At 40.5% G+C, this 144,179-nt stretch overlaps 5 protein-coding genes and 3 pseudogenes across 5 annotated transcripts in view; 7 read left to right on the top strand and 1 right to left on the bottom strand.

Annotated features, from left to right (window-relative positions):
* DACT2 (dishevelled binding antagonist of beta catenin 2) overlaps positions 1-9,969 on the bottom strand; it is a 12,999-nt gene extending 3,030 nt beyond the window's left edge. The window contains 4 exon segments of the mRNA XM_063151720.1: positions 2,058-2,345; positions 3,772-3,904; positions 9,238-9,704; positions 9,707-9,969. Coding sequence (XP_063007790.1) covers positions 2,058-2,345; positions 3,772-3,904; positions 9,238-9,704; positions 9,707-9,899 — 1,081 coding nt within the window. The 5' untranslated portion in view covers positions 9,900-9,969.
* Positions 9,970-44,700: 34,731 nt separating this feature from the next.
* On the top strand, positions 44,701-51,589 carry LOC134416747 (sulfotransferase 6B1-like). The gene is made up of 7 exons (XM_063153473.1): positions 44,701-44,924; positions 46,329-46,468; positions 47,139-47,228; positions 47,886-48,012; positions 48,802-48,896; positions 49,533-49,689; positions 50,627-51,589. Exons 1-7 carry the CDS (start codon positions 44,723-44,725, stop codon positions 50,755-50,757), a joined length of 942 nt encoding a protein of 313 aa, XP_063009543.1. The 5' UTR covers positions 44,701-44,722; the 3' UTR covers positions 50,758-51,589.
* Positions 51,590-60,357: 8,768 nt separating this feature from the next.
* Positions 60,358-66,529, top strand: LOC134416748 (sulfotransferase 6B1-like). Its single transcript, XM_063153474.1, has 7 exons — positions 60,358-60,559; positions 61,981-62,114; positions 62,927-63,016; positions 63,689-63,815; positions 64,596-64,690; positions 65,203-65,359; positions 66,291-66,529. The coding sequence occupies exons 1-7, from the start codon at positions 60,358-60,360 to the stop codon at positions 66,419-66,421; spliced, it is 936 nt and encodes a 311-aa protein (XP_063009544.1). The 3' UTR covers positions 66,422-66,529.
* Positions 66,530-71,686: 5,157 nt separating this feature from the next.
* Positions 71,687-78,770, top strand: LOC134415835 (sulfotransferase 6B1-like). Its single transcript, XM_063151719.1, has 7 exons — positions 71,687-72,059; positions 73,502-73,641; positions 74,311-74,400; positions 75,086-75,212; positions 75,969-76,063; positions 76,706-76,862; positions 77,814-78,770. The coding sequence occupies exons 1-7, from the start codon at positions 71,858-71,860 to the stop codon at positions 77,942-77,944; spliced, it is 942 nt and encodes a 313-aa protein (XP_063007789.1). The 5' UTR covers positions 71,687-71,857; the 3' UTR covers positions 77,945-78,770.
* Positions 78,771-91,660: 12,890 nt separating this feature from the next.
* LOC134416746 (sulfotransferase 6B1-like) lies at positions 91,661-98,250 on the top strand (annotated as a pseudogene).
* Positions 98,251-107,704: 9,454 nt separating this feature from the next.
* Positions 107,705-113,955, top strand: LOC134416744 (sulfotransferase 6B1-like). The gene is made up of 7 exons (XM_063153472.1): positions 107,705-107,964; positions 109,426-109,562; positions 110,232-110,321; positions 110,988-111,114; positions 111,887-111,981; positions 112,494-112,650; positions 113,594-113,955. The coding sequence occupies exons 1-7, from the start codon at positions 107,763-107,765 to the stop codon at positions 113,722-113,724; spliced, it is 939 nt and encodes a 312-aa protein (XP_063009542.1). The 5' UTR covers positions 107,705-107,762; the 3' UTR covers positions 113,725-113,955.
* Positions 113,956-120,401: 6,446 nt separating this feature from the next.
* On the top strand, positions 120,402-127,525 carry LOC134415834 (sulfotransferase 6B1-like; annotated as a pseudogene).
* An 8,222-nt stretch (positions 127,526-135,747) lies between these two features.
* Positions 135,748-143,975, top strand: LOC134415833 (sulfotransferase 6B1-like; annotated as a pseudogene).
* Positions 143,976-144,179: the final 204 nt, after the last annotated feature.

Below are 144,179 nucleotides of genomic sequence, written 5' to 3'. Positions count from 1 at the left end.
ACTCAGGCACGTGGGAAGTGTAGTCCCTGCAGATGACATTTATAGACACCAACTCCTATCTCTTCTATTTTTGGAGTATTGTCAAGATTGCTGTAACTTACTCTTCTTGACTGCAGCCCCCTCTCCCCAGCAGCATCTCCTGAGCACAGAGAGGAGAGGCTGTGTTCTTGTGTGAAGAAAGGTTGTTCCATCCAGACATGTCATTCAACAGAGCACAATGGTGCTGCGTTACCTCTGGGATCAAGAATTCTGGAACCAGTTAGCTTGGATTTCTCTGTACTACAATGCAGACTTTAGTGCCAACAAATCCTCAGCTAACCAATTTCATGGGTGCTTCATGCTATCACGAACTCAACTATCCCATTTAACCACATCATTCACAAACTATGTGAACAGTCACTTGATGACCATCTATGTCCTGTCACAGCAAGCTTTTAAAAGACCGCAAAATTCAGGGGTGGTCTGCAGTGTCCTACCCATGCACAGACCTGCCACAACAAAGGTTGGGCTGACAACCTAACAACCTAATTTCATAACAAAATATCTTTAGGAAATTGTTGGCAGTGTGTAATGCTGCACTCTTTTGCAAACAAACCAGGAAGGAGTCAAAAGCACCTTGTGCTTGCAATGTCTCAGCAAGCTTTCTGCTTGCCAATGAAAGAAAAGACAATTGGTCTGTACTTGCAATTTCCTGTGAGGAAAAGACAAATTTCTTCCCCTCTCCAAATGACAATTTTCTGAAGTAAAATCTTGCTTCACTTCCTGCAATGTGGTCAACTTTATAAGAATTGTTTCTTCAAAGCTATACCCACTACTACCCCATTACTTTTGTTTTTCACTGTGAAGGCAGTAAGAGGCTTTAGCCATGAAGAAGGGCTGAAGGAGGTCTGCAGTCTCTCTCCCATACCCCTGCTCAGTATCAGCTATCCCTTTTTGTGCTAGTCTATATAAAAAAAACAAAAAACAAAAAAAAACATTAAGCTCCTGGAGTCTCAGCAACATGTCTCAAGGCAGGAAAGTTTCTGAGAGAGAAAAATGTCTCCAATCTGAATATGGAAGCCATGGGTCATTAAGCTCAGCTTCATCCCCAGCCTTTGACAAGCCTTGAGAAGACTTTGCTTTTATGCTGTAATTACTGCCATCCCTTCAGGTGTGTCTACACATCTAAGTATAGAATGGGTGGTCTTTGTTTCTGTTCCAAGCCAGAGGTGAGTTAAGATCAGGTCAAGCAGCTGTAGGAATGATTCCAGAGTGGCAAAGTACTTGAAATGATGTTACCCATAGCTTCCCTGTGTTTTGTGTGTTCCATAATGTGTTCTATAATGGAACTGCTACACATCTAGCTGGATCACTCTAACACCAGGTTGCTTTGAGGCTATGGAAGAAGCTGTGATAAGAAGTGATACAATGTCACTTTACAGAAGGCAAACAAGAGATCTAGAATATTAACAGACTTGTCCATTTTGTTAAAGGTATGATGCAAATTCATGGCTGATCAATTTTTAGGCTCATGACTGCTCCCTAGATAGTCAATTAACTTTTGGCATTTTTTGTCCCTAATTGTACATCATAAATTATGAGAAAGAGTCATTGTGTGACTCAACATTAATTTGTGTAAATAGGGAATTTTGAGTTTACTTGAAATCTTTCATGCATCTCTGCACTTTCACATAAGGTATTTCAAATACTGAAACTCAAAAAAAATATCACAATAGTCTTTACAATTTTATCTCAGAGAGTATTTTTCATTTCTAAATGCACAGATTTGCATGTATTTGTTTGATTTGCATAGAAATGCATGTATTTGTTACTGTTTCACCCATTTTTTTTTATTGAATAATTCTATTATTTGTTACTGTTTAAAAGTATCTGGAGTATGGAGACACGGGGAAGTGGGACAGTAAATGGTTTGGCTCTGTGATTTTGATCCACTCTCACTTTGTGTATTGAAACTGACAACTAAATATTGATTACACATGACTAAACAAGGTCCTAAGAGCAATAACCAGGAATCAGCCCTTCTCTTGAATGAAGTACCCAGTTCTGCTGTATATTACCTGTGGAAACTGGCCTTGGTCTGGACCTGGCAGGAGTCCCAGAAACATCTCTGCTGGCTGCAATCCGACATCCATCACTGCCATAGGCTCCCTGCTGCTGGAAGCTGGTGGTGTGCACAGTGGTTTCATCTGCAGACTTGGGTCGGTAATCGAACACACTGAGCCTTGCTTTAGGGTGCTGAGAGCTGGGTAAGAGACTGGTGTGGGAGGAGGAGATGGACTCACTGTACACAGAGGTGCAAGAATTGGAGAGTGAGCAAGAACCACCATCACTCAGGTCGTAGAATCCTGCAGAGTAAAAATAAATAGGATATTTCATATTTACAGCAACTAAACATGCTCTGTAGAAGAAAAGTGCAGAGAATAAAATAGATCTTCATTTGCTATGTGCCACAAGCCTAATTTATTATCATTTATTAAGGTAACATTAGCAGAGGTATACTCTAATTCAACTAATCTTTACTGGGCTTCTGCATATTTACTTAGGCCCTGAGCCAGCTTGGTACACACACGCCTGCTTAGTTCTGAGGGTGGGATGGGATGAAGTGCTGCACCATCATGCCCAGTTCTTCACTGGGGAATCTCTTTGGGGATTATGATGCAACTGGGCCCTCTGTAAGACAGGGCCCTCTGACACTGTTTTAACTTGTACTAGGTGCATACAAGCACGGATTAGATGAGTGGATTGGACAGAGCAAAACGACCCTGTGATCAGAGCTGCCAAGTCTATAACAACTGGAATGTCTAAGGGCAGAGAATGGAGACTACCTTCTCTCTCCAGCTATTGAGATAATTTCCAGTAATTGTGGAAGCATTAAAAAAGGCTTTGTATAAATTCAAGGTATTAAATTTTATTATTCCTCTCTATAACAGAGAAGGAATATTTTCTTTTGAACTGTGCCTAAGTGAACAACTCCTGAACTTAAACACACAACAGAAACTTGCACATTTTACATGCCTTTTAAGTACCAGGCTACAAATATGTATGTTTAATTAAAAAAAAAAAAAATCTCCTTGTCTCACTGAAGACTTGAGGCTTTGCAAAAATTCTGTTTAAAAGAGCTACTTTCATTGTGTTTGACTAGATAACAGAAACCGGTTTTGACAGACATCCTAGCTATAAAAGTCTGAAGTACAGCTCTCTCTGTGAATCAGACCAGAAACTTGATACCCAGTATCTTTCTGTCCATGAGAGCTTTACTCTGTAGGGGTAGTTTTTCTCAGTGTCTTTTAATAGTGCTGTTTTGCTTCTACATAAATTCATTTGACAGGAGCACTGCAATAGTGATTTTCAAAGCCCTAGTGAGGTTCAGAATCCTCCCTGGATACAAGCAGAGTGTTGATATTGGTCTCCACTTCTTTTAAGTAGTCTAGCCATTTTACCAATGGTCATTCTACACTGCACAAGGTAATTAATACGTAAATCTGTCTCCTTCTCCTTCCATGTGTGGCTACAAAGTTCATTAAAAAAATATTAAATAATCCACAAAGAATACTGCATGAGTGAGTGAGCCCTTTCTAACTAAATCAAGCTTGCAGGGAAATTCCTAGCAGCTCTGTGAGCCCACGCTGTGCCAGATGACTATGATCCACTTCAGCCATGGGGCACCGTTTCTGACCAACTAATACAGAGAGTTAGTTTTGCTTAGCAGTTGACACTCTTCAATTCTCCTAGCACCATACTCCTGGGAATAAACAGCCAAGTGCACATTACCTGAGCTGGGCCGGCTGTCACTATCCAAGTATTCACTGGAGGTCTTACTGACGTCCAATTTCAGCTCACTTATTCGCTGGTCCAGCTGATCCAAGTGGCTTTTCAAGCCGACATCCTGTCTCCTCAAATGAGACTAAATCAAGGCAAGAAGGAAGAAATGAAGAATAATCACAGTTAGAATCTCAGCAGCAATGCATGAATTCAGGCCAACTGTGCCAGCAAGATTCTACTCTCATGAAGTGTTTTCCTTAGGCAGGGACTGCTGCAGTGGCTCTCTGTAATGAGACTGACCTAATGGACAAGGACAAAACATTTTGTTTCTTCATATACATTGTCTTCTGCCCAGCTAAACATGTTCTCAAAACTCACTCTGAAGGTACTTTACCCTTTGGCTTTTTTGTTATACCCATGGCAGGAACTGTACCTCTAAATATGACAGAAGTCTTTTAACTTAACATATCCTTATTGCGCTGCACGTTGCCATATGCTGGATCTGAGCCAGAAGAAGATGTAAATGTTATGGATTGTCTGCAGGGACTCTTAAGATCTGCCAGATGAAAGGAAACCACTGTGGCTGAGGCATCTTATTGCCCTACCAAGTAAAGGCAGCATGCCCACTCCAGTAAAATCCTTGGCTTTGATGACACGTCTTTATAGTTGAAAGGATACAATGCAAGAATTGTGACATCTATTTTACTGCAGGTTTTCCTTGCTTGTCTTGTGGCCAGATATCTCCACCCATTTCCTGGAAGGAGAAGGTGGCATTTGAATATGGTGGGGAAATTACTGTGTTTAAAACAAATGGTGAATAATCCTTCAGAAGCCAGCAACTAGACGTGCTGCCTGCTGCAGCCAGTGACCAGGCTGATCTGAGGTAACAGCTCCTGCAGTTGCTCCCCCAGTGTTGATGCCGTCAGCTTGGCACGGCAGATGGCCAGGCGCGAGGCACCAGCCAAAGAACCACAGTTGGTTTCTGTCACAAACTTCTCATGTGGCACCTGCCAAGTTATCTAAAGCCCTGCCACTATTTAGGCAGCTTCTAATTGTATCACACCTCACCATCCATCCTACAGTACTTTATAGAAAGGTGGTCTCTTGAAGTTGATGGTAAAGTTGCGCTCAGCCCTCAAGGGGATGGATTTCAACTCAGTAATGGTAAGAAAAACATTATTAAAATTCTTCTTTATGTGTCCATTTCATATTTAAAAACACAAGTGGAAGCTCTAGCAGCACTTCCAACCTCAAATATATAAAAATAAAAAAATCTATGTCCTTTGAACTAATTAAAGTATCTTAAAATTAAATGACATACAGAAAATCAAGATCGGTATGCACATGTTTTTACCTCCTTCCTTTTGTAGGAATTATTCAGTTTTTAACATTTGCATAGGTTTCTCCATACCTATAAATACTAAAAGAAAAAAAAGCTAAGATCCTAAGGTAATCAGTAAATTATTAGAAATTGTAAGAAAAAAAAATTCATATGCCCTGAGTTTCACAAGAGAACTCTTGAGGCTGGTGATGCTGCTGAGAAGAAAAAAAAATCTATTTATAGCATGCTTTTAAAGAGGACCGGAGGAACATATAAGACACAAGAAATAAAGCCCTTTTTGTTAGAGTCACACATCTAGAAAGGTTTAAACTCAAGAGGCTCATTACTGCTTCCTAGGGAAATCCACAGTGAGTGATTTTCCCTGATTTCCCTCTTCCTGTTTCACATAAACAAAAAAGAGGGGAAGAAATGGATAATAAAGGAGATTTTCTATTCCATCTGAATGATGGATGTACGACCTCCTCAGTACTTCTTTATTTTGTGGTAAAAAAGCAAAACCATGCCATGCCTTCTTCAATCCCACCTACTCAGGAAATCATAAAGTTCTGTTTCGAGGGCTGGAATTAATTGCTTAATGATTAATGTTTTGCCAGCCAATCCCTCAGTCTGTGGTTTCTGATTAATGACAGAGAGGCCACAAGGCTCTCAGGTATTCAAACATTATTTATTATACCTCCAGGTTCTGTCTGCGCTTTCACAGCATTTTAACCAACACACATGATTTACATCATCGTTTTTAACCCTTTTATGGTGCCTCACACCATTGGGTTTTCATGTTTCCAGCCACTGACCCAGCTTTGATCTTTCAGTTAACTACTTCTGCACTCTAAGAGGAGAGGCATTCCTCAAACCATTTGGATAAGAATGACTTTTCCGGTGTGTTTGTTTCAAGCTGTTATCGCTCCAATACCCACACTGGGCAGCACTCAAAACAGTAACCCCTAAATACACTCTTCCTCTATTCACCACATGAATTTTACATGTGACAAAACCTTGCAGGTAAAGTCGTCTGTTTGCTTGGGGCAACGCAGCTGTGAAGACTTCTGGACACTGCACAGTGTGGGACCAAACTTTCCCAGTCAACATGTACTACCAACAGGCTACAGTTTTGGGGAGGCAAATCTGGAGTATCACCGTACCACCCACTTAAGTCCCTGGTTTAAAAGATGTTTTCTTCTATGTAAAATTACCTAAAGGGAAAAAAAATCTGTGTAAAATGCAGGGTACCAACTGTTTGGTTTTATCTATTCAGTATAATGTGTCCCTTCTCACATTTTTATAACATCATAAACCACCTGAAAGCTTGCAAAACAAAATAATCAGATTCAAATAAAATAAGGTTTATAAATATGTCCTCTGAGGAAAGAGCTGAGAACATACTGGATATTGCAAGCTTCGATATCCACCTACACTGACAGCAATCATGGATTTCTTTCTTTGCATTAGCCTGAATTTGCATCGCTTTCCTCTTTGTCACCATGATGTTTGGCTAAGAGAAGTTTAGCACCTTCAGGATCTCTAATAGTGGGTGGCATCACTTAACTCGGCTCCTCTTCTGCTACAGAATTGACCCTGCCTGTGCTGTAGTAATTTGCAGTTGTCAGAAACGACGTTGGTCACCAAAAAGAGCCACTGGTTAGGGCAAAAAGGGCATGACTGTTAGGGGTAGCAGAGTGCCTAGAGCAGAGTGCTAGAAGGCCAGCTGATCACTGTCTCTGGTAAATGTTGTTGGGGAAGAGACTGAGATTCTGGAATGGCATCCACACGTGGTGTCTATGGCATTTGATGGCTCTGCTCTACTATTCCCAGTAGTCAGATCAAGTCCTTAAGGTTTCTGCCTCCGCTCTCCTGTTTCTTACCCTACCATTATAGAAGAAGCCTGGCTTGACTTTTTATCTGCCTTGTTTCCATTGCTGAGATGCCTTGAGCCACTTTCAGCTGACACAGCTTTCTCATTCTATGTTGTGAGGACCAAACTTTTTATGAATTAAACTGTGACCACACTAAAGCTCAGGGCTACAGTCCTCCTTGAAATCTGGAGCAAGGTGCACTGCAAGGAAATGTTACATTTACACTGTTAATGAGTTTCTCAATCTGAAAGCTTATAGAGCAGCAATCACATATTGTACCCTCCATGGGCCAACAACAACAGTTTTTGTTGCTGCTGAAGATGCATCACTCCTTGAGTAATGCTGTGCTTTGCATTTTCTGCTGTTTTCAATTTTAACTTCATTTCCTGCAATCATGAACAGAACTTTCATGGGTTTTGAGTAAAATACATCGCTCATGAGTCACTGGGAAAGTTTTCAGCCTGCGGTCACTGAGATCCTAGATCTATGAACTGCTTCTAAAATGACTGTGAAAAGCCCGTTTTCAACTGGGTTTACTTTGCTATTAAGGAAATCTGAGGTACGTACCTCTACTCAGATACACATCTGCAATTTGCAGGGGGAAAAACCCAATAAAGCTACCAGGAGGCCTGAACAGTACAGTTTGAAAAGCCTCCAGCAGCCAAGGGTCAATCAGAAGAGCTCTGTATTACTACTTTAAGCACAACTGTATTTTTGCTGAAGAACCTGTACCTGGATTTATGTGCTTCTGAGTCATCCTGAATCTTTATGAACATTTCCCTCCCAGGCATCCCAAGAGACATGTTTCCTATAATTGCACTGGCACCTACTGGTGAAATTCGTCCCTCTCTGGAGGTGTGCAGAGTTATTCTTGAGTCCACTCAACTGCATTTCTAAAGGGCAGCAATTAATGGGCAGCCTCTTTTTCCTTCCATTTTAATAGCTAGTTTCTCCAATGTTCTTGGAAAGCCAGCCTTGTAAGGTGCAAGTAAAATCCTGACAAATTCATCTTCTATTCTGATATTTTATTTGAAAAATATTACGCAAATGAGTAATAACAGCATGACAGCAGACACGAAAAGAAGTACAGTCCCTATGACCAGAGCTCATTGTGTGATTCTGTTACCCCACTGGCCTCAAACAGGCAATAAATGCCTTAAATTCTTTTGCTCAATTAAAAAAAAAAAAAAAAAAGCAGAAGCATTACTTAAGACTATCAATGACGGGTAATCAAGTGGCTGGCTGTCCACTTGTCTTGTATTTTCGTAATTTAATCAAGATATGCCCGTCGCTGTGTTTCCACACAGTGGTGGCTAGGTTTCCCTGAAGGTTAAAGCCCATTTTATCCTGAGGTGCTGCCTGAGAAAGCTGCCTACGGAGAGTGAACAGCCCTTCTGTTTTCACACCTGATGGATAACTGATGGCCAAGACTTGCACCAGTACAGCGAGGGAAAGGATTCTGAATTAAGTCTGAGTTTACTGAAGTGTGTAATTGCCTATACTAGAGATTAAAGCCCTTTACCCTTTGATTATTGTCTCAGCTATGAAACTCGGTTCAGCTACAAATCAGAATTGTTTTTTAGTTTCAAAAAAACCTCTGTGTAAGTGGCCGGTGCAGCACTTCAAATACAAGGTCTGGCATTCAGTTATTCCTCCCTTTTGATCATGCAATCCGTGGACAGAACAAAGTACTGCCGTCCCACGAAGCGTTTCCCGGCGGATGGGCTCCCGCTGGCGCTCAGCGGTGCGCGCTCCCGGGGGGAGGCGCAGAGGTGTGCGCGCCCCCACCCACCCACAGCCCCGAGCGCTCGTGCAGGTGTATCCCAGCCCGCGTGTCTCTGATCTCCTATGCAAACGGCTGCTGCCACTGAGAGCTGAGCGCTCTGTTACTGAAGTTAATCATCGCCTACTCCTCGGCTCAGGTGAATGAGCGGTGCCGGGTTAACAACTTCTCCCCAGCGCTCCCGCTGGCACGGCGCCCGCCGCCGGCACTGCCCGCTCCGGGCCGCCCGGGCTCGCCCCGCCTGAGCCGCGGCAGCGCCCGCCCGCTACAGCGGCTGTGGCGGGGCTCGCCCGACCCCGCCCGCCCCTGCCCGCGGAGGAACCTCGGCCGGCGGGGGGGAGCAGCGCAGGGGCCGCGGCTGCAGCGCCCCGCCCGCCCTCGGCACCGAAGGGGAGCCGGGTGTCTGACAGCCCAGGGGCGCTTCCGTCCGCCGCGCTCGGCACCGCGGCCGGGCTCACGGAGCCGGGCAGCGCGGCGTCCCGCGCACTGCGGTCCCTTACCAGCTGCTCCTTCAGGGCGGAGAGGGTGACCTCCAGACGGTGCTCCTTGCTGTGGGCGGACAGGGGCTGCTGTTCTCCGCCCGCCGCCGGCCACTGCGGCATGGCCAGGGCGGCCCGCACCAGCTCCCGCTGCTTCTCCCGAAGCACCTGGAGCTCCTGGAGGCCGGCGAGGGCCGCTTGCAGCCTCTCGCCCACCCGGCTGCGATCCCAGCCGCCCGGCCGCGGGGCGCCCAGCAGCATCGTCAGCGCTGGGCCGCGACACCGGCCATGGCAGGGGGGCGGCGGGGACGATGCGGGGCTGCTCCCGCCCCGGGCCGTGCCTGCGCTGAGGGCCCCTCGCCCCCCTCCGCAGCTGGCACCGGAGAGAGTGAAGCGGAGCCGTAGCGACTCCTGCGGTTTTGGAGGAGAGGTGGGGACGGGGGAGGGAGAGAGGGAGGGCGGGAGCGAAGGGAAGCGGCTGCGGCTCAGGCAGCGCCGGGGCCACCTCCCGGGTGGATACGCGGGGCGAGGAGCCAGTACCCAGCGCTCCCTCCGCCCCGCGCGGGGGCGGCTCCAGCCTGCCCCATCCCTGTCCCTGCCTCTGCCCGGGGGCTGCCCGCGCCTCGTCCTCCGCCCCAGCAGCCAAAAGGGATGGGGTGCCCGCCCTCTCCTGGCAGAGGCATGGGCCGGCGAACCGGCGCAGAGAGCCGGGGTGAGAGCGCCCGTTCGGCCGGGAGCGGTCCCCGGAGATGCTGCGGAGACCGGAGCCGAGCCGGTCGTCCTAATGCTGCCGCTGTAAATTAAAGTGATGCGAGGATATGTTGCGAAGAGAGCTCGCGGGAATAACAAGGCTTCCCTCGCGAGAACGTGGCGCTTGTGACTCTATCCCTTCTCCTCCTGGCTGGTGGTGCCTCCTGCCAGGCACACTGGCACTCATCTTGCTCTCCAGAAACCGACCCAATTGGGATCTCACTGCGCAAGTTCGCTGTCTTGCAATGAATTGTTGATTCTCACTTTGCATGCAGGGCAGAATTCTGTCTTGTGAGGTCAATGTGTAGTTCATTCCCCCCTAAAGTCATTTGAAGGGCTCAGGACGTGGAGCCCTTCATGAATGGGACATGAAAACAGAGTTGGCCATGGAAATTCAAGACTGTAGTGCTGTTGCTACCAAGAAATGCCAGCATTTAAAGCTCCCCAGACGGACAGCTGCAGCTCCTCCAGAGGTATCTGCTTAGCAGGCAGCAAAGACAGAATGCATAATCTGTAGTGATGCAGTGGGGGACAAGAAGCCCTGATAGCAAGAGTCTGATGAACACAGTAGAGACTATGCTACAGGAGACAGAACTTTTCTGCTGCCTACACAGAAATAGGAAGCATCTACAAATCCCAAGATCACTGTGTGCCAGACTCTTGATTGACGTAATGTCAGGGAAGGTGTATTGTTCTCCATGAAGCAGAGATCACATGCAAAGCCCATCTGTCCATGGTTATCCTCCTTTCAAATTGTGGCATATCTTTAAGAGCTAGCATCTCTAATTTGAATCCTGCTTGTCTTTGTGCTGAGACAGGAGTTGGGTGAGCGGGAACCAGTTGCTCTGTCATCTGTTCGTCACATAGTCTCTTCTCGACACCATGTGTGGGTGGCTGTGTCCACCACTGAGACTGCAGCCAGCTTATCTTTTCCTGTACCAGTCTCCAAATTTAGGAGAGTTAGAAGTACTAGAGCAATGCCAAATCCACCTCCTCCTGGGGGCAGAGGGGCGAATTATTCACGTGTTTGTTTACAGTCCTGTGCAACACATTTGATAGTCTCAGTAAGACCCAAGCCTTGCTTTCGTTGTGTCACTTTGAACAATTTTCCTGTAACTTGAAGTTTTGAGAACAGTATTTACCCTGCAAAGCTGAGCTTGTCAGAAGGGGTCCCAAGAGGCCCTACTCTGACAAATTGTGTAGGAATATTCACAAATGTCTCCAGCTGCAGATGGAACAAGAATGGCTGGTGGTCACACAGTGCTTGGTTAAAGTGTGTATGTGGTATGACTTGTATGACATCATCTTAGTAACGTTGTTTGTTTGTTTGTTTGTTTGTTTTCTCTGTACTGAATACTTTTGCTTTTTTCCCTTACCCATTCTTCTCATGGGGCTCACCTGTGCAGAGCAATGCCTCAGTGCCATCGTGACTGAACTATTCATCTACAAGGTGGAATGAAAAACTGAGTTCAACACTGAGATGCTCTTGAAGGTGCTGACAAATGCCAGCATCAAGTTCTGCCACATCTCAGATGGAGGGGGCCAAAGAACCAAACAACCATCACTGTGCAGCACGTGGCAAGAATTTTACAAAATGCCATTGCAGGTATGAGGAGTGAAGCATTTTTGTAAATCACTTGGCTTGGCACTTGTTAAAACAGACATACAGTGCAGTTCCTTATTTTATTCAAACCATGTTCTAACATGACCAAAAACGAGTCACCAGCACAACTACCATTTAGTATATACTTGCTAGGAGAATTAGATATTATAAGGTCATACATTTTTCTTTTTTTCCCTTCTTTCCCTTCCAAGGAACTGTTATCCCTTGCTCTTTGTTCTTCCTCTTCTTTCATCTTTTTATCTTTTCATACATGAAATCCCAAATGGGCTATATCACAGCAGTATCTTTATTTTAATCAGCTTCCTTATTATTTCCTCTGTTATACTGATTACTTTCTTCCATAGAACCCTTATGATTTCACTTAATCTTTTCAGAATACTCAACAAATACCTTGTGTTATCTGGTTTCTGGGGGAAAACATAAAAGGTGTGAATCGCCCCCAGATTTAAAACCATGTGATTATGTGGGGGAAGGGTAGTGGCAAAAGGGAAAGTTTCATAGCAGGGACTTAGAAAATTTATGCTATTCTTAATTACTTACAGAGAAGAAATTTCAATATTGATACTCTAAAGTTTCCCTAGACTTTAAAAATTACTTGAAAAAAGTTACCAGTCTATATGTAACACCTTGTTTTGCTGCCCAACTTTAGCACACTGATTCCAAATGCTTATATATTGCTTGCACTTTTCAGGAACCAAAAGGTTTGACTTTTCATTTACATTATTTTAATTCCATTAATTTCAGAAACATTGCTCTTGATTGATGTAAGACTTGGAATAAAATTTCTGTTTTCCACCTACAGATCCTGAGTTAAAGAAATTTAATGAAAAAAAGCTGTAGTGAAGGAATTATATGGTTACAAAATCAGACACCAAAACAGTAGGAAATAAAGCAATTTTTCTACGTAAGCTAATTTAAGTTCTGATTCGTATGATATTATTACAGAGTGTTGTTCCATGGTTCTATTCCTCAGTAAGTGTATAGAATGAAAGATGCTGCTCAATGTTCTCTGTCCTCATGCTCCAACCTATGCCTTATTTACTGCTGGTCATTTAAGCTATGCTTTGCTAGTAGAATTTTTTTTGTGTTTTAAAACTATACTTAGCATTCTAGCTGTTAAGTGCCTTACAGCAAGAATGAATGAATGAATGGTGTCTTTACAACATCCCAAAAGGTATAAAGCTGCTCTTGTTTAAGAAGGGAAGACCTGAGGCACCGAGTTTCATTACAGAAATGCTCATTCATTTTGGATGCCCACTGGAGATGCCTTTGGCCTTCTTTTTCAGCATACTTAGTGTTATACAGTTAACATATATCCATCTTATTGTTCCAAACAGAGCTCCCTTTAACTTCTTTTCAAGTTCTGAGCACTCAGCACTTTGGTAAATTGAATACTGGGCATTCTAATTTGAATCTCTAGAAAAATGAGAAATACAATAAGTGCACCTCATATGGAGATAGCTTGGGTGTGCCTGCACCTGTGGTAGAAACATGCCCTCAGAGCCTCATAAACTACCAGAAAGGAGGCAGGTGTTATTTACCCTCTTTGGCAGATGGAGATGTACATAGAGGTTAACCCTTGTACACAGGATCAAACAGGAAATCTATGGTAGGAATTGAAATTGAAGCCAGATAATTCATGTGACCACAGATATTACTTTACTCCCTGCTTTGTGGATGCATATAAGCCAGTTTATGTGGGACTAATGTTAGGGAAAGGACAGTATTTGTTGACCTCCAAATGTGTTTAAAAGAAAAGCAGTTGAATGTTTGCTTTGGATAAAGTCCAAAGTATACAAAATGCTTTGGTGTACCACACAACTTCAAGAGCTAAATAGCAGTTTGCTTCCCACACTTGCTTATGTTTTCCTGTGAAAATAATTCAGAGGGTGTTTTCAGTAGCATTTCCTTATGTAGGAATATAAAGTCTCCCTGCCTAGGCTTCACTCTCTCTATTTCAGTTGTGTTTTTAGACTGTATTGACATTGTCATGTGTGACAGTAGGTGAGGATGAATCTATTTGTTTAGGACTGTTCCTTGACATGACAGAAACTCAGTGCATCCACCAGCATCCTAACTTTACTAGCCAGCCTCTGTGTCCTCTTGTTATCCTGTTGTTCTACCCTACCAGATTTTTGCCACTGATCCTGCAAGGGATTTTATCCCCCTGTTTAAGGGGGTCTCTCAGCTGTTGACATCTGGTGGATATTTAGAAGGTTAGTTGGAGGATGCAGAACAGTCACATGTGGATTGAGCCAAGTCTAACTCAAGCCATTATCTTACTCAAGAGAAGGCAAAGTGCATTTTTTGTACCTGTCACTCTTTTTCTTTGTATGCCCAAGACATGTACTGAGCATATCCTTTTATGTAAAAAGACTGAGGCACTGCTTAGCAGTACAGGCTTCTGTTAAAATGTGGGTTGGAGCCTTCTGCCAGTTTTTGGAAATTCAATCATTAAGAATATCCTGAAAGTGTAGTAAACCCTTAGGTTGCATGCACGCAGTAGATGAGAATACATCATAGTGTGTGTGTCCCTCTGTGAGGTGACTCTAAGTAAATTGCCATCATTCAGGCGTTTTGTCTAATTAGCAGAACAGCTGCCTTTGAAAACATTCTTCTTAAGGTCTGATGTCTTGAGGATTATTTAATTAGAAAGAAGCAAATCACGGGTGTAAATGGCTCTTTGTTGAATTCAGAGGATTTGTTTTGAATTGAAAAAAATGACTTTTTGAACTATAGCTTACATGGTAGAGGAGTGGGAAAAAGAAGTAAGAGTGTAGCTCTCATGGATACAGCTTCTACGACAAAGCCAGATTTGAGCTGATGGAAATCTTTAGAAGGGGGAATCTTCTAAAAACATGAGTAAAATCCTGTCTTGAGCTACAAGGGATTAAGAGATGCCCATCTGTTTTTGTGCTTATTTCTGTTTATTTTTCATGGGGTTGCAGATTGATTCTCTTGTGACACTCCCAGCAAAGTGGTGGGGGTTGCAGGGAAGGGAGGAGGGAGGAGGCGTTGCTAAGGCCTGTCACAAGCTTAGCATGAAAGTGCTTATTCTTGTCTCTCTCCAGTTTATGCCCTCCAACTGAAATCTTTGTAGCTAAAAGTCCTTTATTTTGGACCACTTAAAAATTTGTGCTTATCCATAAATTGGTGGATAGATAGGCAAACTGAGGAAGCACATGAGCAAGTGTGGAACAGATGGGGTCCTCAAGAAGCACAGAATATGCAGGAGAAGGGAAGGAGTCAGGCAGGCAGAAAGAGTGGCACACAGTAGTCAGAATAAGTCTGGGGACAGAAGTCTTAGGGTTAAGCCAGAAAACAAGGTCAAGAGTATCAGTTATTTAGAAAGAAAGGGGGATGTGGAAGCCTAATTGAAAATGGGGAGAAAAAAAAGTCATACAATTTGGTGTTATTGAAAAGGCTTGGCATCCTAATTAGCAGGGAAGAAGGTGAAGCACTAGGAAATAATTTGAATTGCAAAAGATCAAATTTTACAACAGATCATAGCTAGAGGTATCTGGGGGGCACATGGGCTGGGTGTGATTGGCCTGGGATCAGTGCTCAGAGAGTTGCGGCACCTCCACGTGTTCAGGGACACAAAGTTGGTGTAAGACTCTTTGGAAATAAATGAAACTGTTAATTTCGGTGTCTCTAAGAATGAGATGCCAAATTTGAATGGTGGGTGCTTCTGCTATGTGATAGAAGAGTTCTAAAGTGAGGAGCTAGACCAGAAGGCTGTCCCACAGAGGAACTATCAGTAACTTGCTGCCAAGGTCTTCCTGTTCACTTCAAAACCCTTTCTCAGTTCTGAGGGAAGGAGCCAGGGTGGCTGCTTGGGCTGGGGTTCAGGCAAAGAGGAAATGGAGTCATGACCATTCTGATGGGCCTTGAAGCCTTGGCTTGCTTTGTCCAGCCCTCCTCTGAGGTGGCTTGTGGCCTTGCACTGGATTGTGCTCACTTGGTGCTGATTTTCCCTTTTCACCTCAACTCCTGCTAAGAGCAGTTTGCAGGTGAATACTTGCCACAAATCAGGCACACAAAGCCAGGACACAGCCTGCCTGGTGCTGTTATGTCAGAAGCCAGGGAGAATAATGATTGTTTCTCCATGTTGAGTAATACCTTCTTTAATACCTAAGGGTCTCACTCATTGGCATACTGATGAAAATTCAGAACTGCCTACTAGTCAGTCCTGATACTGGTACCTAATTCTCTCTCACAGCTGCCCCGCTCTCCATGTTTCTTCCTACCAGCTGCAGCTTGCATTTTTTCCCCAGATAACCTCACTTTCTTCCTGTCCTCCTGATTTCATGTTGGCTCTGCAGCAATATTTTTCTGCCGTCATTATAATTCATAATGCTCAGCAAGTTCACATCATGCGGAGATTTAATTATAATCTTGTTTAAAACTCTCTTCTTAACTGTTAATATTAAATGTGAATCCAATCAGTGTTGCAGTAGAGTTGCAGACCCTCCTCCCAGTTTGGTTCTTGGTCTTCATTATTGCTTATCTTTAATTTCATTCTTTTCAACAGCTTTTTAATATAGCTGCTCATGTTTGCATATCCAAGCAGCCACTTTTTCTGTTTGTATGCCAGGTTACACCAAGTGATTTGTAATCCTTCATTCCGGGGTCTGCTCTCATTCTTACATATGCAGTTTATTTTTACTTGTGGCCTTTTCTGCTATTATTGGGCATATTTTTGGATTGCACAGCTGACTTCTAAAAATATTTTGAATCATAGTGCTGTTTGGTTGATTTAACCATTTATCATTTTAATTTTCCTCTAGTCCAAGGGATCATTATTTTCTTCTTTCACTTGCCTGGCATTAGGAAGAAATTAATCCTTCAAAGCCCTATTACACCAGTTAGATAATTGTTGTTCCATTGCTTTTTTTAACACTGTACATTTCACATCAGATTCTTAGCCAGCATTTATATGTGGATTTGTCTTGTCATCATTCTTTGTGTGTATGATACTCTCTGATATTTCTGTTTTCAAAATTCCATACTTCTCCAAAAAATAAAGCAAATCCTGGTGCATGTGAGATCTGAGTCTACTTCAAAAAAGGAGTGTGTTTTCAACAGAAGCAGTTACATGCCAGTGTGCAGTTCCAGAGTATCAAGTATAAATCCTGCCCTACTGCAGAATTCTCCTGATCAACCCTGAGGCCTTATAAAAGAAGGACACTATCTTTTTTCCTGGAGAGATGTAACTTAAAGTTTAGTTAGTGCAAAAAATCCCAAAGAGCCTTTCTGCAATGAGAACAAAACACAATGCCAGAAAAAAAAAAAAAAGAGGAAGAAAAAAGGGTGCTTTCATGGCACTGTAACAAACTTAGTTAAGGACGGCAAAAGTTTTGAGGACATAAGGTTAGAGGGCCCCAAGGCACCTATTCAGCAAGGTGTGTAAACACTCACCTAACTCTAAATAGGTGAGTTGTCCCACTGAAGTCAAAAGCACTATTTCCATGCTTAAACTTTGACACAGGCTTTAACTGCTCACTAAAGTGAAGTCTAAAGACACAGTAATTTCAATTTGCTAAATATGCCTCTAATTTCTGGGTCAACAGGCATTCAGAACTAAACATCTTCTAATAAAAAGAGTTAGCTTAATGATATCAGGAGAAAAAAGAAAGAAATATAAATTCTTCCTATGTTTTTACAGCATGCTGATTTAGCTAGTGTTCATCTTTATTTGCATTGGAGATCTGTGCAGGTAGTGAGGGTTAGACTGCAATGCAGAGGGTGGCATGGTAATGTACTTTTATTGACTAACAGGCATTTAATGCATTCAGATACTGCACCCTTAACTTCCTGGATGCTCATAGACATGCTCCTTTTACATTCTTTCACTATAAATCAAGGCAAAAACATGCTGGCTTGCAAGGACTGTGATTTTATTTGGCATGCTTTGAAATGCATTCTCTTTTCTAGCAAAAATAAAGTGGGGCTGATCCAGTTTGACCACTGGCCTGAATGTTTAGGGGGAATATTTTTATGAGCTTTGTGAGCTAAGAATATTTATATGAAGGTGCATAAAAATCACACAGCACTGTGCTGACTGGGAAATGTTTTCATTTAAATGACTTGTTTTAGAAAGTGCAGATGTGCATTTCCCCACAAAAGCACATCAGTGTCAGCAACATCTGAGATGGGAGAAGAAACTATCAAATTCTTTTTTCATTCTGATAATGTTAAATCCTTTTCTTTTCACTATGATGAATGTTTATGAAAACCTGTATACTGAAGCTTGTGTTTCTGTCATAGCTTTGCTCCTGTTTATAAGAAGGGGCAGATATATGCAAAACATGCCTTGAGAGTGTGCTTTCCTGCTGAGTCTGCCCTAAAGAATTATTCACAGAGCTACAGTTATGTCTCCATTTCCTAAAGCTGGGGCCCATCTTGGCCCCATAGCTGGGTCATTAAGAAAACCATAGCAGAGATTGCTTCAGCATTATAAATTGGCAAAATTTACTGGTGTACATCAAAACACTGCAGTATTGCTAAATGCATCTGTGGAGCAATGTAATATCAAACTTGTCTCATCAGTAAAGTCTTTGCTTCATTTTGTGATGTCTAAAAAGAGCAGTGGCAAATTAAAATAGTGATATTTATTTCCTTTTCACTTCCTTCTTTCCTGTAAAGGTTAAAGGTTTCCTAAGCTAGCTACTGAATAAAACTGAATTACTCTACAATGGTTCTTTGCTCTTAGGCATATTGCAGAAAAGCTGTGCTGGCAGGAAGATGGTGCTTATTTTCTGAGACTATATTTTCACCATGTTATGCAACACCAGCAGGTGTGCAAAACTCCAGTTGCATATCAGTAGCAACAGTTAATATTTTCCATGCTTTTCCATTTGCATGTTGAGTCTGCTGAATTCATCATCACCTTTGCAGCAGGGTGGTGACAGGGCAGTTACAAGTCATTAGTGAGCTGTGGAAAAACAAATGGAAATGTGCAAGCATGCTGAGACGCTGACTGTGTGCTCAGCAGTGGGATGGGCTAAAGCACATATTGCACATTCCAGGATGGGGAAGATGAATGGGAAATGTATAGCTGGTCTCTAATTCCTCAGCCACTGAGGCTGTGGAGTTAGTGCTTTGTTTAACATTTCTGTTCACATTTTTTTTTAATGTGAATAGGCTGTGAACAAACACATGCAAACACATATATACATTATCTATGGCCTGACTTTGCCATGTCACCGTCCTTAAAACTTACTCCTCTTCAGCAGATTTGTCAGATGCCTATGAAGATTCCTTGGTTACATTCATAATTTTTATTAAACTAATTTGACTGCAAAGTATGTTGCCATGTGAACACCTGGGAAAGACAGGGACCAGGAAATTTTAACTAAATTTTTTTTTATCAAATACTGAGTTCCTAAAGTCACTGTAAGTATTATAAATTAATATAAGCATCCCATGTCCAAGTAATCCAATCCTGAATCATAATTTGATTGCAAAAAGACATAACAGAGTTAACTGGGCATGAGAGGTTTTGGTATTGTGCAAAATATATACTACTATATTCTCTACGTACTACCATATGTAACATCTTATCCCTCACCACAGGAAACTCACATGGCCTCATTCTTTTTCCATGTGTTTTTCTGATGTAAGAATGTGAACATACAAGGCTTCTCTTACTTGTCTTGCTGGTTTTTTTGGCTGCAGTGATACAAGGTACTCTTCCCACCTGTGTCAGCTATAAAATAAGCATCCTGAGTCTCACCTTCTGCTGAATATACTTATACTAACCCACAGAGGATATTGTGCAGAGTTTGCTTCAATGGACAGGAATTGACAGTAGCCTGTGTCAACAGTGTGCTGAGTTAAAGCTGCATCAAGGCTAAGACAGCAGAGAAATTCCCTAATTCCTGGAGAAGCACAAGCTATACTGGAATCTACTTCAGTTATAATACTACTAGATAATGTCACATGGCAATGACTCTTTACTCCCTGCATAGAAATTATCTGACCATTAAAGTTACTGGGACAGATCCACTTTAAGCATACCTGAATCTAGTGTGAAAAATTAAGTTTGGTCAGAGCTTGGCCTACAACATGTGAAACAGTCTCCTGGTGTGGAGGTTTTACCCTGTGGATGCCAGGTGCCCACCAAAGCTTCTCTCCGCTTCTCAGATGGACAGGGAAGAGAAAATATAATGGAAGGCTCCTGAGTTGGAATAATGACAGAAAGATCACTCACCACTTACAGTCAAAGCAGCCTCGATTTGAGGAAATAAATTTATTACCAATCAAAATCAGGTTAGGATAATCAGAAGTACAACAAATCTTAAAAATACCTTCCCCCCAATCCCCCCTCCTTCCCAGGCTTAGCTTTATTCCTGATTCTCTATCTCATGCCCTTCTGCAGCTCAGGGAGATGGGAATGGGATATATGGCCAGTTCGTTGCATAGCGTTTCTGCCACCACTTCCTCCTCAGTAAGAGGCATCTTTCCCCTGCTTTGGTGTGGGGTGCCTCACAGGGGAGACAGTCCTCTATGAATGTTTCCAAAGTATGTCCTTCCCACGGGCTGCAGTTCTTCACAGTGTGTGTCTATAAAGAATGCGGTCCTTCAGACACAGGCTCCTCCAGCATGGGCCCCCATCGTCACAAGTCCTACCAGGACCCTGCACCACTGTGGGACTCCCACTGGGTTACAGCCTTCTTTTGTGCTCCTTCATATCTGCAGGTAGGTCTCTGCTGCCCTGTGGCCCTCCATGGGCAGCAGGGGCATGGCTGCTTCATTGTGGTCTGCACCATGGGCTGTGTGAGAATCTCTGCTTCTGTGCCTGAAGCACCTCCTCCCCCTCCTTCTGCATTGGCTTTGGTGTCTGCAGAGTTGTTTCACATATTTTCACTATTCTCTTCTCTGGCTGTAGACACTTTTTCTTCCCTTTCCTAAATATGTTCCTACAGAGGCATTAATTACCATTTCTGATTGTCTCAGCCTTGGGCAGCAGTGCATCTATCCTGGATCCGGTTGGCATTACCTATGTCAAATATAGAGGAAGATTGAATCTCCTCAGAGAAGCCACTCCTATAGCCCCTCTCCCCAGCCTCCAAAAGCTTGCCATGTACATCCAATACACCTGGTAATAAGTTCTCTAGATAACAGACATGTTGCCATTGGGAATGGGTGCAGCACAACTGCAGGAATTTCTGGTGCTCTTTCCTTCACTGGCTATGGCAAGTGTGCTTTGGTGTTGTGGGCATATGTGCTCCCTCAAATACCAGTACCAAAGAGTTGGGAAAAGAATTTCAGAGGAGCATTTACCCCTCACAAGGGTTTTTTGGTTATTGCTATGTTTATAAAACACTGTAGGCCATGGTGCAGTGGTACACAGTTACTGCCACATACATTGGCGTGAGAACCAGAAAAATATAGCACTGCTACAAGGCAACCATGACTTTTAGGTCAGCAAGGAATAGGCATTTCTAGACCTCAGCCAAAGTTGTGACTGCCTGCCCTACTACATTAATTTAACCTGGATCTTGGAGAAGGGGTTTGCAGTTGCAGTGTCTATTTGAGAGTGTTTACAGAGCTAGATATTTATCAATGATCATAGAAAAAATATCAGTTACACTGTCAGGAATCCTGAATGACATGGAGAGAAAGAAAGGATATCTGAAGTCACTTAAGTGGTTAAACAGCCTCCAAAATTTATTCAGCTCAAGTTTGGATTTTGTAGCTTGTCCTTCTCCTATTTGCGCTTTCGCTCTTCATCTCTCAGATCTTACTTCCTTCACTCTCAGGAAGCTGCTGATGTTTCTGTTCTCACTAACCACGGGAGCGCTGCTCCCATTGGAGATCTGGAGTGAGCTGCTACAGTAGTGCAGGAGCACTCTTTCATGTCCTAGCAGGGCTGTGTGACTGTCCTTGTGTTGGAGCCCCTGAGCTCCTGTGTGCCTCAGCACTGCTCTGGCATGGCCAGTCTGCAATTGCAGTGCTAGTTCATGGCTTCATGCCATGGCTTGAGCCTCCCCTGGGAATGTTGAGCAAGCCTGCCTGAGAGACAAAAGTTCTCAGTCACATCCATGCCTTCTGCAGCAGCATGAGAAAAGTAGAATCAAGCAACACAAACTCTTGTCTTCTCTTTTACTGAGCTGAAATTATCCATGAGGTTGTTTCCAGTCCTGCTTCCCAGATTCCTCTTCCCTGCTGCACCAATAAATTTCCTCTCTCTTCTGTGTACACGTAGTTCTTCAACAGCTGTTTCTCAACAAAGTATAGATACATGGTAGAAATCCTTACCCTGAAATTTTCCTTGCAGAAGTGACCATCTTCTTTTTCCATCTTCTTCTGACCTTATGTGAGACATTAGTGGTTTTTTAAACCTTGCTAGGAATGCCAGAAACACTAAGATCAGCTCTGTCCAAACACTAGTGTGGATCACGTTCTTAATTCTCTTTCCTGACACAGGGGCAGCTGCTATCCTCATTGCTATAGTGAAGAACATCTGCCATCTGTTATCTAGAGAGTGAAACCTTAGTTAACAGCTACCCTGCTGAATATTTTAAATACCTGTAAAATAACACTGATTCACCAGCTGTAGTACAGATTAAGGAGGAACACTTGCAAAGAACCAAAGCATCTCCACAATTGTGGGCACCCAAAGAAATACTTTATCTTCACAGAACTGGATATTTAAAATTAGATACTCAAATCTCCTTTACTGCAAGCAAATTTTTGTGCAAATACTGTAAAGCTTTTCCTAGAGAGAATTCAGAAATCTGGATTTGCCTTATGTAAATTTTTCTTTTGCTAATCAGCATATTCTGTTGCCAATCTACCATGGCTAGAAGACAGCAATCCAGCCCTCTCAGGGCATCAAATTATGGTAGCAACACTAAATCTTTGTATTTTTACAAAATACAAAGCAATATTAGAATGCATGACATCTCTCCACCACATAAGCTGAAGTGCAGAGGAGATTGCAGGCTTTGCTATCCTATGACAAGATTTGGGATATGTTTCTAATTGTCTCTAGATGAATGTGGGAAAATGAGAAAAGAAGTTGAGACTTGAGAAGATGCAATGAAGGGGAAAATGCTAACTTCCCTTTCCCACATTGCTGAAGAGAATGAAGGTGGGACAAAAAGACACAATTTGCTCTCTTCCAGGTTGAGAAGTAACTGTCTTAGACAAACTCTCTGAGCCTTTAAGAACACCATGTGAATTCTACAGGAGGTTTTCTGGAGAACTGTTGCTTTGCAAACTTAACAGGCCCATTTTCCACCATTTAGAGCAGCAGCTTGTCCCCTGTAATGGCAAAGGTTATGGTGAGAGTCAGAAGGTAAAAGGTGTTGGTTTCCTGCCACCTCAGTTTGAATGCTTTACTGCTACCCAAAGTACACTCCTCACCTGATGCTGATATCAATATTTACACGCCAGTTTGGACTTGGAACTTTACAGTAATTTTTGCAGCACTCCTGCTTCTTCGGTGTTTGAGTTCAGGCCTGTCACTTTGTCTTAGTCACATTGGGCACCCCCTCAAACAGCACAGCCATGTGATTATGACCTCAGGAGCTTGTGCTCTGGGTCCTCATATCTGGAGCACAGATTAAGAATTTCTTCTCTATGCAACTAATTTCTGGGCCAAGTTCTCCAATGAGGGCTGTAATTTCTGGTATGTGAGCTCTTGTCCTGACACTGCTATGCTTCTCACTTGGTTTGAAGTTAATTTTACTTACAAAACTATCAGATCTTATAACCACAACCCCTGTTCCTTTGGCTTTCCACCTGTGTGTGTATGCAGTGTGATTTCTAAGAGGGAAAATGCCTTTGCCATCAGAAAGAAGAATCTTTAATAACCTCTATGATTTTATAATCCTTTCTTTAATTTCCTTTTAAATTAATCCAACCCTGCCTTGCTGCGACATATGAGGTGCTCTGCCTACAAAGACATAAATCTGATTCGATTACAAGGTACTTCAAAGACGCCCCACCTTTGGTGTTTCTGAGCTGCTTAGAATTAGTGGAACTATGTAGCAATGGGCAAAAGTCTTACCCCAAGCAGTACTTTCCCTTTGGCTGAAATTCCAGGGTGCACCCAAAACTCCATAGTTAGTGTGTGCAGTACGGTCATGTCAGCAGGAAGACTGGGGACCTTAAAAATATTTCCTGTTACGATGTGGCAGCTCTACTCCATGCAGTTCATGCATAAAATACCGTGATGCCCAAGCCTGAAAGGTTAGGAATGTAACAAAGGCCATAACTGCAGTTGGACTGTGATCCTGCTGCCACGAGAAGTCAATAAGTGGGTTTTTTCCCTCCCGGGATTTCAGCATCAGCAGAATCCACCTCCAATCCCACAGCTGTGGGAATACCTCACTTTGCCACTGCTACTGCTTCCCCAGAGATCAAGGTCACTCCCCGCTTCCCCTGGGGTAGTTGCAACAAACTGATGCAATGCTTCACTGGGAAAAAACTGCTCAGGAAAAAACTGCAAATCAACCAAACAATGAAAAAAAGTAAAGGAAGTAGGAGGCCATAAAAATGCAGTGCAACAACAGAATGTTAGTCAGTCGGCTTCAGATCTAATCCACCATCTCATTTGGTGACTTATTTGCTCTAAACTCAGACTATGCTCAGCTTGGCCTTTTGGCCCTCTGAGAGGCATCCCACAGCTGTATTCTTCATAGTGCTACAGACCCTGGAAATTGTTCCTTTGTGAAATGAAAGAAGGACAGGAGAAGGTTTTTGCTGTATGGAGCCTGACCTGCTTTCCACTGTGTGCTGCTGTGTCAGAGCAGCAGCTGCAGAGGAACGTGGTGGTGGAGGCCAAGGTGCACACATGGGAGAGGGCACACGGGTATGCTGCAGTCACTGAAGATGCAGACCTGTTTTGAAACTGGGGTTACTATTTGCAAGGAGGAAGATGCTAGTTCATGCTTTGGTCTTCTTTTGCGTGGTCCACAGTGACATCTAATGGCCCGGCACCAGACTGCACCACGTCTGGGGAGAGCTAAGCGGAGAAAAAGCTGGGATTGCCAAACATTTATTATTTGACAGGGCAAGCTAAATTCTGTCAGGGGTGAAAACCCATATATGCTGTATATAAACTAAACTAAACTGTATTTGCAGCTATACTATGATATATATTATCCAAATAAAGATGGGAAATAGTCTAAAGGTAGTGTTCAGCTGCTTCTTAAAATGTAAAGTATTTCACATACTATGTTAGGTTAATGAACTATCAGCAAGTCTAAACAGTATTAAAGGAAGAAATCAGGACTCCAGAAAGGAGTCAATCCCAAATATTCTATTTTGAGTTTGATGTGATGCACCACTTTCATACACATCACCCTCTATTAAAAAACTACAAGAGTCAATGAAATTGCTTTGCAAGAAATACCATAGTCTCATAAAATATGCTCCATGAAATATTTTCAACCATTTGTGTGTTGTGACATAATTTTCTGAAGTGTGCAAATTTTAGATCAGAAATCTGTCCAGTCCCTTCTAGGTGCCAGTAAAGGCCCCATTAATTAATGTTGCAAAAAAACCCTTTATGAGTTGTGTTCAAGTGTAAGAGACCAACATATAAAATATGTCATCCCAAATAATATAAAACAGTATCAAGAAAGCCTTTGACATTATTAAGGACAACTTTTTAGGAAAACAGCTGTTTCCCTGTTTACCTTAAATTGATGGTGCTTTTTTTGCCGTAGTGGACCTTGAATGGTATTCCATATAGATTAGTTTCAGAATTGTCAAATTAAAAAGAGAAATCTAACTGCACTTTATCTATATACTTATGTGTGTGTGTGAGTTTGTGTATAAAATTCAGTAAGTAGATTGTGCATAGTACACTTCAAGAGTGTCAGCATTAGCACACACAGATTTTTTATGTAGGTTTTTCATCCCTAGTATGAATTCACAAAGTAAATTTTGTGAATTTACTTTGTGAATTCATACTAGGGATGAAAAATGTGAATTTACTAAGTTGCTTACTTCACCTTAGATGTATGAATGACTATTGGTTCTGAGCAGTGCATGGTGAACTCAGGGAGAAAGTGGCTTTCCTCCTGCAATTCTTTAGACTTGCAAATACATAAGTGTAATTTATCAAGAAAAAAGGTATTCTCTTTAAAGGAGGTGTCTAAAAGACATGTATACCTACATATATGCAGGTTTTATACTAGGAAATAGAGTTTCTAGTTAGTTTTTTTGCCTAAAAGTCTTTATAGGGTGATATATATTATGATTAGAGGAAAATATTTTGGCACTTATGATAGGGGAGAAACAGTACAAGAAAAATCCTTTTTGCACAACACTGAACTCAGTTGCAAAACTTATTGCTACAGGATTCTGTGGAAACTAAAGTTCACATAGCTAGACAGAAGAAGATCTGGAAAAACCATGAAGGATTGGTCCACTGGTGACTGTTAAATGTAGTTGGAGTACATCCATCAGCTCAAGACGTCACAGTTGCTGATTGTTAAAGAATGGGTGTATAAATGGGAGAAAGGAATACTCTCTGACTGTGCCATTACATAAGTTATTTCCCTTACCATCCAGTATTAGTTACTGTCAGAAATTTATTTCTCTAGCTGCACTTTTGCTCTCTCCCCATGGCTGTGCTAATGGCTGATTTTTCTTACATGAAAGCCCAGTAATAGCTTTCCTTTTTTTTTATTTTTTTTTTTTTTCCCGGAAGTATCAAGTGTGTAATTCAGACTGGGAAAGCATTTCCTTATCTTAATGAAAGTATGAATGGGCTGTAATTTTAAAAGTTAAATGAGTTACTGTTGTGACCATGTCACCTTAACCTAATATCCAGTATCATAGATAGTTATTAAATTGTCAAATATGGAAAAGTAATGTTTTGGGTACCCTCAAGCTTCCTTTTACTGCTTATTGATTGCTCTCCAAAGAAGCTTTCAGCTGAACATCTCCAGCCTTCAGACCTTTCTCTCACAAAGAGTTTGGTATCCAGATGGTGGAGGTGACATTTTTAGACCCTAGCCCTTCATCTCTGAAGAAGGTGTTTAATTATATATAGTTTCTCATCCAGAAAGTAGCCTGGGAATTCACAAACTTCTCTTTAGGCTCTCTTTGTGAAAAGACAAAGAATGTTATCTTGCCATTGTGCTGGTTTCTTAAAAGACCCCTCTCCATCTCAGAGGAAAAAACTACATTTGAGGATAAAAGTCATCATAAACAAGAGACATTTTTTTGAAGCTGGGGTAGTTAAGTATTGGAACATTTTAAAACCAAAAGGAGGTGACTTGTTAAAGGGTTGGAAATCATTTAGAGAAATTCTGAATAAGATGTTGGAGGTCAGTCTGACTGCGATAACGTTAGGAAGAAAAAAAAAGGAAAAGGAAAATAGTGAGTTGGGATTCTGAGCCACTATTACTTCCCAGGAACAAGACAATACTATTATAATTGATCTTTCTATGAACACATCTATCCTGTGCTCTGTGTAATTGAAAAAAAAAAAGATGCAAGTTGACTGATAAGATCTGTAGATGGCGCAAAGACATCAGATAACCTCCCGTTGTTTCAGGTCTGGTTTTGGGATCAAATTCCAGAAGATTTTAGGGTGACATGCCAAGAAGAAAAGGATCCTAATGTGTGAAAGGAAATGAAAGAAAAGCAGTCTATATGGGTGCCACTTACAGCAGCTTTTCAGTGAATTGTCTGCAAATGCTATCTATAAAAATTATTTGATTACAGTGTTTTACAAACATAAAAACATTATAACTCCACCTACACCTTAGTAGCTTTTCCCACTGTGTTTATTTTTAGCTGTTGTATCCTTCAGGTTTGAATTTCCCCCCTCTGCCTTGAGAGGAAAGAAAGCCTTGAGAGCTTTCCAAGAAAATTAATACATTGCTATGTAGTGCTTCCCCACACCCAAGTTATAGGAAAGGCATGTTTAATTCCTTTAGGCATGTTTAATTCCTTTCTTTCTGTTCTCCCATAAATCCTTATTCTATATTTTCTCTAAGTATATTCCATATTCTCCTATGTACCTTGGATGTCCTAGTTAATATTCTGTTTGGGGTGGACTAGTCTGTTTCTGTCTCTCTGCAACAAAATTTTAATTCTGGAGCTGAGAAACTTCACCTAAAAAAATTAGGTGTGTTTTGGTGGAGCAAATGAATCCGTATGAGAAGTAATGGTGACCAAGCACTTTCTGACAAAGCCACCTCTGACAACTTTCAGAGCAATGTGGTATTGCCCTCCTTTTCTGGGACATGGGAGCCAGCACTCCAGCCCTGCTCCAGCCCCTGTCTCTAGACTGTGGGCTTGGGGAAGTCACACAGGCTCTACTCACTGTCTCAAGTACATGCAGCTGGTGAGTTTGCCAGTTATTTTTGGCATATCTGTAGCTCTCCACAGAGCTGCTGCCATCTCACAGCCTTACACATAAGTCAGCCTGAAGGACTCACCAGACTCCCCAAACGATCTCTCACCATTGTGTGGCTGGAAGAGGAAAACAGCTCAAATGAAGGGAATGAAAAATTTTCTGCTCTGGATCAAAACATTCTCCCCAAATTGATCCAGCACTTCTCCACACTCTGAAATCGCTTATCATCCTCTACTCTTTGGAGCTGGCAACAGCTGCTTATGTTACTGCTCGGAGGTAAGAGACTTCCAGGGAGCTGCAGGGGAGCAGTTGCACTATGTCAAGGGCTTTCCTGGAGTGCAGGAAGGAAGAACGGAGAGGGCAGATATGGTCATGGTGACTGGTGGAAATCAGGAACAAAGCCAGGAAGGAAATCAGGAGAGCAGCTTGGTTGGACAAAGGGGAGAGAATAAAACATTGGTAAGTTGCCTATTATGAAAAGCTAAGGGTAGGCACTGCTCAGGAATAGATGGAAGTGCTTCCAGAAAAGGCACCTGCAGAGATTTTGGAGTGTTCATAATTGAGCCCAGGTAGGGATCAGATGTGAGCATGGCTGCAAAGATGTGTAAATACAGGTTCCTTACAGAGGAAGGGGCCATCCTGGCAGTTAATAGCAGTTATGGAAGGATGATTAGATGTGCTAGGGATGTTGCTTGCATGCTGAACACTGGGTGCATTTTAAGGCATCTTTAAAAGAGACAACCAAAAAGAGACGAGACATTGTAAATAGTGTGTCTGTGCATCAGGAACTAGCTGGGAGTGAGAAAATGAGCTTTAAGGATAGAGAATACCCAGGACTAAATGATAGGGGAGAAACAGTACAAGATGCAGACAAGCATAGGAAGGAGAGGGGCTTGAAGAAGAAGGTATCTGCCCAGTGCATTGACAGAGGAGCTGGGTAACTGTCAGAAGCAATCAGATATCGTTTTTGAAACAAATTTAATTTGAAAACCAGCAAATTTTCCAGTGGAAACATTTTATAATAATGTGTTCATTTCAACAAGTTGCTGGTAAAATGCAGGTGTTTTCTTCCTAGCCCACTTGGAGGAAAACTAAAGCTTCCAGAATTTATGGCTGTTGGACAGCTGTGCTGTCTAGCAACCAACTAGTTCTAACCTAAGCTACTGCATCCACCTGATAGTGTGGTGCTGTGCAGAGACAAGACTGTAGCCAAAATCATTAGTGCAGGATCATATCTGAGGCAATAAATTTTTGGTTTTCCTGCTCATTCAGCTAGTCAGCTGCTCCCTGTATAGTGCACCCTGCTCCATTAAGAGAGATAGATGTCTTGCACAGCATTTGCTGACAGCTGCTTGCATGGCCACCTGCAAACAGTACAAGGATAGGAGTTGTGTAATTGCCAGCACTCCTGATAAAGGGGTCAAAAGCACATTAATTTGTTGCAACTCATGAAACTATCCACAATTTATTAGTGTTATCTTAAATAAATATGTAAGTTTTACTTAATTGCTGAGAAACAAATAACCCAGGTACCCCTTTATATCACAGCTTGCACAGGTTTACACAAAAAACAGCCAACCAGAAGTTCATTGATGTAATAACAAGGTAATAACTGCCCCTGTTAATCTGTCCCCAGAGAATTTGATGTTATCCTTCCAGGGAGTTTTGTCCCCTGTTGTGATAAGCAGCCAGAAATTTTTAAAGCTCTTTAAGCTTTTATTTAAAAGTCAGGAATGGTGGTAAGTTATTAGCAGAATATGCTAAATCTGGTGTAATTTTATTCTGGAATAATTTTTCACAGCCTCAAATGAAAGTACTATGAAGTGATCAGCAAGTATTTGAAATGCAATTGAATGGAAAAGAGTGGAATAAGAAATGAAATTTTAACAAATTTTTAATCTACTACTAAGTGAATGCTAATAAGTAAGTGCATTGAAATTGTGTATGTGAGTTTGGATAATATATTTTCTTTAATACATAATTAAGGTAGCACCAATTAAAAAACAAGCAACAAAAAGTTAATGTGCCCAAAACAGACTTGGACTGACCTCTCTTTCATGTGCCAGGGCCATGTCAGGAAGGTTTTTCTCTGGCTGCTGGACCTGTTTATCTTTCCTTCGTGTCAGTTTCTTGGGCAGGGGGATCTGGGACAGTGATGGACAGGTCAGGTAACTGCTGTGGACTGTGAATGGAAGACGCTGAGATGTTGTCTTAGTTTAAAAGACAGATGTCTGCAAGGAAGGTGGGAACCTTCCTGGTAAGTGACCTTTCCCTCCAAATTATTATAACTTCAAACCTATGAAGCTTCCAGGCAAAAATATGAGAGAAGTAATAACAGTTCCTTACTGGGAAAAAAAAATAATATGTATATATATATGCAACAGGACAGAACCACCACCACCAAAACAATATCAGAAAATATCAGAAATTCCCAACCTGCTCAGCAGTTTCCCCGCGGCAGTGCGGGCTCGGCCAAAGGCGAGGACAGGAGATTTCTGCTTTTTGTAAAACTCACAGGTAGCGGCTGGTCCTGGTACCACCACTGGCAGCAAGTCACGACACGGCCGTAACCCGGGAGCAGAGGCAGCCCCTCGGCAGCAGCGGGCAGAGCCGGGCAGGCAGCTGGAGCGCAGCGATGCGCTGGGAGCAGGCACTTGCTCGCCGCAACACACGCGAGCGCTCCCTTCCATCACCGAACGGAAAAAGGCAGAAGCCGGCCTCCACTCTCTGTCAAGGTAGCCCCAACCCCTCTTATGGCATTGTGCTGCAATTCCCAATAAAACCCCAGCGGGAGAGTCCATCCCCCTCGACGCAAGACTCCCAAACCCCGAAACTAATTTATTGGGATGCCAGAGCTATTGGCCACCCGTGGCATTCATATTTTCTGAAAAATCCTTTCGCCCAGGATTTTCTCCTGGGAAGCTGAGAAGCCTCAGAGAAAAAGGAAAACAAATGCTTATCTGATTTGCTTCTCCTGTGTTGTGCTCACACGTGGAATGTGTTTGGAGATGGTTTACCACAGGCGGTTGTTTAATTGGTTTCTGTTGTGAGTTGTTTTGACTCAATGGCCAATCAGTGCCAAGCTGTGTCGGGACTCTGGAGAGAGTCAAGAGTTTTCATTATTATCCTTTTAGCCTTCTGTAAGTATCCTTTCTGTATTCTTTAGTGTAGTTTAGTATAGTATTCTTTAATATATAGTATAATAAAATAATAAATTTGCCTTCTGAGAACACGGAGTCAGATTCATCATTCCTTCCTTCATTGGGGCACCCCACAAATACAATAGGCCCCTTCCTTTGTGTCTATTCACCTGGAAAACTACTCCTTCCCCCCTTGACAGCTTTTCTGCTGACAATGGGAAGAAATTCGTGTGGGAAACCTGACCCACAACAGATGTCACCACTTTCTTGAGACACTTATTTTCGCGTGGCTTGTGTGATATAATCACTGATATTTTATTATTAATTAGTGGTTAGGGGTGAATAAGTTTATCTACCAAATGTAGGTTCAAATCAGAAATATGGAAGTGTCTTCAGCATGTTTCTTTCAATAAAGGATTTTATTTCCAGTTGTAATTGTTTTTTTTTCCATTGAAATGGCATGGTTTTGTTTTAAATACAGCTTGCACTTAGTTTATCTGAAACACTTAGAAGGAAATGTGAATAATTTGGCTGCTTGCAAACAATAGTTGCTATACTTAAAAAATGGGAAGTAGACGGAGTTACTTGCATTTTAATTACAACATCTTCCTCAAGGAATCAGCAATTGCTGCCTCTCAAGCACTGGTACTGAACAGCTGAATAAGGGAGGAGAGTAAGTCAAGTCCAATGCAGTGAAGTCCAGAAAGAGGTCTTGAAAACTGAATATTGGAGAAATAAAACAAGGAAAAGGCAACGACTTCTGGCAATTCAGTTCAAAGTGAGCTGTCTTAACAAAGGAAAATGGCTAAAATTTCACATTTTGTACAAGTGATCAGACCAGATACTTAATCGTTCCTTTTGGACTTCAAAAGAAATCTGTATTTTGAGCACTGATGGAAGTAGACTGATTGTGGAAATGCTTTCTGCAGAAGATGGGTAGGTAACAGAGAGTCTTCGTACAATAAATAGAGTGCTAGGGAACAAGGAAGAATGAGTCTGCCTATGGCAATGGAAGGTTTGGGACAAAACTGAAACCAGGGCAATACTAAATGCAGTCAGAGAGAAGATTTTCATGAATGACAGAGTTATAACCAGCTTATCTACTCATAAATGTGGGCCCAAACACTATTGAATTTAGTATTGTGAACTTAAAATATAAAATATACTGATATTAAATGAAATTGAAAACTTAAGAAATAAAGAAAAAAAAATAAATTGAATGGAATGAAATTAGATGCAGTGAAATTAGCCATAACTTCATGAAATGATAGTCATTGAAATCTCAAGATTTCATTTCCTTTCATGAAAATGAAGAATTTTCCATAAAAAGAAATGCAATGAAAATCAAGGAATGGAGTGAAATGAAAAGACATGAAAGGAAATACAAGGAAATGAAATTGAAAAGAAAATTCTTAGGAAAAGTTAAATTCTTGAAAGGGAATGGAATGAAATGAAGTGCAGTGAAATTACGCAAAACTTCAAGAAATGATACTCAATGAAATTGCAAAATTTCATTTCCTTTCCTAAAATGAAGAATTCCATTTCATGAAAGGAAATAAAATCTTGAAAACAGTGAACAAAGTGAAACAAATACATTGGGAAGGACATATGAGAAATCAAATGCAAGTGGAAAAAAAAAAGGAAAATTTGGAACTGGAGTGAATACATAGACATAGATTAGGATTAAATCAGAGGCAGTGAAAATAATGGAAACTTGCAGAAAACCCCTTTTTTCCACTTCCAATTTAGATTATACCAGAAAATTAGAAAAAAGCAAGGCAGCCATTCATTTAATTATTGGAAGAAAGAGGAGACCCAAGTTTCCCTGGATGTCCATTTTCTTCTGTGCGTTTTCTTCTGTGCTTTCTCTATTGGAGGAAAGCCTTGTTTTTTTCCTGAAGAGGTTGGGGTAAAATGAGATAAGCTTTGAAAGTTGCTGAAAGACAGGTGAGAAAGTTTGTGAGAACTGTATTGGCACTTTGTCATTTCCACTGTAGCAAACAAATACTGAGAGCTCCACACTTCTGAGCCAAAGTCTAGTTAATATCTTTGAGCACCTCTTTGCACAGTTATAAGAGCAGGGATATCAAATAAGAAGATTCAAACTACTGGAAAATGTTTTGGAAAATCTAACTGAATTTGCCATAACTCTGTTAAGCATATTTCTGGCATCAGGCTTGCCCAAGGACCAAGAAAAAATATCTTCAATGTCAGTAACTTGCAGTATATCACCTATTTCTTTTCATAACCAGATCCTGGGATTAAAAAAAATTAATTTCTTCTGATCTTACTAACAGGGAAAGGTGCTCAAATCATTGTTGAAAATAGAAAATCCTGTTTTTTGGAAAAAATGGCAGGAATAGCCACAGAGAATGAAAATATTCTTCCTTCTGCAAAGAGAAGTTACCACAGATAAAACTGTCCACACATGCCAGTAAAATGTCCCTTTGAACTGTGATGTAACTGTGATGATATTACTGAAATTGAAGGTCTTGGATGATTAGATTAATTTTGAGAAGACTGGTAGTAGTCTTGTTATCATGGCCTTCTTCATATGTAGATAAAGAACATTTGTCAGGAGAAAGTAATGTATTGGATTACCGTTTAAACTGGAATAAACCTGTGGCCTCAGGGCAAAAATTAATAAAAATTAGGAAAGCAGAGAAGATAAAATAATTTATTTCCTTAATGTTGAAACAGTTATGTTTTTCATATGTATTTTGTCCTTTTGTCTTTGTTTTTTCTCAATGTCAGTTTCAGAATAATAATGAGCTCAAACAAAATATTTCAACTAGTCTGGTTTCCAGTAAATGTAGTAAGTGAAAAGAATCTAAGCCTAATTTTATCAGTAGTGTCTCATAAAATTATTAAATTCCCATAAAAATAAGTTCATTAGAATTTTAACTTTGGGACCAGGCAGTATTCTCAGTCCTATTCCATCTCAACTTTTTAAAATCAAAGTGCCTGAATCCTTCTCGAACCTCACAGTCTTCAATATGAAGGACAGCAGGTAGATCTGTCCTCTTAGAGTACAAGATCCATGTCATGTGTCATCAGTACTCTGATTTTTCTTTTTAGGTGTCAGCAGTACAGCAGTACTTTTCTTATGAAAAAACTTTTGATCAGAAAGTACTCCAAAAGTCTCCAGAACTCTGGAGCTATGTACTAATGGTATTTCCTCTCTATCTTTACATGCAAATTCACCAAAGCCATGTTACTAGCTTAATTCGATTTTTTTTCTACATTCCAGACTAGGTTCTCATAAATGAATTAGGTATACATTCAATGTGTGTATATTCCACAATGTGTTTGCATTCTGTATTGCCTATAAACATGGAGTAATTTTGCTGTGGTACACGACAGTAAGATAATATAAACATCAAGGTTGAGTTTATAATATATCTCAAGTATGCACTATATTTATCGAATGGTGAAGATCTGAACTAGGAAATCTCTGGCCTTGGTCAGATTCCAAAGCCAGCTGGGCACAGTGCTGCTCAGCCTCGTGCCAAGGTCACCAAAGGTAACTGCTTTGGCAATGAAGGTGGACTAAATGATCTCCTGAACCTTCTTCAACTGCAGGCATGTTGTTTTTCTGTGATACACTGTGGGCAAAGATGGTTAAAATCTCCTCTATTGAATTGGCTCAAATATCTGTCATTAAAAAAGGCCGAGTCCCCTGTTGCTGCTACCTGGCTATTTCAGCAGCTAAGCTGTTGGACAAAGGTCTCCCTTTTGTTGCTAAGAACCAGGTATGTGACTGGAAACGTTCCTTCTGATGGGATTACAACTCTGCCCAACATTATCAGGAGCCAGGACTCAGCTCTTCTGCTCCTTACTTGTCCCATATCCTGTAGTGGTCTGGGCTTTTAAGCAGGGCCCTGTGTTGAATGACAAATAACAAGGTCAAATTTCTGCTCCTTAGCCCCATGATGAACTTCAGCTTAGCTGCCTATGACAGTAAGGCAACAGCAGGCTGGTTGTAGCTGTTGTTTCCATTCTGCTAAATTTTTGTAATTTAGATAGCAAATAACATTTACTATAGAGGAAAATGCTAATGTTATTTTACTCTTTAAAGCATGGAGAACAAAATAAAACTGGATAAAACTCATGAGCTTTATACTATGCTCAGTAAAGCTTTAACTAGGGTAAGGCTTAAAATTTTTTTGTTATCTTACTCTTTTGAGGATGCAGAAAAAAATAAAACTGGATTAAACTCATATGGATTATACCATGATTATTAAAGCTCTAACTAAGTCAAGGCTTCAGTTATGACTTCAGTAATTAAGTACTCATCTTAATGGCCATAAAAAGGAGGGAAGAAACTATTTTCCCAACCATTTCTTCACATACTTGAATGTGGCAAGATCATTTTCACTCAAAGTCTCATAAAAATATAGCCTCTGGCAACAACTTAAATTCTTAGCCTGAAAGGATTTGGAATGATTGACAGAATTGACATGATCCATTCTTCATAAAATAATATGAAACAGTACTCACAGGCCCTATAACTACATCCACCTAGAGCAGGCTAAACCTCTCTATTTTTAATTATAACTGTCAGCTAAGCAAACAGAACAGTGAAATAAAAGCCTGAAAACTGATCTTTTCACGAGCTGTAACCTGAGAACGAGCTTAACTGTGTACTTTAATCAAACATTGCATAATAGAGCACATATTGAAGCTTAAGCAATATTTTAGATTAGTTATTTTATTTATGCATTACAGGATAAATATTGATTCTGGCTAGACTCCTGTGACATGAGGCCAAGTTAAAATGAAGTATTTAAAGAGTATGCATCATAGAACAGACCAAAGTAGCATTTAGCCATGCATGCTAGGTACAAGTGTGGACAACAGAAGATCCAGCATTTAGTGATAATTATTCAAAATTGTTTCCTAGACTCCTACCTGTCACCTAAAGACATCTTGAATCTGGATGTTCTTGTATTTCACAGCCCTCTGGGAATTTATCTTCCATGAGACTGTTATTGCCCTTTGAAAGCGTCTTAACTTTAAGGCAGTGTCCTGCAGTAGGGTTTTGCTTCAACTGGTTATATACCTTTTAGAATGTATATAAGAGCTATGACTTCTCTTACTTCTAGCATGGCAGATCTTCCCTTCATGAAGAAGGGCATGATCTTCAGGTATCATGCATAGCATGCCAGCTTGAGCCTCCTGGTTTATTTTTTAGCCTAATAAAAATGGTTGCCATAAACCAAACAGATGATGTTTGTGTGTGTCATCCCTAGATGCTGCTTCTGTTGTTGGTTGTGTCACTACACAGTAAAGCTACAATTTACTGTGGCTTTGCTTTTGTTTCATGGATTTCTAACATACTTCAGACCTGCCTTGCTACAAGGCTTGCTTCTGGAAGCAGGAGGCGGACCCTTAGCCATAATTTTGATGTTTGCATCACTGAGTGGTATCATTTAGTCACCTACAGGTAACAGCTTTTTTTGATAACGTTGGGAATATTTTGTAACCACCAGTGTTTGCTTTACATATTAAGACACTACTGTAACGAACAGACTGGGCAGCTACTTACCTGACTGGCATGAATGTGGAAGAGTGATGGGTAGATGTTCCTGCCCTGGACTTTGGTCTTGGCTACTTTTTCCCTCCACTCAAATCTGCTCTGAAGTGAAAAATGAAGCACTGGTCCCAGATTTCTGAGACTTTTCACATGAGCAGTGCTGGAACCTCAAGGCGATATGCTGTGCCATATGTATGGTAGGTAGAAGTTTTCTGTGGGATGGATGTGTCTTTGCTCAGACTGTGGAAGTCTGCTGAGGTCTTCTCAGGGTGTCAGCCTCTGGGGCTTTCCTAGAGGCTCAGAAGAAACTTCCCAGATAAGCTTCAGCTATTCCTCCACAAGCACAGCCTGCCCAAGCACAGAAAGGTTTGTAACAGCAGCTCATGCTATGAGGTCGGTGTGCTGGCCTAAAGGACAGCTGTGCCCTCCCTGGGAGTGAAGGACATCTCTGCAGCCTTAGGAACCTGACAGAACTTGGCATGAACAATGCTCAGGTAGTGACTGAGCAGCATCATTTTCCTCCAGACCAGCATTAAAGATTCTGAGACAAATATTTTTCCCTGTTACTGGCTGCTGCAGACAAAGATAAGATGGCTCTGAGCCTGATTATAGAAGGTCTGTCTTACACAAATGCTTTTGTCCTGTTGGTTCTCTCCAAGCAAGGGGAGAGTGCTTCCAAGAAACCTGCCATGCATTTATGCAAGCATTCTCCTGCAAGAGTTAGTTCCCCATATAACAGATGACAGGTTTTGCTACCTGCTCTTTTCAGGTGTTGGATCAATATTTCTGTGGAGTAAATAAAGTTCACAAATCAATTAATTAAAGATTCAAGACTCATAAAAATACATATTCTTTTTAATAAAAGAGGGCTTTGATGTATAAAATCTATTGCCTCTCTCATGGGGGCATTTCTTCAGAGCAGCTCTTTACTCCTCTCTTCAAAGTTACGTTTTTCATTTGTCCCTCACCCTGCAATTTTCCAGCCTGTCAGTATTCAAGTTTGAGGAAAAGGATATTTTTTGCATTTCTTCCTCTTCCCCAGTGTGCTTGTATGTGTCACCCTAGCTGGAGATCACTCTACTCTTACCCAAGTCAAGAGCTACTAAAGGTTGGTAAGAACTCAGCTGGGAAGTGTGGCAGTTAAGACCTAATTAGTGAAATATTTTCCCACTATACAGTCTGGTCTGTGTATAAGGAGGCTTTCATGAAGGAGTTTTGCTATTTAACCTGAAATTCTTTGTATGATATAGTAACCATTCTTATCCATGTCTCTTTCAGGTGAAATCCATTCGTAACCTTAAGTATGTCATCAGTTCATTGAAGAAAGGGATGATCCAGCAAAGCTAGTCTCGATGGCCTCTGGTCAGTGGCCTCACTCCTTCCTGAGGCTTTGAAGGACTCCAGTTACCAAGTAGCTTCTGCTGCTGGTCATGAGACAGAGACTAAGTGTGGGAACAGCACTGGAATTAATGAGGAGTGAAAAATATACTAACTTGACACTCACTCTACAGTAGCAGGAGCATTTTTGTTGTCTTGTTGCACTGACTTTTAGATCTCAGCAATTCTGATGCAGTCTGCACCTACAGCTGTTATACAATTGCTATATAAAATGGGAAATACAGTTTTCAAGCCATATGGTGAGACAGATTTGAAGCTGGACTGGACACAGGTGTCTGTGCTATCTTACTGTCATAAAGCACTCTTCCATTATTGGCTGGAAAAGAAAGGCCTGGAGGACTGAGCTTCAAAACCAGTTCCTAAGGGCTATCCCTGGTACATCAAGGAAAATATCATCAGTTTAAGAATTCTGTAAAACAGGATGGCAGAAGTTGTGAGTAGTTAGGAGTTTTCTCATTAAATATCTGCATTCATTCTTCAAAGGCAGGAACTTTGTGGTTACTATGAAGCAGAAAAGCCATAAATGTTAGAAGAAAATTACTTAAATGAGATAAATTGCTCACTTGAAAAGAGACATAAATCTTGTGTTTTTCGAAACGATTTGTGGAAATTTGTTTCATGAACAGATTAGTGTCTGGTGAGCTGTGCTACTGCTGAATATTTTTATCTGTTTTGAATGTAAAATCTCTTCAACTTTATACAGTGAAGCAAATCTCCATATAGGGAATGGATTTTACCTAGGGAATATGGAAAGAAAGACAAAAGATCATGCTAGGATCAAAAAAGTGAATGGTAAAGGTGAGGGAGTCTTGAAATGAAGAAAGAAGTAATGTGAAATAGAAAGAAGGGAGAAAGTTTCATATTTTTCTGTTTGTGTTTTTCCTGAGATCAAAGGGTACTGTGTATTTTGAATAACTCGAAGCTATAAAAGTGCCTCAGATTGCAGATTTGAAGAGACAGTTGACCAGTATCAGGTACATCAAACGAAATATGAACACTGCTTTCCCCTCTAGGAATTAATCTGGAGGTATTGAATGGAATCTAATTAGAAAAAGTGAGACACAAGCAATCCTGCTGGAGCTCAAACTAATTAATTGATTAAATGAATCAAACTGCTGACCATATGAAAAAAATAAGAGAAAAATCATGAGGGGATTAAAAATAAAAAGTGAGTTTTACATTTTTTTAAACATTATGCTTAACATTTGACATTTGGCCCATGATGAATGCACCTAAGCAGAGTCCCTCAGCAGAGCACTCCTAGGAGACAGGCCAAGATCCAAGCAGACACACAAATGGAATCTTTGCTTGGCTCTGAGGATTGCCTGGGCACTGTAGAGGAATTTCAGCTAGTCTGGCACATACATCTTTGCTGAAATAATCTTCTGTATTCATTAGCAATGAATACAGAATGCAGAGTTTCCTCAGGGAGAAAATAAAGTGCAGAAATATCACATTGTTATTGATGAGATGCTGCATGAAGCTGGGGAGGACACATGGACAGTTGTGAGATACCTGTATTTGGACTTGAAAAAAGACTTATTGGGAAGCTAGATACTGATACAGTAGCTTTGTTAGTCTGTGTCTTGCAGGGCTTGAATTGCCTGTTTGTCATCAGCTTTGCCTCTCAGGAAGTGGTTAGATGTCTTTGTATTGCGGTCGCCACCTGGTCCTTCTAGAAAAAATTGTTTGCTAAGACTCAGTGCTGCACAGTCACTGGAGTGAGCTTGTGTTTGTTAGAGGTGATGCTACCAAGAGAGCTATGTTGCTAAGTTTATCCTGAAGGCAGCAGAAAAGCAGTTACCACACAATGGTTATCATACCAGAGAGTGGTTAACCAGGTATTTCAAAGGAAGAGATGCTCAAAGTCTTGTTTCCCTCTCTGTTCCTTTACATCAACAGAGGTGTCCTGTTCCCTCCTCTCCATACCCTCTAAGGGTAGGTGCAACAGATGCCCTCCTCCCAGTTTTTCTTCCAGCCCTTGTCTTTCTCTGCAACACACCACTGGTGCTTCAGAGGCAGCAGGAGGTGAAAGAATTGGGCCAAGATCATGGGCCAAGATCATGGGCCAAGATCATAGGTTGTTATTGGTCATGCCCCTGTCTTCCCAATAGCTAGGCAATTAGCATTTGAATTAGCCCACAGGTCATTAGCTATCAATTCTTTAAACTTTTTAAAGGATTGATTAACAGTGCCATGTCTGGAACTCAATAAAAGCCACTACAAAACATGTGCTGAGAAAAATCAGAGAACATTTTGGAGTTCTTTTTGCATGATTTTCTAGCCATAATACCATAATATTTGAATAAAACTAAATGTCTGATAATTCAAGTGGAAGAAACCCCAGTTCAAATAATGTCTTCGGAAAAGGAATTAAATTATCTTCTCTCTGGGCATACTTAATTTTCACCTTATGCTTAAGACCCAACCTGCAAGAATATACCTACTGATGTCTTATGTGCTCTACTGAGCAAGTTGCATTGATAATCCTGATTTGTGCATTCAAATTCATATACTGAAAATTAAAATGTCTTTTTCATTTTGCAAAGAATGTGGCAGGACTAATTATTTTCATGCATCTGGATGACCTGTTTCAAATGCCTCTTAAATCAGCTTAATTTAGCATACTTTACATTTGCCTTTTATATTCAGCCTCATTTGTATTGCCACATTACACTTTGAATTATATAATTACTTCTGTACTAAAGGCTCCAGAGCTTTGATTATTTGAGGGGCATAGACCAGAATGGGATTAATGGCAGGTGTGAAGGTAAGAGGACATTACTGCATTGGCAAGAATCAGAAAGTCCTCCATGACATCACTGAGTGTTTTGTGGCATTCTTCTTTGCTCCTTCCTCCCCTTCCTCTTTTAATGTCAAATTGTATAGATACATGATGAGGCAACAGATGATTTCTTGAGGTCCCTGGCTTGGCTCCTCACATTTATTGATGAAGTTCTAGCCAGAGACTTCCAGCTTTTAAAATCAATTTTACCAAAATAGTTGGGGAAGATCTGATAAAACAAACAAAACCCCAAGGAAATAATTTTTTTTTGGTTTCTCAGGGTTAAATCCCAGCCAGCAGCTAAGTACCATGCAACTTCTCACTGAGATCATCACCTTCCCCTTCTACTGGTGACATGGGGAGGAGAATCAGATAGAAGTTAAACCTGTGTGTTAAGAACAATTCAATAATTGAAATAAACTATAATAAAAACAAAATAATATTATTCATAACAACTAATAATAATTCTGAAAAGAAAAAGAGAATAATGCCCAGGAGAAACAAGAGCTGCACAACACGATTTCTCACTGCCCAATGCCCATTCCATCCCTGAGCAGTGATCAGCCCCTCCTGGCCAACTCTCCCAGTTCATTTACTGGGCAGGACACTCTCTGGGCTATGGAGTGTCCCTTTGGCCAGTCTGGGTCAGCTGTCCTGGCTGTGCTCCCTCCCAGCTCCTCATGCACCTCCTGGCTGGCAGAGCACGGGAAACTGAAAAGTCCTTGGCTTGGGGTGAGCACTAACAGCAACAACTAAAACATCAGTGTGTTATCAACATTATTATCATTCTGAATCCAAAACACAGCACTCTACCAGCTACTGGGCAGAAAATTAACTCTGTAATCATTGAGACCAGACAATGGTTAGGGAATTTGTTGACATATATCTGATATTTTTAGGTTAGTATAAGATTATTTTTCCAGCATTGTCTGTCATGACATTATCTGTATTTACTGGCCTACTCTTTCATAATATCTTGTGTAGTATTAATGGGAGGGAGAGGGCAGTTAGCCATTGCAACTTTGGCAACTAACCAATACATTAATAGAGATTATGAAAGCTGTGGAAAATTGCTTATTTCCTACCTTGTTCCAGAGAGGAGATTACAAGAATGGAAACTCTCCAAAGACAGCAAAGCTGAGCCTCAAAAAAACAGCTGTTGAGAGGAAAGTTAAGAAGAGATGTGGGAAATTTTGGGTAGCAGAAGGAGGAGAATATGCTTCCATAGACAAACTATAGTGGAGTAATCTGATATGATGACAAGCTTTGATCTGATCAGGGAAAGGGACCAGCATGAAGAAGAATCTACTATTTTAGAGGAAAAGAGAAGATGAAGGAGGATCCTAGAAAAGTTTACAACACATTAGTTCCCTGGCCCAAAGGGTCTTTTAGAGAAGTCAAGAAAATCCACCCTGATCTGGTACTGAGGATTAGTTATTTTTCATCTCTGTAGCAGTACTTTCTATATTGTAAAGGCAGCATTATGCATGATGCTAAATGTTCCTTCCTTCCTTCCTTCCTTCCTTCCTTCCTTCCTTCCTTCCTTCCTTCCTTCCTTCCTTCCTTCCTTCCTTCCTTCCTTCCTTCCTTCCTTCCTTCCTTCCTTCCTTCCTTCCTTCCTTCCTTCCTTCCTTCCTTCCTTCCTTCCTTCCTTCCTTCCTTCCTTCCTTCCTTCCTTCCTTCCTTCCTTCCTTCCTTCCTTCCTTCCTTCCTTCCTTCCTTCCTTCCTTCCTTTCTTCCTTCCTTCCTTCCTTCCTTCCTTCCTTCCTCTTCCACCACTTCCTTCCAGATGAATAATCAGAGCAGTTTTAAGGCTCTTTCTTGAATAGATCAATTTTAATGGAACTATTTAAAAAGTAAGTAGATTATTTAAAAGGACTAATTTATGGAAACCTTCTGCAGAGTTCTACTGAGATAAACACAGATCAAAGAAATAATTATAAACACATACCTCTTCTTATTTAGCATTTGGGAGCACATGATTTGAAGCTCTCATTCTTTGAAGCTGTTTCATTTAACAGGGAATGGATCTGCATGAGCAGAGTTGTGCACCGTGTAAGAGCCAGCTGGCACTGTCCTGTAGCTGTCACAGAAATGTCTCCAGCCTCCTTCTGCAAAGCTCCATAACCAGGTCTGGTCAGTGTGGGAAGTCAGAAACCTTCAGAGCAACGGTGGTGGCTTGAACAACAAATACCATTAATCTGGAGAGAATCAAATCCTCTAATCTGTTTTTCATTTGCTTTTAATCTCTGTATGTTTTAAAGCTGCTTCTTAGAAATTTTGAATCAGGTGATGCTTTCTTGTCAGTCTCTGGGTTCACTATTTTGCAGGATCACAGGGTCCTGTACCACATGGGTGGGGCTAGGCAATTCTCAGCCCATCTCTCAGCTCAGGTGTCATGGCAGATGTCTGTATCAAAGGCTCACTTTATGAAACCTTGATTCTGCTTCTTTTTTTGTCAAGAAATATGACTGCTCTCAAAATCCCTCCTCATGACTTATGTCTCCTAATTGTTTTTTCCTCCACAAATACAGGGTTTGGCTTTTTTTTTTTTTTTTTTTTTTTTCTGGTTCCTGAGAATAAAATATGCTTCCCAGGAATAATTGGCCTGACTGCCCTTTCTTGCAAAAATACACTGGAAATCCTCAGAAGGTTTCTCTGGAATACTTTTTAAATTTTGGAAACCCTACTCCAACACGATGCTATTGCATGACATGGCAATTAATAATCTACAGGTCATTTTCCCTCTTTTTCCACAATTAGGGATGACTGTCCCCACTAATTCTTATGCCAACAGGTAAAAATACTAAGTAAACACATTTTCTTATCTTTAGTCCAGGACATGAGGTTTAATGCCAAGGGAAGATAAGGAAGAAAAATTAAGTAAGCTGCTTTTGGTTTTGCTAGGGTGGCTGGTTTCACATCACGAATCAGCAAAAGTGCTACTTCATAGGACAGCAAAATTTTTAGCTGATGTCAGTGAAATAAATGGTGCAGGTGGTGCCAACTTTGTGCCCTTTGGCATTCCTCATTGATCAGATGGACCAGGCCATGTGATATCCACTGGTTTCAGATTATGCCTGTACATAGTTAGCCTTTCTATGCTGACAATGTTTTACAGAAAGAAGGGAAATGAAGGGAAAAGCAAAAGATTTTGTATGGACTGGAAAAAGTAGATGTAAAAATGAAGGGCTGGATCATCCCATGAGTACTGCATTATGGCTCAGGGACCAGGGAGAGCCCTGGATCTCTCTTGAATCCCTTGGGGAGAGCAAATGGCAAAAGCATGCAGGTATGTAGTTACTGGTCTGATTCCTTCCAGTGCCCAACAGGCAGCAGTCAAGAGATGGAGATAAGAAAGGATGGCATGTAAATTCTTGGTATAAATTTTGGGGGAGAACTATTTTCTCATTTTTGTGACACATCCATCTATAGTGCACTGAACATCTTCTCTCCCAATCCCAACACATTTTATCTAACTTTGGTGAGAATGATGAATGATATAATCAAGAAAAAAAGGAAATCCCAGCAGCAAGTAGTGGAAAGAGATGAACTGCCTTGAGGATTTTCATCATGATATTTCAATTCCAACCTGCAATTCCTGTCATTCTATTTTGTTCTATTCTGTTTCTAAACTCTGTGTTGTAATCACAGAATTTTAGGCATGATGTTTAGAAATTCTCTAAGCCCTTTATCCTTGAATGTAATTCCATTGGTCTGCTTATCTTCTTAGTTTATGTTCAACTTCTATTGATTTCAAAGGTCTTTGACTGTAGCTGTATATATCTTTACAGGTTCAGAAAGAGGTAAGTTTATTGCTCATAGGGTTAAGAAAAAAAAATAACAAACCAAGCACCTATTAAAGGACAATCTGTGAGTTTCTCCTTCTACACAGCATTTCATTCTGTGACAGAGCTTGTGTGTGAGAGAAAGAAGAAGAATGGAGAAGTCCAGGAAAACATTTATTAGTATGGTAGATAAGGCAATAGCAGCTGCCAACTCAATGCGTCCTGATGAACTGCTCTTTTCTTACAAGGGAATTCTCTACCCTACTACTGTTTGCAGTCCTGAAATTTTCAAAGCCTTGGAGTCCTTTGAAGCCAGAAGGGATGATGTAATTTTGGCAGGATATCCTAAATCTGGTGAATATATTTTAATTCTTTTTATAAACAAGGTTCTGTAATAGCAAGTAACAAGGTTTGTACTAAATATATGAAATATATATGATATGATACATAACTTATGCTAAATAATTGTATTTAGAATGTTCACCAATATTTTAAAACTGATTTCATTCTCAAAAAGCTCCAGAAATTGTTTATGAATATTTGACATAGGAAATTTTCCAAAAGACTATGAAAAACATTCTGGTTTTCTTTTCTGTAGCATCAGATGGTTTTTGTTATTTTTACTTTTATAGTCATGAAGTTAAATGCACAACTTGAAGAGAATCAAAATACAGTTTTTTACACCAGAGGTAACTAGATCGCCTGATATTCCATGATCTACTCAGTTAAGAGTTTTATATTTTTACAATGAAGCCCTTGGTACCTTCAAATGGTACATTCAATATTCTTTAGTTTATTTCACATAGATGTAAGGAAATAGCTATCAAAAATATTTTTGTAGTCCTTGAAGTGATTACATTGTTTTTAAGTATTCTTTAAGGAAAATCAAGAGGACATCTTTCCTAGGGATGCAAGTTTACCTATTTCCTCAATCTACCTCAAAGCACCGGTCCACATGAAATTCAAAAATTTGGATTAGCTGTGCCTCATATACACTTTAATCTTGGTATTTCTCTCTTACAGCAATTGGTTGACACTGCTTTACAGTGGATAGTCACAGCCGAGAGGATTGTAAAGTTTTTGCTTTTTCATTGTGTTTTCTTTTTGAAGAAATGTTATGCACTGGATTGCACTAGCTAAGACTACAGTGAGAAAGATGTAGGCACCCAGTGTCCAGAAGTCAGGAAATGGTTAATTAGAAATGGGAGATCTCTGCAGGCTTTTTGTTATCTTTTGAAGAAAAAGATACTAAATGTGTCTAGAAAATGTCACTTCAGAGGGTTTTTCCTATTGTTAAAGAAAATGAGTGGAAAATTTTTTGATCTAGTTCTGCTCCTGTCTTGAAGTACAGTGACTCATCTTTCTTCCAAAGATAATCCAGCAAACCAGAAAACTCTTAATACATTAGGTTTTTGAGTACAGGCTCAGCACCCCAGTCTCCCTTATATGTCTCACAATGAAATTTATTACATTAAGGCAGGTTTTCCTTGTTGACTCTCTGTGGTTCTTCTCCCTGATTAGTCAGTTTACAGTATACAAGTTAATTTACAATGTACTGAAGTGTTCAAGTTGGAGAAATATCTCCTTATGAGGAGCAAAGGTAGGATCCTGGGTGGTGGTTGACCAGACAGTCAGCTGTGATTGTATGACATGAAAGGAGACCAGGTAACTCACCTGGTAGTACTAGCACCTCTTGACTTCCCTGGTAAATCCATTTCTGTCCATTCTAAATGTTTTACTGTACTTTTCTTCTTTCAGGCACAAACTGGCTAAGCCAAATCTTAACTGATCTGATAGCCATATCTCAAAAGAAAACACCAGGTAATGAAAGCAGTGTGAATGCTGAAGAACCAGAAGAATTCCCCTACCTCGAAGTTGGAGATGCTGAGAAATATGAGGTGGGAACAGAATATATATATGGAAATGATCAACATTATGTGCTTCAAATACTGAGTATATGAAGTATGATCTATTCTATTGTTTCATACGAACTTTAAAACTCCTCTTTATGTGGCATCTGGTCAGCATTAATTTACCCTGGACTGTCAAATACTGAACACATACAAATAAAGGGACACTTCATTGGGACAAAGAGGAGAACATACCATGAGATACATATAAACTTCAGAAATTCAACATATCATCTTTTGTATTTAAGAAGAGCTTCATGAAGTGTCAAATCATGTAATATTAGCATTTGTCTCTTTTACTAGCTCTTCCTCCTCCTCCTCCCCTCTCTCAGTCTTTGAGATGCTTCAGCTTTCAGAGACAGCTAATCTTTATCCCACCTCTAGGTTTGATCCCTTGTCTACCAGACCTGAGGAGAATTACCACTGAAGAGAACAAACAATGGATAGTCCTTTCTCCAATTGCTCATGGGCTTTTGAAGATTAGAGCTACTCAGAGCAGCCCACTAATATCCCAGGACAACACTGACTAAATAACAAAATAACCCCACTTCAATCAGCCAATAACTGTAGATAAGTTCATCAATGCCATATTTCAGCACAGTTTAATGAAAAGAATACTTGTACTAACTGTCCACTTTCCCCCTTCCAATTCTTCAAGCGAATGACCAAATTACCTTCTCCAAGATTTATGGCTACTCATCTCCGTCCTGAAAATCTTCCCAAATCTATCTTCCAAAACAATGCCAAGGTGAGTGCTGATTTTAATGTATTAAAACAAACAATTCAACGGATTTATTTTGTAAAGAGCCAATGTAGTACTTTCTTGCCAATATTCAGAATCACTCTTTTCACACAAGTGTTTAGCATGGCCATTTCTACATGTTTAAGGCTCTACATATTTAAGAACTGCCATTCACCTCACCTAACCACAGTTTGCCCTTATTTGCCCCTTTGTGACAGTTTCCACAAGAGAGTTGCAGGATTTAAACAAATCCTCCAGAGACAAAATGGATTTTGACGGGATTTCCTGTGGGAGCAATTTCATGGCATTGTTGCAAGTGAGGGCTTCAATGTGTCAAATTTCCATGAGAATTTATATTTTTGTGAATTTTCCACTTAAATGATGAACTATGCTTGTATTGAGCAAAACATACTTAGATTCTGCATAAATAATTTGGTTAATCAGTTAAAGATAATAATTATAGGCAACCATCTTCTTATGGTACCAAAGCAAAATTAATTGCTGCATTTCCGGATCTGGGAATGAAATTGCTACTTCTTGCAGGAGCAGACAGGGCATTCGAAATCCCCAACTGCAGTTATAAAGTATATTATTGTTATTTCTTTTTTTGTGGTCTAGTCTACCCTGTCTTTCTCTATAAATAGTAATACAATTCTTTTCTAGATATTGTTACTGATTCGTAATCCAAAAGATGTTGCTACATCTTTCTACCACTTTTGCAATGGCCTGCCTACTCTTCCCACCTATGAGACCTGGGATGATTTCTTCGCAGATTTCATGACAAAGAAAAGTACAGTATAATTTTTTGTCTGTTTCAATTGTCCAATGATTTCTTGTTGTGTTAAAATCTTTGTTCTTTGGTGAATCAGCTTCTCTAGGAATTTTTAGTTTACAGTACAAACCAGAGATTAAACAGTCAGAGTTAGAATTCTGAACTGAAGTTTTCCATGCTTGCCTTACTGCTTGAGGATAAATATTTGTCAAAACTTCACTTCCACAGGCTTTTTTAATTTGTACAAACTGGTATTTTTCCTGGAAGAGGCAGTTATTCCTTATCTCTGTCTTGGGTCCCCTCTACCCCCTGCCCTCCTATGTCCATCATGTTATGTCCATGGAACTATATAATCACCTCCAAGCCAAATTGGATGAAAGGAATTATCTGGACTAAGTCTAGTGCATTAAAAAGGGGACAAATTCTAATGAATTTTAAAAAATAATAGCACTAGTTTAAAGTTATGAGTTTTAGGTAGCACATGTCCAGCAGAAGAGTGGTTCAACAGGGTGTTAGACTGGATTAAGGGAATCTTACAAGATGGTCTGCAAGATGATAGCTTTTTTAGTGCACTCAAAGCTGTCTTGAAATGTTAACAAGTTTTATTTTCTGAATTCCAAATGGTATCATATACCTAAGACTGGAGCACAACTGATAATTCCCACAGATCTAGTTCTGCTCCTCACAGAAGGGTGTGAACTTTGTCATAAATCTGATTAATAAAGCCCTTGGCTGACACAACTTAATGAGCAAAGCTTGCATAATCTAAATTTAACCTTCATCTTTGGATCCTTTTGCTTTATTTAGTGGCCTGGGGATGCTATTTTGAATACCTCTCTGAATGGAACAAATATGCTGACAAAGAAAATATTATGACAATAACTTATGAAGAGGTAAAAGAGGTAAAGTTTTCAATATTTACAAATACTTTATACTGGAAGGGACATTTATTTTTTAAGTAATATACCCCTATATGAATACAGGGCATCCAAGGTGTGTGAGACAGAATCTTCTTTTAAGAATCTGTTTTAAAGGGAAAAAGTGGTGAAATTAAAACATAAAGGCCCTCTTAAAATTTTGCTTGTGAAAATGATTCTTGTTTTTTATTTATCTGTAAGTCTGGATATGGCATTCAATACCATGGTTTAGTTGAGGTGTTAGAGCATGGGTTGGACTCGATGATCTCTAAGGTGTCTTCAAACCCAGTCATTCTTTGAATTCTGTAATATAAGCACAAATAATTTAAAACCATAATCAACAGTAATCCACCTTTGGGAAGGAGCTCTTGTGTTTTCAGCAGGGTATATTTTACACAACTGTAAATCATATATAATATTTTGTAAACTACAGGAAGGCAGCTCATGTCTCCTCCAAAATAATTAAGGAGAAGAGAAACACTTTGGGTCACCCTAGTCCTAGAGAACTCTGTGAATACCCTATGTATGCTGCCAGCAGAGCGATATAGGGAAGTGCAAACACCTTGGAAAGCAGAGTCATTTGTTTGAAAGTCATGCCATATGTTACCTTCCTTTTTCCAGAATCCTGCCCTGAGTGTGAAAAACATAGCTACGTTCTTTGGAATTCCTCTGACTGAGGAACAGCTCCAGCTGGTACTAGACAGGAGCAGCTTCCAGTCCATGAAGAAAAACTCAGACAAGACCCATGGGTCACTTGGCAATGTTCTCTTTCGCAAAGGTAGGAAGCTCCAAGGGGCTCAGAGGTAGAAATGTGCCACTCTCTGGGACTTGGGCCATTGTCTGGTTCCTTTTCCTGCACTCACATTAGAATTGTAAGGTGGTGTCAAGCAGGTAATCCCGGCTTTGCTTGAGAAAAGTATCCAAGGAGAACTGGTGAGGAAGATGCACAGCAAGGCTCTCACAGCAGAGCCACTCTTGGCTGCTCACAGGTGGCTGGCAGGAAGGAGGAACTGTCATGTGTCTGAATTCCTCTCCACCTCTGTGCCTGGATCACCAAGTGCCCAGCCTTTGGAGCTGGCAGCACTGGGCCAAACTCAGCCTGAGTGGAGTGACCACACTTTGTAGGAGAATATGGGAATCTTCTGAGATGGCCACTGCCAAATTCCTGTTCACTCTTACATACTAGAACTAAGCCAAGCTAGCAAGAATCCAGATGGACATAAGAGAGGGAAGGGAAGGGAAGGGAGTAACCTTTGCAGGGTAGTGTGAGGGACATGGACATGAGAAGAGCATCCTGCCTGTCAGAATATATTTCTGCATTTTACATTAAAGAAATGACTACTTAAACCTGAAGCTGCTGAAGGAGCAGAAAGTCAGCTCTGCCTCCTGGCAGATGATTCTTAATTGATTCTTCATGATCTTCCACTTTGCCAGTCATAGCTTTCTAGAGGAGAGAGATGGAGTGAAACAGGATTTTAGGCTGCCTTTTTGAACAAAGTCACATAAAGAGGAGTTTGTTCTTTTTCATTCTAGGAAAAGATGATTCACATATCTATATAACTCCACTGATTGCACAAAATTACATTGGTATAGAAAAATGTTTAATCTGGAAAATGGATCAACATGATTTAGTGCACAATGCAATAAAAATTATACCTCTATTAAAAAAAAAGAAATTTCTTGATTTTTATAAGTCCGTTCCTGCTTCTTTGAAGGTGGTGTAAGTGACTGGAAGAATCTTTTCACTGAAGATCAGAATGAGAAAATGGACAAAGCATTTGAAGAACATATAGCAGGAACAAAACTTGGGAAAAAGTTGAAGTATGACTTGTACTGCAAAGCCTGAAGACAAATGAAATATGGTTAGAATAAGAACTTTGCAAGGCAGACTCTGACCATCTGAATGCTTTACACTGGAAACCTAGATCAAAGGATCTAAGCACCTTAGAATTGCTGTAATAGTCATTGCTGCAGCCTTTACAGTGACACTGATAAGTGATGAACATTTTGTTTTGTGGTGAGATCTTTGGCTACATCCATTTCCTGAAGAGGATGTCAACTAATCATATTTACAAAAACTCAACAGCCCTTTTCCAGCTGTCACCTGGAAGGAAATGCCTCTTTTCTTTCTAGACAAATTCTATTTTATAGATGATTTCTAATTATTTAGTATGCAGATTATTTTTTCTTCAAAAATGTTTCAAATCAATCAACATCTTCACAGAAAATATCACTGGCCAAAATATGGATATGACAGAAGCTTTATGACAAACAAGATCATCCATGAATTTGGCACAAATTGAATCAAAGCTAGAGAAAGCTGAAAGAAGGGGAAAATGGATCAGCATCCTTAAGGCTCTTCATCTTTCTAAATGCAAAATACCAAGATGGATTTCAGATTATGGGCTGAAGTTAACAGCCAAGAGTCACTTGGAAGCACTCCTTTCTAGAGAATCACAGACCAGCCCAGGTTGGAAGAGACCTTGAAAAATCATCTGGTACAACCTTTCATGGGAAAGGGAGCCTGGATGAGATTCTATCTGGATATCATATCTCGAAAACCTCCAGTGATGAGCATTCTACCACATTGCTGGAGGTTTTCTTCCAGCAACTGGTTGTTCTTGCTGTAAAGAACTTACTTCATTTATCAAGATTAAACATCCTCTATTGAAACTTGACCTCACTGCCTCCTTTCTTCTCCATGTGGTGTCTGGTGAATAGGGCGCATTTATCCTCTTTGTAGCTGCCCTTTAAGCACTGGAAACTGTGATGGGGCTGTCCCTGAGCCTTCTCAACTTTGTAGTCCTGCCTTGCAACCTCTCTGCTTTCTTTGTGTCATTCTTTAAAATGCTTCTATTAAGATAGTGGTGTTCTCAAGAGTGATGGTGTGAGACATGGCTCTACCCAGGTCTCTTGTACTGCCATTGGGATTTGCCTCTCTAGACAGAGTATTTTAGATTTTTCCAGGGACCTGTTCTGGAAACATAAGACAAAATGAAGTCCTCTATATACAATTGAATTAAAACCAGGAAAAGCCCCAGCCAACATATAGATCCATCCCCTGGGCAAATAAAATGTAAACATAAAAGATAGAGTTGGCAGGAATGAAATATTGAAAGATTTTTGTTTCATTCTTCAAAAGCTGGTTGATTCTGCTTGGACATAAGTGGACATGCAGAGTTTTGTAAAGAAATTCAAATGCTAGAAGTAAGACTTAGAATATTTAGAAAAGAAATGAAAGGATTCAAAAGCAGAGCAGCAGAAAGTCCTGCAGCAAGGCATGTTTGAACAACTGCAAGTCATCTCTAAGCAAGCAGAAAGGTACCAGATTCCTGGAGGAGAATATACAAAACTTCAGTGTTTAAAAACTTGAGAAGGAAGAACCAGTATAGAACAGTCACCTTAACTTGATACTTAGGAATGTAGTAGCAAAAATGACAAAGCAACTGACCGTGAAACATTTTGAAGAAAATGAAATAGAAATTATGAATTTCTGGTAAAGAAGTTTGTGATCCTCCTTAAGATACCTCTTGAGTAAGCCACTGACAGAAAATACAACAGATGACAGCATTGGGGAGGGCCTGAAATTATGTGACTTAAGAGACACAAATATATGTGGAGATGGCAATGTAGAAATGTGGTTACAGAACTGACAGTACTTGAAGTAGACTTAGAAATTCATACCACAGCAATACAAGGCATTCAGAAGCAATGACAGCAGCAGCAATACTTTCAGAAATATCCACTTGTTCCCACGGATATGATGAACTTGTTTGCAATGGTTTGCTTATGGTCACACTGCATATACTGGTTGATAACAAAACTGGGAAGGGCAATTAAAGCAATCTTCTTTAGTGGTGAGTTCCGATCCCATTCAATCTTGTTTTTAACACTGATGGGCAGACTAATATAATAGAGTGTATCATAAATGACTGACTTGTAAAGTCTGGGGATCAGAAGAGAGGGCTGAAAGTATTAGGAAAACAGCAAAACAATTTGAAACATTACACATTGAGAAGATAAGGGAACCCAAAGTTTAGTAATGGTAAATGTAAAACTCTATGTTTAGAAAAGGGAAGCCAAAGGTGCAGGTACTTGATGGGCGGGGTAAATCAGTCAGGCAGCAACTAGCATAAGAACGCCTGAGGAATCACTTAGCAAGGACTAACATGATGACAGTGCCAGAAAAAAAAGGCTCTGATATTATTCTGCTACTGCTGATCTGGTTGAAAACCAGACTTTGATCTGATTTTGCATTTTATCCTCTCTTGTGTCATCCCAAGGCTTGAATTCATTTCTTTTGTACCCTTAACAATCTCACTCTGAAAGTCAGAGCTATTCAGAGCAGTAACACCTCATGTGCTTTTGCTCCTTTTGAGATACTCAGTGGGACCTTGCATTCAGTGGGGGTAGGACATGGAAGAAGGGAAGATGGAAAAGGCAAGCATGCCAAAATGAATGTAGGCAAGGAAACTGGATGGATGAGTGACATTTTGAGGGAGTGAAAAGTAAGGAGAGATGAGGCCAGTGAGTGTGAGAATCAATTCAGAAAAACTTGGGAATCTGTTTTGAAGGTTAGACATAACTGACTGACACAGTAAGAGTGACTCACAAAATGTATTAATTTTAGGTTCAACAAATTTTCAAAAGAAAATGGAAAAAGAAAAGTATCTAAGTATCTTTCTATTTGGTCTAGTCTATTTTGTTGCCTATGCCTAAATAGAGAAATTTCCAATGAAAATTATGTTTATATTTTATTTTTGTCTATTTGCTTTAGAGAGAATGAACAAATAGAAAAATTATATTAATCCATCTTCCACTTCATGTCCTTTCCTCATTCCATTTCCTAGAGTAAAGTTGGGCTGAGTCTTCCATTCAGGTGCATCTTCTCTTCATGGTGTACTGCAAATGCTCCTGATGACAGCATTTCCATCCAAGGCAGATCTTCCTGTGGCTAACTGAGCAACTCAGAGTTGTCCCTGAGGAGCACTGGGGCTGTTCCACATTGACTGAGCTGCACAGCCCAAGACACTTTGGCTGCTGGACAGACAGTGCTGGGACTGGGACTTGGATTGCTGGCATGCTCAGGATCCCTGGTTGCCCTGAGCCTCTCTAGAGAGACAGGGCTGCTGTGACCCCCCTTGTGTGCAGCTCCTGACAGACAGACAGACAGACATCTGGCTGTGGCAGCACTGGAGACCCTGGTCATGAGCAGAGAGCAGAGTCTGAGGGTTGAAGGAGCTGGAGGCACCTGTGTCCCCAGTGGCCCGGGGGACAGGTTGCTACATTTCATGCTGAGGTATTTTAGTGATCTGGCTTCCTCAGGATTCAGGCAGATGGCTCCAAACAAAATTTCTTAGGCAGCTGGCCTAAAGGATAAAAAAAATGATAATTTCTTGTTGCCCTTACTCTTTAGAACTGGAGAAGAGAAAGAAATTTTCCTCAGCAATTCAGCATTATCTTATGAACAAAGAGCTGAAAAGAATAACTAAAACAAAGCGTCCAGAAAGCATAATATATGAACAGTGTCTTCAACTTTTAAGAGTAAAATAGTACTGATAGAGAAAGTATTATTTCCAATAAAATGGTTTATTTTGATGGTTCTGCATTTTTGGAGACCAGACAAATAATTTTAAATTATTCTTTGTAGGCAATTTTATGCAATCTTCCAAGTGTTGCAGGTACGATTTTCATTTGATAATGTCTCATGTTTAATTAATCTTGTGTCTAACATCCATTTATGAAGAAAGAGACAAGGATGTGATAAGAGGGTTTTATATAAGTGTAGTGAATGAGACCCATACTGTATTCAAGGGCACGAAAGAGAGTGAAAAACCCCTTCACAGGGAAATTAACCTTCCTTTGCCTGTTCTCTGTTGGGATGACCAGTGGAAATACCCATTTCACCATCTCAGCACTTCTTACCTTCTAAAAAGGTGTCCTCCAGAACACAACTAACAGCCCCACAAGGAACAATTCCACCCAAACTTTAAATTATGGACATGAGGACAGAGAAAATGAAGCGAGTAGTACATGTAGAGTGTGATTCCCATATTGCACTAAAACCTCACATGCAAGTGTCCCTCCTGTCAGACTGAATGACACAAAATTCTCAGATGTGAGTATTTCATCCTGAGAAATATGGTTTGAGTGATGCCTGTCCTCAGGTCTGGACATTGCCTTACAGTGCCTGGATACAGGACAGAGCCATTGCCTGCAAGGAACCTTTACCCTGGGATGTCTATCCATTTCTGGAGTAGTGTGTGGTAACCAATAAGTAGGGAAGTTGAAAGGAGTTGAAAAGAGCAATAGAGGTCTACCTCTGCTTCTGCCAAGGGATGAGATGTGTCCCTGAAGCCAGCAGGGTAGCACTCCACAGTATCTGCTCAACAGCTCTGCCCCTTTGACCTTGGGCACACCCTGGTTGATTATTCACCAGGGCTGTGATTTACCCTCAGCTGGCAACTCCCAGCTCAACTCAGTGGCCCCACAGGGCCACTCACTCTTTCACCTGCAATGGGATGGGGGAGGGAAACCGAGTGAGAGGAGTCATGGCTGAAATAAAGACAATTAACTACCTGAAGCAAGAGCTATGTGTGCAAGCAAAGCAAAGTAAGGAATTCATTCTATCCTTCCACCAGTCAAATGTTCAGCTGTGTCCCGGGCTCCATCACCCATGACAGTGACATGGTAAGACAAGTGCCTTAGCTCTCAGCATCTCTCTTTCCTTCTTCTTCCCTCACATTTTATTGCTGAGCATGACTCCATATGGAAGAGAATAATCCTTGGATCAGATGGGGTCAGCTGTCCCATCTGTGTCCCCTTTTAATTTCTTGTGCACCTTCAAGCTACTCTCTGGCAGCTCAGTGTGAGAATCAGAGGAGGCCCTGACACTGTGTAATTACTGCCAGCAATGACTAAAACATCTCTGTGTTACCAACATTGTTTTCAGCACAAATTCAACACATAGCTCCATAACAGCCACTATGGGGAAAATTAATTCCATTGCTGTGAAAACCAGTACACACTCTTGTTAAAAGTGTAAAGTACAACATTGAGCCAAACTGGTTCACTTGAAACCAATTTGTCAGGACTTACCTCTGCCAGGTGTACATGAAAAAGTGAAGTGGAATGGATGTCCTGCTGATGTCTTTATCCTTTCAGGAACCAATTGGTTTGAACAAATGGTGAAGGAGTTGGCAGATGCCAAATATACAGAAGAGGAAATGAAAGAGAGAATAAATGCTGAAAAGAATCTAGAGACATTTAATCATCTAGAATTTGGGGTCGTGGGATATTTGAGATAAGCAGGGAAATTCTGGGTAGAAGAAAGAGCAAGATATGCTTGTGTTAATAATCTATAGTAGAGAAATCAGGTTATATGACAAGCTTTGACCTAGTCAGGAAAGGTGACCAGCATGAAAAACACTCTGCTATTCTAGATGAATATAAAGTATGAATGAGGATCCTAGGAAAGTTTACAACACATTACTTCTCTGGCCCAAAGGGTCTTTTAGAGAAGTTAAGAAAATCCACCCTGATCTGGTACTGGGGATTAGTTATTTTTCATCTCTGTTTCAGTACTATCTATATTGTAAAGGCAACATTAGTACTATCATGCAGGCTGGTACATAATTTGTTTCCTGGCAGTTGCTTCATACCTGTCATGCAATCCTGACATAATAGGTCACATGCAATCATGAGAGATTGTTCCTCTGCATTTCTTTATGTGGCTGTGCCCCCAGACAGCAGCCCCTGCCAGTCTTCAGAAGTTCTCCTGCACTGATCATTCTGATGGACCATCTTCCCACCAGGACACTGGGTCTGAAGCTCTCCTGGAACAGCCATAGAAGGGTCCTGGACAGGGTGCAGTCCCTTTATTAAGAGTCCTTAACTTGCATTCCACTCTGCCTGAGCTCGTCTGAGCTTGTGGAGACAGGCCTTGGATGAGCTGATGCGATGGGAGTCTGTGGGCAGGGTAATGTTTTGATTCCCCCTTCATTGCTCTGCTGTGCTCCTTTGTGGGTGTGCAGACAGCTTTGGCCACATAACCTAAGCCATCCTCACCCCCTGGGCTCGGTTTGAAGGCTTTGATTCTCCTCTGATCAGATCCACATGAAATTTTTCAAAGGGGAAACATACACGTATATTTCCATTGTAGAGCAAATTCTGATTTAAGTCCTGCTTTTCATTCACAGAAACCCAGGGCATCTGCATCTCACTACCCTTGCAGGCTTTTCTTTCTTCCCTTCCCTTCCCTTCCCTTCCCTTCCCTTCCCTTCCCTTCCCTTCCCTTCCCTTCCCTTCCCTTCCCTTCCCTTCCCTTCCCTTCCCTTCCCTTCCCTTCCCTTCCCTTCCCTTCCCTTCCCTTCCCTTCCCTTCCCTTCCCTTCCCTTCCCTTCCCTTCCCTTCCCTTCCCTTCCCTTCCCTTCCCTTCCCTTCCCTTCCCTTCCCTTCCCTTCCCTTCTCCTGTTTCCTTCTCTCTGTCTCTTTCTCTCTCTTTCCTTCTTTCCTTCTCACTTTCTATTTTTCTCACTTTCTCTCTTTCTTTCTGTCTTTTATTGTTGTAAATGAACGAACAGAGCAGTTTTAAGGCATTTTCTTGACTGGATCAATCTTACAGGAACTATTTAAAATTTGATTTAGTTATTTTAAAGGACTAATTTATGGCAGCCTTCTCCAGAGTTTTACTGAGGGAAACGCAGATCATAGCAATAATTATAAAAACATACGTCTTCTTATTTAGCATTTGGGAGCACATGTTTTGAAGCTCTCATTCTTTGAAGCTGTTTCATTTAACAGGGAATGAATCTGCATGGGCAGATCAGTGCACCATGTAAGAGCCAGCTGGCACTGTCCTGTAGCTGTCACAGAAATGTCTCCAGCCTCCTTCTGCAAAGCTCCATAATCAGGTCTGGTCAGTGTGGGAAGTCAGAAACCTTCAGAGTAACAGTGGTGGCTTGAACGACAAATACCATTAATCTGGAGAGAATCAAACCCTTTAATCTGCTTTTAATATTTTTTTAATCACTATATCTTTTAAAGCTGCTTCTTATAAATTTTGAATCAAGTGATGCTTTCTTGTCAGTCTCTAGATTCACTATTTAGCAGGATCACAGGGTCATGTACCACATGGGTGGGGCTAGGCATTTCTCAGCCCATTCCTCAGCTCAGGTGTCATGGCAGATGTCTGTATCAAAGGCTCACTTTATGAAATCTTGATCCTTCTTTGTTTTTTCATCAAGAAATATGACTGCCCTAAAAACCCCTCCTCATTACTTATGTGTCCTAATTATCTTTTCCTCCACAAACATAGGGTTTGGCTTTTTTTTTTTTTTCTAGTTCATGAGGATAAAATATGCTTCCCAGGAATAATTGGCCTGACTGCCCTTTCTTGCAAAAAAACACTCGAAATCCTTGGAAGGTTTCTCTGGAATACTTTTCACATTTTGGAAACACTACTCCAATGCTATGCTATTGCATGAGATGACACTCATAATTTACAGGTCATTTTCACACTTTTTCCACCCTTAGGAAGGATTGTCCCAACTAATTTTTTTGTCAACAGGTAAAAATACCAAGTAAACTAATTTTCTGATCTTCAGTCTATGACAATTTAATGCCAAGGGAATATAAGGATGAAAAGTAAGCTGCTTTTTGCTTTGCTAGGGTGGCTAGTTGCACATCAAGAATCACCAGAAGTGCTACTTCATAGGACAGCAAATTTTACCTGATGCCAGTGAAATAAATGGTGCAGGTGATGCCAACTTTTTGCCCTTTGGCACTCGTCATTGATCAGATGGACCAGGCCATGTGATATCCACTGGTTTCAGATTATGCCTGTACATAGGTATTCTTTCTTTGCTGACAATGTTTTACAGAAAGAAGGAAGATGAAGGGAGAAGCAAAGGATTTTGTATGGACTGGAAAAAGTAGATGTAAAAATCTAGGGCTCGATCATCCCATGAGCACTGCACTATGGCTCAGGGACCAGGGAGAGCCCTGGATCTCTCTTGAATCCCTTGGGGAGAGCAAATGGCAAATGCATGCAGGTATGTAGTTGATGGTCTGATTCCTTCCAGTGCCCAACAGGCAGCAGTCAAGAGATGGAGATAAGAAAGGATGGCATGCAAATTCTTGGCATAAATTTTGAGGGAGAACTATTTTCTCATTTTTGGTGACACATCCGTCCTTTTGCCAGAGACTTAAATATTGAACCTGAGTCTAATGCCAGTTCCATTACTTGGGTCACTGCAGTCAGCAGCTCATAATCTGAAGTACATGATAAACACTACTCTCTTTAGCTGAGGTTATATTGCTATCATCTCCCTAAGCACTGATCAGTTGTTAAACAATGATTGAGCTTATTAAAGAAATGTAGAAATGTGTTACAGGGCTTGCAAGGTTTTTTCAGGGTGAAGAGAGAAGCGAGAATGTTGACCTCATGTTCAGTAGGCTTGATTTATTATTTTATTATATATATTACATTATGACTATACAAAAAGGAATAGAGAGAAAAGTTCTCAGAAGCTTGCTAAGCTAAGATTAGAACAGGAATGAATAAACAAAGGTCTGTGTCTCAGCACAGAGTCAGACCCAGCTCTGCCGTGAGTGGTCACTAAATCCAAACATTCACACAAGACCAATCACAGATCCACCTGTTGCATTCCACAGCAGCAGATAACCGTTGTTTACATTTTGTTGCTGAGGCCACAGCTTCTCAGAAGGGGGAAAAATCCTAAAGGAAGAATTTTTCACAAAAGATGTCTGTGACAGAAATGAGTAATTTTTGTGTAACCACCAGGAAAACAGACCTCTGTAGTGCAGTCTGACGAGTGGCCCAAGAGTGCCTGTGCCCCTGTGCCCTCCTGGGCTCCAGCGGCCGGGAGCAGCCGGCCACACTCACAGGAGTGTCCTCAGCTCAGTCTCCAGTGCACTGAACATCTTCTCTCCCAGTGCCAACACATTTTATCTAACTCTGGTGATGATGATGATTGATATAGTAAAGAAAAAAGAAAATACTAGCAGTAAGTACTGGAAAAAGATGAACTGCCTTGAGGATTTTGATCATGACCATTTCAATTCCAATCTGCATTCTATTCTAACTGCATGTCATTCTATCTTCTTATATTCTGTTTATAAACTCAGTGTTGTAATCACAGAATTATTAGCATGATGTTTTAAAATTTTCTGAGTCATTTTCCTAGAATGCAATTGCATTTGTCTGCTTTTCTTGTTAGTTTATGTTCAACTTCTATTGATTTCAAAGGTTCATATTGCGTAAGGTCTTTGACTGCTACTGCATATTTTACAGCTTCAGAAAGAGGTAAGTTCTTGTTCATAGGGTCAAGAAAAAAAAAAGAACTAACCAAGCACCATTTAAAGGACAATCTGTGGGTTTCTTCTTCTACACAGCAGTTCATTCAGTGACAGAGAGAGAAGAAGGATGGAAAAGTCCAGGAAAACAGTTTTTGATTTCCTAGATGAGGCAATAGCAGCTGCCAACTCCATGCGTCGTGATGAACTGCTCTTTTCTTACAAGGGAATTCTCTACCCTACCACACTTTGCAGTTCTGAAACTTTCAAAGCCTTGGAGTCCTTTGAAGCCAGAAGGGATGATGTAATTTTGGCAGGATACCCTAAATCCGGTGAATATATTTTAATTCTTTTTATAAACAAGTTCCTGTAATAGTAAGTAACCAGGTTTGTACTAAATATATGAAATATATATGATATGATACAAAATATTATATTATGCTAAATAATTGTATTTAGAATGTTCACCAAATTTTGTAAAATTGATTTCATTCTCAGAAAGTACCAGAAAGTGTTTATGAATATTTGATATGGTAAAAAAAGACTGTGAAAAACATTCTGGTTTTCTTTTCTATAGCATCGGATGGTTTTTGTTATTTTTACTTTTATAGTCATGAAGTTAAATGCACAAATTGGAGAGGATCAAAATACAGGTTTTTACACCAGAAGTAACTAGATCTCCTGATATTCCACTATCTACTCTGACATGTATATTGGTAAAGTTAAGAGTTTTATATTTTTACAATGGAGCCTTTGGTGCCTTCAAATGGTACATTCAATATTCTTTAGTTGATTTCACATAGGTGTTAGGAAATAGCTTACAAAAATATTTTTGTAGTCCTTGAAGTGATTCCATTGTTTTTAAGTATTGTTAAGGAAAATCAAGAGGACATCTTTCCTAGGGTTGCAAGTTTACCCGACGTATTTCCTTAATCTGCCTCAAAGCACTGGTCCACATGCAAGCCAAGGTTTGGATCAGATCTGCCTCATATACACTTTAATCTTGCTGTTTCTCTCTTACAGCAATTGGTTCACACTGCCTCACAGTGAACAGTCACTGCTGATAGGATTGTGAAGATTTTGCTATTTCATTGTACTTTCTTTTTGAAGAAATGGTATGCACTGGAATGCACTAGATAAGATTGCAGTGAGAAAGATGTAGGCATCCAGTGTCCAGAAGTCAGGACATGGCAAATCAGAGATGGGAGATCTATGCAGGCTTTTTGTTATCTTTTGAAGATAAAGATAACAAGTGTGTCTAGGAAATGTCACTTCAGAGAGGTTTTACCTGTTGTTAAAGAAAATGTGTGCACAATTTTCAGATCTAGTTCTGCTCCTGTCTTGAAGTACTCTGACCCACCTTTCTTCCAAAGATAATCCAGCTAATATGTTAGGGTTTTGAGTACAGGTTCACCACCCCAGTCTCCCTTATATGTGTCACAGTGAAATTTATTACATTAAGGCAGGTTTTCCTAGTTGAATCTCTGTGGTTCTTCTCCCTGATTAGTCAGTTTACAGTATACAAGTTAGTTTACAGTGTACTGAAGTGTTCAAGTTTGAGAAATGTCTCCTTATGAGGAGCAAAGGTAGGATCCTGGGTGGTGGTTGACCAGACAGTCAGCTGTGATTGTATGGCATGAAAGGAGACCAGATAACTCACCTGCTAGTACTAGCACCTCTTGAGTTTCCTGGTAAATCCATTTCTATCCATTCTAAAAGTTTTCCAACCCCGTCTATGCTTTTCTTCTTTCAGGCACAAACTGGCTAAGTCAAATCTTAACTGATCTGATAGCCATATCTCAAAAGAAAACACCAGGTAGTGAAAGCAGTGTGAATGCTGAAGAAAAAGAAGCATACTTAGAAGTTGGAGATGCTGAGAAATATGAGGTGGGAAGAGATTATGTATGGAAATGATCAACATTATGTGCTTCAAATACTGAATATATGAAGTATGATCTATTCTATTGTTTCATACGAACTTTACCACTCCTCTTTATGTGGCATCTGGTCAGGAGTAGTCTCATCTGGCCTGTCAAATACTGAATACATACAAATAAACAGACTTTATTGAGGACATACCCATGAGATGCTTAAGAAGTTCAGAAATTCAACATATCATCTTTTGTATTTAAGAAGAGTTTTGTGAAGATCACCAATTGCCCAGCCTTTGGAGCTGGCAGCACTGTGCCAAACTCAGCCTGAGTGGAGTGACCACACTTTGTAGGAGAGTATGGGAATCTTCTGAGATGGCCACTGTCAAATGACTGTTCACTCTTGCACTTTAGAACTAAGCCAAGCAAGCGAGAATTTTTTAATATCAGCATTTCTCTGCTTTACTAGCTCTTCCTCCTCCTCCTCCCCTCTCTCAGTCCTTGAGATGCTTCAGTTTTCACAGAGAGATAATCTGTACCTCACCTCTAGATTAGATCCCTTGTCTACCAGACCTGAGGAGAATTATCACTGAAGAGAACAAACAAGGGATAGTCCTTTTTCCAATTGCTTATAAGCTTTTGAAGATTAGAGCTACTCAGAGCAGCCCACTAATATCCCAGGAAAACACTCCCTAAAAACCCAAAAAAAACACTTCAATCAGCCAATAACTGTACATAAGTTCATCAAGGCCACATTTTAGCATAGGTTAATGAAAAGAATACTTGTACTAACTGAACTGTCCACTTTCTTCCTTCCAATTCATCAAGCGAATGACCAAATTACCTTCTCCAAGATTAATGGTTACTCATCTCCGTCCTGAAAATCTTCCCAAATCTATCTTCCAAAATAATGCCAAGGTGAGTACTGATTTTAATGTATTAAAGCAAACCATTCAACTGATTTATTTTTTTTTTAATAAATAGCCAACATAATACTTTTCTGGCAATTCTCAGAATCACTCTTTTACTTAAGCGTTAAGCCTGGCCATTTCTACATCTTTAAGGCTCTACATATTTAAGAACTACCATTCACCTCACTTAACCGCAGTTTGCCCTTATTGGCCCCTTTGTGACAGTTTCCACAAAAGAGTTACAAGGTTTGGACAAATCCTCCAGAGGCAAAATGGATTTTGATGGGATTTCCTGTGGGAGGAATTTTATGGCATTGTTGCAAGCGAGGGCTTCAATGTGCCAAATTTCCATGAGAATTTATATTTTTGTGAATTTTCCCTGCCACTTAAATGATGAACTATGTTTGTATTGAGCAAAACATACTTAGATTCTGAATAAATAATTTGGTTAATCTGTAAAAGGTATTAATTCTAGGCAACCATCTTCTCATGGTACCAAAGCAAAGTTAGTTACTGCATCTCCAGATCTGGGAATGAAATTGCTACTTCTGCAAGGAGCACACAAGGTATTAGAAATCCCCAACTGCAGTTATAAAGTATATTATTGTAATTTCTTTTTTTTTTTATGCTGTACTCTTCTATGTCTTTCCCTATAAATAATATTCTAATTTTTTTCTAGATATTGTTACTGATTCGTAATCCAAAAGATGTTGCTACATCTTATTTCCATTTTTCCAATGGCTTGGCACTTCTTCCCTCCTATGAGACCTGGGATGATTTCTTCACAGATTTCATGACAAAGAAAAGTACAGTATATTTTTTCTGTCTATGTCAATTGTCCGATGATTTGTTATTGTGTAAAAAACTTTGTTCTTTGGTAAATCAGGTTCACTAGGATTTTTTGGTTTGCAGTACAAAAGTGAGAGAGAGATTAAAGACAGAGAATTAGAAATCTGAACTGAAGTTTATGTTACTTGTCTTACTGCTTGAAGTTCATGTTTATTAAAACTGCAATTTCAGAGACTCTTTGAATTTGTACTTACTGGTATTTCTCCTGGATAAAGCAGTTCTTTCTGAAGTCTACCTTGGGTCCCCTTTACCCCTGCCCTCCCATGTTCAACCTCGTGTGTCCATGGCGACATATAATGACCTCCATGCCAAATTGGACAAAAGGAATTATTTGGACTAAGCCTAGTGCATTATAAAGGGGACTAATTCTAATGCATTGCAAAAGAGAAAAAGTGATAGCACGGATTTAAGTTCATGAGAGTGTCATAGCTCATGGCCAGCAGAAGAGAAGGTTCAAGAAGGTCTTAGACTACATTAAGGGAGTCTTACAAGATGGTTGGCAAAATGATAGCTTTTTTGGTGAACTCAGAGCTGTCTTGAAAAGCCTACAAATTTTATTTCCTGATTTTCAAAAGGTATCATATGTTTGGGCCTGGGGTGAAATCTGTATATCCTACACAATTGTGTAAACCCTGCCTTAGATATGAATAATAAAGTTCTTTGCAAACCCAACATAATCAGCAAAACCTGTATAATCTTAATTTATACTTCATCTTAGAATACTTTGTTTTATTTAGTGGCATGGGGATGCTATTTTGAATACCTTTCTGAATGGAACAAATATGCTGACAAAGAAAATATTATGACAATTACTTATGAAGAAGTAAAAGAGGTAAGGTTGTCAATAGTTACAACTACTTTATACTTCAGGGGGCGTTTTATTCCTGAACCAATACACACTTATATGCATGCAGGGTATCCAAGTTGGGCTTGAAAATATTTTGTTTTAGGTGATGAAAAGGTGAAATTCAATCTTAAAAACCTTTTTAATATTTTCCTTGGGAAAATGATTCTTGATTTTTATTTATCTGGTATATAAGCCCAAATAATTATAAATCTAAATCGCCAGTAATATTTTTGGGAAGGAGCTTAAATATTTTCAGCAGTGTAGATTTTGCTCACCTGTAAATCATATATAATATTTTGAAATCTACAGGAAGGCAGCTTGTATCTCCTCCAAAATAATTGCGTAGAAGAGGTACACTCCGGGCCACCCTAGTCCTGGTGAACTCTGTGAATACCCTATGTATGCAGCCAGCAGAGTGATATAGGAATGTGTAAACACCTTGGAAAGCAGAGTCATTTGTTTGAAAGTCATGCCATATGTTACATTCCTCTTTCCAGAATCCTGCCCTGAGTGTGAAAAACATAGCCACGTTCTTTGGAATTCCTCTGACTGAGGAACAGCTCCAGCTGGTGGTAGAGAGGAGCACCTTCCAGTCCATGAAGAAAAACTCAGACAAGACCCATGGGTCATTTGGCAATATTATCTTTCGCAAAGGTAGGAAGCTCCAAGGGGCTCAGAGGTAGAAATGTGCCACTCTCTGGGACTTGGGCCATTGTCTGGTTCTTTTTTCTGCACTCACATTAGAATTGTAAGTTAGCATCAAGCAGGTGATCACTGCTTTCCTTGAGAAGACTATCCAAGGAGGGCTGGTGAGGAAGATGCACAGCAAGGCTCTCACAGCAGAGCCACTCTTGGCTGCTCACAGGTGGCTGGCAGGAAGGAGGAACTGTCATGTGCCTGAATTCCTCTCCACCTCTGTGCCTGGATCACCAAGTGCCCAGCCTTTGGAGCTGGCAGCACTGGGCCAAACTCAGCCTGAGTGGAGTGACCACACTTTGTAGGAGAGTATGGGAATCTTCTGAGATGGCCACTGCCAAACTCTTGTTCACTCTTACACACTAGAAGTAAGCCAAGCTAGCAAGAATCCAGATGGACACAAGAGAGGGAAGAGAAGGGAGTAACCTTTGCAGTGTAGTGTGGGGCACATGGACATGAGGAGGGAACCTGGTTGTCAGAATCTATTTCTGCATTTTTCATTAAAGTAATGGCTGGATAAAAAGTAAAGCTGTCAAAGGAGCAGAAAATCAGCTCTGCCTCCTGGCAGATGATTCTTAATTAATTCTTCAGGATCTTCCACTTTTCCAGTCATAGCTCTCTAGAGGAGAGTGATGGAGGGAAATAGAATTTTAGGCTGCCTTTTTGAATGGTCAACTTAAGAGGAGTTTGTTCTTTTGCATTATAGCAAAAGATGATTCACATACATATGTAAGTCCACTGATTGCACAAAATTTTATTGATGTAGAAAAATGTTTCATCTGGAAAATGGCTGAAGCAGTTTTTGTGTACAATGCAATAAAAATGACAGCTGTATAGAAAAAAAATGAAAATTTTTGGTTTTTATAAGTCTGTTCCTGCTTCTTTGAAGGTGGTGTAAGTGACTGGAAGAATCTTTTTACTGAAGATCAGAATGAGAAAATGGACAGAGCATTTGAAGAACATATAGCAGGAACGAAACTTGGGAAAAAGTTGAAGTATGACTTGTACTGCAAAGCCTGAAGAGAAATGAAATGTGGTTAGAACAAGAACTTTGCAAGGCAGATTCAGATTATCTGAATGCTATATACTGGAAAATTAGATTAAATGATCCAAGTATCTTAGAATTACTGTAAGAGTCATTGCTGCAGCCTTTACAGTGACACTAATGAGTGATGAGCATTTTGTTTTGTGGTGAGATCTTTGGCTACACCCATTTGCTGAAGAAGATGTCAAGTAATCCTATTAACAAATACTCAACAGCCCTTTTCCAGCTGTCACCTGGAAGGAAATGCCCCTATTCTTTCTAGACAAATTCTATCTCTATAGATGATTTCTAATTATTTAGTATGCAGATTATTTTTTCTTCAAAAATGTTTCCAATCAGTCAACATCTTCACAGAAAATATCTGATATATGGGTAGTGAATGAGACCCATACTGTATTCAAGGGCATGAAGGAAAGTGAAAGGCCTCTTCACAGGGCAATTCACCTTCCTGTATTGCCTGTTCTCAGTTGGGATGACCAATGAAAATATCTATTTCAACATCTCAGGACTTCTTACCTTCTAAAAGAGTGTCCACCACAATATAAATAACAGTCCCAGAAAGAACAATTTCACCCAGAGACTAAATTTTGGAGAAGAGGGGAGACAAATCAAAGTGAAGTAGAACAAGTAGAATTTGATTCACACTATTGCACTAAAACCTCACATCCAAGTGTCCCTCCTCTCAGACTGAATGGCATAAAATTCTCAGATGTGAGTATTTCATCCTGAGAAATCTGGTTTGGGTGATACCTGTCCTCAGGTCTGGACATTGCCTTACAGTGCCTGGATGCAGAGCCATTGCCTGTAAGGAACCTTTACCCTGGGATGTGTATCCATTTCTGGAGTAGTGTGTGGTAACCAATAAGTAGGGAAGTTGAAAGGAGTTGAAAAGAGCAATAGAGGTCTGCTTCTGCTTCTGCCAAGGGATGAGATGTGTCCCTGAAGCAAGCAGGGTAGCACTCCACAGTATCTGCTCAACAGCTCTGCCCCTTTGACCTTGGGCACACCCTGGTTGATTATTCACCAGGGCTGTGATTTACCCTCAGCTGGCAACTCCCAGCTCAACTCAGTGGCCCCACAGGGCCACTCACTCTTTCACCTGCAATGGGGTGGGGGAGGGAAACAGAGTGAGAGGAGTCATGGCTGAAATAAAGACAATTAACTACCTGAAGCAAGAGCTATGTGTGCAAGCAAAGCAAAGTAAGGAATTCATTCTATCCTTCCACCAGTCAAATGTTCAGCTGTGTCCCGGGCTCCATCACCCATGACAGTGACATGGTAAGACAAGTGCCTTAGCTCTCAGCATCTCTCTTTCCTTCTTCTTCCCTCACATTTTATTGCTAAGCATGACTCCATATGGAAGAGAATAATCCTTGGATCAGTTGGGGTCAGGTGTCCCATCAATGTCCCCTTTTAATTTCTTGTGCACCTTCAAGCTACTCTCTGGCAGCTCAGTGTGAGAATCAGAGGAGGCCCTGACACTGTGTAATTACTGCCAGCAATGACTAAAACATCTCTGTGTTACCAACATTGTTTTCAGCACAAATTCAACACATAGCTCCATACCAGCCACTATGGGGAAAATTAATTCCATTGCTGTGAAAACTAGCACACACACTCTTGTTAAAGGGGTAAAGTACAACATTGAGCCAAACTGGTTCACTTGGAACCAATTTGTCAGGACTTACATCTGCCAGGTGTACATGAAAAAGTGAAGTGGAATGGATGTCCTGCTGATGTCTTTATCCTTTCAGGAACCAATTGGCTTGAAAAAATGCTGAAGAAGTTGGCAGATGCCAAATATACAGAAGAGGAAATGAAAGAGAGAATAAATGCTGAAAAGAATCTAGAGACATTTAATCATCTAGAATTTGGGGATCCTGAGATATATGAGATAAGCAGGGAAATTTTGAGTGGAAGAAAGAGCAAGGTATGCTTGTGTAGATAATCTATAGTGGAGTAATCTGATATTATGACAAGCTTTGACCTGTTCAGGAAAAGTGACCAGCATGAAATAGACTCTAATATTCGAGAGGAAAAGAAAAGATGAAGGAGGATCCAAGAAAAGTTTACAGCACATTAGTTCTCTTGCCAAAAGGGTCTTTTAGAGAAGTTAAGAAAATCCACCCTGATCTGGTACTGGGGATTAGTTATTTTTCATCTCTGTTTCAGTACTTTCTATATTGTAAAGGCAACATTAGTAGTATCATACAGGCTGGTACATAACTTTTTTCCTGGCAGTAGCTTCATACCTGTCATGCAATCCTGACATAATAGGTCACGTGCAATCACGAGAGATTGTTCCTCTGCATTTCTTTATGTGCCTATACCCCCAGACAGCAGCCCCTGCCAGACTTCAAAAGTTCTCCTGCACTGATCATTCTGATGGACCATCTTCCCACCAGGACACTGGGTCTGAAGCTCTCCTGGAACAGCCATAGAAGGGTCCTGGACAGGGTGCAGTCCCTTTATTAAGAGTCCTTAACTTGCATTCCACTCTGCCTGAGTTCCTCTGAGCTAGCGGAGACAGGCCTTGGATGAGCTGATGCCATGGGAGTCTGTGGGCAGGGTAATGTTTTGATTCCCCCTTCACTGCTCTGCTGTGCTCCTTTGTGAGTGTGCAGACAGCTCTGGCCACATAACCTAAGCCATCCTCACCCCCTGGGCTCGGTTTGAAGGCTTTGATTCTCCTCTGATCAGATCCACACTAACTTATGCAAAAGGGGAGAATGATGCATATGACATTGCCATTTTAGAGCAAATCCTACTTTAAACTCAGCTTCTCATGGGCTCAATCACAGAAGCCCAGGGCATCTGCATTTTACTACCCTAGCGGGCCTTCCTTCCTTCCTTCCTTCCTTCCTTGTTCCTTCCGCCACTTCCTTCTGCCACTTCCTTCCGCCATTTCTGCCACTTCCTTCCAGATGAATAATCAGAGCAGTTTTAAGGCACTTTCTTGAATAGACCAATTTTAATGGAACTATTTAGAAAATAAGTAGATTATTTAAAAGGACTAATTTATGGTAGCCTTCTCCAGAGTTTTACTGAGGCAAATGCAGATCATAGAAATAATTATATAAACATACCTCTTCTTATTTAGCATTTGGGAGCCCATGATTTGAAGCTCTCATTCTTTGAAGCTGTTTCATTTAACAGGGAATGGATCTGCATGGGCAGAATTGTGCACTATGTAAGAGCCAGCTGGCACTGTCCTGTAGCTGTCACAGAAATGTCTCCAGCCTCCTTCTGCAAAGCTCCATAACCAGGTCTGGTCTGTGTGGGAAGTCAGAGACCTTCAGAGTAACAGTGGTGGCTTGAGCAACAAATACCATTAATCTGGAGAGAATCAAATCCTTTAATCTGCTTTTGATCATTATATGTTTTAAAGCTGCTTCTTATAAATTTTGAATCAGGTGATGCTTTCTTGTCAGTCTCTGGATTCACTATTTAGCAGGCTCAGAGGGTCGTGTACCACATGGGTGGGGCTAGGCACTTCTCAGCTCATCTCTCAACTCAGGTGCCATGGCAGATGTTTGTATCAAAGGTTCACTTTATGAAACCTTGATCCTGCTACTTTTTTTCATCAAGAAATATGACTGCCCTCAAAATCCCTCCACATTACTTATGTCTCCTAATAGGATTTTCCTCCACAAACATAGGGTTTGGCTTTTTTTTTTTTTTTTCTAGTTCATGAGGATAAAATATGCTTCCCAGGAATAATTGGCCTGACTGCCCTTTCTTGCCAAAATACACTCGAAATCCTTGGAAGGTTTCTCTGGAATACTTTTCACATTTTGGAAACACTACTCCAACATGATGCTAGTGCATGAGATGACGCTCATAATTTACATGTCATTTTCCCACTTTTTCCACCCTTAGGAAGGCTTTTCCCAAATAATTTTTTTGTCAACAGGTAAAAATACCAAGTAAACTCATCTTCTTATCGTCAGTCTATGACAATTTAATGCCAAGGGAATATAAGGATGAAAAGTAAGCTGCTTTTTGCTTTGCTAGGGTGGCTAGTTGCACATCAAGAATCACCAGAAGTGCTACTTCATAGGACAGCAAATTTTACCTGATGCCAGTGAAATAAATGGTGCAGGTGATGCCAACTTTGTGCCCTTTGGCACTCGTCATTGATCAGATGGACCAGGCCATGTGATATCCACTGGTTTCAGATTATGCCTGTACATAGGTATTCTTTCTTTGCTGACAATGTTTTACAGAAAGAAGGAAGATGAAGGGAGAAGCAAAGGATTTTGTATGGACTGGAAAAAGTAGATGTAAAAATCTAGGGCTCGATCATCCCATGGGCACAGCATTATGGCTCAGGGACCAGGGAGAGCCCTGGATCTCTCTTGAATCCCTAAGGGGTAGCAAATGGCAAAAGCATGCAGGTATGTGGTTGCTGGTCTGATTCCTTCCAGTGCCCAACAGGCAGCAGTCAAGAGATGGAGATAAGAAAGGATGGCATGTAAATTCTTGGCATAAATTTTGAGGGAGAATGATTTTTAATTTTTTGTGACATATCCATCCTTTTGCCAGAGACTTAAATATTGAACCTGAGTCTAAAGCCAGTTCCTTTACTGGGGTCACTGCAGTCAGCAGCTCATCATGTGAAGTGCAGGATAAACACTACTCAGTGTAGCTCAGGTTATATTATTACCACCTCCCTAAGCACTGATCAGTTGTTAAACAATGATTGAGCTCATTAAAGAAATGTAGAAATGAGTAATTTTTGTGTAACCACCAGAAAAACAGGCCTCTGTAGTGCAGTCTGACGAGTGGCCCAAGAGTGCCTGTGCCCCTGTGCCCTCCTGGGCTCCAGTGGCCGGGAGCAGCCGGCCACACTCACAGGAGTGTCCTCAGCTCAGTCTCTAGTGCACTGAACATCTTCTCTCCCAGTCCCAACACATTTTATCTAACTTTGGTGAGAATGATGGGTGATATAATAAAGAAAAAAAAGAAATCCCAGCAGTAAGTACTGGAAAGAGATGAACTGCCTTGACGATTTTGATCATCACATTTCAATTCCAATCTGCGATTCATGTAATTCTATTTTGTTCTATTCTGTTTATAAACTCAGTATTGTAATCACAGAATTTTAGGCATGATATTTAGAAATTATCTAACCCCTTAATCCTAGAATGCAATTGCATTTGTCTGCTTATCTTCTTAGTTTATGTTCAACTTCTATTGATTTCAAAGGTTCATATTACATAAGGTCTTTGACAGGAGCTGAGTATATCTTTACAGCTTCAGAAAGAGGTACGGTGTTGTACATAGGATGAAGAAATAAAAAAAAGAACAAGAAACCAAGCACCTTTTAAAGGACAATCTGTGGGTTTCTCCTTCTACACAGCATTTCACACTGTAACAGAGCCTGTGTGTTTGTGAGTGAGAGAAGAAGAATGGAGGAGTCAAGGAAAAAAATTGTTGGTCTTGTGGAAAATGCAGAAGCAGCTGCCAACTCCATGCGTCGTGATGAACTGCTCTTTTCTTATAAGGGAATTCTCTATCCTACCACTGTTTGCAGTCCTGAAAGTTTCAAAGCCTTGGAGTCCTTTGAAGCCAGAAGGGATGATGTAATTTTGGCAGGATACCCTAAATCCGGTGAATATATTTTAATTCTTTTTATAAACAAGTTCCTGCAATAGCAAGTCACAAGGTTTATGCCAAATATATGCAATATATTTATGATATGATACATATTATATATTATAGTAAATAATTCCATTTAGAATGTTCACTAAATTTTGTAAAACTGATTTCCTTCTCAAAAAGCACAATAAATGAATCCTGAATATTTGATATAGGAAATTTTCCATTAGACTGTGAAAAACATTCTGATTTTCTTTTCTATAGCATCAAATGTTTTTTGTGATTTTACTTTTCATAGTTATGAAGTTAAATGCACAAATTGGAGAGAATCAAAACACAGTATTTTACACCAGAGGTAATTTGATCTCCTGATATTACACAATCTGCTCCCACATGTATGTTTGTAAAGTTAAGAGCTTTATGTTTTGACAATGGAGCCTTCAGTACCTTCAAATGGTACATTCCATCTCCTTTGGTTTATTTCACATAGATGTAAGGAAATATCTATCAAAAATATTTTGGTAGTCCTTGAAGTGATTCCATTGTTTTTAAGTATTCTTTAAGGAAAATCAAGAGGACATCTTTCCTGGGGTTGCAAGTTTACCCTACGTATTTCCTCAATCTGCCTCAAAGCTCTGGTCCACATGAAAGCTAAAGGTTTGGACCAGATCTGCCTCATATACACTTTAATCTTGCTGTTCCTCTCTTACAGCAATTGGTTCACACTCTTTTCAGTGAATAGTCACTGCTGACAGGATTGTGCAGTTTTTGCTATTTCATTGTATTTTCTTTTTGGAGAAATGTTATGCACTGGAATACACTAGATAAGATTGCAGTGAGAAATATGTAGGCATCCAGTGTCCAGAAGTCAGGACATGGTAAATCAGAGATGCGAGAGCTATGCAGGCTCTTTGTTATCTTTTGAAGAAAAAGATAATAAGTGGGTCTAGGAAATGTCACTTCAGAGAAAATTTTCTGGCTGCTAAAGAAAATGTGCGCACAATTTTTTGATCTAGCTTTGCTCAAATCTGGAAGTACTGTGACCAATCCTTCTTACAAAGATATTTCCAGCTCACCAGAAAACACTTAATACATTAAGTTTTTTAAGTACAAGTTTACCACCTCAGTCTCCCTTACATTTGTCACAATAAAATTTATTACATGCATGTTTTCCTAGTTGAATCTCAATGGTTCTTCTCCCTGATTAGTCAGTTTACAGTATACAAATTGCTTTATGGTGTACTGAAATGTTCGAGTTGGAGATATATGTCCTTATGAGGAGCAAAGGTAGGATCCTGGGTGGTGGTTGACCAGACAGTCAGCTGTGATTGTATGGCATGAAAGGAGACCAGGTAACTCACCTGGTAGTACTAGCACCTCTTGACTTCCCTGGTAAATCCATTTCTGTCCATTCTAAAAGTTTTACAAGCACTTCTGTATTTTTCTTCTTTCAGGCACAAACTGGCTAAGTCAAATCTTAACTGATCTGATAGCCATATCTCAAAAGAAAACACCAGGTAGTGAAAGCAGTGTAAATGCTGAAGAATCGGCAGAATTCCCCTACCTTGAAGTTGGAGATGCTGGGAAATATGAGGTGGGAACAGAATGTGTATGGAAATGATCAACATTATGTGCTTCAAATACTGAATATATGATATATGAACTATTCCATTGTTTGATAAGATATTTCCCATTTTATTTATGTGGCATCTGGTCAGGAGTAATTTACCCTGGACTGTCAAATACAGAACACATACAAATAAATAAACACTTCATTGGGACTGAAAGAAGCACATACCCATGAGATACATAAGAACTTTAGAAATTCAACATAGCATCTTTTGTATTTAAGAAGAGCTTCATGAAGTGTCAAATCATGTAATATTACCATTTGTCTCTTTTACTAGCTCTTCCTCCTCACCTCTTGTCTGAGTCTTAAGAGATGCCTCAGCATTCCCGGGTTGCTAATCTGTACCCCACATCTATATTTGATCCTTTGTATAACAGAACAGAAGAGAATTATAACTGAAGAGAACTAGCAATGGATAGTCCTTTTTCCAATTGCTCATGGGCTTTTGAAGATTAGAGCTACTCAGAGCAGCCCACTAATATCCCAGGAAAACACTCACTAAAAACCCAAAAAACCACTTCAATCAGCCAATAATTGTACATAAGTTCATCAAGGCCACATTTTAGCATAGGTTAATGAAAAGAATACTTGTACTAACTGAACTGTCCACTTTCCCTCATCCAATTCTTCAAGCGAATGACCAAATTATCTTCTCCAAGATTTATGGTTACTCATCTCCGTCCTGAAAATCTTCCCAAATCTATCTTCCAAAGCAATGCCAAGGTGAGTGCTGATTTTAATGTATTAAAGCAAACAATTAACAAAATTTCTTATTTTTTTTAAAGAGCCAATGTAGTACTTGCCAATTTTCAGAATCACTCTTTTTTACTTACGCGTTAAGCCTGGCCATTTCTACATCTTTAAGGCTCTACATGTTTAAGAATTGCCATTCACCTCACCTAACCACAGTTTGCCCTTATTGGCCCCTTTGTGACAGTTTCCACAACAGAGTTACAGGGTTTGAACAAATCCTCCAGAGGCAAAATGGATTTTGATGTGATTTCCTGTGGGAGGAATTTTATGCCATTGTTGCAACTAGGGCTTCAATGCGTCAAATTTCAAGGAGCATTTATATTTTTGTGAATTTTCCCTGCCACTTAAATGATGAACTATGCTTGTATTGAAAAAAGATAACTAGACGCTGCATAAATAATTAGGTTCATCTGTAAAAGATAGTAATTCTAGGCAACCATCTTCTTATGGTAACAAAGTAAAGTTAAATACGGCACCTTCTGAATTGGGAATGAAATTGCTACTTCTGCAAGGAGCACTAGAAATCCCCAAGGATTTCTAGAAGGTACTAGAAATCCCCAACTGCAATTATAAAGTATATTGTTGTTATTTCTTTTTTTTATGCTGTAGTCTGCTCTGTCTTTCTCTATAAATAATTAATTCAATTTTTCTCTAGATATTTTTACTGATTCGTAATCCAAAAGATGTTGCTACATCTTATTACCATTATTCCAATGGTTTGGCACTTCTTCCCTCCTATGAGACCTGGGATGATTTCTTCACCGATTTCATGACAAAGAAAAGTACAGTATAATTTTCTGTCTATGTCAATTGTCCAATGATTTTTTCTTGTGTAAAAACCTTTGTTCTTTGGTAAATCAGCTTCTCTAGGAATTTTTTGTTTACAGTACAAACCAGAGATTAAAGACAGAGAATTAGAAATTTTCCATGCTCGCCTTACTGCTTGAGGATAAGTATTTGTTAAAAGTGCACTTCTACAGTCTTTTAAAATTTGTACAAACTGGTATTTTTCCTGGAAGATGCAGTTCTTCCTTATCTCTATCTCTGGTCCCCTTTACCTCTTGCCCTCCCATATCCAACATCATGTGCCCATGGTGATATATAATCACCTGAATGGCAAATTGAATGAAAGGAATTATTTGGACTAAGTCTAGTGCACTAAAAAGGGGACAAATACCAATGCATTAAAAAAGAGAAAAAGTGATAGCACTGGTTTATAGTTATGAGATTTGGGTACCACATGATTAGCAGAAAGGGGTGTTCAACAAGGTTTTAGACTGGATTAAGGCAGTCTTATAAGATGGTTGGCAAGAGGATAGCTTTTTTGGTGGACTCAAAGCTGTCTTGAAATACAACCAAATAATGACTTACAAATAATATCTTATGTCTGAGTCTCGAGCTCAACCTACAATTCCCACCAAACGGTGTAAACTCTCTCATAGACATGATTAATAACACCTTTTCTGACTAAACTTAATGAGCAAATCTTGTGTAATCATAATTTATGCTTTCTCTTAGATGCATTTTGTTTTATTTAGTGGCCTGGGGATGCTATTTTGAATACCTCTCTGAATGGAACAAGTATGCAGACAAAGAAAATATTATGACAATAACTTATGAAGAGATGAAAGAGGTAAGGTTATCAATAGTTACAAATACTTTATACTTGAAGGGACATTTTTTTCCTGAATCAATACACCATTACAGATGCAGGGTATCCAAGATGTGTAAGACAGATTCTTATTTTAAGAATCTGTTTTAAGGGAAGAAGTGGTGAAATTCAAATTTTAAATTTCAATTTTTCTCTTAAAATTTTGCTTGTGAAAATGATTCTTGTTTTTTATTTATCTGTAAGACTGGATATGGCATTCAATACCGTGGTTTAGTTGAGGTGTTAGAGCATGGGTTGGACTCGATGATCTCTAAGGTGTCTTCAAACCCGGTCATTCTGTGTGTTGTGTAATATAAGCCCAAATACTTTCAAACCAAAATCAACACTAATCAATCTTTGGGGAGGAGCTCTTGTATTTTCAGCAGTGTATATTTTACACAACTGTAAATCATATATAATATTTTGTAATCTACAGGAAGGCAGCTCATGTCTCCTCCAAAATACTTAAGGAGAAGAGAAACATTATGACCCACCCTAGTCCTGGTGAACTCTGTGAATACCCTATGTATGCAGCCAGCAGAGAGATATAGGGAAGTGCAAACACCTTGGAAAGCAGAGTCATTTGTTTGAAAGTCATGCCATATGTTACCTTCCTCTTTCTAGAATCCTGCCCTGAGTGTGAAAAACATAGCTACTTTCTTTGGAATTCCCCTGAATGAGGAGCAGCTCCATTTGGTACTAGACAGGAGCAGCTTCCAGTCCATGAAGAAAAACTCAGACAAGACCCATGGTTCAGTTGGCAATATTCTCTTTCGCAAAGGTAGGAAGCTCCAAGTGGCTCAGAGGTAGAAATGTGGCACTCTCTGGGACTTGGGCCATCCTTTGGTTCCTTCTCCTGCACTCACATTAGAATTGTAAGGTAGTATCAAGCAGATTATCACTTTATTGCTTGAGAAGAGTATCCAAGGAGAACAGGTGAGGAAGATGCACAGCAAGGCTCTCACAGCAGAACCACTCTTGGCTGCTCACAGGTGGCTGGCAGGAAGGAGGAACTGTCATGTGTCTGAATTCCTCTCCAGCTCTGTGCCTGGATCACCAAGTGCCCAGCCTTTGGAGCTGGCAGCACTGGGCCAAACTCAGCCTGAGTGGCGTGACCACACTTTGTAGGAGAGTATGGGAATCTTCTGAGATGGCCACTGCCAAATTCCTGATCACTCTTACACATTAGAAGTAAGCCAAGCTAGCAAGAATCCAGGAGGACACAAGAGAGGGAAGAGAAGGAAGTAACCTTTGCAGCATAGTGTGTGGCACATGGACATGAGAAGAGCATCCTGCCTGTCAGAATTTCTGAATATTTCTGCATTTTATATTTCAGTTTTTACCCAGTTATTAAAGCAATAACAGGACAAAAACTGAAGCTCCCAAAGGAGCAGCTCTGCCTCCTGGACGGTGATTCTTAATTAATTCCTCATGATCTTCCACTTCACTAGTCATAGCTGACTAGAGGAGAGAGATGGAGGGAAACAGAATTTTAGGCTGCCTGTTTGAAAATGGTGTCCTAGAGTGCAGTGTGTTCCTTTGCATTTTAGCAAAGGGGATTCACATATATATGTAAGTCCATTGATTGCCCGAAATTATATTGGCAAAAAAAATGTTCCATCTGGAAAATGGATCAACATGATTTTGTGTGCAATGCAATAAAAATGACAGTTCTATAGAACAAAAAATGAAATATCTTGGTTTTCAAGAGTTTGTTTCTGCTTCTTTGAAGGTGGTGTAAGTGACTGGAAGAATCTTTTCACTGATGATCAGAGTAAGGAAATGGACAGAGCATTTGAAGAACATATAGCAGGAACGAAACTTGGGAAAAAGTTGAAGTATGACTTGTACTGCAAAGCCTGAAGACAAATGAAATATGGTTAGAACAAGAACTCTGCAAGGCAGACTCAGACCATCTGAATGCTTTACACTGGAAACCTAGATCAAAGGTTCCAAGCACCTTAGAATTAATGTAGGAGTCATTGCAGCAGCCTTTACAGTGACAGTGACGAGCCTTTTGTTTTAGTGTGAGACTTCAGGCTACACTCATTTGCTGAAGAAGATGGCAACTAATTATATTTACAAAAACCTAATAGCCCTGTTCAAGGTTTCACCTGGAAGAAAATGCCTCTTTTCTTTCTAGACACATTCTGTCTTCATAGATGATTTCTAATTATTTAGTATGCAGATTAATTTTTCTTCAAAATTGTTTCCAATTAGTCAACATCTTCACAGAAAATATCACTAGCCAAAATAGAGATATAACAGAAGCCTAATATCAAAGGAGATCCTCCATGAATTCAGCACAAAATAAATCAAAGCTAGAGAAAGCTGAATGAAGGGGAATATGGATCTGCATTCTTAAGTCTCTTATTCTCTCTGAATTGAAAATATCAATATGGATTTCAGATTATGGGCTGATGTTAACATCCAAGAGTCACTTGGAAGCACTCCTTTCTATAGGATCATAGAGCTGCTTGGGTTGGAAGAGACCTTGAAAAATCATCTGGTACAACCTTTCATGGGAAAGGGAGCCTGGATGAGATTCTATCTAGATATCATGTCTTGAAAACCTCCAGTGATGAGGATTCTCCCTCATTTCTATGGGCATTGTTCCAGCAAATGGTTGTTCTTGCTGTAAGGAACTTTCTTCATTTATCAAGATTAAACATCCCCTATTGAAACTTGACCTCACTGCCTCCTTTCTTCTCCATGTGGTGTCTGGTTTTGAGCCTTTATCCTCTTTGTAGCCGCCCTTTAAGCACTGGAAACTGTGTTGAGGTTGACCTTGAAGTGTCTCAACTTTTTGGTCTTCCCTTAGAACCTCTCTGCTTTCTTTGTGTCATTCTTGAAAATGTCTCCACTGAGACAGTGGTGTTCTCAAGAGTGATGGTGCGAGACATTGCTCTGCCCAGGTCTCTTGTACTGCCATTGGGATTTGCCGCTCTAGACAGAGTATTTCAGATTTTTCCAGGGACCTGTTCTGGAAACATAATGCAAAATAAGGTACTCTAAGTATAGTTGAATTAATATCTGGAGTAACCCCAGCCAACTTATAGATCCCTCAACTGAGCAGAAAAGGTGTAAAAATAAAAGAGTTGGAAAGAATGAAATATTCAAAGACTTTTTGTTTAATTCTTCAAAAGCTGGTTGATTCTTCTTGGACATAAGTGGACATGCAGAGGTTTGGAAAGAAATTGGAATGCTAGAAGAAATTGGAATACTTAGAATATTTAGAAAAGAAATGAATGGACTCAAAAGAAGAGCAGCAGATAATCCCGTGGCAAGGCATCTTTGAACAACTACAAGTTATCTGTAAGCAAGCAGAAATGTAGCAGATTCCTGGAGGAGAATATACAAAACAGCAGTGCTTGAAAACTTGAGATGGAAGAATCACAATATGACCGTCTCCTTAACTTGATACTTAGAAATGTAGTAGCAAAAATGACAAAGCACCCAACCATGGAACATTTTGAAGAAAATTAAAGAGTAAATAAAAATTATAGTTAAGAATTTGGTGATCCTCCTTAAGATAACATACCTCTTCAATAAGCCACTGAGAGAAAATACAAGAGATGACAGCATTGGAGGGTCTGAAATTATGTGACTAAAACAACACAACTTGTTGTGGAGACAGTAATGTACATATGTGGTTATAAAAATGATAGTACTGGGAGTAGACTTAGAAATTCATGCAACAGCAATACAAGGCATTCAGAAGCAATGACAGCAGCAGCAATACTTTCAGGAATATCTACTTGTTCCCATGGATATGATGAACTTGTTTGCAATAGTTTGCTTATGGTCACACTGCATATACTGGTTGACAGCAGAACTGGGAGGGCAATTACAGTAATCTCCTTTAGTGGTGAGTTCTGATCACATTCAATCTTGTTTTTAACACTGATGGTAGACTAATATCATACACTATCATAAATGACTGACTTGTAAAGTCTGGGGATCAGAATAGAGGGCTGAAGATTTTGTCCTGGTTTAGGGCAAATTTGGTAGAGAATTTCCAAAGGAGGGCCCTTCCCAAAAGCAAACCTACACAGCCCCTCCCCCCAACTGGTTCGGGAAGAATTCCTCAGAGAGAGGTGGAAAGAACCTTTTTATTTAACAGGCACAGCACCCCCCAGCACACAAAATGAACAATACTGGATGACACCACTCTGAAAAAAGATGACAAATTCAGAAAGTCTCTGTCGGGGGTGGTCCCTCTCTTCTCAGTCCCTCTGGCTCTGGGGCAGCTGCTGCAGCCATAAGGTGTAAACTCTCGGTGTTCCCAGGTCCCAGTCCGGAGCAGGTTCGAGATGGTCGGAAAAAGAAGGAAAGGAGAAACAGTCCAGGAAGAAATTGGACTGTTTAGCTAAAATAGCTAATAAGCAAAAGCAGAAGCAAGCAGAAGCGAAGCAGAAGCAAACAAGAGAGAGAGCGAAGTGAAAAGCAAAAGCAGTAAAAAGAAAAGCTGCAGTCTCTGTGTCCCAGCCAGGATGATAAGAAAAACCAAACAAAACTTTCGCTCTTCAGAGCCAGTCTTAAGGGTACAGGACATAATATCCAGCATTAACAGAACTCATGAATGGGGATACAAGCATCTTAAAGTCACCCTAGGACATAAGAAAAATGGCAAAACAATTTGAAATATTACACATTGAGAAGATGAGAGAATACAAAATTTGGTAAAGGTAAATGTAAAACTCTATGTTTAGAAAAGGGAAGCCAAAGTAAAAAGTACTTGATGGGGTAAATCAGTCAGGCAGCAACTGGCATAAAAACACCAGAGGAATCACTTAGCAAGGACTGACATGATGACAGTCCTAGAACAAAAAGGCTCAGATATTATTCTGGTCTTGCTAATCTGGTTGAAAACCAGACCATGACCTGTTTCTGCATTTTTATCCTCTCCTATGTCATCCCAAGGCTTGAATTCAGACCCTTTGTCCCCTTAACAATCTCACTCTGAAGGACAGAGCTATTCAGAGCAGTAACATCTCATGTGCTTTTGCACCTTTTGAGATACTCAGTGGGCCCTTGTATTCAGGGTAGGTAAAGAGGTGGAAGAATGGAAGATGGAAAAGGCAAACATGCCAAAATGAATGTAGACAAGGAAATTTGATGGATGAGTGACATTTTGAGGGAGTGAAAAGTAAGCAGAGATGAGGCCAGTAAGTGTGAGAATCAATTCAGAAAAACTTGGGTGTTACTGAGCTTGCAAGGGTCTTCAGGATGAAGAAAGGAGACGAGAATGTTGACCTCATGTTCAGAAGGCTTGATTTATTATTTTATGATATATATTACATTATTACTATGCTCATAGGAATAGAAGGAAAGTTCTCAGAAGCTAGCTAAGCTAAGAACAGAAAAGGAATGAATAACAAAGGTCTGTGTCCCGGCAGAAAGCAAGACCCAGCTCTGCTGTGAGTGGTCAATAAATCCAAACATCCACAGGACACCAATCATGGATCCACCTGTTACATCCCACAGCAGCAAATAACCATTGTTTACATTTGTTGCTGAGGCCACAGCTTCTCAGAAGGGAGAAAAATCCCAAAGAAAGGATTTTTCACAAAAGATGTCTGTGACATTTCACCTTTTAAATTCTATTAAATTAAAAAGAAAAGTGTTAGTAATTTTCTCTGCTGTGCACATGCAGAGGAAAGAACAAACACTTGGCAGGTTATCTGTTGCCAATTAAAATCTCAATCAAGTGCTGGTGTGAAATGAACAGGGAATTTCTTCACCTGTAAAACATACAATTCTATCAAATCACTAAAACAATCTTACAATATAAGAAAATACAAAAACAATGCAAAGAAAATCCCAGTCCAAGCAGCTGAGCTTCAGGAAAAGTCCATGGACTGAAGATGTTCCTTTTGGACATATCTGAAAGTCCTTTTTGGTCCTGAAACAGGCTTGCTGCAGAAAAGTCCATCAATAGTTATCAAAAGCAAACAGTCATCAAACAATTTCAAACAATTTTGAGACAACTTCTGGAATGTCTTGGCCACAGCCCTTTATTGAACACTTTGGACTGAAAGTAATTTTTGGCCCTTCAATTCTTCAGAGCTGCTGCCAGCTATTCAATATTCAGCTCTCTTAATTTTTTTTTTTTTTTTTTTTTTTTTTTTTTTTTTTTTTGTGATCGAAAAGAGCAGCAGCAGCAGAGCAGCCACAGAAAGGCCTTGGCAGGCCCTGGCCCCAACAGCCCAGGCCAAACCCACGAGGCAGGCAGGCTCTGCCTTGCCACAGGCCTGCACCCTGCTGCCAGTACAATGGCAGAACGGGTGGTGAGACGCTTCTTTTCCCCTAAAACACCAAGGCAGGCCAGCAGCAGGGAAATAGAAGCAGTCCCAAGTGCCCTCATCTCGGGTCTAGGAATGTTTCTTCCCCACAGCAAAAAAGCCATGATCTCTTCCAGCTATGCCTTCTGCCTCTGCAATGCAAATGCAACAGATGTGTCTCCCATCTGCCTCACGGCACCATCCCCTCTGGGCTGGGGACCAAAGGCAGAACTTTCGGCAGAACCCACCTGCCCCTCGCCGCTGGGGCACGCAAGGGGCGGCAGAGATGGCAACCTCCATGGGGCAGCAACAGACCAAACAGCTCCCAACCAGCCAAGAATGCTGATCTTGAACGCCGGCAGATGGGCTGCCCCCGCCCCCAGCTGTCGGGCCATGCCGGCTCCATAGAAGGAGCGGTGATGCCCTCTTTCCCTGTCCCAGCTCCCCCCGCAGGGGCAGCCCCAGGACAACCCAAAAAACTCGGGGGGGAAATCGCGCTGGGTGCAGGAGCTGCCGCGACAGCTGCTGCTGGGAGCGGCGGGACCGCAGGCTTCTCTGCCTCTGCGGGAGAGGCCGGCGGGCACGACACGGGGTCGGCAGTGTCTTCTGCCCCTGGCTCTGGGGTCAGCTGTGGAGACGCAGTTGCAGAAGCTGGCGGAGTGTGCACGGGAGGCGGCGGAGCCAGCACGGGCAGCGGCGGAACAGCCGGGGGGAGTTGGCAGCGGAGGATCGCTGTCGCCTACCAACAGCTCAGCTGCAGGGAGCGGCGTTTCTGAGCTCTCAGGCTCAGGCGGGGAAGCCAGCGGAGGCGCGGGTGGGACCGCCCGGGGAGGCGGCCGTGGGCGGGTCTGGGAGGCGCTTGTGGCGCTGGCCGGGGCAGGGCCTGCCGGGCTGCCAGGGGCAGTGCTCCCGGCGCTGGCTGGGGCGGTGCAGCCCGCTCCCATCTCCCCGGAGAGAGAGAAGTGGGGGGAAGGAATGGCTCCATCTGAGCATCCTCCGAAGACGCAGTAAAAATCTTCTTCGGCTGCTGGCAAAACTTTTCCCCCCGCCGGGATGCAGGGGGGCTGGAAAGCAGTGATTCATCTTCCTCCAAAGGGTCTTCTTCCACTGAATTCGGGGGAAATGGAGCTTGCCCTTTGCAGTTAGCAATCCAGGGAAAAACAGCTGCTCTCCGTTTCAAAACTAGAAGGAGCATTCTGAATGCTGTATAGATCCCAGGGTAACCAAACCCATGGTCCAAAACGAATTGGAAAATGGAATCCATGCACTTCCATACAAAAATATCGAGGGCATAGAGCACATTCGTAAAGAACCCAAAAAGCTTTGCCCATCAAAAAAAGTCATAGAAATCTGTCTCCAACAGGAGAATTCCATCCTCTTCATCCCATTTTTGCCAGAGGGCAATAAATTTCTCCTCTGAAGGAGAGAAAGGAACTTCATCCTCTATGGGAGAAATCCTCCACATCAGCAGACACAAACTACAAACGGCCGCATTTTCAGGAAGGGAAAACAGTACCTTGAGAGAGAGTCCAGCATGCTCTGGCCAGCTCCAAGGTGCTGCTGCGCTGTCCTGGAACATCTTCCTGGAGGTTTTTCAGAAGGTTCTCTTTGTGGTCAGCCTGTGTGGTCTGTGACACTTGGGAACCTGTTTTGAAGGTAAGACATAATTGACTGACACAATAACAGAGCTCTGAGAGTTTCTAGTGTCCTGGTTTGAAAGAAGTGAGTTTTTTGGGATGCTGTGGTCAAACCAATAGGTGCTCAGATTTGAATATTGCCACCTGGTATGGCCACTGAGGACACGGATAAGTCTCTGATAACACAGGGGGTTAAAAGCAGAGATCTCAGAGGGGGAAGCTCTCTTGGTTCCGGTTGGTGAAAGAGGTCAGAGCCCCCCTGCCCCGATGCGGCTGCGGGCTGGGTGGGCGAGGGGAAGCCATGCGGCCGGGTGAGGTAGGGCCTAGGAGAGAGAGGGGAGGTGAAGGCCCCTGAAGGATGGGAGGGTGGAGTCATCCCCCCCTCCGGAGAGAGAGAGGGAGAGAGCGCCTGTTTTTGTGCCTGTGCCCCCCTGAAATTGGATATCCTGTACTGGCAGCATGACCGAAGGAGAAGTGGGGGGCACAGCGAGGGTGCAGCGAGAGAAGGTGCCCAGCAGGGCAGCGCAGGAGTTCTGGGCTGGCAGAGCCCGAGATTTTAACCCTTTTCTTGGATGATGGAAACCTTACAAATGCTGATCCTCCTGGAGCTGAATGAGAAGAGAGACAGAGATGAAATAGGAGGAAACGGGCCAGTGTGATGCAAGTTTGTGCAAGTGAAAGATATCCGAGAGAAGCTTAGAAGAATCCTAGGTGGGAGTAGATGATGGAGTGGCCTTTGGCTGGACTTTTCTTGTACAGCCATGGACGGAACCATTTTGTTTTTCCTGTGACACAGAGACTGCATTTAGGGGGAGGCAATGGCTAGGAGCCAAGAGAATGCAGTGATGTTATGTGAAGGAGTGCGTGAACACATGACGGGTGAGGAGGTTGGTGGTGCCCTCGATCTTCAGTAGAAGAGAAGATCTCTGTTCTTGAGAGCACTCGACCCAGGGAGTGAATCTGGGGGGGACAGATGTCCCAAAAGTGAGAGACTGTGCTTTTTTTGGAAGTAGGCAAAGCATCCTTAAAAAGGGAACCCTAGAAGCAGCTCTGGTCCATGGGCAGTGGTGAGAGCCTGTACAGGGAAGGAAGAGGTCACAATGGCAAATGCTCTCTGGGTGGTGTTTCTACATGTGACATGGAAACACACAAGGTTTCAACTGTTTTTCCTGGGGAAGCCTATGGTACAAGTGGGACTCCTCTCTTTTGATGAACTGAGAAATCATTATCTGAAGGGACGTGATGGACGGAGAGTTGGTTATCAGAGGGGTGGTAGCTGAATTGAGAATCCAAGGTTTTGTCCTACTGTGATGTACTGAAAATTTGGTGGGGGGAGGAGGAAGGTTTTTGGAAGGTTTCCTTCTGAGTTCTGTACGTGTTTCTTTTTAAATATAGTTGCAGGGTAATAAAGTTTTTTTTCTGCATTCCTAAGTTGGAACCTGCTTTGCTCTAATCCTGGTCACATCTCACAGCAGAAACTAGGGAAAATATATTTTCATGGGGACAATGGCATCGGACCAGCGTCAAACCATGACAATTACTTCTAGTTTCTTACCAATCATAAAGAAAAAAAAATGAAAAGTACCTTTCTTTTTGGTTAAGTCTATTTTATTGCCTATGATGCCTATACAGAGAAATTTTCAATGAAATTATGTTTATATTATATTTTTGACTGTTTGCTTTACGGAGAATGAACAAATCAGAAAAATTATATTAATCCATCTTCCACTTCATGTCCTTTCCTCATTCCATTTCCTAGAGTAAAGTTAGGCTGAGTCTTCCATTCAGGTGCATCTTCTCTTTATGGTGTACTGCAAATGCTCCTGATGACAGCATTTCCATCCAAGGCAGATCTTCCTGTGGCTAACTGAGCAACTCAGAGTTGTCCCTGAGGAGCACGGGGGCTGTTCCACATTGACTGAGCTGCACAGCCCAAGACACTTTGGCTGCTGCGCAGACAGTGCTGGGACTGGGACTTGGATTGCTGGCATGCTCAGGATCCCTGGTTGCCCTGAGCCTCTCTAGAGAGACAGGGCTGCTGTGACCCCCCTTGTGTGCAGCTCCTGACAGACAGACAGACAGACATCTGGCTGTGGCAGCACTGGAGACCCTGGTCATGAGCAGAGAGCAGAGTCTGAGGGTTGAAGGAGCTGGAGGCACCTGTGTCCCCAGTGGCCCGGGGGACAGGTTGCTACATTTCATGCTGAGGTATTTTAGTGATCTGGCTTCCTCAGGATTCAGGCAGATGGCTGTAAAGGAAATTTCTTAGGCAGCTGGCCTAAAGAATGAAAAATATGATAATTTCTTGTTGCCCATACTCTTTAGTACTGGAGAAGAGAAAGAAATTTTCCTCAGCAATTCAGAATTATCTTATGAACAAAGAGCTGAAAAGGATAACTAAAAGAAAGCTTCCAGAAAGCATAATATATGAAGAGTGTCTTCAACTTTTAAGAGTAAAATAGTACTGATAGAGAAAGTATTATTTCCAATAAAATGGTCTATTTTGATGGTTCTACATTTTGGGACACCAGATGAATAATTTTAAATTATTATTTGTAAGTAATTTTATGCAATCTTCCAAGTGTTGCAGGTACGATTTTCATTTGCTAATGTCTCATGTTTAATTAATCTTGTGTCTAACATCCATTTATGAAGAAAGAGACAAGGATGTGATAAGAGGGTTTTATCTAAGTGTAGTGAATGAGACCCATACTGTATTCAAGGGCACGAAAGAGAGTGAAAGGTCCTTTCACAGGGTAATTCACCTTCCTGTATTGCCTGTTCTCTGTTGGGATGACCAGTGGAAATACCCATTTCACCATCTCAGCACTCCTTACCTTCTAAAAAGGTGTCCCCCAGAACACAACTAACAGCCCCAGAAGGAACAATTCCACCCAAAGATTAAATTATGGACATGAGGACAGAGAAAAGGAAGTGAGTAGTACATGTAGAGTTTGATTCCCATATTGCACTAAAACTTCACATGCAAGTGTCCTTCCTGTCAGACTGAATGACACAAAATTCTCAGATGTGAGTATTTCATCCTGAGAAATCTGGTTTGAGTGATACCTGTCCTCAGGTCTGGACATTGCCTTACAGTGCCTGGATACAGGACAGAGCCATTGCCTGCAAGGAACCTTTACCCTGGGATGTGTATCCATTTCTGGAGTAGTGTGTGGTAACCAATAAGTAGGGAAGTTGAAAGGAGTTGAAAAGAGCAATAGAGGTCTGCTTCTGCTTCTGGCAAGGGATGAGATGTGACCCTGAAGCCAGCAGGGTAGCACTCCACAGTATCTGCTCAACAGCTCTGCCCCTTTGACCTTGGGCACACCCTGGTTGATTATTCACCAGGGCTGTGATTTACCCTCAGCTGGAAACTCCCAGCTCAACTCAGTGGCCCCACAGGGCCACTCACTCTTTCACCTGCAATGGGATGGGGGAGGGAAACCGAGTGAGAGGAGTCATGGCTGAAATAAAGACAATTAAATACCTGAAGCAAGAGCTATGTGTGCAAGCAAAGCAAAGTAAGGAATTCATTCTATCCTTCCACCAGTCAAATGTTCAGCTGTGTCCAGGGCTCCATCACCCATGACAGTGACATGGTAAGACAAGTGCCTTAGCTCTCAGCATCTCTCTTTCCTTCTTCTTCCCTCACATTTTATTGCTGAGCATGACTCCATATGGAAGAGAATAATCCTTGGATCAGTTGGGGTCAGCTGTCCCATCTGTGTCCCCTTTTAATTTCTTGTGCACCTTCAAGCTACTCTCTGGCAGCTCAGTGTGAGAATCAGAGGAGGCCCTGACACTGTGTAATTACTGCCAGCAATGACTAAAACATCTCTGTGTTACCAACATTGTTTTCAGCACAAATTCAACACATAGCTCCATAACAGGCACTATGGGGAAAATTAATTCCATTGCTGTGAAAATCAGCGCATACACATTTGTTGGAAGGTTAAAGTACAACATTGAACCAAACTTGAAACTTGGTTGACTTGAAACCAATTGAGAGTATACCATCAGCCAGGTGTACATGAAAAAGTGAAGTGTAATGGATGTCCTACTGGTGTCTTTATCCTTTTAGGAACCAATTGGCTTGAACAAATGGTGAAGGAGTTGGCGGATGCCAAATATACAGAAGAGGAATTCAAAGAGAGAATAAATGCTGAAAAGAAGCTAGAGACATTTCAGCGTCTAGAATTTGGGGATTGTGGGATATATGAGATAAGCAGGGAAATTCTGGGTAGAAGAAAGAGCAAGGTATGCTTGTCTAGATAATCGATAATCAGATATTATGACAAGTTTTGACCTTTTCAGGAAAAGTGACCAGCATGAAATAGACTCTGCTATTCTAGAGGAAAAGAAAAGATGAAGGAGGTTGCAAGAAATGTGTACAACACATCAGTTCTCTGGCCCAAAGGGTCTTTTAGAGAAGTTAAGAAAATCTACCCTGATCTGTTACTGATGATTAGTTATTTTTCATCTCCGTTTCAGTAGTATCTATATTGTAAAGGCAACATTAGTAGTATCATGCAGGCTGGTACATAATTTGTTTCCTCACAGTTGCTTCATACCTGTCATGCAATCCTGACATAATAGGTCACGTGCAATCACGAGAGATTGTTCCTCTGCATTTCTTTATGTGCCTATACCCCCAGACAGCAGCCCCTGCCAGACTTCAAAAGTTCTCCTGCACTGATCATTCTGATGGACCATCTTCCCACCAGGACACTGGGTCTGAAGCTCTCCTGGAACAGCCATAGAAGGGTCCTGGACAGGGTGCAGTCCCTTTATTAAGTGTCCTTAACTTGCATTCCACTCTGCCTGAGCTCCTCTGAGCTTGTGGAGACAGGCCTTGGATGAGCTGATGCCATGGGAGTCTGTGGGCAGGGTACTGTTTTGATTTCCCCTTCACTGCTCTGCTGTGCTCCTTTGTGAGTGTGCAGACAGCTTTGGCATCATAACCTAAGCCATCCTCACCCCCTGGGCTCGGTTTGAAGGCTTTGATTCTCCTCTGATCAGATCCACACTAACTTATGCAAAAGGGAAAATGTTGCATATCACATTTCCATTTTAGAGCAAATCCTAATTTATGCCCAGCTTCTCATGGGCTCAATCACCAAAGCCAGGGCATCTCACGACCCTTGCAGGCTTTTCTTTGCTGTTATTGTTGTTGTTGTTGTTATTGCAGATGAATGATCAGGGGCATTTTAAGGTACCTTCTTGAAGGCATCAATCTGAATGGAACTACCTAAACACAGAGTTGGTTATTTTAGAGCATTAATATATGGAAGCCTTCTCCAGAGTTTTACTGAGATAAATACAGGTCATAGAAATAATTACAAAAGCATACCTCTTCTTATTTAGCACATGAGAGCACGAGTTTTGAAGCTTTCATTATTTGAAGCTCTTTCATTTATGGGGAATGAATCTGCATGGGCAGATTTGTGCACTATGTAAGGGCCAGCTGGCACTGTCCTGTAGCTGTCACAGAAATGTCTCCAGCCTCCTTCTGTAAAGCTCCATAACCAGTTCTGGTCTGTGTGGGAAGTCAGAAACCTTCAGAGCAATGGTGGTGGCTTGAACTACAAATACCATTAATCTGGAGATAATAAAATCCTTTTATCTGTTTTTCATTTCCTTTTAATCTCTGTACGTTTAAAAGCTGCTTCTTAGAAATGTTGAATCAGGTGATGCTTTCTTGTCAGTCTCTGGGTTCACTGTTTAGCAGGATCACTGCTGGGTCTTATATCCTATAGGTGGGGCTAGGCACTTCTCCTCCTGTCTCTCAGCTCAGGTGTCATGGCAGATGTCTGTATCAAAGGCTCACACTATGAAATCTGGATCCTGCTTCTTTTTTTGTCAAGAAATATGACTGCCCTCAAAATCCCTCCTCATGACTTATGTCTTCTAATTACATTTTTCTCCACAAATATAGGGTTTGGCTTTTTTTTTTCCTAGTTCATGAGGATAAAATATGCTTCCCAGAAATAATTGGCATGATTACCCTTTCTTGCCAAAATACACTGGAAATCCTCGGAAGTTTTCACTGAAATACTTTTCAAATTTTGGAAACCCTACTCTAATATGAAGTTAGTGCATGAAGTGACACTCATAATTTACAGGAAATTTTTCATCTTTTTCCACCCCTCGGAAGGATTTTTCCAAATAATTTTTTGGCCAGGATGTAAAAATACCAAGTAAACTCATTTTCTTATCTTCAGTCTATGACAATTTATTGCCAAGGGTAGATAAGGATGAAAAGTAAGCTGCTTTTTGCTTTGCTAGGGTGGCTGGTTTCACATCAAGAATCACCAGAAGTGCTACTTCATAGGACAGCCATTTGTAGCTGATGCCAGTGAAATAAATGGTGCAGGTGATGCCAACTTTTTGCCCATTGATCAGATGGACCAGGCCATGTGATATCCACTGGTTTCAGATTATGCCTGTACATAGTTAGCCTTTCTATAGTGACAGTATTTTACAGCAACCAGGGGGATGAAGAGAAAGGCAAAGGATTTTGTATGGACTGGGAAAAGTAGATGTAAAAATGCAGGGCTAGATCATCCATGAGCACTGAATTATGGCTCAGCGACCAGGGAGAGTCCTGGATCTCTCTTGAATCCCTTGGGGAGAGCAAATGGCAAAAGCATGCAGGTATGTAGTTACTGGTCTGATTCCTTCCAGTGCCCAACAGGCAGCAGTCAAGAGATGGAGATAAGAAAGGATGGCATGTAAATTCTTGGCATAAATTTTGAGGGAGAACTATTTTCTAATTTTTTATGACACATCAATCCTTTTGCCAGAGACTTAAATATTGAACCTGAGCCTAAAGCCAGTTCCTTTACTGGGGTCACTGCAGTCAGCAGCTCATCATGTGAAGTGCAGGATGAACACTACTCAGTGTAGCTCAGGTTATGTTGTTACCACATCCCTAAGCACTGATCAATTGTTAAACAATGACTGAGCTCATTAAAGAAATGTAGAAATGAGTAATTTTTGTGTAACCACCAGAAAAACAGACCTCTGTAGTGCAGTCTGACGAGTGGCCCAAGAGCGCCTGTGCCCCTGTGCCCTCCTGGGCTCCAGCGGCCGGGAGCAGCCGGCCACACTCACAGGAGTGTCCTCAGCTCAGTCTCTAGTGCACTGAACATCTTCTCTCCCAGTCCCAACACATTTTATCTAACTCTGGTGATGATGATGATTGATATAGTAAAGAAAAAAGAAAATACTAGCAGTAAGTACTGGAAAAAGATGAACTTCCTTGAGGATTTTGATCATGACCATTTCAATTCCAATCTGCATTCTATTCTATCTCACTAAAGGTCATTCTATTTTCTTATGTTCTGTTTATAAACTCAGAGTTGTAATCACAGACGTTTTGGCATGATGTTTAGAAATTATCTAAGCCCTTTATCCTAGAATGCAATTGCATTTATCTTGTTCATTTATGATCAACTTCTATTGATTTCAAAGGTTTCTATTACCTAATGTATTTTACAGGAGCTGAGTATATCTTTACAGCTCAGAAAGAGGTATGTTCTTGTTCATAGGGTCAAGAAAAAAAAAAGAGAACAACAAACCAAGCACCTATTAAAGGGCAACCTGTGGGTTTCTCCTTCTACACAGCAGTTAAGTCTGTGACAGAGCTTGTGTGTGAGAGGGAAGAAGAATGGAGAAGTCCAGGACAAACCCTGTTGGTTTGCTAGATGAGGCAGTGGCAGCTGCCAAATCCATGCGTCGTGATGAACTGTACTTTTCTTACAAGGGAATTCTCTACCCTACTACTGTTTGCAGTCCTGAAAATTTCAAAGCCTTTGAGTCCTTTGAAGCCAGAAAGGATGATGTAATTTTGGCAGGATACCCTAAATCCGGTGAATATATTTTAATTTTTTTATAAACAAGGTTCTGTAATAGTAAGTAACAATGTTTGTACTAAATATATTAAATATATATGATATGATACATAATATGATATTATGCTAAATAATGGTATTTAGAATGTTCACCAAATTTTGTAAAACTGATTTCATTCTCAGAAAGCACCAGAAATTGTTTATGAATATTCGATATGGGAAAAAGTCTGTGAAAAACATTCTATTTTATTTTCCATAGCATATAAAGTTTTTTGTTATTTTTACTTTTCATTGTGATAAAGTTAAATGCACAAATTGGAGAGAATCAAAATACAGGTTTTTACACCAGAGGTAACTAGATCTCCTGATATTCCTGATACTCCCACATGTATGTTGGTAGAGTTAAGAGCTTTATGTTTTGACAATGGAGCTTTTGGTACCTTCAAATGGTACATTCCATCTCCTTTGGTTTATTTCACATAGATGTAAGGAAATATCTATCAAAAATATTTTGGTAGTCCTTGTAGTGATTGCATTGTTTTTAAGTATTCTTTAAGGAAAATCAAGAGAACATCTTTCCTGGGGTTGCAAGTTTACCCTACGTATTTCCTCAATCTGCCTCAAAGCTCTGGTCCACATGAAAGCTAAAGGTTTGGACCAGATCTGCCTCATATATGCTTTAATCTTGCTGTTTCTCTCTTACAGCAATTGGTTCACACTGCTTTCAGTGAATAATCACTGCTGACAGGATTGTGCAGTTTTTGCTATTTCATTGTATTTTCTTTTTGAAGAAATGTTATGCACTGGAATGCACTTGTTAATATTGCAGTGAGAAAGATGTAGGGACCCAGCATCCAGAAGTCAGGACATGGTAAATCAGAGATGGGAGATCTATGCAGGCTCTTTGTTATCTTTTGAAGATAAAGATAACAAGCGTGTCTAGGAAATGTCACTTCAGAGAGGTTTTACCTGTTGTTAAAGAAAATGTGCGCACAATTTTCAGATCTCGTTCTGCTCCTGTCTTGAAGTACTGTGACCCATCTTTCTTCTTAAAGTATTCCAGTACACCAGAAAACACTTTATGTATTAGGTTTTAAAGTACAAGTTTACCACCCCAGTTTCCCTTACATGTGTCATAATAAAATTTATTACATGCTGGTTTTCGTAGTTGAATTTATGCCAGTTTTCCTAGTTGAATCTCTGTGGTTCTTCTCCCTGATTAGTCAGTTTACAGTATACAAGTTAATTTACAATGTACTGAAGTGTTCAAGTTGGAGAAATATCTCCTTATGAGGAGCAAAGGTAGGATCCTGGGTAGTGATTGACCAGACAGTCAGCTGTGATTGTATGGCATGAAAGGAGACCAGGTAACTCACCTGGTAGTACTAGCACCTCTTGACTTCCCTGGTAAATCCATTTCTGTCCATTCTAAAAGTTTTGCAAGCACTTCTGTATTTTTCTTCTTTCAGGCACAAACTGGCTAAGTCAAATCTTAACTGATCTGATAGCCATATCTCAAAAGAAAACACCAGGTAGTGAAAGCAGTGTGAATGCTGAAGAACCAGAAGAAGAAACATACTTCGAAATTGGAGATGCTGGGAAATATGAGGTGGGAACAGAATATGTATGGAAATGATCAACATTATGTGCTTCACATACTGAATATATGAAGTATGATCTATTCTATTGTTTGATAAGAACTTTACCACTCCTTTTTATGTGGCATCTAGTCAGGAGAAATCTCTCTGGACTGTCAAATACTGAACACATACAAATAAAGAGACACTTCATTGGGACTGAGAGGAGGACATAGCTGTGAGACATAAGTTCAGAAATTCAATATAGTATTTTTGTATTTAAGAAGAGCTTCATGAAGTGTCAAATCATGTAATATTAGCATTTGTCTCTTTTACTAGCTCTTCCTCCTCCTCCTCCCCTCTCTCAGTCCTTGAGATGCTTCAGCTTTCAGAGACAGCCAGTCTGTATCCCAACCTCTAGATTTGATCACTTGTCTACCAGACCTGAGGAGAATAATCACGGAAGAGATCAAACAATGGACAGTTATTTTTCCAATTGCTCATGGGCTTTTGAAGATTAGAGCTACTCAGAGCAGCCCACTAATATCCCAGGAAAACACTCACTACAAAAAAAAAAAACAACCAAAAAAAAAAACACTTCAAGGAGTCAATAACTGTAGATGAGTTCATCAAGGCCATATTTTAGCATAGGTTAATGAAAAGAATACTTGTACTAACTGAACTGTCCACTTTCTTCCTTCCAATTATTCAAGTGAATGACCAAATTACCTTCTCCAAGATTTATGGTTACTCATCTCCGTCCTGAAAATCTTCCCAAATCTATCTTCCAAAACAATGCCAAGGTGAGTGCTGATTGTAATGTATTAAAACAAATACTTCAACAGATTTTTTTTTAAGAGCCAATGTAGTATTTTCTTGCCAATATTCAGAATCACTCTTTTTTACACAAGTGTTTAGCCTGGCCATTTCTACGTGTTTAAGGCTCTACATATTCTAGAAGTGCCATTCACCTCACTTAAGCACAGTTTGCCCTTATTGGCTCCTTTGTGATAGTTTCCCCAAGAGGGTTACAAGGTTTGGACAAATTCTCTGGAGGCAAAATGGATTTTGATGTGATTTCCTGTGGGAGGAATTTTATGGCATTGTTGCAAGTGAGGGCTTCAATGTGCCAAATTTCCATGAGCATTTATATTTTTGTGAATTTTCCCTGCCACTTAAATGATGAACTATGCTTGTATTGCTCAAAGCATACTTAGATTCTGCACAAATAATTTGGGTAATCTGTAAAAGATAATAATTATAGGCAACCATCTTCACATGGTACCAAAGCAAAGTTAGTTACTGCATCTCCAGATCTGGGAATGAAATTGCTACTTCTGCAAGGAGCACACAGGGTATTAGAAATCCCCAACTGCAGTTATAAAATATATTATTGTAATTTCTTTTTTTTTTATGCTGTATTCTGCTCCATCTTTCTCTATAAATAATATTTCAATTTTTTTCTAGATATTGTTACTGATTCGTAATCCAAAAGATATTGCTACATCTTATTTCCATTTTTCCAATGCCCTGGCACTTCTTCCCTCCTATGAGACCTGGGATGATTTCTTCACCGATTTCATGACAAAGAAAAGTACAGTATATTTTTTCTGTCTATGTCAATTGTCCGATGATTTGTTATTGTGTAAAAAGCTTTGTTCTTTGGTAAATCAGGTTCACTAGGATTTTTTGGTTTACAGTAGAAAAGACAGAGAGATTAAAGACAGAAAATCAGAAATCTGAAGTTTATCTTACTTGTCTTACTACTTGAGTTTAATGTTTACTAAAACTGCAATTCCAGAGCCTTCCTTGATTTGTACATCCTGGTATTTTTCCTGGAAAAAGCAGATCTTCCTTAACTCTACCTTGGGTCCCCTTTACCCCTACTCTCCCATGTCCAACATCATGTGTCTGTGGTGATATATAATCACCTCAAAGGCAAACTGGATGAAAGGAATTATTTGGACTAAGCCTAGTGCATTATAAAGGGGACTAATTCTAATGCATTGTAAAAGGGAAAAAGTGATAGCACTGGTTTAAGTTTATGAGTTTGGCATAGGTCATGGCCAGCAGAAGAGAGGGTTCTACAAGTTTTAGACTGGAGTAAGGGATTCTTACAAGATGGCTGGCAAGATGATGGCTTTTTTAGTGAACTCAGAGCTCTCTTTAAACGCTTACAAATTTTATTTTCTGCTTTAGTAAATGTATCATATGTTTGGGCCTGAAGTGAAATCTATATATCCTACAGAAGTGTGTAAACCCTGCCTTAGATATGATTAATAAAGCTCTTGGCAAGCCCAACTTAATCAGCAAAACCTGTACAATCTTAATTTATGCTTCATCTTAGAATCCTTTGTTTTATTTAGTGGCCTGGGGATGCTATTTTGAATACCTTTCTGAATGGAACAAATATGCTGACAAAGAAAATATTATGACAATAACTTATGAAGAGATGAAAGAGGTAAGGTTTTCAATATTTACAAATACTTTATACTTCAAGGGGCATTTTATTCCTGAACCAATACACACTTATATGCCTGCAGGTTATCCAAGTTGGGTGTGAAAATTTTTTGTTTTCGGTGATGAAAAGGTGAAATTCAAACTTAAAAACCATTGTAATATTTTCCTTGAGAAAATGATTCTTGATTTTTATTTATCTGTGATATAAGCCCAAATAATTAAAAATCTAAATGACCAGTAATATTTTTGGGAAGGAGCTTAAATATTTTCAGCAGTGTAGATTTTGCTATCTCTAAATCATATATAATATTTTGTAATCTACAGGAAGGCAGCTCATGTCTGCTCCAAAATAATTATGGAGAAAAGGAACACTTTGGGTCACCCTAGTCCTAGAGAACTCTGTGAATACCCTATGTATGCTGCCAGCAGAGCGATATAGGGAAGGGTAAACACCTTAGAAAGCAGAGTCATTTGTTTGAAAGTCATGCCATATGTTACATTCCTCTTTCCAGAATCCTGCCCAGGTTGTGAAAGACATAGCTACGTTCTTTGGAATTCCTCTGACTGAGGAACAGCTCCAGCTGGTACTAGACAGGAGCAGCTTCCAGTCCATGAAGAAAAACTCAGACAAGACCCATGGGTCATTTGGCAATATTTTCTTTCGCAAAGGTAGGAAGCTCCAAGGGGCTCAGAGGTAGAAATGTGGCACTCTCTGGGACTTGGGACATTGTCTGGTTCTTTTTCCTGCACTCACATTAGAATTGTAAGGTAGTGTCAAGCAGGTTATCCCTGCTTTGCTTGAGAAGTGTATCCAAGGAGAAGTGGTGAGGAAGATGCACAGCAAGGCTCTCACAGCAGAGCCACTCTTGGCTGCTCACAGGTGGCTGGCAGGAAGGAGGAACTGTCATGTGTCTGAATTCCTCTCCACCTCTGTGCCTGGATCACCAAGTGCCCAGCCTTTGGAGCTGGCAGCACTGGGCCAAACTCAGCCTGAGTGGCGTGACCACACTTTGTAGGAGAGTATGGGAATCTTCTGAGATGGCCACTGCCAAACTCCTATTCACTTTTACACATTAGAAGTAAGCCAAGCTAGCAAGAATCCAGGAGGACACAAGAGAGGGAAGGGAAGGGAGTAACCTTTGCAGTGTAGTGTGGGGCACATGGACATGAGGAGGGAACCTGGTTGTCAGAATCTATTTCTGCATTTTTCATTAAAGTAATGACTGGATAAAAAGTAAAGCTGTCAAAGGAGCAGAAAATCAGCTCTGCCTCCTGGCAGATGATTCTTAATTAATTCTTCAGGATCTTCACTTTTCCAGTCATAGCTGACTAGAGGAAAGAGATGGAGTGAAACAGGATTTTAGGCTGCCTTTTTTAAAATGGTGTCCTAGAGTGCAGTGTGTTATTTTGCATTATAGCAAAAGATGATTCACATATATATGTAAGTCCATTGATTGCACGAAATTATATTGGTATAGAAAAATGTTTCATCTGGAAAATGGATCAACACGATTTAGTGTACAATGCAATAAAAATGACAGCTCTATAAAATATAAAATGAAATGTCTTGGTTTTCAAGAGTTTATTCCTGCTTCTTTGAAGGTGGTGTAAGTGACTGGAAGAATCTTTTCACTGATGATCAGAGTAAGGAAATGGACAGAGCATTTGAAGAACATATAGCAGGAACGAAACTTGGGAAAAAGTTGAAGTATGACTTGTACTGCAAAGCCTGAAGACAAATGAAATATGGTTAGAACAAGAACTCTGCAAGGCAGACTCAGACCATCTGAATGCTTTACACTGGAAACCTAGATCAAAGGATCCAAGCCCCTTGGAATTGCTGTAAGAGTCATTGTAGCAGCCTTTACAGTGACAGTGACGAGCATTTTGTTTTAGTGTGAGACTTCAGGCTACACTCATTTGCTGAAGAATATGGCAACTAATTATATTTACAAAAACTAAACAGCCCTGTTCAGGCTGTTACCTGGAAAGAAATGTCTCTTTTCTTTCTAGATAAATTCTATCTCTATAGATGATTTCTAATTATTTAGTATGCAGATTATTTTTTCTTCAAAAATGTTTCCAATTAGTCAACATCTTCACAGAAAATATCACTAGCCAAAATAGAGACATAACAGAAGCCTAATATCAAAGGAGATCCTCCATGAATTCAGCACATAATAAATCAAAGCTAGAGAAAGCTGAATGAAGGGGAATATGGATCTGCATTCTTAAGTCTCTTATTCTCTCTGAATTGAAAATATCAATATGGATTTCAGATTATGGGCTGAAGTTTACAGCCAAGATTCACTTGGAAGCACACCTTTCTATAGGATCATGGAGCAGCCCAGGTTGCAAAAGACTTTGAAAAATCATCTGGTACAACCTTTCATGGGAAAGGGAGCCTGGATAAGATTCTATCTAGATACCATGTCTTGAAAACCTCCAGTGATGAGGATTCTCCCTCATTTCTGTAGGCATTGTTCCAGCAACTGGTTGTTCTTGCTGTGAAGAACTTACTTCATTTATCAAGATTAAACATCCCCTATTGAAACTTGACCTCACTGCCTCCTTTCTTCACCATGTGGTGTCTGGTTTTGAGCCTTTATCCTCTTTGTAGCTGCCCTATAAGTACTGGAAACTGTGATGAGGCTGTCCCTGAGCCTTCTCAACTTTGTGGTCCTCCCTTGGAAGCCCTCTGCTTTCTTTGTGTCATTCTTGAAAATGCCTCTGTTGAGGTAGTGGGGTTGTCAGGAGTGATGGTGCGAGACATTGCTCTACCCACATCTCTTGTACTGACATTAGCATTTGCCTCTCTAGACAGAGTATTTCAGATTTTTCCAGGGACCTGTTCTGGAAAAATAAGGCAAAATGTGGTTCTGTATGTATAGTTGAATTAAAAACAGGAAAAGTCCCAGCCAACTCATTGATCCATCAACTGAGCAGATAAGGTGTAAACATAAAAGATAGACTTGGAAAGAATGAAATACTGAAAGGTTTTCTGTTTCATTCTTCAAGACCTGGTTGATTCTGCTTGGATGTAAGTGAATGTGCAGAGTTTTGGAAAGAAATAGGATTGCTAGAAGTAATAGTTAGAACATTTAGAAAATAAATGAATGTATTCAAAAGCAGAACAGCAGAAAGTCCTGCACCAAGGCATCTTTGAACAGCTGCAAGTTATCTGTAAGCAAGCAGAAAGGTAGCAGATTCCGGGAGGAGAACATCCATAATAGCTGTGTTTAAAAAATTTGAGAAGGAAGAGCCAGTATAGAACAGACACCTCAACTTGATACTTAGGAATGTAGTAGCAAAAATGACAAAGCAACTGACCGTGGAACATTTTGAAGGAAATGAAAGAGTAAATATAAATTATGTTAAAGAAGTTTGTGATCCTCCTTAAGATACCTCTTGAGTAAGCCACTGACAGAAAATATAACAGATGACAGCATTGGGAGGGCCTGAAATTATGTGACTTAAGAGAAAAATATTGATGTGGAGACGGTAATGTAGAAATGTGGTTATAGAAATGACAGTACTTGAAGTAGACTTAGAAATTCATGCAACAGCAATACAAGGCATTCAGATGCAATGACAGCAGCAGCAACACTTTCAGGAATATCCACTTGTTCCCATGGATATGATGAACCTGTTTGCACTAGTTTGCTTATGGTCACACTGCATATACTCGTTGATAGCAAAACTGGGAGGGCAATTAAAGCAATCTCCTTTAGTGGTGAGTTCTGATCCCATTCAGTCTTGTTTTTAACACTGGTGGGCAGACTAATATCATACACTGTATCATAAATGACTGACTTGTAAAGTCTGGGGATCAGAAGAGAGGGCTGAAAGTATTAGGAAAATGGCAAAACAATTTGAAACATTACACATTGAGAAGATAAGGGAAACCAAAGTTTAGTAAAGGTAAATGTAAAACTCTATGTTTAGAAAAGGGAAGCCAAAGTAAAAAGTACTTGATGGGGGGTAAATCCATCAGGCAGCAATTGGCCTAAAAACACCAGAGGAATCACTTAGCAAGGACTAACATGATGACAGTCCTAGAACAAAAAGGCTCAGATATTATTCTGCTCCTGCTGATCTGGTTGAAAACCAGACCATGATCTGTTTTTGCTTTTTTTTCCTCTCCTGTGACATCCCAAGGTTTGAATTCAGTCCCTTTGTCCCCTTAACAATCTCACTCTGAAGGACAGAGCTATTCAGAGCAGTAACACCTCATGTGCTTTTGCTCCTTTTGAGATACTCAGTGGGCCCTTGCATTCAGGGTGGGTAAAGAGGTAGAAGAATGGAAAATGGAAAAGGCAAGTATGCCAAAATGAATGTAGAATGGAAATTTGATGGATGAGTGACATTTTGAGGGAGTGAAAAGTAAGAGATGAGGCCAGTAAGTATGAGAATCAATTCAGAAAAAATAGGGAACATGTTTTGAAGGTAAGACATAATTGACTGACACAATAACAGAGCTCTGAGAGTTTCTAGTGTCCTGGTTTGAAAGAAGTGAGTTTTTTGGGATGCTGTGCTCAAAGCAATAGGTGCTCAGATTTGAATATTGCCACCTGGTATGGCCACTGAAGACATGGATAAGTCTCTGATAACACAGGGGGTTAAAAGCAGAGATCTCAGAGGGGGAAGCTCTCTTGGTTCCGGTTGGTGAAAGAGGTCAGAGCCCCCCTGCCTGGATGCGGCTGCGGGCTGGGTGGGCGAGGGGAAGCCATGCGGCCGGGTGAGGTAGGGCCTTGGAGAGAGAGGGGAGGTGAAGGCCCCTGAAGGATGGGAGGGTGGAGAGAGGGTCTTTGCCGGTGCCTGTGCCCCACTGAAATTGGATATCCTGTACTGGCAGCATGGCTGAAGGAGAAGTGGGGGGCACAGCAAGGGTGCAGCGAGAGAAGGTGCCCAGCCGGGCAGCGCAGATCTCTGGGCAGGCAGAGCCCGAGATTTTAACCCTTTTCTTGGATGATGGAAACCTTACAAATGCTGATCCTTCTGGAGCTGAATGAGAGGAGAGACAGAGATGAAATAGGAGGAAATGGGCCAGTGTGATGCAAGTTTGTGCAAGTGAAAGATGTCTGAGAGAATTTGAGAAGAATCTTACGTGGGAGGAGATGATGGAGTGGCCTTTGATTGGACTTTTCTTGTACAGCCATGGACAGAACCATTTTTTTTTTAACTGGGCCAAGCATACTTAAAAGGGGAATCCTAGAAGCAGCTCTGATCCATGGGCAGTGGGTATGGAAGGAAGAGGTCACAAGGGCAAATGTTTTCCGGGCGGTGCAATGTGTGACAGGGAAACACAAGATGTCTCAACTGTGTTTCCAGGGGAAGCCTATGGTACAAGAGGGACTTCTCTCTTCTTGATGAACTGAGAATTGATTATCTGAAGGGTGATGGACTGAGAGTTGGTTTACTGAGGAGTGGTAAATGAATTGAGAATCCAAGGTTTTGTCCTGCTGTTATGTATTAGAAATTGGGTGGGGGGGAGGAGGAATGTTTTTGGAAGGTTTTCATTCTGAGTTCTGTGTGTGTTTCTTTTTACATGCAGTTATAGGTTCATAAAGTTTTTTTCTTTATTCCTAAGTTGGAGCCTGCTTTGCTCTAATCCTGGTCACATCTCACAGCAGAAACTAGGGAAAATATATTTTCATGGGGACAATGGCATTGGACCATCCTCAAACCATGACAATTACTTCTAGATTCTTACCAATCGTCAAATAAAAGAGAAAAAGAAAAGTATCTTTCTCTTTGGTCTAGTGTTGCCTATGGTGCCTAAACAGAGAAATTTTCACTGAAAATTATGTTTATATTGTATTTTTATCTGTTTCCTTTAAAGAGAATGAACAAACCAGAAGAATTATATTAACCCATCTTCCACCTCATATCTTTTCCCCAGTCCATTTCCAAAGCAAAGTTAGGCTGAGTCTTCCATTCAGGTGCATCTTCTCTTTATGGTGTACTGTACTGCAAATGCTCCTGATGACAGCATTTCCATCCAAGGCAGATCTTCCTGTGGCTAACTGAGCAACTCAGAGTTGTCCCTGAGGAGCACAGCGGCTGTTCCACATTGACTGAGCTGCACAGCCCAAGACACTTTGGCTGCTGGACAGACAGTGCTGGGACTGGGACTTGGATTGCTGGCATGCTCAGGATCCCTGGTTGCCCTGAGCCTCTCTAGAGAGACAGGGCTGCTGTGACCCCCCTTGTGTGCAGCTCCTGACAGACAGACAGACAGACATCTGGCTGTGGCAGCACTGGAGACCCTGCTCATGAGCAGAGAGCAGAGTCTGAGGGTTGAAGGAGCTGGAGGCACCTGTGTCCCCAGTGGCCCGGGGGACAGGTTGCTACATTTCATGCTGAGGTATTTTAGTGATCTGGCTTCCTCAGGATTCAGGCAGATGGCTGCAAAGAAAATTTCCTAGGCAGCTGGCCTAAAGCGTAAAAAAAATAATAATTTCTTGTTGCCCTTACTCTTTAGTACTGGAGAAGAGAAAGAAATTTTCCTCAGCAATTCAGCATTATCTTATGAACAAAGAGCTGAAAAGGATAACTAAAACAAAGCTTACAAAAAGCATAATATATGAACAGCATATTCAACTTCTAAGAGTAAAATAGTACTGATAGAGAAAGTATCATTTCCAATAAAATGGTCTATTTTGATGGTACTACATTTTGGGAGACCAGATGAATAATTTTAAATTATTATTTGTAAGTAATTTTTTGCAATCTTCCAAGTGTTGCAGGTACGATTTTCATTTGATAATGTCTCATGTTTAATTAATGTTGTGTCTAACATCCATTTATGAAGAAATAGACAAGGATGTGATAAGAGGGTTTTATATAAGTGTAGTGAATGAGACCCATACTGTATTCAAGGGCACGAAAGAGAGTGAAAGGCCTTTTCACAGGGTAATTCACCTTCCTGTATTGCCTGTTCTCTGTTGGGATGACCAGTGGAAAGACCCATTTCACCATCTCAGCACTCCTTACCTTCTAAAAACGTGTCCCCCAGAACACATGTACAGCCCCAGAAGGAACAATTCCACCCAAAGATTAAATTATGGACATGAGGACAGAGAAAAGGAAGTGAGTAGTACATGTAGAGTTTGATTCCCATATTGCACTAAAACTTCACATGCAAGTATCCCTCCTGTCAGATTTAATGACACAAAATTCTCAGATGTGAGTATTTCATCCTGAGAAATCTGGTTTGGGTGATACCTGTCCTCAGGTCTGGACATTGCCTTACAGTGCCTGGATGCAGGACAGAGCCATTGTCTGTAAGGAACCTTTACCCTGGGATGTGTATCCATTTCTGGAGTAGTGTGTGGTAACCAATAAGTAGGGAAGTTGAAAGGAGTTGAAAAGAGCAATAGAGGTCCGCTTCTGCTTCTGCCAAGGGATGAGATGTGACCCTGAGGCCAGCAGGGTAGCACTCCACAGTATCTGCTCAACAGCTCTGCCCCTTTGACCTTGGGCACACCCTGGTTGATTATTCACCAGGGCTGTGATTTACCCTCAGCTGGCAACTCCCAGCTCAACTCAGTGGCCCCACAGGGCCACTCACTCTTTCACCTGCAATGGGGTGGGGGAGGGAAACAGAGTGAGAGGAGTCATGGCTGAAATAAAGACAATTAAATACCTGAAGCAAGAGCTATGTGTGCAAGCAAAGCAAAGTAAGGAATTCATTCTATCCTTCCACCAGTCAAATGTTCAGCTGTGTCCAGGGCTCCATCACCCATGACAGTGACATGGTAAGACAAGTGCCTTAGCTCTCAGCATCTCTCTTTCCTTCTTCTTCCCTCACATTTTATTGCTGAGCATGACTCCATATGGAAGAGAATAATCCTTGGATCAGTTGGGGTCAGCTGTCCCATCTGTGTCCCCTTTTAATTTCTTGTGCACCTTCAAGCTACTCTCTGGCAGCTCAGTGTGAGAATCAGAGGAGGCCCTGACACTGTGCAATTACTGCCAGCAATGACTAAAACATCTCTGTGTTACCAACATTGTTTTCAGCACAAATTCAACACATAGCTCCATAACAGCTACTATGGGGAAATTTAATTCCATTGCTGTGAAAACCAGCGCACAATCTTGTAAATGGGTAAAGTACAAGAATGAGACAAACTGATTCACTTGCAACCAATTTGACAGGATTTACATCAGCCAGGTGTACATGAAAAAGTGAAGTGTAATGGATGTCCTACTGGTGTCTTTATCCTTTCAGGAACCAATTGGCTTGATCAAATGTTGAAGGAGTTGGCAGATGCCAAATATACAGAAGAGGAAATGAAAGAGATAATAAATGCTGAAAAGAAGCTAGAGACATTTCAGCATCTAGAATTTGGGGATCCTGAGATATATGAGATAAGCAGGGAAATTCTGAGTGGAAGAAAGAGCAAGGTATGCTTGTGTATACATAAACATACAATCTATAGTAGAGTAATCTGATATTATGAAAAGTTCTGACCTGTTCAGGAATGGTGACCAGCATGAAAAAGAGTCTACTATTCTTGAGGAATATAAAATATAAATGAGGATCCTAGAAAAGTTTACAGCACATTAGTTCTCTGGCCCAAAGGGTCTTTTAGAGAAGTTAAGAAAATCTACCCTGATCTGGTACTGAGGATTAGTTATTTTTCATCTCTGTTTCAGTACTATCTATATCGTAAAGGCAACATTAGTAGTATTATGCAGGCTGGTACGTAATTTGTTTCCTGGCAGTTGCTTCATACCTGTCATTGCTTCATACCAATCCTGACATAATAGGTCACGTGCAATCATGAAAGATTGTTCCTCTGCATTTATTTATGTGGCTGTGGCCCCAGACAGCAGCCCCTGCCAGTCTTCAGAAGTTCTCCTGCACTGATCATTCTGATGGACCATCTTCCCACCAGGACACTGGGTCTGAAGCTCTCCTGGAACAGCCATAGAAGGGTCCTGGACAGGGTGCAGTCCCTTTATTAAGAGTCCTTAACTTGCATTCCACTCTGCCTGAGCTCCTCTGAGCTTGTGGAGACAGGCCTTGGATGAGCTGATGCCATGGGAGTATGTGGGCAGGGTAATGTTTTGATTCCCCCTTCACTGCTCTGCTGTGCTCCTTTGTGAGTGTGCTGACAGCTTTGGCCACATAACCTAAGCCATCCTCACCCCCTGGGCTCGGTTTGAAGGCTTTGATTCTCCTCTGATCAGATCCACACTAACTTATGCAAAGGGGAAAATGATGCATATGACATTTCCATTGTAGAGCAAATCCTACTTTATGCCCAACTTCTCATGGTCTCAATAATACAAGCCCAGGGCATCTCACGACCCTTGCAGGCTTTTCTTTGCTGGCTTTGTTGTTGTTTTTGTTGTTGCAGATGAATGATCGAGGGCATTTTAAGGTACCTTCTTAAAGACATCAATCTGAATGGAATTACCTAAACACAGAGTTGGTTATTTTAGAGCACTAATATATGGAAGCCTTCTCCAGAGTTTTACTGAGGCAAATGCAGATCATAGAAATAATTATAAATCATACCTCTTCTTATTTAGCATTTGGGAGCACATGATTTGAAGCTCTCATTCTTTGAAGCTCTTTCATTTAACAGGGAATGGATCTGCATGGGCACATCAGTGCACCATGTAAGGGCCAGCTGGCACTGTCCTGTAGCTGTCACAGAAATGTCTCCAGCCTCCTTCTGCAAAGCTCCATAATCAGGTCTGGTCTGTGTGGGAAGTCAGATACCTTCAGAGCAACGGTGGTGGCTTGAACAACAATTACCATTAATCTGGAGATAATAAAATCCTTTTATCTGTTTTTCATTTCCTTTTAATCTCTGTATGTTTTAAAGCTGCTTCTTATAAATTTTGAATCAGGTGATGCTTTCTTGTCAGTCTCTGGGTTCACTGTTTAGCAGGATCACTGCTGGGTCTCATATCCTATAGGTGGGGCGAGGCACTTCTCCTCCTGTCTCTCAGCTCAGGTGTCATGGCAGATGTCTGTATCAAAGGCTCACACTATGAAATCTGGATCCTGCTTCTTTTTGTAGTCAAGAAATATGACTGCCCTCAAAATCCCTCCTCATGACTTATGTCTTCTAATTACATTTTTCTCCACAAATATAGGGTTTGACTTTTTTTTTTTTCCTAGTTCCTAAGGATAAAATAGGCTTCCCAGAAATAATTGGCCTGATTACCCTTTCTTGCAAAAATACATTGGAAATCCTCGGAAGTTTTCACTGAAATACTTTTCAAATTTTGGAAACTCTACTCCAATATGATGTTATTTCATGAAGTGACACTCATAATTCACAGGTAATTTTTCATCTTTTTCCACCCCAGGAAGGATTTTTCCAAATAATTTTTTGGCCAGGATGTAAAAATACCAAGAAAACTAATTTTGTTATCTTCAGTGTTTGACAATTTATTGCCAAGGGAAGATAAGGATGAAAAGTAAGCTGCTTTTTGCTTTGCTAGGGTGGCTAGTTGCACATCAAGAATCACCAGAAGTGCTACTTCATAGGACAGCAATTTTTAGCTGATATCAGTGAAACAAATGTCTCAGGTGATTCCAACTTTGTGCCCTTTGGCACTCGTCATTGATCAGATGGACCAGGCCATGTGATATCCACTGGTTTCAGATTATGCCTGTACATAGTTAGCCTTTCTATGCTGACAGTGTTTTACAGAAAGCAGGGGGGTGAAGAGAAAAGCAAAAGATTTTGTATGGACTGGAAAAAGTAGATGTAAAAATGTAGGGCTCGATCATCCCATGGGCACAGCATTATGGCTCAGGGACCAGGGAGAGCCCTGGATCTCTCTTGAATCCCTTGGGGAGAGCAAATGGCAAATGCATGCAGGTATGTAGTTGCTGGTCCCCTTCCTTCCAGTGCCCAACAGGCAGCAGTCAAGAGATGGAGATAAGAAAGGATGGCATGTAAATTCTTGGCATAAATTTTGAGGAAGAACTATTACTTCATTTTTTGTGACATATCTATCCTTTTGCCAGAGACTTAAATATTGAACCTGATCCTAAAGCCAGTTCCTTTACTGGGGTCACTGCAGTCAGCATCTCATCATGTGAAGTGCAGGATGAACACTACTCAGTGTAGCTGAAGTTATATTTTCACCACCTCCCTAAGCACTGATCAGTTGTCAAACAATGATTGAGCTCATTAAAGAAATGTAGAAATGAGTAATTTTTGTGTAGACACCAGAAAAACAGGCCTCTGTAGTGCAGTCTGACGAGTGGCCCAAGAGTGCCTGTGCCCCTGTGCCCTCCTGGGCTCCAGCGGCCGGGAGCAGCCGGCCACACTCACAGGAGTGTCCTCAGCTCAGTCTCTAGTGCACTGAACATCTTCTCTCCCAGTCCCAACACATTTTATCTAACTTTGGTGAGAATGATGAGTGATATAATAAAGAAAAAAGAAAATCTCTGCAGTGAATATACTGGAAAGAGGTTAACTGCCTTAAGGGTTGTGATCATGGCATTTCAATTCCAATCTGCATTCTATTCTATCTCACTAAACATCATTCTACTTTCTTATGTCCTGTTTATAAACTCTGAGTTGTAATCACAGACTTTTTGGCATGATCCTTAGAAATTATCTAAGCCCTTTATCCTAGAATGCAATTGCATTTATCTTGTTCATTTATGATCAACTTCTATTGATTTCAAAGGTTTCTATTACCTAATGAATTTTACAGGAGCTGAGTATATCTTTGCAGCTCAGAAAGAGGTATGTTCTTGTTCATAGGGTCAAGAAAAAAAAAAAGAACAACAAACCAAGCACCTATTAAAGGGCAATCTGTGGGTTTCTCCTTCTACACAACAGTTAAGTCTGTGACAGAGCCTCTGTGTGTGAGAGGGAAGAAGAATGGAGAAGTCCAGGACAAAGCCTGTTGGTTTGCTAGATAAGGCAGTGGCAGCTGCCAAATCCATGCGTCGTGATGAACTGTACTTTTCTTACAAGGGAATTCTCTACCCTACTACTGTTTGCAGTCCTGAAAATTTCAAAGCCTTGGAGTCCTTTGAAGCCAGAAGGGATGATGTAATTTTGGCAGGATACCCTAAATCCGGTGAATATATATATTTTGTTTTTATAAACAAGGTTCTATCATAGTAAGTAATAGTAAGTAACAAGGTTTGTACTAAATATATTAAATATATATGATATGATACATAATATGATATTATGCTAAATAATTGTATTTAGAATGTTCACCAAATTTTGTAAAACTGATTTCATTCTCAGAAAGCACCAGAAATTGTTTATGAATATTTGATATGGGAAAAAGTCTGTGAAAAACATTGTATTTTATTTTCTATAGCATGTACAGGTTTTTGTTATTTTTACTTTTCATTGTGATAAAGTTAAATGCACAAATTGGAGAGAATCAAAATTCAGGTTTTTACACCAGAGGTAACTAGATCTGATATTCCACGATCTGTTCCCACATGTATGTTGGTAAAGTTAAGAGCTTTATATTTTTATACCGGAGCCTTCGGTACCTTCAAATGGTACATTCCATCTTCTTGGGTTTATTTCACATAGATGTAAGGAAATATCTATCAAAAAAATTTTTGTAGTCCTTGAAGCAATTACATTGTTTTTAAGTATTCTTTAAGGAAAATCAAGAGGACATCTTTCCTGGGGTTGCAAGTTTACCCTACGTATTTCCTCCATCTGCCTCAAAGCTCTGGTCCACATGCAAGCCAAGGTTGGGATCAGATCTGCCTCATATACACTTTAATCTTGCTGTTCCTCTCTTACAGCAATTGGTTCACACTGCCTCACAGTGAACAATCACTGCTGACATGATTGTGAAGATTTTGCTAATTCATTGTATTTTCTTTTTGAAGAAATGTTATGCACTGGAATGCACTTGTTAATATTGCAGTGAGAAAGATGTAGGCACCCAGTGTCCAGAAGTCAAAACATGGTAAATCAGAGATGGGAGATCTATGCAGGCTCTTTTTTATCTTTTGAAGAAAAAGATAACAAGCGTGTCTAGGAAATGTCACTTCAAAGAGGTTTTGGTGATGGTTAAAGAAAATGTGTGCACAATTTTCAGATCTCGTTCTGCTCCTTTCTTGAAGTACTGTGACCCACCTTTCTTCAAAAGACAATCCAGCACACAAGAAAACACTTTATGTATTAGGTTTTAAAGTACAAGTCTACCACCCCAGTCTACCTTACATGTGTCATAATAAAATTTATTACATGCTGTTTTTCCTAGTTGAATTTATGCCAGTTTTCCTAGTGGAATCTCTGTGTTCTTCTCCCTGATTAGTCAGTTTACAGTATACAAGTTAGTTTACAGTGTAGTGAAGTGTTCAAGTGGGAGAAATGTCTCCTTATGAGGAGCAAAGGTAGGATCCTGGGTGGTGGTTGACCAGACAGTCAGCTGTGATTGCATAGCAGGAAAGGAGACCAGGTAACTCACCTGGTAGTACTAGCACCTCTTGAGTTTCCTGGTAAATCCATTTCTGTCCATTCTAAAAGTTTTCCAACCCCTTCTATGCTTTTCTACTTTCAGGCACAAACTGGCTAAGTCAAATCTTAACTGACCTGATAGCCATATCTCAAAAGAAAACACCTGGTAGTGAAAGCACTGTGAATGCTGAAGAAGAACAAGAAGAATACTTAGAAGTTGGAGATGCTGAGAAATATGAGGTGGGAACAGAATATGTATGGAAATAATGAACATTATGTGCTTCAAATACTGAATATATGATATATGATCTATTCTACTGCTTGATAAGAACTTTACCACTCCTCTTTATGTGGCATCTAGTCAGGAGAAATCTCTCTGGCCTGTCAAATACTGAACACATACAAATAAACAGACACTTCATTGGGACTGAGAGGAGGACATACCTGTGAGACATAAGTTCAGAAATTCAACATAGCCTATTTTGTATTTAAGAAGAGCTTCATGAAGTGTCAAAACATGTAATATTAGCATTTGTCTCTTTTACTAGCTCTTCCTCCTCCTCCTCCCCTCTCTCAGTCTTTGAGATGCTTCAGCTTTCAGAGACAGCCAGTCTGTACCCAACCTCTAGATTTGATCACTTGTCTACCAGAACTGAGGAGAATTATCACTGAAGAGAACAAACAATGGATAGTCCTTTTTCCAATTGCTCATGGGCTTTTGAAGATTAGAGCTACTCAGAGCAGCCCACTAATATCCCAGGAAAACACTCACTACAAAAACCCAAAAAAACCACTTCAGTCAGCTAATAACTGTAGATAAGTTCATCAAGGCCACATTTTAGCATAGGTTAATGAAAAGAATACTTGTACTAACTGAACTGTCCACTTTCTTCCTTCCAATTCTTCAAGCGAATGACGAAATTACCTTCCCCAAGATTAATGGTTACCCATCTCCGTCCTGAAAATCTTCCCAAATCTATCTTCCAAAACAATGCCAAGGTGAGTGCTGATTTTAATGTATTAAAGCAAACAATTCAATGGATTAATTTCTTTTGTAAAGAGCCAATGGAGTACTTTCTTGCCAATTTTCAGAATCACTCTTTTTTACTCAAGTGTTTAGCCTGGCCATTTCTACGTGTTTAAGGCTCTACATATTTAAGAATTGCTATTCACCTCACCTAACCACAGTTTGCCCTTATTGGTTCCTTTGTGACAGTTTCCACAAGAGAGTTACAGGGTTTGACCAAATCCTCCAGAGGCAAAATGGATTTTGATGGGATTTCCTGTGGGAGGAATTTTATGGCATTGTTGCAAGCGAGGGCTTCAATGTGTCAAATTTCCATGAGAATTTATATTTTGGTGAATTTTCCCTGCCACTTAAATGATGAACTCTGCTTGTATTGAGCAAAACATACTTAGATTCTGCATAAATAATTTGGGTAATCTGTAAAAGATAATAATTATAGGCAACCATCTTCTCATGGTACCAAACAAATTTAAATACTGCACCTTCTGAACTGGGAATGAAATCGCTACTTCTGCAAGGAGCACACAAGGTATTAGAAATCCTCAACTGCAATTATAAAGTATATTATAGTTATTTCTTTTTTTATGCTGTAGTCTGCTATGTCTTTCCCTAAAAATAATATTTCAATTTTTTTCTAGATATTGTTACTGATTCGTAATCCAAAAGATGTTGCTACATCTTATTACCATTTTTCCAATGCCCTGGCACTTCTTCCCTCCTATGAGACCTGGGATGATTTCTTCACAGATTTCATGACAAAGAAAAGTGCAGTATATTTTTTCTGTCTATGTCAATTGTCCAATGATTTTTTATTGTGTAAATACCTTTGTTCTTTGGTAAATCAACTTCACTAGGATTTTTTGGCTTACAGTAGAAAAGACAGATAGATTAAAGACAGAGAATCAGAAATCTGAAGTTTATCTACTTGTCTTACTGATTGAGATTAATGTTTACTAAAACTGCGATTCCAGAGCCTTCATTGATTTGTACGTACTGGTATTTTTCCTGGAAAAAACAGTTCTTTCTGAACTCTATCTTGGGTCCCCTTTGCCTCTTGCTCTCCCATGTCCAACATCATGTGTCTGTGGCGATATATAATCACCCCAAAGGCAAATTGGATGAAAGGAATTATTTGGACTAAGCCTAGTGCATTATAAAGGGGACTAATTCTAATGCATTGTAAAAGAGAAAAAGTGATAGCACTGATTTAAGTTTATGAGTGTGGCATAGCTCATGGCCAGCAGAAGAGAGGGTTCTACAAGTTTTAGACTGGATCAAGGGATTCTTACAAGATAGTTGGCAAGATGATAGTTTTTCTGGTGAACTTAGAGCTGTCTTGAAAAGCTTACAAGTTTTATTTTGTGACTTACAAATGGTAACATATGTTTGGGCCTGGGGTGAAATCTATATACCCTACACAATTGTTTAAACCCTGCCTTAGACATGATTAATAAAGCTCTTGGCAAACCCAACTTAATGAGCAAAACCTGTACAATCTTAATTTATGCTTCATCTTAGAATCCTTTGTTTTATTTAGTGGCCTGGGGATGCTATTTTGAATACCTTTCTGAATGGAACAAATATGCTGACAAAGAAAATATTATGACAATTACTTATGAAGAAGTAAAAGAGGTAAGGTTGTCAATAGTTACAACTACTTTATACTTCAGGGGGCGTTTTATTCCTGAACCGATACACCCTTATATGCATGCAGGGTATCCAAGTTGGGCTTGAAAATATTTTGTTTTAGGTGATGAAAAGGTGAAATTCAAACTTAAAAACCATTGTAATATTTTCCTTGAGAAAATGATTCTTGATTTTTATTTATCTGTGATATAAGCCCAAATAATTATAAATCTAAATCGCCAGTAATATTTTTGGGAAGGAGCTTAAATATTTCCCGCAGTGTAGATTTTGCTCACCTGTAAATCATATATAATATTTTGAAATCTACAGGAAGGCAGCTTGTATCTCCTCCAAAATAATTGTGTAGAAGAGGTACACTCCGGGCCACCGTAGTCCTATAGAACTCTGTGAACAACCTATGTATGCAGCCAGCAGAGAGATATAGAGAAGTGCAAACACCTCGGAAAGCAGAGTCATTTGCTTGAAAGTCATGCCATATGTTACATTGCTCTTTTCAGAATCCTGCCCTGAGTGTGAAAGACATAGCTACGTTCTTTGGAATTCCTCTGACTGAGGAACAGCTCCAGCTGGTGGTAGAGAGGAGCAGCTTCCAGTCCATGAAGAAAAACTCAGAGAAGACCCATGGGTCATTTGGCAATATTTTCTTTCGCAAAGGTAGGAAGCTCCAAGGGGCTCATAGATAGAAATGTGGCACTCTCTGGGACTTGGGCCATTGTCTGGTTCTTTTCCCTGCACTCACGTTACAATTGTAAGGTAGTGTCAAGCAGGTAATCCCGGCTTTGCTTGAGAAGACTATCCAAGGGGAACTGGTGAGGAAGATGCACAGCAAGGCTCTCACAGCAGAGCCACTCTTGGCTGCTCACAGGTGGCTGTGGCTGGCAGGAAGGAGGAACTGTCATGTGTCTGAATTCCTCTCCACCTCTGTGCCTGCATCACCAAGTGCCCAGCCTTTGGAGCTGGCAGCACTGGGCCAAACTCAGCCTGAGTGGAGTGACCACACTTTGTAGGAGAGTATGGGAATCTTCTGAGATGGCCACTGCCAAATTCCTGATCACTCTTACACATTAGAAGTAAGCCAAGCTAGCAAGAATCCAGGAGGACACAAGAGAGGGAAGAGAAGGAAGTAGCCTTTGCAGTCTAGTGTGTGGCACATGGACATGAGAAGGGCAACCTGGTTGTCAGAATCTATTTCTGCAATTTGTGTTAAAGAAATGACTGAATAAAAAGTAAAGCTGTCAAAGGAGCAGAAAATCAGCTCTGCCTCATGGCAGATGATTCTTAATTAATTCTTCAGGATCTTCCACTTTGCCAGTCATAGCTGACTAGAGGAAAGAGATGGAGTGAAACAGGATTTTAGGCTGCCTTTTTTAAAATGGTGTCCTAGAGTGCAGTGTGTTATTTTGCATTATAGCAAAACATGATTCACATATACATATGTAAGTCCATTGATTGCACAAAATTATACTGGTATAGAAAAATGTTTCATCTGGAAAATGGATCAACACGATTTAGTTTACAGTGCAGTAAAAATGACTGCTCTATAAAATATAAAATGAAATGTCTTGTTTTTCAAGAGTTTATTCCTGCTCCTTTGTAGGTGGTGTAAGTGACTGGAAGAATCTTTTCACTGAAGATCAGAATGAGAAAATGGACAGGGCATTTGAAGAACATATAGCAGGAACGAAACTTGGGAAAAAGTTGAAGTATGACTTGTACTGCAAAGCCTGAAGAGAAATGAAATATAGATAGAATAAGAACTTTGCAAGGCAGAATCAGACCATCTGAATGCTTTACACTGGAAACCTAGATCAAAGGTTCCAAGCACCTTAGAATTAATGTAGGAGTCATTGCAGCAGCCTTTATAGTGACAGTGATGAGCCTTTTGTTTTAGTATGAGACTTCAGGCTACACTCACTTGCTGAAGAAGATGGCAACTAATTATATTTACAAAAACCTAATAGCCCTGTTCAGGCTGTCACCTGGAAAGAAATGTCTTTATTCTTTCTAGACAAATTCTATTTTATAGATGATTTCTAATTATTTATTATGCAGATTGTTTTTTCTTCAAAAATGTTTCAAATCAATCAACATCTTCACAGAAAATATCACTGGCCAAAATATGGATATGACAGAAGCCTAATATCAAAGGAGATACTCCATGAATTCAGCACAAAATATATCAAATCTAGTAAAAGCTGAATGAAGGGGAATATGGATCCGCATTTTTAATGCTCCTCATCTCTCTGAATGTAAAATACCAAGATGGATTTCAGATTATGGGCTGAAGTTAGCAGCCAAGATTCACTTGGAGGCACTCCTTTCTATAGGATCATAGAGCAGCTTGGGTTGGAAGAGACCTTGAAAAATCATCTGGTACAACCTTTCATGTGAAAGGGAGTCTGGAAGAGATTCTATCTAGATATCATGTCTTGAAAACCTCCAGTGATGAGGATTGTACACCATTCCTGTAGGCATTGTTCCAGCAAATGGTCATTCTTGCTGTGAAGAACTTACTTCATTTATCAAGATTAAACATCCCCTATTGAAACTTGATCTCACTGCCTCCTTTCTTCTGCATGTGGTGTCTGGTGAATAGGGAGCCTTTATCCTCTTTGTAGCTGCCCTTTAAGTACTGGAAACAGTGATGAGGCTGTCCCTGAGCCTTCTCAACTTTGTGGTCCTCCCTTGGAAACCCTCTGCTTTCTTTGTGTCATTCTTGAAAATGCCTCCAGCGAGGTCGTGGTGTTCTCAAGAGTGATGGTGCGAGACATTGCTCTACCCAGATGTCTTGTACTGCCATTGGGATTTGCCGCTCTAGACAGAGTATTTCAGATTTTTCCAGGGACCTGTTCTGGAAAAATAAGGCAAAATGTGGTTCTGTATGTATAGTTGAATTAAAAACAGGAAAAGTCCCAGCCAACTCATTGTTCCATCACCTGAGCAGATAAGGTGTAAACATAAAAGATAGACTTGGAAAGAATGAAATACTGAAAGGTTTTCTGTTTCATTCTTCAAGACCTGGTTGATTCTGCTTGGATGTAAAGGAACGTGCAGAGTTTTGGAAAGAAATAGGATTGCTGTAGTAATAGTACAATAGTACAATAGTAACTATTGTAATAGTTAGAACATTTAGAAAATAAATGAATGGATTCAAAAGCAGAGCAGCAGAAAGTCCTGTGGCAAGGCATCTTTGAAAAACTGCAAGTTATCTGTAAGCAAGCAGAAAGGTAGCAGATTCCTGGAGGAGCACATCCATAATAGCAGTGTTTAACAACTTGAGAAGGAAGAATCAGAATAGAACAGGCACTTTAACTTGATACTTAGGAATGTAGTAGCAAAAATGACAAAGCAACTGACCGTGGAACATTTTGAAAAAAATGAAATAGTAAGTAAAAATTATGATAAAGAATTTGGTGGTCCTCCTTAAGATACCTCTTGAATAAGCCACTGACAGAAAATACAAGAGATGAAAGCATTGGGAGGGCCTGAAATTATGTGACTTAAGAGACAAATATTGATGTGGAGATGGTAATGTACAAATGTGGTTATAGAAATGACAGTACTGGAAGTAGACTTAGAAATTCATGCAACAGCAATACAAGGCATTCAGAAGCAATGACAGCGGCAGCAATACTTTCAGGAATACCCACTTGTTCCCACGGATATGATGAACTTGTTTGCAATGGTTTGCTTATGGTCACACTGCATATACTGGTTGATAACAAAACTGGGAGGGCAATTAAAGCAATCTCCTTTAGTGGTGAGTTCTGATCCCATTCAATCTTGTTTTTAACACTGGTGGGCAGACTAATATCATAGAATGTATCATAAATGACTGACTTGTAAAGTCTGGGGATCAGAAGAGAGGGCTGAAAGTATTAGGAAAACGGCAAAACAATTTGAAACATTACACATGGAGAAGATAAGGGAACCCAAAGTTTAGTAAAGGTAAATGTAGAACTCTATGTTTAGAAAAGGGAAGCCAAAGTAATAGGTACTTGATGGGGGGTAAATCCATCAGGCAGCAATTGGCCTAAAAACACCAGAGGAATCACTTAGCAAGGACTAACATGATGACAGTCCTAGAACAAAAAGGCTCAGATATTATTCTGCTCCTGCTGATCTGGTTGAAAACCAGACCATGATCTGTTTTTGCTTTTTTTTCCTCTCCTGTGTCATCCCAAGGTTTGAATTCAGTCCCTTTGTCCCCTTAACAATCTCACTCTGAAGGACAGAGCTATTCAGAGCAGTAACACCTCATGTGCTTTTGCTCCTTTTGAGATACTCAGTGGGCTCTTGCATTCAGGGGGAGTAAAGAGGTGGAAGAATGGAAAATGGAAAAGGCAAGCATGCCAAAATGAATGTAGACAAGGAAATTTGATGGATGAGTGACATTTTGAGGGAGTGAATAGTAAGCAGAGATGAGGCCAGTGAGTGTGAGAATCAATTCAGAAAAACTTGGGAATCTGTTTTGAAGGTAAGACATAATTGACTGACACAATAACAGAGCTCTGGGAGTTTTTAGTGTCCTGATTTGAAAGAAGTGAGTTTTTTGGGATGCTGTGCTCAAACCAATAGGTGCTCAGATTTGAATATTGCCACCTGGTATGGCCACTGAAGACATGGATAAGTCTCTGATAACACAGGGGGTTAAAAGCAGAGATCTCAGAGGGGGAAGCTCTCTTGGTTCCGGTTGGTGAAAGAGGTCAGAGCCCCCCTGCCTGGATGCGGCTGTGGGCTGGGTGGGCGAGGGGAAGCCATGCGGCCGGTTGAGGTAGGGCCTTGGAGAGAGAGGGGAGGTGAAGGCCCCTGAAGGATGGGAGGGTGGAGTCATCCCCCCCTCCGGAGAGAGAGAGGGAGAGAGGGCCTTTGCCAGTGCCTGTGCCCCCTTTAAATTGGATATCCTGTACTGGCAGCATGGCCAAAGGAGAAGCAGGGGGTGTCCAGCAGGGCAGCGCGGGAGTTCTGGGCAGGCAGAGCCCGAGATTTTAACCCTTTTCCTGGATGATGGAAACCTTACAAATGCTGATCCTCCTGGAGCTGAATGAGAAGAGAGACAGAGATGAAATCGGAGGAAATGGGCCAGTGTGATGCAAGTTTGTGCAAGTGAAAGATGTCCGAGAGAATTTGAGCAGAATCTTATGTGGGAGGAGATGATGGAGTGGCCTTTGGCTGGGCTTTTCTTGTACAGCCATGGACAGAACCATTTTTTTTTTAACTGGGCCAAGCATACTTAAAAGGGGAATCCTAGAAGCAGCTCTGATCCATGGGCAGTGGGTATGGAAGGAAGAGGTCACAAGGGCAAATGTTCTCCGGGCGGTGCAATGTGTGACAGGGAAACACAAGATGTCTCAACTGTGTTTCCAGGGAAAGCCTATGGTACAAGAGGGACTTCTCTCTTCTTGATGAACTGAGAATTGATTATCTGAAGGGTGGTGATGGACTGAGAGTTGGTTTTCTGAGGAGTGGTAAATGAATTGAGAATCCAAGTATTTGTCCTGCTGTTATGTATTAGAAATTGGGTGGGGGGGAGGAGGAATGTTTTTGGAAGGTTTTCATTCTGAGTTCTGTGTGTGTTTCTTTTTACGTGCAGTTATAGGTTCATAAAGTTTTTTTCTTTATTCCTAAGTTGGAGCCTGCTTTGCTCTAATCCTGGTCACATCTCACAGCAGAAACTAGGGAAAATATATTTTCATGGGGGAGGCTGGCATTGGACCATCATCAAACCATGACAATAACTTCTAGATTCTTACCAATCGTCAAAAAAAAAGAGAAAAAGAAAAGTATCTTTCTCTTTGGTCTAGTGTTGCCTATGGTGCCTAAACAGAGAAATTTTCACTGAAAATTATGTTTATATTGTATTTTTATCTCTTTCCTTTAAAGAGAATGAACAAGCCAGAAGAATTATATTAACCCATCTTCCATCTCATATCTTTTCCCCAGTCCATTTCCAAAGCAAAGTTAGGCTGAGTCTTCCATTCAGGTGCATCTTCTCTTTATGGTGTACTGCAAATGCTTCTGATGACAGCATTTCCATCCAAGGCAGATCTTCCTGTGGCTAACTGAGCAACTCAGAGTTGTCCCTGAGGAGCACAGGGGCTGTTCCACATTGACTGAGCTGCACAGCCCAAGACACTTTGGCTGCTGCGCAGACAGTGCTGGGACTGGGACTTGGATTGCTGGCATCCTCAGGATCCCTGGTTGCCCTGAGCCTCTCTAGAGAGACAGGGCTGTTGTAACCCACCTTTGTGTGCAGCTCCTGACAGACAGACAGACAGACATCTGGCTGTGGCAGCACTGGAGACCATGGTCATGAGCAGAGAGCAGAGTCTGAGGGTTGAAGGAGCTGGAGGCACCTGTGTCCCCAGTGGCCCGGGGGACAGGTTGCTACATTTCATGCTGAGGTATTTTAGTGATCTGGCTCCCTCAGGATTTAGGGAGATGGCTGCAAAGAAAATTTCTTTGGCAGCTAGAATAAAGGATTAAAAAAATGATAATTTTTTGATGCCCTTACTCTTTAGTACTGGAAAGCAGGTTAAAATTTTCCTCAGCAATTCAGATTTACCACATGGACAAAGAGCTGAAAAGAATAACTAAAACAAAGCTTCCAGAAAGCATAATATATGAACAGTGTCTTCAACTTTTCAGAGTAAAATAGTACTGATAGAGAAAGTATTATTTCCAATAAAATGGTCTATTTTGATGGTTCTACATTTTGGGAGACTAGATGAATAATTTTACATTATTATTTGTAAGTAATTTTATGCAATCTTCCAAGTGTTGCAGGTACGATTTTCATTTGATAATGTCTCATGTTTAATTAATGTTGTGTCTAACATCCATTTATGAAGAAATAGACTAAGATGTGATAAGAGGGTTTGATATATGTGTAGTGAATGAGACCCATACTGTATTCAAGGGCACGAAAGAGAGTGAAAGGTCCTTTCACAGGGTAATTCACCTTCCTGTATTGCCTGTTCTTTGTTGGGATGACCAGTGGAAATACCCATTTCACCATTTCAGCACTTCTTACGTTCTAAAATGGTGTCCCCCAGAATACAAATAACAGCCCCAGAAGGAAGAATTTCCCCCACAGATTAAATTATGGATATGAGGAGAGGCAAATAAAAGTGAAGTAGTACAAGTATAATTTGATTCACACTATTGCACTAAAACTTCACAAGCAAGTGTCCCTCCTGTTAGATTTAATGACACAAAATTCTCAGATGTGAGTATTTCATCCTGAGAAATCTGGTTTGCGTGATACCTGTCCTCAGGTTTGGACACTGCTTTACAGTGCCTGGATGTAGGACAGAGCCATTGCCTGTAAGGAACCTTTATCCTGGGAGGTGTATCCATTAGAGGAGTCAACGGCAAGCCACGTTGAGATCCACTGTCCAGGTATGTACTCCATACGTACTACTTGTCCAGTTGGCAAATTGCACTGCATTAGTCACAAGTGATAAATCTTTTTGGAAATAATATTTACAGGTGTTTTGTTGGTTTAATTTAACATTTTTAATCTTACTAGTTGTTGCCCCAATACTTCCTGTTGCTGGTATAAGTAGCATCAAAGGCCAAAGATCTTTGCCGGAGACTTAAACATTGAATCTGAGCCTAAAGCCAGTTCCTTTATGGGGTCACTGCAGTCAGCAGCTCATCATGGGAAGTGCATGATAAACACTACTCAGTGTAGCTCAGGTTATATTTTCATCACCTCCCTAAGCACTGATCAGTTGTCAAACAATGATTGAGCTCATTAAAGAAATGTAGAAATGAGTAATTTTTGTGTAGACACCAGAAAAACAGGCCTCTGTAGTGCAGTCTGACGAGAGGCCCAAGAGTGCCTGTGCCCCTGTGCCCTCCTGGACTCCAGCGGCCGGGAGCAGCCGGCCACACTCACAGGAGTGTCCTCAGCTCAGTCTCTAGTGCACTGAACATCTTCTCTCCCAGTCCCAACACATTTTATCTAACTTTGGTGAGAATGATGGGTGACATGATAAAGAAAATAGGAAATCCCAGCAGCAAGTACTGGAAAGAGATGAACTGCCTTGAGGATTTTCATAATTTAAATTCCAATCTGCAAATCATGTCATTATATTTTTTTCTATTCTGCCTATAAACTCTGTGTTGTACTCACAGATTTTTGGCATGATGTTTAGAAATTATCTAAGTCATTTTCCTAGAATGCAATTGCATATAGCTGCTTATCTGGTTTGTTTATGTTCAACTTCTATTGATTTCAAAGGTTCATATTACGTAAGGTCTTTGACAGGAGCTGAGTCTATCTTTACAGCTTCAGAAAGAGGTAAGTTCTTGTTCATAGGGTCAAGAAAAAAAAGAGGAATAACAAACCAAGCATTTATTAAAGGACAATCTGTGGGTTTCTCCTTCTACAGAGCATTTCACACTGTGACAGAGCCTGTGTGTGAGAGAAAGAAGAAGAATGGAGAAGTCCAGGAAAAAATTTATTGGTTTGGTAGATGAGGCAATAGCAGCTGCCAACTCCATGCGTCGTGATGAACTGCTCTTTTCTTACAAGGGAATTCTCTACCCTATCACTGTTTGTCCTCCTGAAACTCTCAAAGACTTGGAGTCCTTTGAAGCCAGAAGGGATGATGTAATTTTGGCAGGATACCCTAAATCTGGTGAATATATTTTAATTCTTTTTATAAACAAGTTCCTCTAATAATAAGTAATAGTAAGTAATAAGGTTTGTACTAAATATATGAAATATATATGATATGATACAAAATATTATATTATGATAAATAATTGTATTTAGAATGTTCACCAAATTTTGTAAAATTGATTTCATTCTCAGAAAGTACCAGAAATTGTTTATGAATATTTGATATGGTAAAAAAAGACTGTGAAAAACATTCTGATTTTATTTTCTATAGCATGTAAAGGTTTTTGTTATTTTTACTTTTCATAGTTATAAAGTTAAAAGCACAAATTAGAGAGGTTTTTACACCAAAGGTAACTAGATCTCCTGATATTCCATGATCTACTCCCACATGTATGTTGGTAAAGTTAAGAGCTTTATATTTTTACAATGGAGCCTTTGGTACCTTCAAATGGTACATTCCATCTTCTTCGGTTTATTTCACATAGATGTAAGGAAATATCTATCAAAAAGGTTTTGGTAGTCCTTGAAGTGATTGCATTGTTTTTAAGTATTCTTTAAGGAAAATCAAGAGGACATCTTTCCCAGGGTTGCAAGTTTACCCTACGTATTTCCTCCATCTGCCTCAAAGCTCTGGTCCACATGCAAGCCAAGGTTGGGATCAGATCTGCCTCACATACACTTTAATCTTGCTGTTCCTCTCTTACAGCAATTGGTTCACACTGCCTCACAGTGAACAGTCACTGCTGACATGTTTGTGAAGATTTTGCTAATTCATTGTATTTTCTTTTTGAAGAAATGTTATGCACTGGAATGCACTTGTTAATATTGCAGTGAGAAAGATGTAGGCACCCAGTGTCCAGAAGTCAGGACATGGCAAATCAGAGATGGGAGATCTTTGCAGGCTCTTTTTTATCTTTTGAAGAAAAAGATAACAAGCGTGTCTAGGAAATGTCACTTCAGAGAGGTTTTACCTGTTGTTTAAGAAAATGTGTGCACAATTTTCAGATCTAGTTTTGATCCTGTCTTGAAGTATTCTGACCCACCTTTCTTCAAAAGATAAACCAGCACACCAGGAAACACTTAATACATTAAGTTTTAAAGTATAGGGTCACCACCCCAATCTCCCTTATATGTGTCACAATAAAATTTATCAAATTAAAGCAGGTTTTCCTTGTTGAATCTCAGAGGTTCTGCTCTCTGATTAGTCAGTTTACAGTATACTGTAATGTATATGTAAAGTTATGGTGTACTGAAGTGTTCAAGTTGGAGAAATATCTCCTTATGAGGAGCAAAGGTAGGATCCTGGGTGGTGATTGACCAGACAGTCAGCTGTGATTGTATGACATGAAAGGAGACCAGGTAACTCACCTGGTAGTACTAGCACCTCTTGACTTCCCTGGTAAATCCATTTCTGTCCATTCTAAAAGTTTTACAACCATTTCTATGCTTTTCTACTTTCAGGCACAAACTGGCTAAGTCAAATCTTAACTGACCTGATAGCCATATCTCAAAAGAAAACACCAGGTAGTGAAAGCAGTGTGAATGCTGAAGAACCAGAAGAATTCCCCTACCTCGAAATTGGAGATGCTGAGAAATATGAGGTGGGAACAGAATATATATGGAAATGATGAACATTATGTGCTTCAAATACGGAATATATGATATATGATCTATTCTATTGTTTGATAAGAACTTTACCACTCCTCTTTATGTGGCCTCTGCTCAGGAGTAATCTCACCTGGCCTGTCAAATACTGAACACATACAAATAAACAGACACTTCATTGGGACTTGAGAGGAGGACATACCCATGAGATACATAAGAAGTTCAGAAATTCAACATATCATCTTTTGTATTTAAGAAGAGCTTCATGAAGTGTCAAATCATGTAATATTAGCATTTGTCTCTTTTACTAGCTCTTCCTCCTCCTCCTCCCCTCTCTCAGTCCTTGAGATGCTTCAGCTTTCAGAGACAGCTAATCTCTATCCCACCTCTAGGTTTGATCCCTTCTCTACAAGAACAAGAGAGATTATCACAGAAGAGAACAAACAATGGATAGTCCTTTTTTCAATTGCTCATGGGCTTGTGATGATTAGTGCTACTCAGAGCAGCCCACTAATATCCCAGGAAAACACTCACTAGAAAAACAAATAAAAACACTTCAAGGAGGCAATAACTGTTGATAAGTTCATCAACAGTTGATAAGTTCATCATTTTAGCACAGGTTAATGAAAAGAATACTTGTACTAACTGAACTGTCCACTTTCTTCCTTCCAATTCTTCAAGCGAATGACCAAATTACCTTCTCCAAGATTAATGGTTACCCATCTCCGTCCTGAAAATCTTCCCAAATCTATCTTCCAAAACAATGCCAAGGTGAGTGCTGATTGTAATGTATTAAAACAAATACTTCAACAGATTTTTTTTTAAGAGCCAATGTAGTACTTTCTTGCCAATTTTCAGAATCACTCTTTTACACAAGTGTTTAGCCTGGCCATTTCTACTCGTTTAAGACTGTCCACGTTTAAGAAGTGCTATTCACCTCACCTAACCACAGTTTGCACTTATTGGCTTCTTTGTGACAGTTTCCACAAGAGAGTTACAGGGTTTGAATGAATAATCCGGAGGCAAAATGGATTTTGATGTGATTTCCTGTGGGAGGAATTTTATGGCATTGTTGCAAGTGTGGGCTTCAATGTGCCAAATTTCCATGAGCATTTATATTTTTGTGAATTTTGCCTGCCACTTAAATGATGAACTATGCTTGTATTGAGCAAAACATACTTAGATTCTGCATAAGTAATTTGGTTAATCAGTTAAAGATAATAATTATAGGCAACCATCTTCTTATGGTACCAAAGCAAAGTTAGTTACTGCATCTCCAGATCTGGGAATGAAATCGCTACTTCTGCAAGGAGCACACAAGGTGTTAGAAATCCCCAACTGCAGTTATAAAGTATATTATTGTTATTTCTTTTTTTATGCTGCAGTCTACCCTGTCTTTCCCTAATAAATAGTAGTACAATTTTTTTCTAGATATTGTTACTGATTGTAATCCAAAAGATGTTGCTACATCTTTCTACCACTTTTGTCTCTTCCCTCCTATGAGACCTGGGATGATTTCTTCACAGATTTCATGACAAAGAAAAGTACAGTATAATTTTTTGTCTGTTTCAATTGTCCAATGATTTCTTGTTGTATAAAAACCTTTGTTCTTTGGTAAATCAGCTTCTCTAGGAATTTTTAGTTTACAGTACAAACCAGAGATTAAACACTGAGAGTTAGAATTCTGAACTGAAGTTTTCCATGCTTGCCCTACTGCTTGAGGATAAATATTTGTCAAAACTTCACTTCCACGGGCTTTTTTAATTTGTACAAACTGGTATTTTTCCTGGAAGAGGCATTTCTTCCTTATCTCTATCTTGGGTCCCCTCTACCCCCTGCCCTCCTATGTCCATCATGTTCTGTCCATGGAACTATATAATCATCTCCATGCCAAACTGGATGAAAGGAATTATCTGGACTAAGTCTTGTGCATTAAAAAGGGGACAAATTCTAATGAATTTAAAAAACTAATAGGAGTAGTTTAAAGTTATGAGTTTTGGGTAGCACATGGGCAGCAGAAAGGGGGGTTTCAACAACCTTTCAGACTCGAATAAGGTAGTCTTACAAGATGGTCTGCAAGATGACAGCTTTTTTGGTGCACTCAAAACTGTCTTGAAATGCTAACAAGTTTTACTCATCTGACTTATAAATGGTATCATATGCCTGATCCTCGAGCAAAATCGATAATTCACACCCACAGAAAGGTGTGAACTTTGTCATAAACCTGATTAATAAAGCCCTTGGCTGACACAACATAATGAGCAGAACTTGCATAATCTAAATTTATACTTAATCTTTGGCTCCTTTTGCTTTATTTAGTGGCCTGGGGATGCTATTTTGAATACCTCTCTGAATGGAACAAATATGCTGACAAAGAAAATATTATGACAATAACTTATGAAGAGGTAAAAGAGGTAAGGTTTTCAATATTTACAAATACTTTATACTTGAAGGGACATTTTTTTCCTGAACTAATATACCCTTATATGAATGCAGGGCATCCAAGGTATGTGAGACAGATTCTTCTTTTAAGAATCTGTTTTACAGAGAAGAAGTGGTGAAATTCAAACTTAAAAGCCCTCTTAAAATTTTGCTTGTGAAAATGATTCTTGTATTTTATTTATCTGTAAGACTGGATATGACTCTCGATACCATGGTTTAGTTGAGGTGTTATGAGCATGGGCTGGACACGATGATCTCTAAGGTGTCTTCAAACCCGGTCATTCTGTGAATTCTGTAATATAAGCCCAAATAATTTAAAACCATAATTAACAGTAATCCATCTTTGGGAAGGAGCTCTTGTGTTTTCAGCAGGGTATATTTTACACATCTGTAAATCATATATAATATTTTGTAATCTACAGGAAGGCAGCTTGTATCTCCTCCAAAATAATTATGGAGAAGAGGAACACTTTGGGTCACCCTAGTCCTGGTGAACTCTGTGAATACCCTATGTATGCAGCCAGCAGAGAGATATAGGGAAGTGCAAACACCTTGGAAAGCAGAGTCATTTGTTTGAAAGTCATGCCATATGTTACATTGCTCTTTCCAGAATCCTGCCCAGGTTGTGAAAGACATAGCTACGTTCTTTGGAATTCCTCTGACTGAGGAACAGCTCCAGCTGGTACTAGACAGGAGCAGCTTCCAGTCCATGAAGAAAAACTCAGACAAGACCCATGGGTCATTTGGCAATGTTCTCTTTCGCAAAGGTAGGAAGCTCCAAGGGGCTCAGAGGTAGAAATGTGCCACTCTCTGGGACTTGGGCCATTGTCTGGTTCCTTTTCCTGCACTCACATTAGAATTGTAAGGTAGTGTCAAGCAGGTAATCCCGGCTTTGCTTGAGAAAAGTATCCAAGGGGAACTGGTGAGGAAGATGCACAGCAAGGCTCTCACAGCAGAGCCACTCTTGGCTGCTCACAGGTGGCTGGCAGGAAGGAGGAACTGTCATGTGTCTGAATTCCTCTCCACCTCTGTGCCTGGATCACCAAGTGCCCAGCCTTTGGAGCTGGCAGCACTGGGCCAAACTCAGCCTGAGTGGAGTGACCACACTTTGTAGGAGAGTATGGGAATCTTCTGAGATGGCCACTGCCAAATTCCTGTTCACTCTTACACATTAGAAGTAAGCCAAGCTAGCAAGAATCCAGGAGGACACAAGAGAGGGAAGGGAAGGAAGTAGCCTTTGCAGTGTAGTGTGGGGGACATGGACATGAGGAGGGAACCTGGTTGTCAGAATCTATTTCTGCAATTTGTTTTAAAGTAATGACTGGATAAAAAGTAAAGCTGTCAAAGGAGCAGAAAGTCAGCTCTGCCTCCTGGCAGATGATTCTTAATTAATTGTTCATGACCTTCCACTTTGCCAATCATAGCTTACTAGAGGAGAGAGATGGAGGGAAACAGAATTTTAGGCTGCCTTTTTGAACACAGTCATCTAATGAGGAGTACATTCTTTGGCATTATAGCAAAAGATGATTCATACATATATATGTAACTCCTCTGACTGCAGAAAATTACATTGGTATAGACAAATGTTTCATCTGGAAAATGGATGAATACAATTTTGTGTACAATGCAATAAAAATGACTGCTCTATAAAATATAAAATGAAATGTCTTGGTTTTCAAGAGTTTGTTCCTGCTTCTTTGAAGGTGGTGTAAGTGACTGGAAGAATCTTTTCACTGAAGATCAGAATGAAAAAATGGACAAAGCATTTGAAGAACATATAGCAGGAACGAAACTTGGGAAGAAGTTGAAGTATGACTTGTACTGCAAAGCCTGAAGAGAAATGAAATGTGGTTAGAACAAGAACTTTGCAAGGCAGACTCAGATGATCTAAATGCTATACACTGGAAACCTAGATCAAATGATCCAAGCACCTTACGATTACTCTAAGAGTCATTGCAGCATCCTTTACAGTGACACTGATAAGTGATGAGCATTTTGTTTTGTGGTGAGATCTTTAGCTTCCCCCATTTCCTGAAGAAGATGTCTACTAATGATATTTACAAGTACTCAACAGCCCTGTTCCAGCTGTCACCTGGAAGGAAATTCTTCTTTTCTTTCGAGACGAATCCTGTCTGTGTAGCTGCTTTCTAATTATTTAGTATGCAGATTATTTTTTCTTCCCAAATGTTTCCAATCAGTCAACATCTTCACAGAAAATATCACTAGCAAAACCAGGAATATAACAGAAGTCTAACAAATGAGATCATCCATGAATTCGGCAGGAATTTTATCAAAGCTAGAGAAAGGAAAAAGAAGGGGAATATGGATCAGTGTTCGTAGGGCTCTTCATCTCTCTGAATACAAAATACCAAGATGGATTTCAGATATGGTCAGAAATTAAGAGGCAGGATTCAGTCAGAGGCACTGCTTTTTATAGGAACACAGAGCAGCCCAGGTTGCAAGAGACTTTGAAAAATCATCTGGCACAACCTTTCATGGGAAAGGAAGCCTGGATGAGGCTAAATATCTCAATATCATATCTCGAAATCTCCAGTAATGAGGATTGTACGCCATTCCTGAAGGCATTGTTCCAGCAAATGGTTGTTCTTGCTGTGAAGAACTTACTTCATTTATCAAGATTAAACCTCTCTTGTTGCAAGTTGACCTCACTGCCTCCTTTCTTCTGCATGTGGTGTCTGGTGAATAGGGAGCCTTTATCCTCTTTGTAGCTGCCCTTTAAGTACTGGAAACTGTGATGGGGCTGTCCCTGAGCCTTCTCAACTTTGTAGTCCTGCCTTGGAACCTCTCTGCTTTCTTTGTGTCATTCTTTAAAATGCTTCTATTAAGATAGTGGTGTTCTCAAGAGTTATGGTGTGAGACATTGCTCTACCTAGATCTCTTTTACTGCCATTGGGATTTCCCTCACTAAACACAGTAATTTAGATTTTTCTAGGCACCTCTTCAGGAAAACAAAAAAAAGTCAAAATAAGTTTCTGTAAGTATAGTTGGATTAAAACCAGGAAAAGTCCCAGCCAACTCATTGATCCATCAACTGAGCAGCTAAGGTGTAAAAATAAAAGATGGAGTTGGAAAGAATGAAATACTGAAAGATTTTTTGTTTCATTCTTCTAAAGCTGGTTGGTTCTGCTTGGACATAAATGGACATGCGGTGTTTTGGAAAGAAATTGGAATGCTAGAAGTAACAACACTTCGAATATTTAGAAAAGAAAAGAATGGATTCAAAAGCAGAGCAGCAGAAGTCCTGTGGCAAGGCATCTTTGAAGAACTGCAAGTTATCTGTAAGAACCAGAAAGGTACCAGAGGAGAACTCCATAACAGCAGCGTTTAAAAACTTGAGATGGAAGAATCAGAATAGAACAGACACCTTAACTTGATACAGGGAAATGTAGTAGCAAAAATGACAAAGCAACTGACCATGGAACATTTTGAAAAAAATGAAATAGTAAGTAAAAATTATGATAAAGAATTTGGTGGTCCTCCTTAAGAAAACTTACCTCTTGAATAAGCCACTGACAGAAAATACAAGAGATGACAGCATTGGGGAGGGCCTGAAATTATGTGACTTAAGAGACACAAATATATGTGGAGATGGCAATGTATAAATTTGGTTATAGTAATGACAGTACTGGAAGTAGACTTAGAAATTGATGCAACAGCAATACAAGGCATTCAGAAGCAATGACAGCAGCAGCAATACTTTCAGGAATATCCACTTGTTCCCATGGATATGATGAACTTGGTTGCAATAGTTTGCTTTATGATCACACTGCATATACTGGTTGACAGCAGAACTTGGAGGGCAATTAAAACAATCTCCTTTAGTGGTGAGTTCTGATCACATTCAATCTTGTTTTTAACACTGATATAATGACTAATATCATACACTAATCTAATATCATATACTGTATCATAAATGACTGACTTTTAAATCTGGGGATCAGGATAGAGGGCTGAAAATACTAGGAAAAAAGGCAAAACAATTTGAAACATTACACATTGAGAAGATTAGAGAACCCAATGTTTAGTAATGGTAAGTGTAAAACTCTGTATTTAGAAAAGTGAAGCCAAAGGAGCAGGTACTTGATGGGGGTAAATCAGTCAGGCAGCAACTGGCATAAGAGCACTTGAGGAATCACTTAGCAAGGACTAACATGATGACAGTGCCAGAAAAAAAAGGCTCAGATCTTATTCTGGTCTTGCTGATCTGGTTGAAAACCAGACTTTGATCTGATTTTGCATTTTATCCTCTCCTGTGTCATCCCAAGGCTTGAATTCAGTCCCTTTGTACTCTTAACAATCTCACTCTGAAGGACAGAGCTATTCAGTGCAGTAACACCTCATGTGCTTTTGCTCCTTTTGAGATACTCAGTGGGCCCTTGCATTCAGGGGGGTAAGGAGATGGAAGAAGGGAAGATGGAAAAGGCAAGCATGCCAAAATGAATGTAGGCAAGGAAACTTGATGGCTGAGTGACATTTTGAGGGAGTGAAAAGTAAGCAGAGATGAGGCCAGTGAGTGTGAGAATCAATTCAGAAAAACTTGGGAATCTGTTTTGAAGGTAAGACATAACTGACTGACACAATAACAGTGGCTCTCAAAATTTACTACTTCTAGGTTCTTACCAGGTGTCAAAAGAAAAGGAAAAGTACCTTTCTTTTTGGTCTAGTCTCTTTTGTTGCCTTGATGCCTTCCTGTCACAGACATTTTTTCATAGAAATCCTTTCTTTGGGATTTGTTCATCTTCTGGGAAGCTGAGGCCCCAGAAGAAGATTGTAAACAATTGTTAACGGCTGGTGTGGAATGCAACAGGTGCAGTGGTGATTGGGCTTCTGTGAGTGTTTGGATTTGCTGACCACTCACAGAAGAGTTTGTCCTTGCTTTCTGCTGGACACAGAACTTTGTTATTCATTCTTTTCTATGCTATTCTTAGCTTAGCAGCCTCTGCAACTTCTCTCCTTATTCTTTTTAGTATAGTTATAATGTATTATATATCATATATCAATAAATCTAGCCTTCTGATCATGAAACAAGATTCTCGTCCACTTCTCTCTCCCTGGAAGACCTCATCAGGTCGCTGTAATACCTTCCCATGGTTTTGCATGAGAAATATTTATGGAAGTGATGCAAACTTCTAGCCACTGTAAAGCTGGACACCCCTCTGTGAAAAACACATGTTAAAAATAGTAGAAAGCCAGGAACTTCCTCTTTCTCTTCTGGCCAGCAAAGAGGTAACACGCCCTGTCCCCCTGTCTTGGCCAGGCTGGGCTGGTTGGCCTGGGGGCTGGGCCTGCTCTCCCTCAGGGACCACTGCCGGCCTTCCCCGCTATCAGCTGCCAGGCAGGGGAGGGGGCGCCGTGGGCCAGGCCAGGGCTGCCATTTCAGGGCCGAGCTGATTCCGCCGGCCCTGCGGGGAGCAGCCCCGGGCCGAGCCAGCTCGGCCAAAATTCTACCATTGCAACCACCAGGCAGTCGTGGTAGAATTTTGAGCAAAATTCTCCCCTCTCCACCCCTTCCTCCCCTGGCACGCTGCTGTTGAGTTCTGGTCTGGCTGATTTGATCCTAGCCTTCCCCCCAGCCGCAGTTCCCTCTGTCTGTAGCACTCATACTGACCGGGGTCAGGTTGACCATCTGCAGGCCCCAGGTGAGATATTAACACTTTCAGTGCTTCTATCCTCCCTCAAGAGAGAGAAAGGAACAAGAGACAACCATGTAAAGAAGCAACATGAAGTCATCGAGGTTAGTGAAGGAGTAGTCAAGTTCCAAATTGGAGAGATGAGGATGTGTCTTAATCTTGGGGCTGAAGTCCTCTGGAAAAGCTGAGGAAAAAGACTCTTTTTCCCTATAATGCATTAAGGTATGGGGAGATGAAAGTGTTCAAATTGTACATATTCAGCAAAGGCCTCCATGCTAATGTAAGCAGATGTTAAAGTAGCTGTCATTCTATGAGAAGTTTGAACAGAGGAGAGAAGGGTGATCCTGTGCCCCCAGGAAGAGAAGAAGACAACCTCTGTTCCCAGAGATGAAGATGATTTAAGAGTCAGATAATGAGAACTTTTCCCTTTGAACAGCTCATCTTTAAAACAGTACGTTGACATGGCCCATAAACAGAGCTGTGGAAAAAGCCTGTGGAAAATAAAAGGGACTTCACAATTGCAGATTTCCCCGGGCGGCTGCTATTCATGACAAAATTGAGAGACACAAGAGAACTGTTTCTTTTTCTTGTGGAGAAGTCTCCATAACATTTACAAGAGGGGATTCTCTCCCTAAGTGAATTTAGGAAATACTATTCTAGAGGTGGCAAATTGACTGAAATTTTAGTTCTGCTTCTTTCATTGTCAGTGGGAAAGAACAGGTTGTGGCTGGAAGAGAAGTGTTCTGAAGGTTTTGTTCTGATTCTTATTACTCTTTCTTTTAGTTATTGTTAATAAAGTTTTCTTTATACCCTTTAATGTTTTCAGCCTGCTTTGCCTTTCTCCTAATCCTACCTCACAGCAGGGAGTTCACTGGTGAGGGGCCAGCACCAAAACTGCCACATGCCTAAATAGAGAAATTTTCACTGAAAATTATGTTTATTTTGTATTTTTATCTATTTCCTTTATGAGAATGAACAAGCCAGAAAAATGATATTAACCCATCTTCAATCTCATATCTTTTCCCCAGTCCATTTCCAAAGCAAAGTTAGGCTGAGTCTTCCATTCAGGTGCATCTTCTCTTTATGGTGTACTGTACTGCAAATGCTCCTGATGACAGCATTTCCATCCAAGGCAATGCTGAGCTCTTCCTGTGGCTAACTGAGCAACTCAGAGTTGTCCCTGAGGAGCACAGCGGCTGTTCCACATTGACTGAGCTGCACAGCCCAAGACACTTTGGCTCCTGGACAGACAGTGCTGGGACTGGGACTTGGATTGCTGGCATCCTCAGGATCCCTGGTTGCCCTGAGCCTCTCTAGAGAGACAGGGCTGCTGTGAACCCCCTTGTGTGCAGCTCCTGACAGACAGACAGACAGACATCTGGCTGTGGCAGCACTGGAGACCCTGGTCATGAGCAGAGAGCAAAGTCTGAGGGTTGAAGGAGCTGGAGGCACCTGTGTCCCCAGTGGCCCAGGGGACAGGTTGCTACATTTCATGCTGAGGTATTTTAGTGATCTGGCTTCCTCAGGATTCAGGCAGATGGCTGCAAAGAAAATTTCCTAGGCAGCTGGCCTAAAGGATAAAAAAAATGATAATTTCTTGTTGCCCTTACTCTTTTGTACTGGAGAAGAGAAAGAAATTTTCCTCTGCAATTCAGAGTTATCTTATGAACAAAGAGCTGAAAAGGATAACTAAAACAAAGCTTCCAGAAAGCATAATATATGAACAGTGTCTTCAACTTTTAAGAGTAAAATAGTACTGATAGAGAAAGTATTATTTCCAATAAAATGGTCAATTTTGATGGTTCTGCATTTTTGGAGACCACACAAGTAATTTTAAATTATTCTTTGTAGGCAATTTTATGCAATCTTCCATGTCTTGCAGGTATGATTTTCACTTGATAATGTCTCATGTTTAATTAATCTTGTGTCTAACATCCATTTATGAAGAAAGAGAGAAGGATGTGATAAGAGGGTTTGATATATGGGTAGTGAATGAGACCCATACTGTATTCAAGGGCATGAAAGAGTGAAAAACCTCTTCACAGGGAAATTAACCTTCCTTTGCCTGTTTTCTGTTGGGATGACCAGTGGAGAAAGCATTTCATCATCTCAGCACTCCTTATCTTCTAAAATAGTGTCCCCCAGAACACAACTAACGGCCCCAGAAGGAACAATTCCACCCAAAGACTAAATTATGGACATGAGGACAGAGAAAAGGAAGCGAGTAGTACAAGTAGAATTTGATTTACACTATTGCACTAAAACTTCACATGCAAGTGTCCTTCCTGTCAGATTTAATGACACAAAATTCTCAGATGTGAGTATTTCATCCTGAGAAATATGGTTTGAGTGATGCCTGTCCTCAGGTCTGGACATTGCCTTACAGTGCCTGGATGCAGGACAGAGCCATTGCCTGTAAGGAACCTTTACCCTGGGATGTGTATCCATTTCTGGAGTAGTGTGTGGTAACCAATAAGTAGGGAAGTTGAAAGGAGTTGAAAAGAGCAATAGAGGTCTGCTTCTGCTTCTGCCAAGGGATGAGATGTGTCCCTGAAGCCAGCAGGGAAGCACTCCACAGTATCTGCTCAACAGCTCTGCCCCTTTGACCTTGGGCACACCCTGGTTGATTATTCACCAGGGCTGTGATTTACCCTCAGCTGGCAACTCCCAGCTCAACTCAGTGGCCCCACAGGGCCACTCACTCTTTCACCTGCAATGGGATGGGGGAGGGAAACAGAGTGAGAGGAGTCATGGCTGAAATAAAGACAATTAACTACCTGAAGCAAGAGCTATGTGTGCAAGCAAAGCAAAGTAAGGAATTCATTCTATCCTTCCACCAGTCAAATGTTCAGCTGTGTCCAGGGCTCCATCACCCATGACAGTGACATGGTAAGACAAGTGCCTTAGCTCTCAGCATCTCTCTTTCCTTCTTCTTCCCTCACATTTTATTGCTGAGCATGACTCCATATGGAAGAGAATAATCCTTGGATCAGTTGGGGTCAGCTGTCCCATCTGTGTCCCCTTTTAATTTCTTGTGCACCTTCAAGCTACTCTCTGGCAGCTCAGTGTGAGAATCAGAGGAGGCCCTGACACTGTGCAATTACTGCCAGCAATGACTAAAACATCTCTGTGTTACCAACATTGTTTTCAGCACAAATTCAACACATAGCTCCATAACAGCCGCTATGGGGAAAATTAATTCCATTGCTGTGAAAACCAGCACACACACTCTTGTTAAAAGATTAAAGTATAGCATTGAACCAAACTGATTCACTTGAAACCAATTTGACAGGATTTACATCAGCCAGGTGTACATGAAAAAGTGAAGTGTAATGGATGTCCTACTGGTGTCTTTATCCTTTCAGGAACCAATTGGCTTGAACAAATGGTGAAGGACTTGGCGGATGCCAAATATAGAGAAGAGGAAATGAAAGAGAGAATAAATGCTGAAAAGAAGCTAGAGACATTTAATCATCTAGGATCTGGGGATCATGGGATATTTGAGACAAGCATGGAAATTCTGGGTAGAAGAAAGAGTAAGGTATGCTTGTGTAGATAATCTATAGTGGAGTAATCTGATATTATGACAAGCTTTGATCTGATCAGGGAAGGTGACCAGCATGAAATAGACTCTAGTATTCTAGAGGAAAAGAAAAGATGAAGGAGGATCTGTGATAAATAGGTATGATTCATGCTGATAAAATTGAAAGAGTAATCAATATTGGTACCGTAATTAATATTTGGGAATAGTTAAAAGTTGTAGTGCCAACAAAGAAAGGAAGAGGACGGGCTCCATCCCCCTCCCGAAAGATGTTCTCAAGGACCACAGGAAAAGGCCAAAGATGCAGTTGCTAAAAATGAGCAAAACCTGGTTGGGTCCCAGAAAATGCTCATTATAAGGGAATTATTGCTTCGATATGAAGATGTAATGATATGTTACTCTTGGCTTACATTGTACTGGCTTGGTGCGCATGTGTAACCCAAAGCTGAATTAAAGGACACAGAGGAAGACTACGAAATCTTCATCAGATGACCCCCAAAAGATTTGTGTGACCAGTGAACTGAGTGGTGGAGCATGCACGGTAAAGGTGGTTATGAGGGCGGAGATAGAAATAGGATGAAACAAAAATGGAAGGAGATGGTGTTAACACATGGCATAAGGAAGAATCTTCACTTGGCAAGCTTGTACGTGATGTGGCAAAGGTCCAAGAGCCCTGCACTCCGTAACCCGCGGTTATCTTTTGCTTATGCGCTATTATTAGACCCAAATTATCCCTTATTTATATATTTTCTAAGCTATGAAATTAAATATTCTGCTATCTCAAATATTGTTTGTTTTTTTTTTAATGATGAGATAATTGGGTAAAAATAACAGATCCTAGAAAAGCTTACAGCACATTAGTTCTCTGGCCCAAAGGGCCTTTTAGAGAAGACAAGAAAATCCACCCTGATCTGGTACTGAGGATTAGTTATTTTTCATCTCCGTTTCAGTACTATCTAAATTGTAAAGGCAACATTAGTAGTATTATGCAGGCTGGTACATAATTTGTTTCCTCACAGTTGCTTCATACCTGTCATGTAATCCTGACATAATAGGTCACATGCAATCATGAGAGATTGTTCCTCTGCATTTCTTTATGTGCCTATACCCCCAGACAGCAGCCCCTGCCAGTCTTCAGAAGTTCTCCTGCACTGGTCATTCTGATGGACCATCTTCCCACCAGGACACTGGGTCTGAAGCTCTCCTGGAACAGCCATAGAAGGGTCCTGGACAGGGTGCAGTCCCTTTATTAAGAGTCCTTAACTTGCATTCCACTCTGCCTGAGCTCCTCTGAGCTTGTGGAGACAGGCCTTGGATGAGCTGATGCCATGGGAGTCTGTGGGCAGGGTAATGTTTTGATTCCCCCTTCATTGCTCTGCTGTGCTCCTTTGTGAGTGTGCAGACAGCTCTGGCCACATAACCTAAGCCATCCTCACCCCCTGGGCTCGGTTTGAAGGCCTTGATTCTCCTCTGATCAGATCCACACTAACTTATGCAAAAGGGGAGAATGACGCGTATGACATTTCCATTTTAGAGCAAATCCTACTTTATGCCCAGCTTCTCATGGGCTCAATCACAGAAGGCCAGGACATCTCACAACCCTTGCAGGCTTTTCTTTGCTGTTATTGTTGTTGTTGTTATTGCAGATGAATGATCAGGGGCATTTTAAGGTACCTTCTTGAAGGCATCAATCTGAATGGAACTACCTAAACACCGAGTTGGTTATTTTAGAGCACTAATATATGGAAGCCTTCTCCAGAGTTGTACTGAGATAAATACAGATCATAGAAATAATTATAAAAGCATACCTCTTCTTATTTAGCACATGAGAGCATGTGTTTTGAAGCTTTCATACTTTGAAACTCTTTCATTTATGGGAAATGAATCTGCATGGGCACATCAGTGCACCATGTAAGGGCCAGCTGGCACTGTCCTGTAGGCGTCACAGAAACATCTCCAGCCTCCTTCTGCAAAGCTCCATAATCAGGTCTGGTCAGTGTGGGAAGTCAGAAACCTTCAGAGCAATGGTGGTGGCTTGAACAACAAATACCATTAATCTGGAGATAATAAAATCCTTTTATCTGTTTTTAATTTGCTTTTAATCTCTGTATGTTTTAAAGCTGCTTCTTAGAAATTTTGAATCAGGCGATGCTTTCTTGTCAGTCTCTGGGTTGACGGTTTAGCAGGATCACTGTTCTGTCTTATATCCTATAGGTGGGGCTAGGCACTTCTCCTCCTGTCTCTCAGCTCAGGTGCCATGGCAGATGTCTGTATCAAAGGCTCACACTATGAAATCTGGATCCTGACTTTTTTTTTTGTCAAGAAATATAATTGCCCTCAAAATCCCTCCTCATGACATATATCTTCTAATTATATCTTTCTCCACAAATACAGGGTTTGGCCTTTTTCTTTTTCCTCTAGTTCCTTAGGATAAAATATGCTTTCTGGAAATAATTGGCCCAACTGCCCTTTCTTGCAAAAATACACTGGAAATACTCGGGAAGTTAGTCTGGAATATGTTTTTCATTTTGAAAACCCTACTCCAATGGTAAGCTATTACATCCCACGAGACTAATAATTTACAGGTCATTTTCCCTCTTTTTCCAACCTTAGGGATGACTGTACCAAATAATTCTTTTGCCAGCAAGTAAAAATACTAAATAAACACATTTTTTATCTTTAGTCCATGACAATTTATTTTCAAGGGAAGATAGGGAAGAAAAATTAAGTAAGCTGTTTTGTGTTTTGCTAGGGTGGCTGGTTTCACATCACGAATCAGCAAAAGTGCTACTTCATAGGACAGCAATTTTTAGCTGATATCAGTGAAATAAATGGAGCAGGTAATGCCAACTTTGTGCCCTTTGGCACTCGTCATTGATCAGATGGACCAGGCCATGTGATATCCACTCGTTTCAGATTATGCCTGCACATAGGTAGTCTTTCTATGCTGACAATGTTTTACAGAAAGAAGGGAAATGAAGGGAAAGCAAAGGATTGTGTATGGACTGGAAAAAGTAGATGTAAAAATGCAGGGCTAGATCATCCCACGAGTACTGCACTATGGCTCAGGGACCAGGGAGAGCCCTGGATCTCTCTTGAATCCCTTGGGGAGAGCAAATGGCAAAAGCATGCAGGTATGTAGTTGATGGTCTGATTCCTTCCAGTGCCCAACAGGCAGCAGTCAAGAGATGGAGATAAGAAAGGATGGCATGTAAATTCTTGGCATAAATTTTGGGGGGGAACTATTTTCTCATTTTTATGACATATCCATCCTTTTGCCAGAGACTTAAATATTGAAGCTGAGCCTAAAGCCAGTTCCTTTACTGGGGTCACTGCAGTCAGCAGCTCATCATGTGAAGTGCATGATAAACACTACTCAGTGTGGCTGAGGTTATATTTTCACCACCTCCCTAAGCACTGATCAGTTGTCAAACAATGATTGAGCTCATTAAAGAAATGTAGAAATGAGTAATTTTTGTGTAACCACCAGAAAAACAGGCCTCTGTAGTGCAGTCTGACGAGTGGCCCAAGAGTGCCTGTGCCCCTGTGCCCTCCTGGGCTCCAGCGGCCGGGAGCAGCCGGCCACACTCACAGGAGTGTTCTCAGCTCAGTCTCTAGTGCACTGAACATCTTCTCTCCCATTCCCAACGCATTTTATCTAACTTCGGGGAGAATGATGAACGAGTTATATAATAAAGAAAAAAAGGAAATCCCAGCAGTAAGTACTGAAAAGAGATGAACTGCGTTGAGGATTTTGATCATGACTTTTCAATTCTAATCTGCAATTCATGTAGTTCTATTTTGTTACATTCAGTTTATAAAATCAGTGTTGTAGACACAGAATTATTGGCATGATATTTTAAAATTATCTAAGTCGTTTTAGTAGAATGCAATTGCATATGGCTGCTTATCTGGTTTGTTTATGTGCAACTTCTATTGATTTCAAAGGTCTTTGACTGGCGCTGCATGTATCTTCACAGGTTCAACAAAAGGTAAATTATTGTTCATAGGGTCAAGATAAAAAAAGAACAACACCCCAAGCATTTATTAAAGGACAATCTGTGGGTTTCTCCTTCTACACAGCATTTCACACTGTGACAGAGCCTGTGTGTGAGAGAGAAGAAGAATGGAGAAATCCAAGAACACATCTCATGATTTCATAGATAAGCAAATGATGGCTGCCAGCTCCAAGCATCGTGATGAACTGCTTTTTTCTTATAAGGGAATTCTCTACCCTGCTACTATTTGCTATCCAGAAACATTGAAAGCCTTGGAGTCCTTTGAAGCCAGAAGGGATGATGTAATTTTGGCAGGATATCCTAAAACCGGTAAATATATTTAGTTTTTTTTCATAAAAAGATTCTGTAACAGCAAGTAACAAGGTTTGGAACAAATATAGGCAGTATATATGATTTATAGCTAAAAAAATGATGTATTATGCTAAATAATGTATTTAGAATGTTTAACAAATTTTGTAAAACTGATTTCATTCTCAAAAGCACCAGAAATTCTTTATGAATATTAGATATGGGAAATTTTCTAAAAAACTGTGAAAAATATTCTGATTTTTTTTTCTATAGCATCTGAAGTTTTTTGTTGTCTTTACTTTTCATAGTCGTGAAGTTAAATGCACAAATTGGAGACAATCAAAACACAGTTTTTTACAACAGAGGTAACTAGGTCTCCTCATATTCCACGATCTGCTCCCACATGTATATTTATAAAGTTAAGAGCTTTATGTTTTTACAATGTAGCCTTTGGTACCTTCAAATGGTATATTCAATATTAATTTGTTTAATTCCCATAGTTGTCAGAAATAGCTATCAAAAATATTTTTGTACTCCTTGAAGTGATTACACTGTTCTTTAAGTGTTGGGAAATCAAGAGGTCATCTTTGCCGGGGTTGCAAGTTTACCATACCTATGGCTCCTTGTGCCTCAAAGAAATGGTCCACATGCAAGTCAAAGGTTTGGATTAGTTGTGTCTCATATACACTTTAATCTTGCTGTTTCCTTCTTCCAGCAATTGGTTCACAGTGCCTTATAGTGGATATTCACAAAAGACAGGATTATGAAGTCTTTGCTTTTTCTTTGAACTTTCTTTTTGAGGAAATGGAATGCACTTGTTAAGATTGCAGTGAGAAAGATGTAGGCACCAAGTGTCCAGAAGTCAGGACATGGTAAATCAGAGATGAGAGAGCTATGCAGGCTCTTTGTTATCTTTTGAAGAAACAGATAACAAGCGTGTCTAGGAAATGTCACGTCAGAGAGGTTTTTCCTATTGTTAAAGAAAATGAGTGCACAATTTTTTGATCTAGTTCTTCTACTGTTATGAGTATTGTGACCCATCTTTCTTCCAAAGATATTCCAGCACACCAGAAAACACTTCATGTATTAGCTTTAAAGTACAGGTTCATCACCCCAGTCTCCCTTATATGTGTCACATTAAAATGTATTACATTAAGGCAGGTTTTCCTAGTTGAATCTCTGTGGTTCTTCTCCCTGATTAGTCAGTTTACAGTATACAAGTTAGTTTACAGTGTAGTGAAGTGTTCAAGTGGGAGAAATGTCTCCTTATGAGGGGCAAAGGTAGGATCCTGGGTGGTGATTGACCAGACAGTCAGCTGTGATTGTATGACATGAAAGGAGACCAGGTAACTCACCTGGTAGTACTAGCACCTCTTGACTTCCCTGGTAAATCCATTTCTGTCCATTCTAAAAGTTTTGCAAGCACTTCTGTATTTTTCTTCTTTCAGGCTCAAACTGGCTAAGTCAAATCTTAACTGACCTGATAGCCATATCTCAAAAGAAAACACCTGGTAGTGAAAGCACTGTGAATGCTGAAGAACCAAGAAGAATTCCCTTCATTGAAATGGGAGATCTTGAAAAATATGAGGTGGGAACAGAATATGTATGGAAATGATCAACATCATGTGCTTCAAATACTGAATATATGATGTATGAACTCTTCCATTTTTCTATAAGAACTTTACTACTCCTCTTTATGTGGCATCTGGTCAGGATTAATTTACCATGGACTGTCAAATATTGAGGGTTGAATGAATATTTCAGTGGGACTTGAGAGCAGGACATACCCATGAGATACATAAGAAGTTCAGAAATTCAATATAGCATCTTTTGTATTTAAGAAGAGCTTCATGAAGTGTCAAATCATGTAATATTAGCATTTGTCTCTTTTACTAGCTCTTCCTCCTCCTCCCCTCTCTCAGACTTGAGATGCTTCAGCTTTCACAGAGAGCTAATGTGTACCCCACGTCTATATCTGATCCCTTGTCTACCAGACCTGAAGAGAGTTATCACAAAAGAGAACTAACAATGAATAGTCTTTTTCCAATTGTTCATGGGCTTTTGAACATTAGAGCTACTCCGAGCAGCCCACTAATATCCCAGGAAAACACTCACTAAAAAACCCAAAACTCATTTATATCAGTCATTAAATGTACATAAGTTCATCAAGGCCATATTTTAGCATAGGTTAATGAAAAGAATACTTGTACTAACTGAACTGTCCACTTTCCTCCTTCCAATTCTTCAAGCGAATTACCAAATTACCTTCTCCAAGATTTGTGGCTACTCATCTCCGTCCTGAAAATCTTCCCAAATCTATCTTCCAAAGCAATGCCAAGGTGAGTGTTGATTTTAATGTATTAAAACAAACACTTCGACATTTTTTTTCAGTTTAAAAAGAAAATGTAGTACTTTTCTGGCATTTAAGTATCACTCTACTACTAAGTGTTTATCCTGGCCATTTCTACACGTTTACGGCTCTATATGTTTAAGTACTGCCATTCATCTCACTTAACCACAGTTTGCCCTTATTGGCTCCTTTGTGACAGTTTCCACAAGAGAGTTACAGGGTTTGAACAAATCCTCCAGAGGCAAAATGGATTTTGACGGGATTTCCTGTGGGAGGAATTTTATGGCATTGTTGCAAGTGAGGGCTTCAATGCGTCAAATTTCAAGAAGCATTTATATTTTTTAGAATTTTCCCTGTCACTTCAATGATGACCTATGCTTGTATTGAGCAAAACATACTTAGAATATGCATAAATAATTTGGTTAATTTTTAAAAGATAATAATTATAGGCAACCATCTTCTCATGGTACCAAAGCAAAGTTAAATACTGCACCTTCTGAATTGAGAATGAAATTGCTACTTCTGCAAGGAGCACATATGGTATTAGAAATCCCCAACTGCAGTTATAAAGCATATTATTGTTATTTCTTTTTTTATGCTGTACTCTTCTACGTCTTTCCCTATAAATAATATTTTAATTTTTTTCTAGATATTGTTACTGATTCGTAATCCAAAAGATGTTGCTACATCTTATTACCATTTTTGCAATGGCTTGCCAGTTCTTCCCTCCTATGAGACCTGGGATGATTTCTTCACAGATTTCATGACAAAGAAAAGTACAGTATAATTTTCTGTCTATGTCAATTGTCCAATGATTTGTTATTTTATAAGAACCTTTGTTGTTTGGTAAATCAGCTTCACTAGGATCTTTTGGTTTGCAGTACAAAAGACAGGGAGATTAAAGACAGAGAATTAGAAATCTGAACTGAAGTTTAGCTTACTGGTCTTTCTGCTTCAGGCTACTATTTAATAAAACTGCGATTCCAGAGACTTCTTGAATTTTTACAAACTTGTGTTTTTCCTGGAAAAAGCAGTTCTTCCTTAACTCTACCTTGGGTCCCCTTTACCCCTGCTCTCCCATGTCCAACATCATGTGTCTGTGGTGATATATAATCACCTCAAAGGCAAATCGGATGAAAGGAATTATTTGGACTAAGTCTAGTGCATTAAAATGGGGACTAATTCTAATGCATTGTAAAAGGGAAAAAGTGAAAGCACTGGTTTAAGCTTATGAGTTTGGCATAGCTCATGGCCAGTAGAAAAGAAGGTTCAACAAGGTCTTAGACTGGATTAAGGCAGTCTTACAAGATGGTTGGCAAGATGATGGCTTTTTTGGTGAACTCAGAGCTGTCTTGAAAAGGTTACAAGTTTTATTTTCTGACTTACATATCATATCATATGTTTGAGCCTGGAGCAAAACCGGACTACAGAAATGTGTAAACCCTGCCTGACATGATTAATATAGCCCTTGGCTGACATAGCTTCATGAGCAAAACCTGTATGATCTTAATTTATGCTTCATCTTGCGATCCTTTGTTCTGTTTAGTGGCTTGGGGATGCTATTTTGAATACCTTTCTGAATGGAACAAATATGCTGACAACGAAAATATTATGACAATAACTTATGAAGAGGTAAAAGAGGTAAGGTTATCAATAGTTACAAATACTTTATACTTCAAGGGATTTTAACTGAAGCAATACACCCTTATATGCCTGCAAGGTATCCAAGGTGTGTGAGACAGATTTTTGTTTAAAGGGAAGAAAAGGTGAAATTCAAACTTAAAAACCTTTGTAAAATTTTGCTTGTGAAAATATTTCTTGTTATTTTTTTATCTATGATATAAGACCAAATATTTGTAAATATAGATTTCCAGTAATATTTTTGGGAAGCAGCCTACATTATTACAGCAGTGTAGATTTTGCTCACCTTTAAATCACATATAATATTTTGTAGCGTAGAGGAAGAGAGCTCGTAATATCCTCCAAAATAATTGTGGAAAAGAGGAACACTCTTGGCCACTGTAGTCCAAGAGAATTCTATGAATACCCTATGTATGCAGCCAGCTGAGCAATATAGGAATGTGTAAACACCATGGAAAGCAGAGTCATTTGTTTGAAAGTCATGCCATATGTTACCTTCCTCTTTCCAGAATCCTGCCCTGAGTGTGAAAAACATAGCTGCATTCTTTGGAATTCCTCTGACTGAGGAACAGCTCCAGCTGGTGGTAGACAGGAGCAGCTTCCAGTCCATGAAGAAAAACTCAGACAAGACCCATGGGTCATTTGGCAGTGTTTTCTTTCGCAAAGGTAGGAAGCTCCAAGGGACTCAGAGGTAGAAATGTGCCACTCTCAAGGATTTGGGCCATTGTCTGGTTCTTTTTCCTGCACTCACATTAGAATTGTAAGATAGTGTCAAGCAGGTGATCACTGCTTTTCTTGACAAAAAGGACAATTGGTGAGGAAGATGCACAGCAAGGCTCTCACAGCAGAGCCACTCTTGGCTGCTCACAGGTGGCTGTGGCTGGCAGGAAGGAGGAACTGTCATGTGCCTGAATTCCTCTCCACCTCTGTGCCTGGATCACCAAGTGCCCAGCCTTTGGAGCTGGCAGCACTGGGCCAAACTCAGCCTGAGTGGCGTGACCACACTTTGTAGGAGAGTATGGGAATCTTCTGAGATGGCCACTGCCAAATTCCTGTTCACTCTTACACACTAGAACTAAGCCAAGCTAGCAAGAATCCAGATGGACACAAGAGAGCGAAGACAAGCGAACTACTTTTGCAGTGTAATATGGGGGAGGTTGACATGAGGAGGGCAGCCCAGTTGTCAGAATCTATTTCTGCAATTAATGTTAAAGAAGTAACTGGATAAAAGCAGAAGCTGCCAAAGGAGCAGATAGTCAGCTCTGCCTCCTGGAAGATGATTATTAATTCTTCATGACCTTCCACTTTGCCAATCATTGCTGACTAGAGGAGAGAGATGGAGGGAAACAGAATTTTAGGCTGCCTTTTTGAAACGTCGCCTTAAGTGGAGTTTGTTCTTTTGCATGATGAAAGATGATTCACATATATATGTAAGTCCACTGATTGCAGAAAATTACATTGGTATGGAAAAATGTTTCATCTGGAAAATGGATCAATGTGATTTAGTGTGCAATGCAATAAAAATGACAGCTGTATAGAAAAAAAAAGAAATATCTTCATTTTCAAGAGATTGTTTTTTGCTTCTTTGAAGGTGGTGTAAGTGACTGGAAGAATCTTTTCACTGAAGATCAGAATGAGAAAATGGACAAAGCATTTGAAGAACATATAGCAGGAACAAAACTTGGGAAGAAGTTGAAGTATGACTTGTACTGCAAAGCCTGAAGAGAAATGAAATGTGGTTAGAACAAGAACTTTGCAAGGCAGACACAGATCATCTGAATGCTATACACTGGAAACCTAGATCAAATGACCCAAGTATCTTAGAATTACTGTAAGAATGATTGCAGCAGCCTTTACAGTGACAAGCCTTTTGTTTAATGGTGACATCTTTGGCTACACCCATTTCCCGAAGACGATGTAAACTAATGATATTTACAAATATGCAACAGCCCTGTTCCAGATGTCACCTGGAAGGAAATGCCCCTTTTCTTTATAGACAAATTCTATCTCCGTA

The sequence above is a fragment of the Melospiza melodia genome, chromosome 3 (assembly GCF_035770615.1).
Source record: "Melospiza melodia melodia isolate bMelMel2 chromosome 3, bMelMel2.pri, whole genome shotgun sequence".
Classification (NCBI taxonomy): Eukaryota; Metazoa; Chordata; class Aves; order Passeriformes; family Passerellidae; genus Melospiza; species Melospiza melodia.
This window is presented reverse-complemented; position numbering and strand designations above follow the sequence as displayed.

Excerpts from the sequence above, each read along its gene's own strand:
- LOC134416748 (XM_063153474.1), top strand. The coding sequence starts at position 60,358 with ATGGAAAAGTCCAGGAAAACAGTTTTTGATTTCCTAGATGAGGCAATA. Across the intron at positions 63,816-64,595 it reads AGATTTCATGACAAAGAAAA|TGGCATGGGGATGCTATTTT; the intron begins GTACAGTATATT and ends TGTTTTATTTAG. Across the intron at positions 64,691-65,202 it reads CTTATGAAGAAGTAAAAGAG|AATCCTGCCCTGAGTGTGAA; the intron begins GTAAGGTTGTCA and ends TCCTCTTTCCAG.
- LOC134415835 (XM_063151719.1), top strand. The coding sequence starts at position 71,858 with ATGGAGGAGTCAAGGAAAAAAATTGTTGGTCTTGTGGAAAATGCAGAA. Across the intron at positions 75,213-75,968 it reads CGATTTCATGACAAAGAAAA|TGGCCTGGGGATGCTATTTT; the intron begins GTACAGTATAAT and ends TGTTTTATTTAG. Across the intron at positions 76,863-77,813 it reads CAATATTCTCTTTCGCAAAG|GTGGTGTAAGTGACTGGAAG; the intron begins GTAGGAAGCTCC and ends GCTTCTTTGAAG.
- LOC134416744 (XM_063153472.1), top strand. The coding sequence starts at position 107,763 with ATGGAGAAGTCCAGGACAAAGCCTGTTGGTTTGCTAGATAAGGCAGTG. Across the intron at positions 109,563-110,231 it reads GAGATGCTGAGAAATATGAG|CGAATGACGAAATTACCTTC; the intron begins GTGGGAACAGAA and ends CAATTCTTCAAG. Across the intron at positions 111,982-112,493 it reads CTTATGAAGAAGTAAAAGAG|AATCCTGCCCTGAGTGTGAA; the intron begins GTAAGGTTGTCA and ends TGCTCTTTTCAG.
- LOC134416747 (XM_063153473.1), top strand. The coding sequence starts at position 44,723 with ATGGAGAAGTCCAGGAAAACATTTATTAGTATGGTAGATAAGGCAATA. Across the intron at positions 47,229-47,885 it reads TCTTCCAAAACAATGCCAAG|ATATTGTTACTGATTCGTAA; the intron begins GTGAGTGCTGAT and ends ATTCTTTTCTAG. Across the intron at positions 48,013-48,801 it reads AGATTTCATGACAAAGAAAA|TGGCCTGGGGATGCTATTTT; the intron begins GTACAGTATAAT and ends TGCTTTATTTAG.